Source organism: Harpia harpyja, chromosome 5, assembly GCF_026419915.1.
Source record: "Harpia harpyja isolate bHarHar1 chromosome 5, bHarHar1 primary haplotype, whole genome shotgun sequence".
Lineage (NCBI taxonomy): Eukaryota > Metazoa > Chordata > Aves > Accipitriformes > Accipitridae > Harpia > Harpia harpyja.
The window spans coordinates 2,065,214-2,209,392 of NC_068944.1; positions in this window are offsets into that span (position 1 = coordinate 2,065,214).

Here is a 144,179-nt window from a genome sequence, read left to right on the forward strand (position 1 = left end):
GGCTTACATATAATATGTGTTTAAATGTGATTCCTCCACCTCCTCATTACCTTAAAATGGCTCTTTCATTATGGGTGCTAAGATTTAGCAGGAAATATTGTACCTTATCATTTAATAATTCTTTTTAAAGTGTTAGTTCACACATCATAGCATAGTATCAGATGTCAAACATCCAACCAACAACAAAGTTCCTTCATCACCAGAAATGGACTAAGAGAATCTTGAAGTTCTGAATCTGGCTTTGAACACATTGCCAAAAACTGATAGGCTTCATGATAAATTTCTTGAACAATACTCCTTTCACATCTTCCATAGATTGTGCCATGGCTCCCATGGAATATTCTCTGACAGCTCATCCTGTCTTGGAGACTGGAACGGGTTTGGGACTGTCACCTAAGAACAGATTTTAACCTGATACCTAGAGTGCTTTCAAGATAAGTAGAGTGTGTGTTTTAAAATCCTTCGGGCAGTGGAAGGAATTGGAGTGCAGGCTGTTCATCTATTACATGAGCATCTTGCCGTTAGTCTGTTGGATAAAACGGTGCAATGACAAGAGTCTCTGAAAGAAATACCTCAATAACTAACTTCACAGGTTAGTGAAGGACTCAGGACTCAACCCTTAAAAGAGGAAGACGCTTCACTACACCCCGGAATAAGATACCTAGTCCCTGAAATGAAGTTGGCTAGTATTTCTCATTGGCAACCACAGACAACTTTCACTTAAATCCTCTTCCTGTCAATTCTGTTCTCTTTCTCTGCTCCGGTTGTATAGGAAGTATAAATACCTCATTTGGGTTTTTTAGACTCAGCTACCAGGGCTCAAGTGCCTAGAATTGCTTATCTCGGCCCTTAAATCTTTCTATGAATTTGAAGATTTTTTTTTTATTTGACATTAGCAGAAACTTGAGGTGGAGACAGAACCAGGCCACAGAACATCCTCCTCAGCCTCCACTCTGCAACGTGGAAAAAAAACCCCAAAACATTAGTAAGAGTTAGTATAACATTTACAGTTCATTTTGGCTAAAGGCAACATAGTTCGTCATTAGTAAGCAAAAATCATCCTTTTTTTATATATATATAACATATCCACTCCTCTGAAAGATACCACAAGTGGCAGCTCAGAGCAGAAAAAATCCTCTATATCTTAAGCAAGACCCCTAAACACATCCTATTTCACCCCTTTCAAAAAGCACCATAGGCTGAACTCAGGCTTCAGTGTTCTTACACGCCATACAATCTTCAGGAGACTCTGTGTTATATCCAGGGCTTATCTCTACAATATAGAGTTACCAAAGAAAATGCTTTGAGAGTTACAAGAGAGAGGTAAAAAAGGCAATTACTTTTGACATCTAAACCTACGACTGTTCAAGTTCTGCAGGCTCTGTGTCTAAAAACATGGATTTATGCAAAGTCAGTCATATGGCATACTTTGGTAATAAAATTGGAGGTTTTTTGTTTGTTTTGTTTTTCCCCGTACAGAAGAAATGTGGACTGCAGTAAAGGATTTTCTATACTGCATTGAGTAAATTATTACTTAGAGAAATGCCAGTTGTTTCAAGAATTATAAAATGGATAAAAGTTTGGCTGCAGGAGATCAGTAGTGATATTACTCATGATGCAGTTCATCCTAGTTAAAGTTTTCACTGATGGCCTTGTACAAAAAATAGGAGTGTTCCTTCTCTGATGCTGGAAGGTATCATCAATACAGAGAAAGGGAGGCATACGCAGTAAGAACTGGGTGATGTGAAAGCTGGAAAACTGTTTATAACAGCTGATTTAATATTGAGAGAGAGAGGTCTGCATTCCAAAACAGGAAGGAAGAAAAACAAATGGTGACTTTGACACGGGGCGGGGGGGGGGGGGGGAGGAATATAATGGCTATAAACAAGTTTACACAGCAAATCAGAAAAAAAGTTTCTAATCAGTGCAACAGTGAGAGTTTAGAACAGCTTTCCAGTAGTGTTTGCGCAAGCAAGACTTGCTTAACATTAAGATGGCCCTGATGTTGTTTATGAGAAGAATTTTATGACTGGTTGACTATAATTAAAATTTTTCTAGCCTATACTTTTTGGCCAGCCTTGCGGAATCTGGAATCTGCTGGCAAAAATACACTGTTTAAGAGGTAAAAGTTACACTGTCAAAAGTCACCTTCTCAAAAATGGTTTGTTTTATTTCCATAGGCAATATAAAATATAAAATACTTATTTGGCAGGAAAGATCAAGATAAGTAGGAAGGGCTTTGCCAAATTCAAGTGCTACAGTCCTAGTATTCAGTACATTTGCTACCAAAGGGTATGGCCTATGTACCCACGCTGGGCTGCAATTTCTAGGTAGGTGGAAAGAATGCTGGTATCCAGTTAAAAGAGGTGAAGACGATTTTTCAATGATGGGTTCAGAAATCCCAAATGGGCTTAATTTGGATTATATTTTAGTTCCATGGGCTTTCCAAGGTTCCATTATCACATTCAGTGTAAAGTTCTAAGGGAATTAAACATTATATGGCAAATCTGCCTATTATGTGCCTTTGTAATCCTTTACAGAGGTCAAGTTTCAAAGTACTATTACATAGATCAGATAATTTTGAGCCAATTTTTAAGGTATTTATTTTCCATTGGAATTGAATTTTCCTGAACTGCTCTGATATCACAAGAATTTGTATTCAAGTGACATTTCTAGCTCTATTTCTTTCTTTCCTGATGCCAATTACATATCTGAAAGGGCCCAACTCCATTCTAGTTTATAAGGTTTTCTGCATGTGAGTAATGCTGTGTCCAATATACTAGTTTGCTTTCTGTGCTTAGAGTTGGAGTGTCATTTTAAGCAGACAATAAATAGAGTTTATGTATATTTTTTCCTGGCTCAAGGATCCATAAAGGATCTGCAATTCTAGTATGAGCTTTGGTTTTTTTTCAGTCAAAAATTCTTTTCTCATATGTGAATCAAATTGAGCTTGTGTTAAATTCTGAGTTACAATAAACTCCCTCTAATGCCAGTGACATCTTTTGTTCACACTTACACAGGTATAAAATGAGCAAAATTCCACTTAAGCAAATGCAGTTCTGCGGTACCTCACCCATAGTAACAAGAGGTGAATATGTTTTAGTTGGAGATCAGACTGATGACTGTCAGTTCCAGTTGTGCTTTGGTTCAGACAAAAACGATTAGATGCAATCAGAAATTGATACTGAGCACTCCCCAGGTCCATAAAATTTTCAGTAAGAAACTCACTTTGGGTTTTGAGTCACCCACATATAACTGTCTAGTGCTATTTGTGATGCCTGGGGGTATTACACTTGGAATCCAACCAGTGGTTAGGACTCCCAAAGATGTGATGTCATATCTGCAGCTCCTCATGGATGTCTCAGATCTCCTTGTTATCTTAAAAAAAAGTAGGTATCAATGTGTGGGCAACAGCATCAGGCCATGTATTTGTATCTGGTGACATTCTACATTAGGAAAGAAAAAATGCCAAGGAAAATATGCCCTGAACTGAACACAATAGCACAGCAAAAATAAGCTGCAGCTTATAAAGCATTTCGTATTTTTATTAAAACTGTGTGGAGTGGAAAACAGCTACAGTTAGACTTGAAGAAGATTTAAAATGGCCGTTTAAGATACATAGATGGAGATGGACTGCAGATAGTATGGGTAATAGCATTGTGCAGAAATTCTTTTTAATCATTTTTATAGCTAATATATTCTCTATTCAAGTAATAGAATATATATTGGACCTGAGTCTGCTTTCCACTGCAATGTCATGAAGTAACTAACTGTTTAAGTAATTTTGGGTTCTACCAGCATAAAACTGATGTAAAAACATAATCAGGACAATTTCATCCTCTGGCTGTAAACCAAATATGCGCTTGGATTTTCTTGTGAGAATTCCAGTAAGACTGTTATTTAAAAAAATAAAAAGAAAAAAAAAGAAAAAAGGAAAAAAAACCCCACCTCCACACATAATGAGCTAAAGAGATTAATCAAAACCCCTTGGAACCTTCTCATCCTCCCTCTATTCAGTCTGTTTTCAGACATAAAACCTCGACAGTAAATTCTTTGCTTGTTTTAGTAGGTTGACTGTATTCTTATATTCCTGAGTTAATGCTCCAGTAGTCAAGCTGCTTAAAGACTTTTGAGATGTTAGATAGCTTGCATCAAAAAGGGAACATACAAAACAACAAAGCGGCAAAGATAAAAGTAGAAATAAATAATCAGATTTAGTCTTAGATGTATCTCATAAGGAAAAGTCTGGGTAGATCACTGCCGTATGGCTAAAATCCACAGAGTAGCTATTTTATGTCTCTTAGGAAATTATCAAGAGTTTCCTTTTTCATTTCTGTTGGTATCAGAACTTTCCAGAGCTAACCAGAACTATACTTAGGTATAGAAATGGGTCTTTATGCTATGGAAAATGAAAGTATCACTCAGTTACTGTATTGCAGCAGCACTGTACTATGCATTGCCAAAACACAGTGGGATACGAACCTTACCTCTAAGCACCTTTTGGGCTAAGTGGGTAAGAAAAAGGCAAAGCGTAAGAAGAGAAACAGCACAGAAAGGGGAATTGATTTGCCCATGAGTCAGGACTGTGACAAGGGCTTTGAACAAAATCCCAAGTGTCCCTGAGGATCCCTGAGACTGTGGGACCTGCTCTGGCTCCCTCCTCTGCTCATGTCTCAGCAGATCAGCTGGGCAACGTCCACCAGATCCGTGCGTGCCTTCCAGCAACCGCAGGTGCTGTCAACAGTTCACAGTTCTTCCATGCTTCTTCCTTCATATTTTTTTCCCTGAATGTAGAGTTCCTTCTCCTAATGTTTCTGTTTCGTTCAGCCATTTCCATGCTAGGAGAAACTTAATGCTTCTGCTAGGAGCAAGGAGAAGAACAAAAGATCCCAAGCCTCCTGACTGTCCCTGCAGTGTCCTGCTCAGCAGGGCAATATTTTAATTTGAGCTCCACACTTCCATTTTCTTGTAGCTGTTTGCAAATCCATGTTGTAAATCTGTACTCACATAGGAAGCCAGTCCCACTCTTCCAGTGTTTGCTGGCTCAAGTCAGTTGAGACAGATTTGGGCTCATATGAGCACACGGGTTGGATCTCTAGCAGTACGTAGTTGTCTTTGTGCTTGGCAGTCTCAGGAGGATGGTGCCGTCTGGCTCTCTTCTTTTTTAGCAGGTTACCTCTACTCTCAGTAGAAAGTGACAGCACTTTTATTAGGGTCTCTCCACCAGGATTAGGAATTCTGTAAGCAGGACTAAATGTGATTTATGAATACACAGCATTTCCTAATACATGCAATAGATGCTTGCAACTAAAGTGCACGGGCTAAGCATTAGCCTACTCATCACTCCTGATGCAGACACCTGATGAGACTGTTAGGCAGGCAGGCAGAGTCAGGCAATGAGGTATCAGTCAAGTTGAGCTTCTCATGAGCTGAAACTAATGTCACCTAGTAGAGTCTTTCAATTCCAATTCTTGTTTTCTCATTTTTAAATGAATTTTCATGTCAGTGTTGTTCTCTCCAGACCCCAAGTTACTATTACCATCTCAACTATTTCATTTCAGTCTTTGCTTTTACATTTCTCATCTTGCATGTCTTTCATTTACAAACTCTTGCAGGTGAACTCTACTTTTCAGAAAAGCTAAAGGAAGGTCACATAGCTGTGCCACACAAAACTGGGCTGTGCATCACACCCAGGGATAACATAGCAAACTGCCAGCATCCTTACTTTCAGTGATTGTAGGCAAGATTCATCCCATCTACCTTTAGCCAACTAAAGTCAAAGATCAATTAGGTGGGGGGAGAAGGGCACCCTCCTGAAATGAATTCATCCTGCCTTAAGATAGTTTTCCAAGCAACGTGGGACAAATCACATCCAGAGGTTCCCTTATCACTCCACTGATTGTGAAAGGTGTCTAAGTTACTAGTTTTGGCCAAAAATCTGTGTGTATTGGGGCTGGGGGAAAGGGTGTTGGAGACGATTAACACCCTACGTGATCAAAAGGATTTTGTTGTCATGATACAGAAATGGAATTCCAGGAAACTGCAAACAGCTGCATTACTACCTGTGATAATTTGAAAGGGAACAACTTATAAAAGCTTTTATGTGAAATCACTAAGAAGCTAGCTTTCAATTTATTCTGAATACTTTTTTTTTTTTTCCTTTCTCTTATGCCTACAGATCTGCCTTTTTTAGAAGACTTTTCAAAAAAATGTGATCAAATACCTTGCTTAATCTATACTCACTTATACAAGGTTTAGGAAAGCACAGGCCAATAATTTCTCTGAATATAAAAGTGGATGACAAAAAGAGAATGACACGTGAAGAATTAAATCAACAGACTGAAAAGTGTTTGGATGCCATCTCATTTACTCCAAAGAGCTAATTGAATCAAAAGAACCTCTACAAACAAACATTTATAAAGTTGTTCAATAGATTTTATTTCAAATCAAGGATTAATTTTGTGAACTGGATTAGAAAGACTCCTTTGCAAATAGATGTCATTCACTTCTTAAAATTGGATTTATTTGCAGGTGATGGCTAATTAAAAGTAAAGAATGGCTCTTTGCACTGCAGGCAAAAAAAAAATAATTTCCTCTAATCCATATTCAAAACCAAATTACTCATGACAACAGTGCACATAGTTAAACCACTATGTGATAGTGCTGCAATATGCCTGTCCTGTAGAGAGCTGAGTTCAAGATGAAACAGGGATTTTGCTTTGTAGACTGATGGAGGCTGGGACACCGTTGGGATCTGATGAAAACATTTTCCTCTGGGAGGCTTCTGTTCATGTGCAGATGTCTAACACCCACTGTGAATTAATTCAGAGTGGCGTGAAGCAGTAGCTTCACATACACAGAGACTTTCTGCTGTTTGGTGAGCACTGGTGGTGGAGCATTGTAAAGGAGGTATCGCCTCACTGTATTATGGGATGTAACAAAGGCTTTTTTTAAGAAGGCGCATAATTGCATATAACTGTGATCTAAAGAAAAAAAAGAAGAAATACATGGAAAGCATTTAGACAGGGGAAAAAATCCCCATCTAGTACTATAATATACATTTCTCTTGCTTCTAAGATGTGGAAAGGACCTATAATGTTGAGACGCGGCAATCTGTAAATAAGGTTTCCATAGAAACAATGCTGAAAGTTTACTCAGAGGAAACAAAATCTTACCAAAGCTGCACGTCTGGTAATGTGATATAGCAAGCTATTCTCAGCATCTGCTCAGTAAGTGTCTTCAAAGAAGATAACCAGGTTTGAAAAGTTAATTTTTGATCTGATGGAATTGTCTAACTCTGCATCACATCCCTAAAATACTGGTACTCTAACCTACATCCACGTTATGAGGGTTTGCACTACCAGTGAAATTAATAAAGCACTAATACAGCATTAAAGATCTGGCCTAACATACTTTTCAATGCCTTTGAGCCTATTTGCCACTGTAAAATCCTATTGACTCTATTCAGTCAAAATGAGAAGGACTAAAAAGTGTTAATTAACTCACATTACTGAACTTACATACCTGACAAAAAAAAAAAATACTTCTAATGTACTAGAAGCATTTGTGAAGGTTTTATGTGAGTTATAAATTATACAGGGCTTGTGACAGAAGGCAGCTGTGTAGATATTCCCATTTTCCTGCCTAGCCCTTTTCTTCTCAAACACGGTGCTGCTTGCACTGTCCCTGAACAGACAACAACAAAGAATAGGCAAGGGCAGGGATGAATGTCAATGTCTCAGCATCTGGTTAACACACTCTCACAAGTGGCAACTACACCTGGAAGAAGCAGACAGATATACTGCCTGGTTTATTTTCTTGTGTCTGTTTTAGACAAGTCAAACATTGATTAGGGTCTCTTAGCTCTCTTTTCTCCCTGTTCCCTCCTCTTCTCTCTTATTCCCCATTTTCTTCTCAACTCTTCACTCCCTGTACAGCAGGATCAACCCCACCCTTTCCAAAGCAGGTGTTCCAAGTACTGCGTCGCAATGGGCTAAAAGGACGTAGCCGTTCATTCTGACTTTGCCTGCCCGCTTTCATTTGCTTCTCTGAAAAAACTCAGCTTTAAAAAAAAACAAAAAACTGGCCTACGCATCAAAAGGGTTGCTCCGCATGCTCTCAGTTTGCAGCTCAAAAACATCTCAAGAAAGAGTCGAGTCCCAGGCAACTCCACATTTCTGCACTTTCTGCACACAAGACATTATTTCAGCCATCCCACCTCCAGCCCTTTCTTCTTTATTTCCCACACGCCTCAAGTGCACATATGCCATCCTCTGGCAGGCAGACCAGCCTGGGAATGGTGGTTGGGGTGGGAAGGAAAGTCTCAGAACAAACCATTTGTGTTGCAAAACAAAGAACTCTTGAACCCAGTGAATATTATCCTGATTATATATTTTTCAAATTTTTAAGATACTGTAAAATTACTTCAAAGTTTTTGCCTTCACAAATCTCATCTCTGTATGGCAAGTGATATGGTAAAATCCTCTTAAAACATCCGCCTGAAAAATTGGTTAAGGTTGGAATAGGAAAATTGCTAACTGAAGCTAATTGGCCTAATTTGCTGGCTGTGAGTTACCTGTTACTACTAATGATAACACTTCCTGCCAAAAGGGTGAAAAATGTTTGGGTTTTGTACGTTTCTTTTCCCCTATTTCCACAGTTCACTCCATAATAGGGAATTTAGATGTCTCTTTTTAGAGCTTGAGTTTTGCTTTGTAGATCTGCCCCAGCTTTTACAGTATACCCTTATTTCTAATGCAGCTGAACTGCGAGTTGATATGGTAGGTTCCAGTTTAGCTCTTTAAATAAAAATTAAATTTTAGAGTAAACCAATTGCCTGAGGCTACTGTGCACAACAGCTAAGCAAGAGACTGGAGCAGACTCGTGGGCTTTGGATGATTTTGCTATAAAAAGTTTCTGGCTATTACAGTGAAAAATGTTTAGAAAAAATGGAAGGAGATTATTTTTGTATCTCTTCTGTGTATTTCCCTGTTTCATTTCCATAACACTCACAAGAAACACATCCTGAGAGCCACATTATGTAGTAGGGAAATTTCATTTCCCCTGTGTTTCCTGGAAGAATTCAATTCCCTTTCAAGATGTAATTTCGTACCTTTGGTTTATATGCTATATTTTTCATCACCAGAATTGCTATGGGCATGAAGCTGCAAGGGTCTTTTAAAAAAAATTGGACTTTGGCAACTGCCTCTTGGCAAACACCCACTTAGGTTTCAGGAGGCCAAGCTTCAGTTCTCAGTTCTGTTACTGGTTTGTTGTACAAAATTGATCAACTCACTTCACCTCTTTCTGTGCCCTAATTCCACAGTTGTGAAATGAAGATGGCCACTCTGAACCTCAATTTTAGAAGAGGCTGAGACAACAGAAGGTAAGTATGTTTATTAAAGACTAATATGTCTTAACTGTCTTAATATTTGATTAGATAGAATCATCTCATGATTAAGGTTCTGAATTCTCACATAAGGACACTCAACTTTCTGAGAATTGATTGTTTTATCTTGTGTCGTGGTTTAACTCCAGCCGGCAACTAAGTACCACACAACTGCCTGCTCACTCTCCCCACCGCGGGATGGGGGAGAGGATCAGAAAGGTGAAAGTGAGAAAACTCCTGGGCTGAGACAAAGACAGTTTAATAGGTAAAGCAAGCGCCACACACACACAAGCAAAGCAAACCAAGGAATTCATTCCCCACTTCCCACGGGCAGGCAGGTGTTCAGCCATCTCCAGGACAGCAGGGCTCCATCACGGTGACTAACGGTGACTTGGGAAGGCAAACGCCATCACTCCCAATACCTCCCCTTCCTCCTTCTTCTTCCCCCAGCTTTTATCTGCTGAGCATGATGTCCTATGGTCTGGAATATCCCTTTGGCCAGTTTGGGTCAGCTGTCCCGGCTGTGTCCCCTCCCGACTCCTTGTGCCCCCCCAGCCTGCTCGCTGGTGGGGTGGGGGGAGAAGCAGAACAGCCCTTGGCTCGGTATAAGCACTGCTCAGCGGTAACCAAAACTTCCCTGTGTTATCAACACTGTTTCCAGCACAAATCCAAAACACAGCCCCATACTAGCTACTATGAAGAAAATTAACTCTATCCCAGCCAAAACCAGCATGTCTTGAATGTCTGTGTGTCCTGCATTTAAAATGCAAATAGGACCCTGAACATAAGAACCAAACTTAAACTAAAACAATACTCTGCAGACCACAAAAAAGCAATAGCTTTGAGACATCTAAACTTCCTTACTCATCTCAGCAGAGGGCTAATTTGGGAAAATATGTATGTTGATTCAAGTTTGTCACTGGTTGCCACGGCGTTATTTCTCATCATCAGAGACTGCATATATCCTTAGCTATTTAACATTCCCATCTAGGCACCCAAAAGAGTGCAAATGGTCCTTACCTAAAATAAATAAATAAGGCTTTCATCTTTGCCCTCACATATTCAGCAGTGCAATTATATAGCACTTCAACCAAATATAGGAAATGTGAGCAGCCTCTGTCCTTGGCACTATGTAAGTCAGAAGAAAAAAAATAATAGTAGTAAGCTTCCTCCTTCTGGACAGAAAAGACAAAAGGGAGATAATAAGCAGTCTAAGGCAGAGGCTTTGATTGCTTTTTATCTTGAAGTAATGATTGCCCTGCAACCACACATGTAGCCTGGAACAAAACAGTTGAGTTTATTATCTGGGGTTTTTTGCAAATTTCTTATCTATTTCAGGTAAGCAGACTTTTACTCAAGATCCAAAATGCTACTGTTGACGAGATCTTAAAAATCTTTCACTTTGGGATTTTCTTTCACCAGCATTGTTTGCGTTCCCTGGCAACTTTGTGTCAGAGAATTCTGGACCTGGATAAGACACATCAGCAGTATTTGGTGTAGTGTTAGCTCCCTATCCTTAACACAAAAAAGACGTTATGACCAGCATCTTGTCTGCTGGTACTAACTGCTAATGGATGTCTGAGTGAGGATCTGCTAGAGCCAATGTCCCTGTACACTCCCAGTGTATTTTACCTGACATTTTCAGACTCATGCCTTCAACCTTGTTAAGTCCTACATTAAATGAGTATTGCTACTGAAATAAATGAGACTAGAAAAAAGCATCAAGCAAACCATGGAATTAAATATCATACTGTACTGGGGAAAAAGTGGCTAATTGGAGTATGCTGTAAAATGTTTTTTCTACATATTCTTAGCCATGAAATTTTTTTATCCTGTTACATGAGTTGTAAGGAAGGGCAGTTAACACATCAAGTGCCAATTGCTTACATTCTCTTGAAGAGGATTTGCTTGCCCTGATGTAACTTGGTCCTCTCAAGTTACAACCAAGTTTTCACTAGGTCAAGGAGTTTCTCTGAAAAAGAAATGTCATTATAGCTGTACCTTTGGATATCTGGATGGTGTTTTATCACAATCAGTTTAGTAGTGAAAATGCATGTAGGACACTCAGGATAAAAGAAATGGAATTAAAAGAGAGAGAATGATTGCTTGCAACTACAAGCTCTGCATGACCTTGAAAATGGAAGATCACAAAGGATCTGAATATATGGTGCAACATAGAAATGATTTAAAATACTCTTAAAAGAAACAGCTGTAGCAAGATGAGAAGAAAACAGATAATTGACACCAGATGTCCCTCTCAGACAGTGATGAAAGAGTAATTACAGAGGGAGAGATAACATCCTGCAGAGAGCAGATGATCTTTACCAGCAGCTCTACAAGAATGCGTAGAGACAAACATGACAAGTTTCACCACCTCCTATGACATAAAAAGAGACATGAAGAAAAAATCTTACCTTATGCACTCAAAAAGAAGATAGAGAAAGTCATGAAGCCTCTAAGAGGAAAAATACCTGGGACAGATGGCATCACTAGTGATATTATAAAAGTTGGAGGGAACCCAGTAACCCAGCCAGAAAAGCTAATCAACTTGAACTACAGTGAACGAAGTGTCAAAGGACTGGAATTATACTATAATCACTCTTCTGCATTGTAAAAATGCCAAAGGTGCTAAGAGACATACAGCCTTCTTATAGACTTCCAGCCATTTCTTATGTTGTTGAGCACATTAGCTCAGCAATTGACTTTTGTAACAGCTACAGTTCAACTACCCTAAAATAGATAAGAATACTTCATAAAGCCTATTTCATGTTGGTGTAGTAAACTACTAAATGCACATAATTTCATGAGATAGATAATGACTCTCTGACAGACTCTCTGTCTACATGCCTAAGTAATGATATAGCAATATGTGAAAAATAAATTCCCCCAAATCAAACCCTAACAAAATGACACACTGCTCTATACTCCCTAGGGAGAGGATGAGAGGGATCATGAACTATATGTGACAGATGTTAGTCAGAGTGCTTAAAGCTCTACTGAGAAGCAATTACATTACAGTGATGAGAGTGGCTTGAGAATCTACACAGAGGAGAAAATTATGAGCAAAAAGTAACCTCTGAATATGCCTACACATCCCTTCCGAATAAATGTTAATATTGTTAAGAATGTTTTCAATCTATAATTGACAAACATTTTCCCAAATTTACATCTAATAATATATTTTTTAGAATTTTTAAAGTGACTGTAGACAAAGTGTTCAGAACATATCTGATTAGATTTGTTCAGTACCTGAACTTAAATTAAGATCCTTAATTGCTAGTCACTTAACAATATACATCTTTAATAAACTGATCTGTATTTCAGAGCTGCTGAACAATACTGCTCCCCTCAATTATATGTCTATACCTTGTATTACTTTTTGGATACTGAAGAAACCAGCTTTTAAATGACCTTTTACTTTATGATTTTTTTTTCTAATTTGATTCTAGTTTGCTAATGCTGTATTAGTTCAACAAACCAACAAACAGAATTAGTTTTGAAGAACATTTCCATGACAAAGGTGCTCTTCTATTTCCTGGGGAATGTTTTTACTAATTTTTTCTAATCAGCTAATGGCTGGAACACAGAAAGGTGAAAGCATGCTAGAGTTTTTTGCTTCCTGAGGTACTCTAATTAGATAGCTCTTTGTTAGCACTATATTTCTAAGGTACTATAATTATTTGGTAAGAATATTTGTTGATGGGACAGTGAGTGAAGAACTGAAATGAAACTTCTGGTTAACTTCCTAGCAGGTTAGAAATATGGGAACTTTCCCCTAATGGGAGAGTGGAAACATTATCAAATGACTTGAAGGAATGATTCAGTCATTACTAAGACTGCATTTATGATTTAGTATAAAAATGTTGGATTCAGAAACAAATCTTCATTGGCTGAAGAGAGCCTTATCAGTACAGATAGTATCTTTGTTGATAGATCAAGGCATAATTATATCTATTCAATGAGCTTTGGATCAGAGCCATGATGAAGTACACTGGTTCTAACTATACCTTCTTTTAAAAAGCACTGGTAAAGTAATTTGAATGTCAGTCTAATGATTATGCTTTCTTGAACATTTGTACTGATATGTGCAAAAAGGCATTTGTGCAATCAAGAAAAGCTCTGTAGTATTGGTGCATTTATGGTTTCCAGCAGTGGAAATTTCAGAGGGAAAATGAAAAACTACAAAAAATGTTTGCAACGAGGGCATGAATGTTTCACATAGGGAGCTTATGCTCTTCAAATTTCTCTAGGCATGGATTTTAAATAAGCAGGTTTCCACTCTTGAATAGCACCATTGAGTGTACTCCATCAAGACAACTGGCAGTCCAAACAAAGAACATTATCAAACACGTGTGAAATGGTAATTATGCAACTGTCATTAGTCAAATCAGCAGCTGTTAGAAGAAAACTCTAAGTGACAGATGGAAACATTTTTTTTCTTTTCCTTCTCTGTTTCCATTTCCCTCCCTCTCTCCTCCTAGATGAGACCTTTTTTAAACTGGAACTGCCTGGGAAAGTGGGGCATTAAAAATAAAGATTAATCACTTTCTCTTAAATTGTGTTCAGCAATGCTTTGAGAATTTGTCCAAAATAGGTAAATAATGAACAACATTGCCCTCTGATGGACTCTGTTTTGCTCTGTCAAGAGTAAATATGCATGAAATCATTCAATTTCTGGTTTTTGTGGGGAGAAAGACAAAATTAATGGAACAGGTAGAGCCAAACTGCATTTTTGGAACAGCTTTATCTGATTTTATGAAAGGGACTAAAGTCTTCCTGAAGTAAAAATCTCTCAGATTTTAGATTGTAACCTAGCTAGGTTACAATGCATATTTCCTTTTAAGCATGTAACTAATTTCTTTGTAAAGTAATAATTATTTCAATGGGACCAGTTACATTTAAGCACACATTTGACTGTTTTGCCAGACCAGGGCCTGATAATAATATCAATTTTCTGTTAGTTACCACAATAGATGGGAGAAATCATGACACCTGACTCAATCAGTGTCAGAAAATCATAACAATTTTAAAGCAAACCTTTTCAAAATTTGTTGTCCTCAAAAGGACTGAAACAGAAATATCAAAATAGATTTTGAAATGCTGTTCTTGGTATATTCTTGACCCATCAGACCTGTGAACTATCAGATTTCGAAGAATTCAAAAGAAAGAAAGAAGTTAAAAATAGTTGAGAGTTTATATAATATGTGCTCCCTTTTCCAAAACCAGTCATCTGCACACAGGCTCCAACAGATTTTGAAAATTTGGCTGTACCAAAACTAAAAACTCAAACTGTTAGTTATCAGGACTGATTCACAGTGCCTGAACTTGAGTTGTCCCCATTACAAAAATCAGTATCAACAGTGGCTGCCAGTATAAACTAGATTTCTGGGTTTCTCCCTTTCTCCCATATACCCATATCTGTGTACTATCTCATAAACTAGGGGCATAAAATTGAGAAATGAATTAATTTGCTTTTCTATTATTCCCATAGTCTTAAAGCTACAGTTACAGAAAGAAGCAAATGATGCTCTGCAGAAATAGTAAGTAGGTAAGTAAATAGTACTTAGATGAAAACTACACCACTGGAAATGTTTACTTTTGATTCAGAGGATACCTTTTACAGGCAACTCAGTGAGCCAGAATAGGGTGATCCCAGCCTGTGTTGCACTCCTGGATTATGTTTTCCCAGGTGCGAGACCTTACATTTTTCTTTGTTGAACTTCATAAAGATCTTCTTAGCTCACTCTTCCAGCCTATCCAGGTCTTCCTGCAGGGTGGCTCTCCCTTCTAAAGTGCCCACTTCCCCACTCAGTTTGGCATCATCAGAAACTTCATCAGGGTACACTTGATCGCATCATCCAGATCACTTATGAAGATATTAAACAGCATTGGGCCCAATATCGATCCCTGGGGGACCCCACTTGTGACAAGTTTCCAGTTTGAACAGGAGCTATTTACCATCACCCTCTGGGTGCGGGCTGTCAGCCAGTTCCCCACCCACCGCACGGACCACTTGTCTAGACCGTAATGCATCGGTTTCTCTAGGAGGAGGCTGTGGGAAACAGTGTCGAAAGCCTTGGAGAAATTGAGGTAGACAATGTCCACCGCTTGCCCCACATCAACTGAGCAGGTTACTTTGTCACAGAAGGCTGTCAGGTTTGTCAAGCACGATTTGCCCTTGGTGAATCCGTGCTGGCTTTTCTCAATCACGTGCTTCATTTGACTTGTGGTAGCCCCCAGGAGGATTCGTTCCGTAACTTTCCCAGGGACTGAAGTAAGACTGATGGGCCTATAACTTCCTGGATCCTCCTTTAAGCCCTTGTAAATGGAGGTGATGGCATTACTAAACCTGACACAGTGAATGAAGTCAACAGTGTAATTCCAGCCTCACTGAAGTTCATGGCAAAATTTTGATTGATTTCAGTAGGTATTTCTTCACACGACTCAGCAAGCATAGCTTGAAGTCTGTGTGTGGGAACGAACAGTCAGTGTTAAAGAGGTTCCGAGCAAATCCCTTTTCTAAGCTTTTTCCCCTTTTTTAAAATTCTTTTTAATATCCAAGACAAGTTGCAGTCCAAAACCAACAAGGCCAAAACTGACTCAGAAGAGATAATGAAAAATGTCTCTTGTTTGTATCATACATATTTGGAAAAGTTATGAGCCACACAGAGAAGAGATGAATTGCATGAGAAAGATAAAATAGATTCAGTTCTCCATGCTGGTGAGCTGTGGAAATGTTTAAAAACAGGACCATTTTCAAGGGGCTCGCTATGCATTTTCATTTTGTTTTGGTCAAGTTTATTATATATATCCTTCTTCTCAAAAGTTAGATTTCTATGATAATAATTCATTGCATAAAAACTCATCATAAAATCTCTATACAGCTGAGTTCTTTATATGTCTCCTGTGGGTAGACACTCACAAGTGCACAAATATAAATTTATATGGTGAATGTGGAAGAGAAAATCTAATTTTGACTGTTTCCTGATGGAAATGATAACTACACATTTATTTTTCACATTTACCTTCCCCACAAATAAAGCACATATGTGCGTACAGGCAGGGATGTTAGTAACAGTAACACAGATGAGATTCTTCCTTTTTCAACTTTTACATGTATTTGAGACTTTCATACATTGATAAATAATTGATTTTTAGTTATTTTTAAACAAACTTTTTCTGATCTGCTCTTAAGAACTTTTGTGGAAAAGTAACATGAATGTTTATTTATTCCAATTTTAAAATATCCACAGCATGCAATAGTTTCAGATTGCACTAACTGTTTTCTAATGCTTCTTTTATGTTACTTGCTGATGTCTAGAAGCTGTATCTTTTTTAGGATCAGAAATCATCTAATGGACTGAAATCAAGAGCTGACACTATTTTAGATATATAAATTTAATGATGAATCAATTCATTTTTAAAAGAGTCTTAATAGGCTATTCTTTGAGACCAAAAAAGATAAGTAAATTACTCAATTTGGGGCATAAAAATGAATATATTCCTTTTAAAATTATAATTGTTGCCTCATATTTTTATAGATATATAAATATGCCAGTAGCAAAGCAAATATGTTTTCTAAGATGTCCCTGAATATTAGATCAAATAATGTTTCAGGAAACATAACTCATCTCTCTATTACTGTAGCATGCTAATGTGTATCCTATTTCTTAATTCATGTTCACAAACTAATGAAGGAGGAGTAGACCAGTTGCACAGCTTACCTGAATACTTGGCTGACTTTATTCATGGTTGTTGGGAGAGGTGGTTTTATTGATCTTTTTTGTAATTTCAGCCTCAAAGCACTGCTCAGGACTGCATAACATCTCAGAGTGTCAGGACAGAAACTAGAGCTGACATAACAATCTAGCTTCTGCCCTCATTTACCTGCACAAATTTTCAAGTAGCCTGAGAATAATATTAAGAAATTGTTTCTATTTTGATTTGTATTATATCTGTTAATTTCTTAGTTAATTAGCTAGAACTTCAGCATCATTTAATTATTAGTTTATTGCCACACATTATTTTTTATATATCTAAGTATAAAAGAGCAGTAAGCATTTTCATGAAGATGTAGGTGACTTGTCAGTGAATCAGCTCAATATTTCATTTCTCCATTATAAGATTATATTCCAAATTTTTTATATCTGCCCTTTCATGAATTTATTTTGGAGTCAAGTCAGCTATCTTATACAGCAAGAGCTCTTTATGCTAGATTTATAATTAGTTCCTTTGATAACTGAGGTGTAGAATGCCTAGTAAACCTAACACATGATGGGTGGTTTAGGTCATGGTCTTGTTGCAAAAAATACTCTTTGAATCATTTCTGACAGTTTTATAAACCTTCTTATATCAAAGCCATCAAGGGAGCACACCTCATTAATTGAGAGAACATCTAATTGCCCTTCATGTATAAGTCTCAAGTAAGAATACAGATTTTTCTTTCCTGCAATGGCATGAAGGTGCTTGTCTCTCTAACAAGTGTTGCTCCAAAAGCAAATGATTCATACCTTTTCAACAGCTTTCTGAGATGTAACCTATATCTAATTTTAAAAAATATAATTAACCTTCCCTATTAAGAAGGAAAACTGGGAAGAAACCTGACAATCATTCACCAGCTGAAAAAGAAAGGCTGAAGCACAGTCCAGAATGGGCCTTGGGAATGTATTTGTCCTGTCGAGTATAGTGTGCAGGCCCAGCTTTGGAAGGCAAGTCCAAAGCTCATCCTCCTCTGGGGACAGAACAACATGGTTGCAGACCCAAGAGCTGAGAAGCCCTCCTAGATCCCACAGTCAAGGCTGGGAAGACAGCAGAAGCAGGTCCACTCTGTAAATATTCAGGGAAGATAAGGATGTTCAAAGGACTTTAAAATTCCTTCTGTTTCTTCTGTCACAAGGCTTATCAACACACTAAATTTACCAGTTATGAAAAAGGAAGTAGTATGTCCTTAATTTCTTTGAACCAGTCCAATCTGTGCATGATGATATTTTCTGCTAGTATATAATACGAGCATCATTGCTTTCAAGGAACCTTGGAAAATTTGTTTATCAAGGACAAATTTCAAGTAGGTATGTTCACAGTGTTACAATGGAACTATAAATGGTAGTAACTTCCTCCTGATGTAATGCAAGGCATGCAGGCAGTGGGACATAGGAAGATAAGAGAAAAAAGAAAGGAAGTCCCCTTTACTTACGTTACTTTTTTGAGTGGTCTTTTTTTTCCCAAACGCGTGGGTCAAACGTCACTTTGGAGCATTTTTACAGGGGGCATTATGAGCTCTTGCCTGACAAAATGGCGTGGCAAGGAAATCTCTGCATGGCATGGCATGCGAGTGTAAAGGAGGAGACATTGCACAACTACATTTGTCATATAAGCTCTATTTCAGGCCAACTTGGCTTACCCCTTTCCATTGCTTTTCTTGCTCCATCCTAGTTCAGAGGCTATTAGCAAATAATCATGCTAATATAGTTATCCCCAGGCATTCCTAGAGTTTCAAAACTTACCATATTTTATGTGGCAAGACTAGTCTGGAGTTTGTACCCAGGCCTCAAAATTTAGGTTCACTTTTAAAAGGTTTAAATGAAGAATACACCACCCCCAGACATTTGAAAGACCATTATAGTTGGAAAATGAAATTGCAAGTTGTCTCGGTAGTGATTGTGGATGGTGCTCTTTCTTAAGAAAGAGTTAAGAATAAGAAGAAATATAGCATAATATAATGCAATATAATATAGTATAAATATAATATACATGGGCTGGGGAAATTGATAAGAAGATACTATCAGTTTAATTATGCATGTTTGAAAAGGTTTGAAATATAGGAAAACCAATTGATTCTCACTGATTTTTAATAAATTATATGATAGCATAAACCCAGAGGAATAGCTGGTAAGCATCTCTCACTTTCTAAATGCAACCCAAAACCTCATATTCATGGAAGTTAAAGTGAATTGCACAGAAATAGCAAACTGTGACAGTAATAATTACTGAATTCCTATATTCGTAGAAAACTGGGACTTCATAAATATCAAATAGTATCCTAAACCACATATAGTGTACGCTAGTTTTCAATAACTATAAATTCAGTGATTATGTCCAGACTTATGCATTATTTACCTGTATTTGTCAGTATAAATAAACAGAAAAGCTGCAAACATTTATTAGACTTGAAAAAATGTTGAAAATCTACCATTTATTTATAGTGAAGGAGTTGAACTGATTATACTGCACATTTTGCTCCTTCAGGTAGGCACCCCAATTCTTTTTGCATCTTGTATTCGAGACAGAAGGTAACAGAAAGGATTTTTGCCTTTAGCAAAACTGTATGCACCAAATCCTACAATCCTTTTCACATCTCAGGGTGGTATAATTGAAATTAAGCTTTATACATAAAAACATAGTATAAACATTAGCATTTTCAGTGGAAGTAAAAAGGATTCAAGCCTGGTTCAAAACAGAATTCCTCTTAGTATTACTGAATAAATATAAGAAATGGTATGAGTTATTTAATATAAAAGTAAGTGAAATAAAACAGAACGCTAAACTGTGGGAAACAAAACACAATAGGTCAATGTGATGCAGGGCAAAAAGTTGCCATTTATGTAAGTTATCTATCATTTCTTTTTTATTTGTAGAATTTGTTTACTGTGATTATTGTGATATAAAGCTTGAAGGCCTTTCCTAACCTTTTAAAAAAAGGAGACAGGAGGCTATGGCTATCAATAGCTGTTTCGTAACTAATGGGAATAAGCTTTACACTGAATTTTGACTGGATGGAAGATCTGTCTTTCTCCATACTTTTCAAAAACATCCCACCAAACTCTAGCAAATAGATACCCAGGTGATGTGCTGAGGCGGCACCCAAAGCCTGCCTGCAATGTGCTGTTTTGCTAGGCTTGGAAATACTGACCTTCCCATTTGGAGACTTGGCTCAAATGGAAGATGTTGCCAAAAGATATTACAGTCGTGAATGATCAAAATGGGGAGGGATGACACTGAGTGCTGAGACCTTTAAGAGAATTGCCTCTGTAAGGAAGGGAGATTCTCTGTCTCTGGGCTCACTCTGAGAGGGGAAGTCTCTTAGAAACAGGTATAACTGAGGTTTGTCCTTTTCACAGATATTGAGGGTAACTTCTTACCTAGATAAGCCTGGAGAAAGTGTCAGTCTACAGCTGGTAAGCAAATTATTTCTTTAAAATTATTTTTTTGCTATCAATATGTATTCCTTTAAAGAATTAGTCCATTTTGTTCATACTTCAAGATGATGATCACCTGGCAGAAAATAAATGTACTGCCTCACCAGGGAAGTGTGGAAAGGATTTAGGTGTCCAGATCACACACTCTTAGTCATAAGGTATGAACATGAAGGCAGCTTGTGGCTCTTGTAAAACACACCAAGTGAAGCTTGGGAAGGAAATGCAAATTGAAGGCTAGTAGGGTCCAAGGCTAATACTATTAAAACAGATATGTTTAGTACTGTAATTTTTTTTAAAGACTTCAGTAGTGTAAATATTTTTGTATCTGTGAAGAATATGATTGTAGTGTCTTACTACTTGAAGGAAGGACTTACAGATGTAATAAAACATAAGCCAAGAAAATTTTCTGTTAAGTGCTATGGAAGTATACTATAGAAAATCAAAAGCAGTAGCTCCTCACAGAGTGCTTTGCTTGAACTTTGGTAGCTTCGCCTCTGTTATGGAGTACTCATCAAGTCTATGAAAAGAGGAATTTCATGGAAAACATTCCTTTCCCCCATAGATGGCTGCAAATCTATTCAGTTTTAATGGCAGAGAGAAATGAGATGAGCAATTTTGCACCAATGGTGAATGCTGACTTGACATTGTCATGAGGTTTTGCTTCAGGCTAAAAAAGAACCTGCAAGTGAGGAATGTTTTTTCATTAAATGCCCCCATCCTTTCCCAAGATGATTCAAACTAGAAAAATGAAGATTGGTGCTGAGAATAGAGGACTAGTATCACTGTGAACACCAATTTTTCTATCACCTTCTCTTTGTGATACTCACTTCCAGGTTTCCAGCTATTAAGCCATGTCCAATTTGCACTGTCATCCTGGTTTACCCTAATATTTTAGCTTGTTTAGTGCACGGAATGAGGTCTAGATCTGTATTAGAATTGATGGAAGAAACAGATGCCTCTAAGTGACAATAGTTTTAGCTCTATCATGAGAAACATGAAAAACAGAGATGTTTTTCTCTTAATTCAATGGCTAAATTTGTATATTTTTAATCTGGGGACATACTTCATGGAATATACATGCATCAAACACCTCCTGGGTTTGGACTGACTGATGAAAAGGCAGTGTAGTTCTATAAATCTATGAGACAAAGTGGAGTTTGATGCTTTAGGTGCTTCACAAACACTTAGCACATCAAATTCATAATAAATAAACACAACAGAATTAAGTGGGAAAGTGCTATTCTACATTTAATTAGAAACCTGTTCTTTACAGAGTTAGCTTAATGAAAAATATGAGAAAAAAGTATTGATCAGCTAGCAGGTAAATGCTCTGACCCTGCAATAAACACATTGCAGCTTTAAGCCTGGTCTCTTAAAGACTTCAGGAATATCTGCAGGTCAACTTTCAATGACTAATTCAAAGTGAAGATGGTCAATTATGTATGTATATATTGAAATGTATTCAGATTAAAAATACATCTGAGAGACCAGGATCTGGACGTGTTACAGAAGTGCAAGAAACTAACTCTGAGGAATACTGTATTCCTTGTAAATCATTCACTCAAACATAGTCAATATGAAATAGTGTTGCAACAGCCATTGTGCCAATATCCCACAAGTCACTGAAGAAATATTGTACTTAAGATAGGTAATGGCAACTGAACATAAACTATATTTGAGTTTGGTTTTAACTGTTTACAGGACTGAAAAAAAGCAGGTATTAACCAAAGCTAGCTAGTTCAAGTAAATTTTAGCAAAAGAAACACATTTTGCTTTGTATTTACCTGGAAAAATGTTTTGTATTTCTTCTGTAATTGTTAAATGGTATCTTGTTATTAAACTGAAATTCAGAAATACTAAAAATGAGGTAGAATACTGGAAAAGAATTTTGCAAAAGAATTACATTTTTACTTATTCTCCTCTAGGAAATTATGTATGATATGAATTTGCTAGAGAAACTCGCATAAACCTTCTTGTAGAGATTAAACTTTCCTGTAGTTTCCACCACGGTAAGTGTAACTACATTTTATGATGATAATAGTATGTCTAATGCCAGAGCAGATCAGATTGGGATTTTTTATTACTCATATGACATCCTATATTTTCCAGAAGAGTTATTTTTCATAACCAATATGTCATCCACTCTCCCTAATTTGTTTGGAGGAAATATCTTTCCACCATTAAAATGCAATTCCCTACGTGACTGAGAATCTCCATGTTGAAGTAAACCACATGGAGCTTGTTCTGCCGCCCATGAGCCTCTGTCTCCCCATCTATATTAATGTTTAAAGCTTATGTAATGCTCATATCATTTGAATATCTGCATGAATACTCCTAACTTTCTAATGACACTTACAAGGAAGCAGTATCACTCCTAGTTTCAGTACTGAAACTGAAAGCTTTCCATCTCATAAGGACCCATAGCAAGCCAGGATCAGAAATTGGTAAAATATTGTTTCCAATCTACTGCCACTCCTTCAGATGCAACAGCATCCAGGCCTATAAATGCCATAGAGCTGACAGGAACAATAAGGAGCTCTCAAAGCAGTCATTCTTTCTTTGATCTGATGTAGCTCTTGAAAGCTGCTTTTTTTGATAAATCAAATTTATATGAAAACACACAAATCTCTCTTGGACACGTAGGCAAGTTCTCCAAAGCTTTAAAGTCTCACAAAAGACAGATTGTACAGCTCCTTAATCAGACAATCTGGTGGAGGAAATTTCACCTTGGTGCAGAGCTCAGCCTCAGGTTTGGCTAGGTCCAGGAGCTCTGCATAAAAACATTTAATGATGTGAGCAGGGGCTAATTTCTGGTCGTGGTGGAACTAAGGGAATTTGAGGTGTTCATTACTTTGCAGTGCCAAGGTATTGATTTGCCGATGATGTCAACAGAGGATATTTAAATATATTAATTTATTTTGCTTTACTTTATCTCTCAGCTTTACAACAGAATGGTTAAATTATATCAGATGTAAATAGAAGTTAGATTGCTGTCGAGTGTTCTTTGTGTGGCATTCTTGCTGTCCTCTTTTTCTTATATGTGCTTAGAATATCAAATATTTACAATTCCGAAAAACTATTTCACTTTTGACTTCCTGAGTTGCTGGAATTTTCTCTTCATTTTTACTGTTTTAGCAAGCCAGACACTTAGTTTTTAAAAGATCTCTTCTAATAATATATATTTCATCTGTGAGGACAATGACCTTGACCAACAGTGGCAGGTTGGATATTCACTATCTAAGCTGAGTTCTGACGTGATTGTACTTAAACCTAAGAGAATTTTCTCAGTCTTCCTTTTCTTTAGCTCTATACTGTCTTCCTTGTATCTGTAACTAACTATACCTAGTTGACTCAAATTTACTATCAAGTTGTTTTATTTTATCCACAGTAGTTGTAAGAAAGAGCTGAAGATTATTTAAGGCTGAGCATGCTATATAAAATGTAAGCAGAAAGCACAGGAATGGTTTAATCACATAAATATGAAACTAGAGTTTGTGTGTGGCATTGGTATGGGAATTATGTGTTCAAAGGCACATCTACTTCTTTCTACCTTCCTGGACAATTTAACTAAATATATCCTCTCTCCCTGCAAATCTACAGTTACAAAGACATTGAAAAGATGGCATTAAGGATGAGATGTTTAATTCCATTATCACCCAAATACCAGAAAGCTGCTTCTGCGATATCAAGATATGTTTCGACATTCTTCTAAATGCACGCATTTCTGCTGTGCTCTGTTAAACAAACCTCGTTTTGAAGGTGAGTGCAGCTTGTTAGAGCATGCAGCAAGTATGTTTTCATGGGATTCTCTTAGTGTAAGTACTGTAGGTAGTTCTGAATGAGAATTGGTAAAGGGGTTTAGACTTCCTGAAGGATCTTACATAAACATAAAATCTACAGTTTCAAGACACAAAGGATATTCAGCCCAAAGCCAGGGCATTCAATACTGAAAAAGTTGTTCCTGTGTAATTGGTTGACACTTCTCAGCCTCTGATTTGACCCAATCTCAATGAAAACTTCTAGCTTTCTGCAATGTGTGCTTTGTTATGAATAAAATTAATATTAGTCTCACTCTACACAGAAGGAGCTACCATAGCATTAGCCTCTGAAAAGTCCACTTCCAAGGCCACTGTTTATGGAGTAAACACCAAGTGGGAAAGTAAAAAAAAGGAAAAATCATTTATTTTTCCGAGGTAGTAGGAACTGAAGCAACAGCAAGGAAAGGACAAGAGTTTGCTTCTACTGAGATAAAGTTGTCAGGATGTTTTTACTGATACCTACAGTGAAAGAACATAGAAGGCATCAATGTACTGGAAAACATCAGGGTAGAATTTAAAAAGTTTCAGCAATGATGTCATGTGTCACACACTATTAAGGTACCATAAAGTGGGCGATCTTTGCCTGTGATACATTGTGAAAAAAACACAATTCTCTCAGCCTCAGATTGTGAGGTGAACGTAATACTAAATATGTCAGACTTTCCAAATTGAATGCACATCAGTTAATCTACAGCAGCTGTGAGATGAGCATATATTCATTACCTCTATCTTATGGATGGAAAACAACAAAAAAAAACAGTCAGAAAAGTTAGACATGTATTTGCAAGAGGATAAAGACTTCCAAAAGACTTCATCACAGAATCACAGGATCAGGGACAAAATTCCTGTGATTGCCATAGTTTTTAGTTCTGACATCAGAAATGAAAAACTACTGCATACATCCAGATATTAAAAGCCATTTGTGATGTGTGTTGTATACAGAACAAACCCTCTATACACAAGAAAAAAACCCCCAAACCCACAACTCACAGATAACTTTACATCATTGGTTACATCGCATCAGCTTGTTTGTATGCCGTGGTGTACCTTTCTTCCATTAGTTCATTAATTGTTTGTAGGGGTTTTTTAAGTTTAACTCCTGCATATGAAATAACATTAGCTCCCTAACTTAAATGCAAACACAGTTCCTCACCTGATACTTTGTAATTTCCTCCTCTTTCCTCCTGTAGATTTTTTTCGATTAAAAAAGTGAACAATATATTTTCTACATATACTCTGGAATTTACACTGACATTATATCACAGACCTTTTTCTGGGTTTAGTCGTCCAACAAAAAGTACAAAGAAAGTGAGACACCACATGTTGTCAGGACTAGTTAAAAAAAAAGAATGAAAGAGAAACAAGAAAATGGTTAGTAAAACAAAGAAGAGATGTTATGTCATGAAAATGTCTGCATCAATTGCTTAACTACCCTGTATAAGATACACATCATTGCTGTTGGCTGATGAAAAAAATTTCTCAGAAAAGTGTTCAATATTGCAAGAGAAAAAAAATTACCATTAATGTGTGCTCATATGCTCTCCACACTGTAAATTGAACATAGAAATTCAAATACATTCTCTTCTCAGAAACAGGGGAAGTGTGGTTGAAAATGTTCTAGATATTTTCTGTCAGTGATGGCCTATGCCCTTTTTGCTAACCTGTCTTGCCCTAGTACTTAATTCTGTTCTACCTCAATTTGCAACATATAAACTTGCAGAAAATAAATATATCAAGGTTGTGATCTCTGGAGGGCTCTTTCTTGGCTAGATGACTGGCATGCTTTAGGAATACTAACGCTGTCTCCTCCCTCAACCCCATCTTTTCTTTCACTCATTTCTTCCTTTACCTCTTCACCAGCTGTGGGTGTTGAGAATTCATAAAACTACAGGATTGCCACTGCAGACGTTGAAAACTACGATCTAGACAACTGTCTTAAAAGCATGTAATAAAGGAATTAAATTTGGGTTCCTTTTAGTTGACCTCTGGTGTTTAGATTTTCAGGATAGACCTAGGTTACTTTTTTATTTACAGAAAGTGGTACTTCAGAAAATGGCTTCATACAGTATTTATGAGTTGCATTGTCAAGTTCCGCTCTTTTTTGTGTAAATCCTTCTGATGTAGTTGTTGTTAGAATGGGTGACTTGAACTGTTTTACTGAAATATTTATGTGAAAATTCCATTTAAAAATGCCCAGTCATCTTCAACACAGCCAGAGCTTCCATAGCTGTCCCGGTGCCATTGAGCTGCAACATCGCATCTCCAAAGACAGTGGGGGAAGCTCCCAGGTGCTCTCCCACACATTCACCCATGCAGCATGAGGGTGAGTCAGAAGTGGGTGCGGAAAGGCAATTCTAGGTTAAAGCCCATCTTTCCTTAGGTGAAGTACTGGAGACCTCCTGGTCATTCCCCGATCCTACCCCAGAGGTAAGCTGAGTGCCTTTTGTCATACTTCTTGCAAGTGACCCATATACTGCACAGAAAAAATCCTGTCGATGACACTGTGTATATGATCCAACAGATAATATGAAGCTCATTAAATTGAGAGCGCCATCACGGGTGCGTGTAGGAGAATTAGAAAACACAAATAATAGACACATTCACCTCACTGTGATTTAATTCTCTTATTTTCCTTTTCACACAGTACACCGATCTTCATTCTTTTTAATTTGTCCTTTTAAGGCACACTTGGAAAGCAAGAATGAGACATTCTTCTAGTGATTAACTGGTAACCAGACAAAACTATGGATAAAAGTTTTTGAAAATATCTTCTGATTTCATATATCTCTGTTCTTGAGATCCAATTTAATATTCCTCAGAAGACCATGCTTTCAGAATCTTGAACACCTCTTCTCATAAAGAGGCCTTAATATGGGTATTGGATCCCCTCAAGGTGCTTTTATTTGTGCATGAGAAAATGAAAGCCTTCAAAATCAAAGAGAGAGCAAAGACTAAGCTGTGACTCTCAGAGTTGCAGTCTGATTGCTGCTTCTGTCTGCCCGAGAAAAAGGGTGCAGTGGCAGTCATTTTTCTAATACAGTTTTTTTCCTCCTGTGCATCTCTTTCAGATATGCTGGCTACCATGGATGCAGAATCTGTTTGCACTTATGATTCTGTTGCCTTCATTTCAGGGGAATTAATGATCTGGTGTTGAGTGATTTTCACAGCTATGTATCTGCTGACAATACCCCTCCCTGGTGTGCTGTGGAGGAATGTACACCAGGCCAGATATAATCTGTTGTATACTGATCTGAAGTCAGACTTCAGTAAATATTACTGTAGACTGTGCAGTAATTTAAACTGTAGGTGATTCATGAAACCATTTTTTCGTGTAAATAAGAGGTATATTTCTTATAATTACATCTGTCAGTAATTTACCGTTCTGCACCAATAAACATTTAGATATTCTGAAACAAGAGAAGTAAAATTTGCAATTTATGAGCAACCATGCATTTCAGAACAAAAAGCTCAGAGTTAAGGGACCAGATTATGAATATTTTGCTAATACTGCAAAGTACTTATTTCTGGAAGTGAATAGGTCTTCTCAGCTGAGTAGGTGCACACAGGGCTAGAACCTATGTTGTTTAAGTAATGTCAGTCTGCCCCTGCAATTTTAAAAGTTATTATAGAGCTAATGAAGACTAGCGAGTCATGATTTGACAGAATTCTTTTGCTCTGCAGCTGACACTAACTTGCCAAAAGGCGCTTGATTAATTATAGCATTGTAAGATAATGCATTGTGAGCCCATACCAGGCAAATTACTCTTCACGGAGCACTGACAGCATGTCTCTCTTCCACCTATGTAATTTATGCAAAGTGTAACAGTCACTGGAAACACGCAGCCCCTGAAAATTAAAGCTGCAAAACAACAAACACAAAGCAAACTAGATTGCAAGCTTGAAACCATTTTTCATAGGCTGTAATTATAATCACACATCAATCCTCCAGGCTAGACCACAGCCTCTAGAAGGAATAACATGCCATGGAAAATCCAGTGCAAAACTTCATTATCTGTCACCTAGAATAAAACATACTTCACCCTATCTGATTGCCATTGTTTCCTTTTTCATATATTCAACAGACACAACAGTGCGTACCTTGCAGCAGTCTTTCTATGTTGTGATCTGTGATACGTCTGCACTGGTTTCCAACAGCTTTCTACTGTGAGGCTTCCATTTTTAAAATAATATGTAATGGTAACTGCTGTACTTTCCTAAGTAAGAAGATAAGAACTTTCTGTAATTCAGCATTAAAAAAAAAAAAAAATCTGGAAAGATACTGTTATGACATCTTATCGTCACCTATTTTTCTAGCAAGCCGGACTGACTTGCCCAATGCAAAAGGGAAGAGGGAAGCCCAATACATTCAAAGCTGCTAAAATAACGTTTAAAACCTCTAGAAACTAAGGAGGATCAGACATCCCTTTATTTCACTATTATTAGGAAACATAATTTTTTCTTAGATGGCCTAAGCGGGAGTAGACCCTTGGGGTGAAGCTGGAGTACTAATGTTTTTTGGTAATGAATGACTTCCTTTCATGAAGTACATCTGGATACCAAGAACCATATTATTACTAGTCATAGGTAGTAATTTGCTCAGGGTGAGGTCTCTGGAATATGGTAATTGAGCAGGAGGAAATTTTGTCTAAGATCACGAAACAGCCGTATCATCACTGGGCATCTAGAGACTTTTCACCACTGAACTCTTTTATGGTGAAAATATCCAAAGCCATGACAAGAAAAAAATGCTAGATATGCTTTACAAATGAAAGGTTGTTTTCTCAGATGAGAACATCTAGAAAAAGTGTAAAGGACCTGGGAAAGGACAACATAACAAACAAAAAAATCCCCATCAGACATCCAAACAAAGAGACAGAGAGAAATGAGATTTGACTCTAAGCTTATCCAGTGTATCAGTGAGTTTACTGAAATTAATTTATCTCAGATGTTAGGCATTGGCAAAATTCTTTAACATGAAAATTAAAGAACTACACTGTATTTAAAATCTTTCTGAACCCGCCTCAACTGACAAGCCACTTAGAATATTTTGTGCTGCAGTAGCAACAGACATTGTTCTAACCAAAGTACCTGCCTTCCTAGGAGGTGTAATTGTCCATAGTGCCACTTGGAAGGAGAATCTAATGGAAATATTTGAGTGGATTAGATAACTTCACCTAGTATTAAAACCAAGCAAGCAGTCAATGAAGGAAAATACGAGAGAAAGATTAAATAAAATGTGGGCCTAACCATTGCATAAAGATGAATTTCACAAACCACTCAAACCTTGCAGAGAAACAAGTAAACTCCTTGCTAGAGATTATGACACAGTAGTGGAGTTATACTCCTGTGTTCATTATGTTCAGGTTATAGTCTCCAGTTAATATAACATTGGTGATAAAGTGTCATGTAACATTATCAGTTGTAGATCACATTAACAAAACTATGCTTTTGCTAATGTAGACTGTTCCAGAAATCGAGATAAAGCATCCAGCAAAAAGCACTGGGATCACATGCTACGTGTATATATTCCATGGGTTTTTCTTAACTGACATAGCAGTGTTGGCAAAGTTTGTCATTAAAACCCCACCTCAGATATTTTTAACCTTGTGGAGGACTTCAGTTAATGGGGCTGAAATTTCCTACCTTTTTTTTCCCTGGGAATTTCAACACATATGATCCATAATAAAAATGGATAAATAAAAGAAATGACTCAATATTTAAAGCTATGCATGATTTCCTGTAACTGCCATGGTCTGGCAGCTGAAATTTGTCACAGGCATAAACCTCACTGAATAATAATCCACAGTCTTGTTTTAGGAAGAAAATGTTTTTGTCAAGGTCTGAGGATCTGAGAACTGTGGTCTATGCATACATATGATAATAGCTTTTGACTGTGCTTTAAGTGAAAATGACCGGCTCAGAAGCAACGTTAGCATAGGAGTACAATTGGAAGGACAGCTAGTGAGAAATTTTCACATCACTGAACGTAAGAAGAATTTCTTTTTACATGTAAGATGTGTATTTGGAGCAAGTGTGGATGTCTTTTTTTGCAGAACTACACAGCAAAGTTTTCTTGCAGACTAGTTTTATCAAGTTGCATATAAAATTGCCGATGTGGCCATGTACTGGTCTCACCCACAAGAAGAAATTATTTAATTTTTATTCTTTTTAAGCAGGTCTCTGTGATAGGTAACCAGGTCATGCAAGAGTGTGATACTCAAGATGTTGCTAAAAAGTATTACCAAATTTCAGCTCATATACTCCTTTCTCCATGTTCTTTCATTTCCACCAGCTCAGGGACTGATGGAATGATGGAACGGCACTTTGGAAGTAGGAAGATGTCATCTGGAGGAACAGCATGTCTGGTAGGGGATTCAGCTACCATATTCTTAGACAGGATATCTTAGCTGCCTCTAGAAGATGTGGAAATGGAGGTCCACTTGAATAGCTGTGCATGCTTTCTCAGAAGGGACTTGTATCTGCAAGTTGCACAAAAGGCACCTTTGACGGCACCTTTGACTCATATTGTTTTAAATAGAGAAAGATAGCCAAAAAGACTTTTAGCATGACTTCAATAGAGCAAGCAAGATCTTATGAAGAAGAGAAAGAAAAGGGTCGCAGAAATGACAAGTTATTCACAAAGATGCCATGAATCTCAGGCAGAAATTGTTCAGTTGACATGGTTTAAATCCAGTCAGCATCAAAACTTGTCTTCTTGATTTATGAATAGCACATAATTAACAAGCAATCAGGGAACAATACTTTCCAGATCAGTATCTGCAATGCAACAGATAAGCCACACCATGGGACTCTTACAAAATATTAGTAAACACAACTTTCTAACTACCCTTGTAGGACTAATCCCCCCGGGCTCTGATCCCCCAGACGCACTCGGAATTGTGCATTCCCTCCGCTCGCACACCGCCCCACCGCACGTGTGGGTCACGGGCCTCCATCCCTTCTCTGGAGAGGGCAGGTTGTCCCGTTTACCCCGCTGCCGAGGCCTCGGTGAGCTCTCCAGCCTGGCACGTCCCCCTGCTCCTACCCAGACCCCACCAGCGCAGGTACTGGTGAGAAGACCCCTGTGTCCCCGAGCACTGCGGGGTGGGCGTCCCACACGCTGCCCCACACTGCCGTCAGCTGGTGGTCATCTTAATACAGCTTCATCACCGATCGATAACTTCTTCAGAGCGTTACCAGCTTTGGGGCGAACCCCCCCCATCGGTGAGAGTTTTTGGGTGCTGCGGTCAGACGGAGGAGCTGCCCTCCCCTTCCTGCCCCACACCGGCTGCCGTTCCCCAGTCCCAACCACCCCGCGGAGGTGGCACGGGCAATGCCCGCTGCCGCGTGGGGCTACCAGGATGCTCGCACAGCCACGGGGGAATCGTGGGCATTAGAGAAAGATGGGGGGAAAGGGCAGAGAGCAGCTCATTTGGAGGGGGAGGGAAACGGCTGACTCCCAAAGCAGAGGAAAAGCAGTAGTGGGAGTAGCATGAGTCAGGAGTCTCCAAATTTTCATTCGCCAAGCAGGCTTCTCACCTGCACATTATCACGTGCGGCCTTGCCCTGAGCCATCCCTTGATAATACTGTGACTCCTTTTGAGTAAATACACTGTCCAAAACGACTAAAGTTGGTAGGAGCTCAACCTCCGACAACCTGTCTTTTGGGATGGGATGTAAATGATTGCCATGTGCATTTTGGTAGGAGATATATGCTGTCAGCATGTCAGTGGCAAATAAATAAAGGAATAATAATTATAATCTCATTACCAATACTGCATGACTACCCTAACTTACAGCAACATTAATTAAAATTACCCCATAAGTTATGAAACTTTAAAACCTGTCTCTTGTGCACTGTCGTGAAGTAAACACAGACAGTTTACAAAGGGAGCATACTCTGATTTGGCAGTTTCATCCTAGATACTGCAGGCAGATAGAGGGAATAGCTATAAAGAATTTTCACAGCCTTGCTTTACAATTACTTTGAAATCTTAGATAACAGTAACAACAAAAGAAAGGTACGGAAATTGTCCACATTCATTACAGGGCTGGGTTAATTCTGTCTCTATGATGTACCTTATCATACAGTTTTACAAAACTATCTTTCTACCCAGAAATGTCACCCCCTCAAAAAAAAAAAGTCAGCTGAAAATCTCTGTCTTTTTTAATACAGGGTTTTTAATTTTTTTTTTTTTTACGGTCTGATTTTATTTAAATAAGCTAGTATGTATAATTACCTGTTCTGTTCTTGGGATTCTTCTGCCTTTAATTGAAAAAAGATCCACACATACTAAATAGAGAAATCATGATGAAATCAAATAGCAAAAAAAGTCAAATAGCCTGTGCACAGTGTCAAAGCAGCAGGGTGTTTGCTGTTTCCATCTACTGCCTCATATGTTACAAATATATGGATATCTTCTGGATAATGTAACAAACGTATAAATTACACATAATAAATATATTATGCTACACATAACAAATACATTATGAATGCTGATGGCAATGGCCATCCTTATATTTTGCTCTTCCCCATTGTTTCCTCCGGTTCTTCAAAGTGCAGGCTTTGTCCTCTGTTTCTCAACTTCTGCAGGTTCTTTGGGGCATAAAAGCCCTTCTCCACCCTCACAAGCCAGATGCTCACATCAGCCTCACCTTCACTCCATGTCAACGTAATACACAGTTATGCACCATCCTTCTGCAAACTCTTTTCTTTAGGAAAGAAATGTTGTTCTGGAGCTCTGAAAGGGACCCGGATCTCAGAGCTGGGGACCCGGGACATGCTGCAGCTGCGCATGCACTGCAATTTAGATGTTGTCCGCTTGTTCCAGAATTCGGAATAAAAAGCACAAAGAATCTCTAAATTCTTTTCAGAAAGTGTGGCTTTACTTTGTTGCTGTTCTAAGAGCCCATCAGAAAGTCCATTTAACCATTGAAAAGGAATAAACAAGGGATATTTACCTAGGGACCTCAGCATAACTACAGAAAATTTCAAAGGCTTCAGGTGCACTTCAAATTCGATCATTGACCTGATTTAAAAAAAACAAAATACCTTTCAGTTATGTATATAGTATGAGTTTGAGTGATACCTGGCCACTTAGAGTTCATGCCTATGTGGGGGAAAACCCTTTAATATTTCATCTCACCTGTTGATCTCATACACACATACATGTATACACACAAACACACACGACTAATGTCTTATTCTGTTTCAGAAATAAAACATAATTTGGCACTATAACTAAAATGTTTTCACTTACTCTATTTTTAATAAAAATTAAAAACAATCAAGCAAACTGAAATATCCCAAGAAATTACACATCAGCGTAAGGACGCATTACCAGTGCATGCTATGATAATTACATCCAGGGACAGCAAAAGAGCTGAGATAAACTTCACATTTATTAAAAGTTTTTTTCATGTCTTCAAGAGTTTGCTTCTGGCTTACTACAAATCATGATAGTAAGCTAATACACAAACATTTCAAGTTTTTATTTCTTAAATGTTTTTTGACTCTTGTTGAAAAGCAAACTTTAATAAATAAATAAGTTTAGGCATAAGAATTCATTATGAATTGCACAATGACAATTATGCCTGGCAGATTATGATACTAACTCTATTTTCCATGCTGCTGCTTTGAAAGATGGTCAATAGATTCTGTAATTAAAAGCTTTCAGAGAAGAGTTCAAGTTTTCTTCTGTTGCTTCAGACTTTGAATAAGAAAAAAAGTGAGATAAAAGGATCTGTCTGGGTTACTTTCCTATGCTACTGTAAATTTGTTTTATAGAAACTACAATATAGTCTTGTCTGAGTAGTGTAGCTCACTTAAATAAACAGAATTCTATTATGTCAGTTTCTATATTTCATCTAGGAGAACTTTTCTTCCACCTGACAAATTCCATTTGGATTTTTTGTTTTCTCGGGGGACCAGAGACTGTTTAAACAGGCTTTCCTGATTTTTACCCTTTGCTTTTAGTTCTCTTGCCTTAAATCTACACAAGAAATTGTGTCTTATTCATTGGTATCCTTGTATTCTTTGGCCCTTTGTTCATTTATTCAGATAATTGTTTTATTCTGTTTGTTTATGTCATCAATTCTTGTCACTTGTTCTTCTTCATGTAGCAAGTACACTTAAGATTTCATAGTCCATGCCTAGTCCATTGGTAGACATAAAATAACATGTCACAGTCATATGAATATATTCACACATGGATCTCAAAGTCTTTCGCATTTATTCCAAGACATTCTGGAAAGCCCTCTTTGGCACCTGCCCCTTTCTGACTAATACTGTAGAAATGCACACAAAATAATTCAGCCAATTCCATAATTCTTTGGATGAGTGTATATCCCATATATATACTTACCTGGCTTTTGAGTTTTACATGCTGTGCATTTGAGTTTAAAAAATAGCTATAACATTCCCAGCCCATTGAAGCTGACGTGTTTTCAGCTGGGGAAGAAATAGGTAGACCTTTGTTTTAGAGTAATGAGTACAAGGAGACTCGTATTTGGCCAGTCTTGAGATGGATCTGCCCCACCTTTTGTCCATGAAACAAGCAAACCTAAAGACCATCAAAAGGCTTCCATTCTCTAAAGGTCTGTTTGATTAGATGACAAACTAATAGGAGAACAAACCATTTCTTCACCAGAGAAAACCTTGTTTCTTCTAGCAAAAACAGAGCAAAGAAAAGACTTACAAATCCTGCTCCTTGCTTACTACACCTATGCAAGGATGAGAGTCTTTTCTTCTGCCTCGCTCGCTAGACCCGTCATTCTTGATCTCTTCCTGGCTTAATTGGCCCCTTCTGGGTGCCACAATGTGCTGCTTTCATACGTGCCTATGCTGGATAAACAGGAGACATCTGGACATGGAGCCATTGACCACTGCGCTCTGGATGCGACCATCCAGCCGCTTCCACTGAACGGTCCATCCATCAAATCCATCTCTAATTTAGAGAGGAGGATGATGTGGGGGAGTGTGTCAAAGGCCTTACAGAAGTCCAGACAGATGATATCCATAGCTCTTCCCTTGCTCACTGATGCAGTAAACTTCAAATAAACTAGTGTTTCATCCTCTCTCTTTGATTTGGTTCATTGCAGTGTAGAATACTACCTAGACCATCTTTATGCTCATATAGCAAACTCCTCATTTTAAACTCTGCCTTTCCATTTAAGGAGGTTGGCACAATATATTGCAATGACCACAGAAGTCCTTAGTCAGTGTGATGTGGTAGCAGGTGGAAGGAAGTACTGACCAAAACCAACAAGAAAATGAATAAAAAACACTTTTCAAAATGAATTTAGTTTAAAATCTCTTCCTGAGTTGCAAAAGTGCAAATACTTGCCTAGCTTTATTAACTTTGAGTATTTCTGAACTCATCTTGTAAAAAAGCATCAAACTGCATCTTAAAGTTTTATGATTTCTGAGTTATTAAATGCTTGAAAAATGTGCTTTATAATGAAAGCACCACCACAGCCCAGCCTTCAGCAACATGCATTCTGCTGCTGTAATATCTATCAAATTACTGAAAATTGTGGCGGTCTGATTTTGTTGGTATTGTGAAATAGAAGTAATCTGTAAATTTATTTCCAACAGCACCCGTGCTCTTGATGCTTCATCTCTTCATTATACAAGAGATCTGAGGCTGGAAAATACTAGGACAACATATTTATTAGTCTTTTAATTATATTTTGTGAAGATGTTTGGTATCAAGGGAAGAGCAAAGCCTATTTCCACTGTGAGCATCCCTAAGTGTATCAAGGCTTTTAGAATTTCTACTGTAATATATGTCAATGAGATCATAAAGACAAAAAGAATTGTTACGCAGTTTTTCTTTCATCATTACTTGCTTGCTTCTTGTGATGGGTTAACCCTGGCTGGATGCCAGGTGCCCACCAGAGCTGTTCTATCACTCCCCCTCCTTCTCAACTGGACAGGGGAGAGAAAAAATATAACAAAGAGCTTGTGGGTCGAGCTAAGGATAGGAGAGATCACTCACCAATTACCGTCACGGGCAAAACAGACTCAGTTTGGGGAAAAATTAACTTGATTTATTACAAATCAACCGGAGTAGGGTAATGAGAAATAAAACCAAATCTCAGAACACCTTCCCTCCACCCCTCCCTTCTTCCCGGGCACAACTTCACTCCCGGATTCTCTACCACCCCCCCAGCGGCACAGGGGGACGGGGATGGGGTTTACGGTCAGTTCATCACACGTTATTTTCTGCCGCTTCATCCCCCTCAGGGGGAGGACTCATCACACTCTTCCCCTGCTCCAGCGTGGGGTCCCACCCACGGGAGACAGTCCTCCACGAACTTCTCCAACGTGGGTCCTTCCCACGGGCTGCAGTTCTTCACGAACTGCTCCAGCATGGGTCCTTTCCACGGTGTGCAGTCCTTCAGGCACAGACTGCTCCAGCGTGAGCCCCCCACGGGGTCACAAGTCCTGCCAGAAAACCTGCTCCGTGGGCTCCTCTCTCCACAGATCCGCAGGTCCTGCCAGGAACCTGCTCCAGCGCAGGGTTCCCACGGGGTCACAGCCTCCTTCGGGAACCCACCTGCTCCGGCGTGGGGTCCTCCACGGGCTGCAGGTGGAGATCTGCTCCACCGTGGACCTCCATGGACTGCAGGGGGACAGCCTGCCTCACCATGGTCTTCACCACGGGCTGCAGGGGAATCTCTGCTCCGGCGCCTGGAGCATCTCCTCCCCCTCCTTCTTCACTGACCTTGGTGTCCGCAGGGTTGTTTCTCTTGCATGTTCTCACTCCTCTCTCCGGCTGCCGAAATACCCCCGTCCCAACTTTTTTCCTTCTTAAAAATGTTATCACAGAGGCATTACCACTATCGCTGATTGGCTCGGCCTTGGCCAGCGGCGGGTCTGTCTTAGAGCCGGCTGGTATGGGCTCTGTCGAACACAGGGGAAGCTTCCAGCAGCTTCTTACAGAAGCCACCCCTGTAACCCCACCCGCTACCAAAACCTTGCCACACAAACCCAATACACTTCTCTTTCTAGTTCTCTTCCCTCTGTCTGATTCCAAAGTGTAAAAATATGCTAAAGTACTGACACTTGACAAGAAAAAAAAAAAAAAAAAAAGATTATCTAGAAAAATCAGCCTGGAAATCTATAAACATTATTGATGATAGAAGATATCCCTAATAACTGTTCTATGTCCTCAATGCTTGGAAGCCAATATGTGTATGTGTGTTCTTGCATATCATAAAGCCTTATATTATGCTAATTTATGCCTCCCTTTCATCATTTGGACATGTTTTCCTTCTTTTTCTACTGTTTTGCCTGTGTTGTGTTGTTTTCTAAGTTCCTCTCTTCATGTATTTAACTTTTTTTGAACGCGAGATGGGGAGCCACAATTATTCCTTTGAGTTTACGCAAATGGGAAAGGTGTGCTGATAAAGTACTGCTAACACTAACCTACCAGAAGTTATGCAGGCTATTTTTGTGATGAAACCAATGAGTTAAAAGAAAATCAGATACATGTTATAGCACAGCAAGGGATCTTTAGGAATACTGAAGGATTTAAGAGCACAAATTCTTTTAAAAACTTCATTCTCAAAAATTATTTGAAATAATCAGTGTGTTAATGCATGAAAAGCAGATTATACAAAATTAGGCCAACACACAGCTGCAACGCTAACAGTAGCATGCCTGGGCAACACTGCTGTGACTTAGGTATCTATACCCTGCTTTACAGCCTTCAGCCCTCCCACAGTCCTCTAGGCCAGGCAGTGCAGGGTATGATAAGGAAAGGCTGAGTAAAGACCCCACTCAGCGGCAGGAGTAACTAAATCAGGGATGCTAGCATTTTAGGGAAACTTCATCAGCTTTACCTGTACTTTTTTGCCTTGGGCTGGCTTCTGTTCTCTCCAGAGCTGTCCTGTTTCTTCTCCTCTGCTCCCTTCATACTCTCTTCCTTACCATTATACTCGTCTCTCTCCTGTCCTCTTCACCTCCTTCCCTACAATATCTGTCTCTCTACTACTCCCACTCATTTCCTTCCTTCTTAGTGACACACTCTAATTAAACTCTTCTCCCCTCACCAAAAGTTTGGAAAGTGCTCCCCAAAAGGTAGCATCTCTTCCCTAACATTGCCCTCCTCCTGTCTACTTTGATAGCAAGCTGTGTGAGATACCGGTTGTCCATTACGCTGGTGGGTACATTGACTACCACAGAGGAGATGCTGTCATAATAAACCTGATTAACTCCTCTGCAGCAGCAATAAATTGGATCTCTGCTACTAGGATACTTATGAGGGACAGAAAGGCTAAGCAGGTGGCTGAGGAGATATCCTGGAATATGTCATGAGGAAGCAAAAAAACACCCCCAAAAAAATCCAAACCCCAAACAAAACTCCCAAAGCATTACAGAACCGAGATTGTTATAATTTCCTTTTTGTTATATTTGATGAGCTTTTATGGTTGGGACTGATTACAGAAGAATATTCATAAACACAAACAAATCTTAAGAAAAAATGTACTTGGCCTCAAATTATTTCTGAATTGTTTCTGCTTTGACTAGGTATATGTTCTGGCATTAAACCAGCTGTGTTTACATGGGCCTTCTTGAAATCGCTCCATTCTTTTAATCTCTGGGGCAAAGCAAATAATTTTTTGTTGTATGTTAAGAGTATTCATATAAACCATGAAAAAAGTTATATTTGCATTTTGTTTGGGATTTTTTTTTTTCTACTGAGTTAAATTCATTAAAAAAACTTACATACCATCAGGGCATTAATTTTTAATGAATCCAGTTTTAAATTCTGTGTAGAAGAAAACAATTTTAGAACACTATAAGGCTTGGTCCTAATTATAGTGCTTTGTCTAGAATGATTAAAAATACAGTTTTTTACTTCAATAGATTACTTTTTTTAAAAAAAGGAATGTATTTTAGTATTTTGCAAAGAATATCATGGAAACAGAATAGTCACAGTATTTATAATGGAAGCATTATAGATAGCATTGTGGTCTCTGTTAAGACCATGAAGGGGTTTTCATCCAGAAAACATCAGGTTAATTCACATTCCTTCACAGTATTATTGATAGGAATCTGGAAAATTGAGATATTTAAGTTATTAGATATTCATGACAATTTTGATTACTGGATTTTGGCTTTTATTTGCGGCATAAGGAGCAGTTCTCCTATTAAAAAGTAATAATTTCACATTCTTTTTCACTTTGGTTTGCCTCATATTCTGGTTATTTTTCTCTAATATGTGCCAGAGAAACACTTTTTCCCTTTCTCTGAGATTTTTTGCCATCTCATTGATGACTCTCTTTGATATTAAAGCTCCTTTACTAGACAACAGTGCTATATTAGAGCGCCAGATTCTATAGGGTGAACACTTTGTGTTGTCAAGAACCTATTTTCAGTGCAAAATTGGAAGAATCAGGCTCATATTTGAAGTTGTAATTTTTTCCAAACTCCAGTAAGTTATCTTAGAAAACTAAACCTTATGGTATCAAGCAAAACTTATTTCATGTTTACTTACTGAACAATGCAAAAGGAATAGTAAGTTTTATTTTAACTTCTGAGACCCCACTGGCAACAGAGATATTATGCAGAGCTATCTGGAAGTCATTTCCAGTCCTCACAGGGGGTCTAGCTGCAGCCTTAATTTCAGATCTGGGGCTCGCTCTATCAGCTTATGCCTCTTAAATGATCTTCTGATAAACTCGAAACAAAGAAACTTTTGCACAACCAGTAAGTTGTAACTTATTTTGGGGAATGATTGCTCTTGCTTGGGTTTGTGTTCTAGGGAGCTTAGAGGAAAATTACTGTTATTACGTTACGTTAGTTACTGATTGTGCATTGTTTGACTGAAAGATTAACTAGTATTTGGATGTCTTTTAACACAGTTGTAGGTGTTTTTCTTACACAATCTGCCCGAGGACAGAACTTTGAGTTTCAACAACAGAAACAAATGTAGTCACATAAAAATCCTCAGCACAGCTGAAAAATCTCTGTGGGATTTTTCCCCTAAAAAATATTCCTTCCCACTTTCAAACTAACGTTGCTACAAAGAAAAAAACATTAGACATTCTTTTGTTCGGTCCTCTCTTAACAGTAATGACATGATGAATATTACAGTGTTGTTATTTGTACTATGTTGGTACTTAATAGCAAATTGAAACAGGTTTGTTTCAGTTCAGAATAGCTCATTGTTCTTTAAAGAGGTTACAAAGTAAAAAAGCTGAAGTAAAAAGGGAGAAATTAGTATAACCAGCCAGGAGGTGTCTGTCTGCAAACAGGTTCGTAATGATTTTAATGGTACAGAATTCATCCATCAAAGTATTTAGAAGATACAAGGGGACATAAAAACAGAAAAAAGCAACTCAGACACACACATGGTTGTAGTTAAAGCTGTAATGGGAAAGTGTAAATCAATTAGTCTTGGTTTCTTTTGTAACAAAACAGTAAAAAATAGTTTTATTCTGAAACAATTCTTTGAGACAAGTGATTTATACATAGACATGTCAAGAAACATATTTCTAGTATGTTTACATCAACACCTGGAGTTTCTTTCTCTTCCTCTCTATTTTACCTGTCTCATAAATCTCTAAGTGAGTACATTTAGGATTCTAGACTTTCTGGTTTTAGCTGGTGGAGTTAAATTAATGTTCAAGTACAAAACTAGATATATATATATATATGTTATATATATATAATTTACTTTTTCCATTCAAAATACTGATTGAACCATTATCTGAATAAAGTAAGCAAGGCTTAGTTTCTGTATGCATCTCCAAACGGAGTCACGTACTATGGCTGAATACTTCAGGGAGCTGCTATAACTTTGCTAAAGATGACACTTGTTAGTTGGGATATAGTAACACCGTAATTTGATTTAGTGCTCTAGCAAAGCATTTGGCCCTGGCTGCAGGTGGAGGATTTTGTGGCAGTTCTGTGGCAGAAGTCCTTCTGTACTGTCAGTCGCCTGTCCAACGCAGGGGTCACATTCACACCGCTCAAGTCCAGGCTTCAAATTTAGGAGCTGCTTTTGCTATCTGCCCAATTTTCTCCACTGACTACATCATGCACCTACGCAACTGTTAGGAGCCAAAATTCTTAATGTGAATATTTCCCTTACCTGGCTCTCTGCCTTTTAAACAAGGCTACTTTCCTTGGCTTTTCTAGGAACATGGATCTCAAGCCCAACAAAGAGCATTTGGTTTCTTCCTCTTGCTCACTTCTTTAGCGATAGCAGATTCTTCTGAATTTTTGAGCAAAACCTAGAATTTCCAATAACAGAGCAAGGGGAAGCTAGACCCAGATGGTGGTAAGTTAACAGAATTATTTGACTTCTACAAAATACTGTTTATTGGATACATAGAGACCTCCTCCTAATTTTTCTGCCATTGTTACAGTGGTAATTGTAAAACTGCAGCCAGACGCCAGTAGATAGTGGAAAGCATAAATAAACAAATAATATTTTAAAGTTATTTACCAGATGAAAGGTACATTTTTTATTCTAAGTCTTGTTCTTCTCAAAAAAAAAAAAAAAGGAAATTAAAAAATACAATTAAACTTTCCTTTCTGTTATGTGTAGTTACTCCACTGATAGATCTCTTTCAAACGTGCTGGTTCTTTATGAAAACATATTTTTACCCAACAGGCATAGTTACATGCCATAAAGTATAATAAGCAGAGTTGAGGAATATTTTTTTGTTGTTTCGTTCTTTTCAATGAATTGGTTCCTTTGGTTTTTTTCTCCTTTTGTAATATATAATGATGAAAGTAATTTTAGTTAAAATAACTTATATATGCTTTTCTCTCAAGTTCAGATATTAAAAAGATGTAGAATAACTGTGATTTATGCATAGTGACAGTGTAAGAACTGATATACTGTCTAGTCTATGGAAACACTAAAATATTTTTTCTAATTTTAAGTCAATACAATTAATGCAAGACTTAAATTGCCATGATAAATCAGAAGATGACACAGGACTAAAACATATTCTGTTCAAGAGTGATACTTCAGAACAACTTTCCCTAAAGCACACTTAATGTTATAAATGACCATTTCTCAATTAAGCTGACAGCAGATTATAAAGGTTCATTATGCATAACAGGGATTTTTTTTAAACCCTGCATAAGTGTAAAAGAAACCTTTGAAGAATAATTTACACATTAAAACAAAGGACTTAAGGAGATTGCCTGGCATTAATTAGAAAAAGAACAGTCAATTATAAGACCAAAAATAGTTTTAGGAAACTATAAGTCATTTTTTTCAGTGGAGTTAGAAAAGTCTAGAACCCCCAAATTTCATGTACCCCTTGTAGTGGTACCAAGAACCTGTGGACTCAAAGCTGAAGCAAAAATTGTTTGGGTACAGCTATTATTAATTTATACAATAAACAATAAGCTCAGCACAAAGTTAGAGAGAGTTAGGAAAAAGAGAAAACTCTAGACATAATACATTGTATCAAACCCCCATGTTTCTCTCCATCTTTCTTGTATGTACTGCTATAATTTTTGGTCATCATCATACATCATGATTAACAAGTTTACACTGCAAATATTAAAAAGCCCTCACTTTGCTTACTTGCTGATTTTAATGAAAATATAAGAATTTGTACTAATTAAAAACATTTCCAATTAGCATACAAGAATTTTGGGAATATAACTCCTTATGGAAAGTACCCAAGACTTTTGTTTTATTATATATTAACAGTGCAACATACCAGTGTGACATATAGGCTATCCAGAGTTTTCCCAACTTTTTGTTCCTATTTCCTGTGCTTCTGAGCAATACGCATGACAGCAGCATTGTCTTGCCTCCTGTGCTTCTTGATGTTGACTGTCACTTGTAATGCCCTGAAAGGTTTTTAGGCAAGGCAGGGGGGAAGATTTATTTGTTTTTGTTTTCTTCCTCCAAGTTTTAATTTTAGTGATGCTATGAACACGAAGCTCTTGCGCTGCCGCCCCACCTCCCACAGCTTGCTGGCCTCAGCATGCTCAGCGTGTAAGGGGAAACTTTGACTGATAGATTGATCTGATCCATTACGAAAACAGATACTCTTAAACTATATGTGTTTTCAGTTTGTTCATACATTTTCTATTTGTCCCATGCCAATATGGAGTTGTAAAAAACCCAGCCTTTACAATTTATAATTTAGATTTTGACATTTGGGAAAGTTGTTGACTTTTCATTTTTCTTCCTTTCCCTGTCCCAGGACTACAATTTGGTAAGTCTATATTTCCCAGTGGATAGATAAATAGATAGTTACCGTCCATCATTGTTACAATGCAGTACCACTGTCAGCCAGAAGTGTTATGAAGTGGCAAATATTTATCTAAACTGCAAGGAAAGTATCAGTCTCAGCCTAGTATTTGCTAGGATTTGGATGATTACATTCCCAAGTATTTTTTAAAATATATTTTCAGACAGGGATCTTTAAAAAAAAAAATTTACTTCTTTTTTGACTTGCTTCTCTGAACTATAGATTAGACAGCCATCAACAAAGAGTGTTTGGTTAATCACTAGTATTTTGCTGAGAAGGATTAAATGATTTATGTTCTTTCTAACACCAATAAAGTTAAGTTTAATCAGATTAGCCTAATGCTTCTCACCAAACACTATTATCTTTCTACTAGTGGCACGTATTGTTTCAGAATTGCAGGCTACTGCAATACAACCTTTCATTTAGCTTATAAAATGAAACTCATATCTGTGATTACATAATTCCATTTTGGCATTATACAATAAAATATTATTTGAAGTGATGTAAACTCTGAAAGATAAGCCTATATACGAGGTCTTTTGGAGAGATCCAGAAATAACCTAATACCTCTATGTATTTTGTCAGGCTTTTTTGATATATCTGATACCTGGTGGGAAGGGGGTCACAACCTGAATGGATCGCTATTGTGCACCCAGGCTTTAGAGATGTTTAAGCATGTTTCCCATATAAATTTTTTTTCTCCAGAATACGAATGGGTGAGAAGCACACGGTTATGACACAATACCTTGAATGCTCCAGGTAAGAGTATACCCCTCACTGGCACATCTGCCGAGTCTGTCTTTGCCCCCAGAAGCTTTATGACCGGGGGGGAAGTGGTTCAGCGCTACATTTGCTTAACCCCCCCTGCAGTTTAAAAGAGCGTGCAGCTATGCAGCAAGCAATTTCAGAGCCCTGGGCGACTTCTCAGCCTCCCCTCCCTTTGGGGCTGCCTTTGACACGTCAGAGGGCAGAGCTGGTGAGCGAAGGGTGGCATGGGAGCCCCCAGCTGTGCACTCATGGATTTACTTATCCAGGGATCACAGCTGAAGCCTGGGGTGGGGAAAGGAAAGCCTGGGAGGAGGCAGAGGTTACTTCTACTGAATGCTTGGTTTTCCCTACATCGATAGCAGCAGGGACCAGCGAGCTGCTTTGCCTCCAGAGTGGCCCTGAAGTCAACGGCTTGCATTACCCCTCTTATATCCATGTCTGTCCTGTAACATTTTACTACTGTCTATATCTATTCCCGCCTTGGGAAACTTGCGAGCATTAATGGACCTTCAAGGAATAATTAATCTGGCTGGCTCGTATCCTGAGTCAGTGAATATAACTGCCTCAGTCGTTGTAGGGAAAAAAACAAACAAACAAAAAACCAAACCAGACAGATTGTCTTCATGTTTTAAATAAAGGCTTTAAAGAAAAAAAAAAACTTATCTCTGCCAAAGCCCTTCTGTGAGGACTGGAAATAGGACTCGTCAGAAAGGTTTGCCTGCTACCTTCTCAGTCAAGGCAGGGTCACGTACTTGAGAACAGCAAGTTTCAAAGTACTCGGCAGTCTTCATCGCTGAAAACTTGCTTGGTCCCCTGCCCAACATGCTGGCTCTGTGGATCCCTTTCAGAGGTGGCTAATTTCCCCAGACACAGCGTGCCTGGGCACGTTGCACAAAGCTCTGGGCTCCCAGGACGGGGGACAGCCATGCAATAGTAAAGGATTGTGGCACTTTATGGTTAAGGCTTTCAGCATGGAAAAACAACTTGTACATCTAGCAGTCCTGCTAGATGGAATCCCAAGCTACAGGCTCATGGCCCTGGTGAGTTCCAGTGGGTTAAACGTTACACACTGACACTATTCACTGCTTTCACATTCTTTTTGAGCTTATTGATCAAGTGCACACACTGAGGTTCAACTGGTGCTTTCCATCGCTTTGATACAGGGCAGCCAATGGCAACAAGCAAACAACTAGCCTGTTCTTGAAGTACAAGTAAGGGCGGGGTTTTTTCAGGCATATTTTTTTCATAGGTGTTTTGGGTTTGTGAGGTGGGGTTTTGGTAGCAGGGTAGGGACTGCAGGGCCAGCTCCTGTGAGGAGCTTCTAGAAGCTTCCACAGCTCCAGGTGGGACCCGCCCCTGGCCCAGGCTGAGCCCGTCAGTGAGAGTGGTAACACCTGTGGGGAACAGGTTTGAGAAGGGGAACCTGCAGTGAGTGAGGGGAGTGGGGTGTGAGAGGAACCCCTCTGCAGGTGTGGAGGTCAGGGAAGGAGGAGGGGATGCCCCTGCAGCCTGTGGTGAGATGGCAGGCTGTCCCCCCCAGCCCATGGAGGGGAGCAGATGCCCCCAAGATGGCCGGGACTGTGTGGTAAAGCCCGTGCTGAGGCAGTCTGTGACTGAAGGACTGCAGCCCATGGGAAGGACTCATGCTGGAGAGGAGTGCGGAGTCCTCCTCGTCCCCCTGAGGAGGACGGAGCGGCAGAGACCAGGTATGGCGGGCGGACCCCAGCCCCCGTCCCCTGTTCCCCTGCGCCGCCGGCGGGAGGAGGTGGAGAGAACCGGGAGCGGAGTTGAGGCGGGAAGGAGGGAGGGCGGGGGGGAAGGTGTTCCCAGGCTTGGGTTTACTGCCCGTTATCCTGTTTTGTTTTGGTCGGTAGTGAGTGAAATCGATTGTGTTCCTTCCCCAAGCTGAGCCTGTCTCTTGCCCGCGACCATGAGTGGGGAGTGATCCCTCCCTGTCCTTGTCTCGACCCGCGGGCGTTTCTTTATATTTTCTCCTCATCCCACTGGGGCCAGGGGGGAGGAGTGAGCAAACAGCTGCCTGATGCTTTGTTACTGGCTGGGCTGAAACCATGACATCCCCCTGTACTCGGCACTGGTGAGGCTGCACCTCAAATACTGTGTTCGGTTTTGGGTCCCTCACTACAAGAAAGACCTTGAGGTGCTGGAGCGTGTCCAAAGATGGGCAACGAAGCTGGTGAAGGGTCTAGAGAACAAGTCTTATGAGGAGCAGCTGAGGGAACTGAGGTTGCTTAGTCTGGAGAAAAGGAGGCTGAGGGGAGACTTTATTGATCTACAACTCCCTGAAAGGAGGTTGTAGGGAGGTGGGCATCAGTCTCTTTTCCCAAGTAGCAAGTGATGGGACAAGAGGAAATAGCCTCAAGTTGCACCAGGGGAGGTCTACATTGGATGTTAGGAAAAATTTCTTTATCAGAAGGTTTGCCAATCACTGGAACAGGCTGCCTGGGGAAGTGGTTGAGTCACCATCCCTGGAGGTATTTAAAAGATGTGTAGACATGGTGGTTAGGGACATGGTTTACTGGTGGCCTTGGTAGTGTTAGTTTAACAGTTGGGCTTGATGACCCTTTTCCAACCTAAATGATTCTATGATCAAGTTGGTCAAGCATGACTTCCCCTTGGAAAGACTTCACCTGCTTGTCCTTCATGTGCCTGGAAATAGTTTCCAGGATCAGTTGGAATCACTTTCCCAGGAATCAAGGTGAGGCTGACTGGCCTGTAGTTCCCTGGGTCCTCTTTCTTGACCTTCTTGGAGATAGGAGTGACGTTTGCCTTCCCCCAGTCCTCAGGCACCTCTTCCCATCTCCATGTTCCTTCAAAGATTATTGAGATTGGCCTCACAATGACACCAGCCAGCTCCCTTGGAGCTTGTGGGTGCATCCCATCAGGGCCGATGAATTTATAAGTATGTCTGATATCCTTAAGTCCAGTTTGCCTGTTTGTTTTAAACCATGTGAACTTAGCAGCTTTCCCTTGCAGCACGTAGTTTCTTGTGCATTAATAATTATAACTTGCGTCACAATTATTTACTTATTTTTCTGACCACTGTTTTAAGCCAGTGTTCAACATAGAGTGGGTGATACCATTGTTCTTTCCCAGAAAACCATAAAAAATTCTGTTTATTTGTTAGAGATTGACATTTAAAAGAAAAGAACGTAGGGATATCTTTTAAAAATGTAATTCAATATTAAATTATAGGCACTCCCAGGCTTCTGTCTTAGTTAATCTGTTAAGGTAGTTCAGTGTGAACTTGTTTGTTCTAGGAAGTGCATATTGTACCATGTTAATTAAATAAATAAAATTATTTGAGTTCAGCCCCTAGACTAAATAGGAAAAAAAAAAACCAACCCACACCACAATGTGATTTTACAGTATAGCTTTCCAACACAATTTTGGAAATGCACATAATTTTGAATGTAATATTCAGTAAATTGAATCAGTAAGGACTAAGCAGCATGACTGTTCTCTAAATGATTTGAATTTTGTTGCTATTAATGTTAAGAAATGATGATTTCTTTTGCGTTTTGTCTATGGTTGTTCACAAGATGTGTCCAGTTAATATCCTATAAATTGGGTGAAGCTGATCGATCTTGAGCAGTGTTCATCTATATGAGCACAGTCACAGTTAGTCATGGTTAATAATTAGGGAAGTGTTAAATATTAATATATTGTCTTTTTGAAATGTATCTTTAAATTAGTTTGGGGTTTGCTGTTTTGTGTATGCGCACATGTTCCATTTCTCCACGTTTGCTGTTCACATGCCCTGCATGCTAAGCAGACAGCACTCACATTCAGTTATTTTCCTACTAGCCATGTGTCTTTATATGCAGAAACACTAGGTGAAATCTCAACCATGGAAACAATTGGAAATAGAGGCTGCAACTTTGTTAATTAGTAAGAATAAATCACCCAGAAATCCCCAGTAGAGTTGCACCAGTATTGATTTTTTCAGTATGAGAGTGAAGAGTTTTAAGGTCCCCAACAGGTCCTTCCTAAATCACTAATATCATCTGCCAGAATTGCAACATTGGAACATAAATCTCCTAGATAAGCCCTGTGCATGTCAAGAACAAGACAGAAAAAGGCCACCCAGCATATTGCAATAATGTCTTCTGGGGAAAGTTTCGTCCAAAACCTAGCACAGTGATCCGTTGAACTCCTTGTGATGATCCAGTATGCCTGATTTAAAGAGGAGCTGAAAGACAGACCCAGGAATGACAAACCCTTCTTCCTAAGAAGCTGCTTACATTTATCCTGCGTCTTGCAGGAACAGGAATCAGTCACAGAAATCAACACTTAGTTCCTTACCTCACCCTTAGTCTATGGTATGGTGTGCTGGTTTTGGCTGGGATAGAGTTAATTTTCTTCATAGTAGCTAGTATGGGGCTGTGTTTTGGATTTGTGCTGGAAACAGTGTTGATAACACAGGGATGTTGTGGTTACTGCTGAGCAGTGCTTACACCGAGCCAAGGGCTGTTCTGCTTCTCCCCCCACCCCACCAGCGAGCAGGCTGGGGGGGCACAAGGAGTCGGGAGGGGACACAGCCGGGACAGCTGACCCCAACTGGCCAAAGGGATATTCCAGACCATAGGACGTCATGCTCAGCAGATAAAAGCTGGGGGAAGAAGAAGGAGGAAGGGGGGATGTTCAGAGTGATGGTGTCTGTCTTCCCAAGTCACCGTTAGTCACCGTGATGGAGCCCTGCTGTCCTGGAGATGGCTGAGCACCTGCCTGCCCGTGGGAAGTGGGGAATGAATTCCTGGGTTTGCTTTGCTTACGTGAACGGCTTTTGCTTTACCTATTAAACTGTCTTTGTTTCAGCCCGGGAGTTTTCTCACTTTCACCCTTCTGATCCCCTCCCCATCCCATGGCATGGGGGGGAAGTGAGTGAGCGGCTGTGTGGTGCTTAGTTGCCGGCTGGGGTGAATACATGACGTATGGGTCCTGAGAAAGCTTGGTTCTCACCCATAAATAGCATTCATCATTAGGCAGAGAAAGACAGCATAAGCCCCAGACAGTGCTAGCTAACCTTTTCTTCTCTGTCTTTATTTCCTCTTTCCATTATATATTTCCAAGGTCTCTCTGCATTCAGCAAAGTTCCTCTTAAGATGGCTAATCAAGCATTTCTTTGGGGACATTTTTCTACTGCTTTTAGAAGATGTGAGGAGCAAATTCCTGTTCTTATGATATCTGTGTCTTAAGAATGATGAAAATAGTCCCAAGGAAGAGCTCCTTTCAAGTTTATATTCTTTTCTTAAGGATACCACTGTATTACAAAATATTCCATATTCATTTTGTGATGAACTTTGAGCTCTTACAACCACTATAGTAGGGTGCTGAGGACTCTCTAATGCTTCAGTGTTCTTCTATATGTTCAATTCTTGATGACTTTGCTGGTTTCCTTCCTAAAAGAAATAAAAAACAACCACATTCCTTCTCTCTATTGACTTTCCTGTCCCTCCTGGAAGAGGAAGCGTTTCAGGAAGAGACCAATAAGGTTCTCGAGGTTGCAATAACTACTTACTGGAGCTGTAATGTAAGTTGTAGAAGTAATATAAGTTAGAAAAGCCCTAAGCTGTTCTGATACTATATTTGTAATGGTAAACCACAAACTGAAAATGCACAATATGTCATGTTACTCTAAAGAAACTGAGTTGTCAAATTGATGAGCCACTAAATATTTTTCTAAGTAGTATCAGGAAATCTTGGAAGCCTCTTCTTTTGCAAAAAGCAGGAGAATGTACAGAAGAAATACAATTTGCCCAGAAATGCAATACACATACCTTTTCCCTTTCATATCAGGATACTGAGAAAGTTTTCACTTCCAATTAAGTTGTCTGAGAGAGTGGGGACACATAACTTTTCCTACAGGACAGGTATATGAAAACCCATCTATTTTTATGTATAGGATAGCTTACAAATATGAAGGTCATTCTTTTGCTTTGATTACCTGCTTGGTTACTTCCAGCCCCTAGGGAAATAAGTTAAATCTGCTCATCTCACGCTTCTGGTTTACATTTCTTCTCAAAAACTATATATTGTGTTTTCTAGGCATTTTTTTCCTTTCATACAGATCAGTTTTTATGTTGCACACCTGACTTTTGAATAATCATGTAGATAGAATAGCAAAAAGTAAAACAACAGCAACAAAATACAACCCAAAACCCCTTCATGCTAGTGGTACTCCAAAGAGGAGCTGTGAGCTTGGAAGTCAGAAAAGTTCTTACTCCCTATATATTTAATTCAGGGTGATTGACACTTTATTCCACAAAGAATATAATTTTGTTATAACACATTGGATCTGTTGAATTATCAGTACTCGCACTCAAGAAGACTGACACAATAAAGCATAGCTGAAGTGACATCTAGGGCATCAGCATTTCATACAGCTGAGTACTAAAAAAGCTGAATCTTAGTACTGCATTCATCATTTTGCTACATGTAGCTGATTTTGTGTGTGTGTTTGTTCTTTTTGAAGCGTAAGTAAACAAAGATAGAAGACTGTGGAGGTTATTCTGTGCCATATGATTCATTATGTTCCACTTGGCTGTGGAATCCCTGGAAATAATTACAAGATATTTCAGAATATGAGCTTATGCTCATAAAATCTCTGACACAGTTCAAGGGATTCATCAAACTTACTTAAAGAATGACACTCTTTTAGAAAACAAGAAAATCAAGAGGTATGCCCATGACACAAGGAAAATCCTTGACTCCCATGAGTCTTGCTAAGTAGTTTCAAATGTATCTTTGAAGCTGAACATAGATATCCTGAAATTGTTTCCTCTCTATTGCAGGGGACAAAATATCTCCGCAAAGCTATGGATCCACTTACAGACTGTTTTAAAATCTACAGGTTCCCCATTTCATATGGCAGTCCTGACATTTTTTCCAAGAGCACAGACGTTGTGCATTCTTCCTGCTTTACATCTGTTTTGCAATCTGTTCTGCACTGCCAGTTCCCTCTCTTCTCTGGCTTTTAACGTGTATCTCTTCTGGCATCTGTGCGCTGCCCATGTAACTGGCTCCGTTAGCCTTTCAGAGCATCACTCCTCTCATTCCAGGTTAGCAGTTCTACTGCATATCCTAGTGAGGATTCTTATTAATTTCCCCAAATCTGAATTTTATATGCTTACCTTGGCAATATAAGGTAACTTGCAATAAAAAGGAGAGAAAAATCCTACTTCCTCTTTCTTCTTGCAGAGTAACTGCAGTTTTCTCTCTTGTGCAGATTAACGTACAGGGAAGAAAGTAACTTATTTCTGGTTGAACTAATACCCAGGGTAGTACCAAACTGCTGGATCAAGTATTGCAAGATTCCTTGCTTCCCCAGTTCAGCAAAATGGACCTATGTTATTCAGGTTTTCTTAATAATTACATTGAGTCCTTTCCATTTACTAAGCTTTTTTGGTTTTGTTTCATTTTGCATTCACTTAAGGTTTCTAAAACATACACTGTTAGTAATGTGGGTATTTGGTAACTTAGTTTCTTCAGAACTTAGTTTCTTCGGAGTTGATATTTAACAGACATAAACTGTAAACTCATAACCTCAGTGGGGGAAGAATGCAGCAATAGCATTTAAAACTGTTATTATATTTATTTCTTTACAAACTGATTCTTAGGGAAATATTGCCTTTTAGTGCCTTGATTCACTTAATTGAAACAAGGATTTTTAATATAAATGAAGCTTTCCTGGCTCATTGCATTAATAAGTTCTGCAGCAATTTCTGCTTTTCATTAATTCATTCTGAGTTAATCTCTTTCTCCCCAAACTTGCTCTAAAACCTTCCTATTTTTTTTCTCCAACTTTCCCTTCCCAGTTTTCAGTTGTATTGTGTACAATCAGGAATGGGATTTAAGGATGTACCATCCCATTTCTTTTCATCTCTTTAAGCAAAATTAATAAATCATTGATTGCAACTGCAGTTAGGAATTAAATTTTGGATAATTTGTCTCGTATCCTTTACTGGATTGCTTTCAGTCCAACTTGTAAGTGAATTGCACCTTGATAAATAATTAGAACTAGATCAATAGTACAGGAAATTAATTTCTCTAACCTACTTCTCAAAATAAGGGAAAGAAAAAAGTAATGTCTTTGACTCAGGTACTGAAGTAGAGAAGCTACAGCATGAACTTCTTTCAAAATGGCTATAGTAATTTCCAGGGTCAAATAGGCTGAGATTTTTTTAATGATGTACTGCAAAATGTGCTAGAAATCAATGATGGAGGTTTGCTATTGGTCAAAAGGTAGATTAAAATCATTCTCAATGAGGAACAGATAATTGTCCTTTATTATGTGGTTAGACAAAGTACAGAAGATAACACAATTATCTCTGACTAGAGGTTATGTGTTAAATAATAACTACAAGTCATCTAATTTTAGTCTGGCTGCTATCCATCAACAATTTTTTTTTTTTTTTTTCAACTGGTAAACCAGAGAACTTTGCCCATTCATACTGACCAGAATGCTATTTCACTGTTCCTCATGCATCTTTGAAGGGCATTAGTAATTTTTAACTTCACCCATCTTTAAACTGGCAAAGCTTTTATAATTGGAAAGTTTCTTCAAGCAATGTATCTTCAGAGTTTTCTTGAATCTTTTCTGAATTTTACTGACATAGAGTGCTAACATTTCTAAGTGTAATTGACAAAACAATTACTAAAAAAAAAAAAAAAGTCCTTAATTTATTAAAAAAGAAAAGGTAGATGACTTTTCAGATGTTTCCAGAAGATTTTTCAGGAGTCTGTACCACCTATGGCTCAGGTTACCCACAATCTCTACTCTTCGCCTGATTTCAGAACTGTGCCATTTCTTTCTTTGTAAGAGATATGGGACTAATGTTTCCCTATTGCATGAGGTAAATGCAGCTATCTTGCCTGTTCTTAAGAAGCAGTGCTCTTGAGGATGCTTTGTATTAGTTCTTGTAATCCAGATTCACAACTGAAACAGTAGACCTACCATTATGATTAGCCTTCCCTGGTAAAAATATTTTCCTGGCCTACAGCATTCATAGTAGAGTAAGTAGACTCATAGACCAAGATACCATCGTTTTTAGGGTGATACATCTTATCACACGTAATATGGGTGTATAACACATGACTCGTGAATACAGTAAGTCCTATATATACACTTTCAAAAGTCACAGCATTCACCTGATTAAAATGTATTAAAACTACTGTGTTACGTGAATGTGTTGATTGCTTTGTTTATTATAGGGAGTTATAACCTAATTATCTTGCTTTTCTTACTTAAGAAATTGGAGAAATATGCAAAGCTAATATTAAAATAATTATAAATGAAATTACAGAAAATAACTATATCAAAATGGAATGGAACTTAGTACAATGTAGAAATCAAATGAGATCTAGGTTTTAAAAAAAGCTGCATATTTTTGGTATATTACATTAATTTAATTCTAACCCGAAGTAATCCAATCAACAGAATACTTCTATGAATATAAACTCTTTTTTTATGCTAAAGCCTTTCCTGTACAGCCTGTATATAGGACATGCAACACTTTATACAGATAAACATTAAAGTCTAGTGAAAGACTTGTGCACAATCATATAAAAATGACAAGATATTTAGAGCAGCATTATATTTGATGAAGGCTGAGCCAGAACACTTTCTGAGCCCAGTGGTCACAGACGGACACAGGCACGTGTCTCCCTTCTCTATTACCAGGTCACAGGATGGGAGTGAGGCCAGGGTGGATGTAAAGGAGCCTAATGAAATGGTTTGCCAGTGTCCTCAGCCCAGGCTGTGCATCAGGCAGTGAGTGTGCATACAGCTGATTGATGACTGTGGCACCCAGTTTGTCTGTCCAATTCATCACTGTGCAGTCAACCATCCAAATATAGATTTGATCAAGAAACTCCTGGCCTTGAGGGTGCTGATTAAGGACAGTGCGTAGCCCATAGTTTTGCCAGGGAAAGCTGCATGGCATGGGATCCTAGTGGGTAAGCACTATTTGCTACACTTGGTACCACAGATCTTCAGAGGATGCCCCACTGGGCTCAATCCCAGGGAATGGAGCATCTCAGATGCTGTAACCATTATAGCCAACCACCGTGTCCCTTAAGAGCTTGTAAAAGGAGAGTACCGGTGGTGGCTGACAGAAGCCTAGTGGAGAACATCAAATGATGATCACATGAAGCTAGGAAGACTACCTTCAGCAGAAGCTCCCACAACGTAAGCGGTGTTGGTGATGTGGGTGAGACACGGACAGGCAGACTGGCAGGCAGCCTCACTAACCTCTAGCATGATCCTACCAGCTGTAGAGTTACTGATCCAAACTGGTTGCCCATGGACTAGCGTGAGTGATGGACAGATAGCAAGGCCCCAGAGGGTAATAACAACCCACCAGGATCAGCTTGCCGCAAGTCTGGCTAGTTTTGTACGAGTTCCTCTGACAGCTGCAAAGGTGGTCCTTTGAACACTGAAGCACTCAGCTTCTCATCGTGTTTATGATGCGTTTACTAGCAGTGCCTACACATCTCCTAAATCTCAGATCTTTTTTCTGTGATAAGTGACTTCACAGACAAGGATGACAGCCTCTGTCTCACCCACCACTGTTGGTCTGGACTGTATATGAGAGTTTGGATCTCCACTGTATTTTCCTACATGTCCTGATTAAGGAACTAGAGCATCTCTCACATAAGGAAAGGCTAAGAGAGCCGAGACTGTTTAGCCTAGTGTTAGAATTCAATACTCTCCAACCAGGCTTTTTTAGATATTCTACATGTGTAGGGTATAATGTTTATTATCAAATTTACTTATCTGAAGATCTTTGTTACATGGGATTTCTGATTTAACAGTAATACAATGAAAACACAATACAAATTTAAGTTACACTTAGGAAATTATAGCAATTGCAATATACAGTTCAATCACAATACCAATGTGATTCTCATTCCCAGTCTCTGATATGCTCACTGTCACGATGCTGGCTGTCCCCAGTGCTGGGAAGGAATACGTGGGCTGAAGCCAGCTCAAACCTATTGCTCGCTTTGAAAATTTTTTTGTTGTTGTTAGCTGTTTAGTTTTTATACTCTATGTTGGGCTGACATACATATACACTCCCCCTCATGCTGGTCTAGCTAACTCAGGGAGAAATTCGCACTCTTTTAATGAACTCAGGGAGAAATATTTACACCATCGGTTGATCCACTTAACTGCCATAGGTGTTTATCTAAAAGAAAGGCTGCCCTCCAGTCCCCTTTGTGATGAGAAGAAGTGCTGTGGTCAGTCACACCGTACGTTATTTCCTGGGCTTTGTGGGCTCATCACCCTTGCCCATCTCCTCTGAGCTTTCTTGCGTTTTAGGGGTTTGTTGGTCACACCTAGAGAAAAGGACTCAGGGGGATCTTATGGATGCATATAAATACCTGAAGGGAGGGTGCAAAGGAGATGGAGCCAGGCTCTTTTCAGTGGTGCCCAGTGACAGGACCAGAGGCAATGGTCTTGAACCAGAAACACAGGAGGCTCCATCTGAACATCAGGAAACAGTTTTTCACTGCGATGGTGACTGAGCACCAGCACACATTGCCCAGAGAAGTTGTGGAGCCTCCATCTTTAGAGATATGCAAAAGTCGTCTGGGCATTGTCCTGGGCAACACGCTCTAGGTGGCCCTGCTTGAGCAAGGGGTTTGACCAGGTGACCTCCAGAGGTTCCTTCCAACCTCAACCCTTCTACGATTCTGATTCCTCTGCAACACTATGTGAAAGAAACACGTGCTTGACCATGCAAGACTGAACTTCTCCTGAACGATGGCACTATTGGCCCTGGCCTGAAGGGACAGAGATCTCCATCTTCAGGACTCATAAGGCATTAAAGGCTTTCTGGCAGGAGCACAAAGAGCAGGACTGGGAGTCTGAGCATCCTGTGTCACACCTACATAAATCACAAGCAGCACGATGTGGCACAGATTGGTCATCAGAGATTGCCCATGTCTGTGTTGAGCGCTGGTAGTGATGCGGTGTGATGATGCCTCGTGTGCAGCAGATGGGAGGGTTATAAGAGGAATCACAGAAGCATGTGAACTAGTTGGCTTTTGAAAACTAACATGCTGATTCTGGAATAAGACCCCTATGTTTTGCTGGTTAGCACGTTTGCTTGTGTGGGTATAGATTCTACTGTATCAGAAGTCCTCAGGCACAGAGGCCATATCCTGACACATTTAGCTTATTGGTATGGATGTTGCCACTCAGTCTATTCCCTTGCAATCACAACTATCTATTCAGACAGTTCCATAGCAAGACTTTCATAATTTCGGTCCAGATTCATAATGTCATAACTTCAAACACTGGAAAGTTAAGTGTCTACTCTAAGGTGTCATCTAGTCACAATCCTCTTCAGTCAATGAGCAAGCAAGCTCTCCAGAGGGTAAGTTACCTCACCAGTTTCAGAACCCTGTCTAAAATCAGGTAAATGTCTCATCACGGATGATAAAAGGAGCCCCAGTGACTGGCTTAGATAAAACATTAAGTTTCAGAGGATTTTAGGCAATTTAGGCAAGATAAATCTCACCCTTAGGATCAGAAAACCTTCCCTCCACCCCCTACAGTCACAGAAAAATCCTCTTTTCCCCAACAAACTAAAAGACCTTTAGAACAAAAGACCAAACACATAAAACCATCATAAATATGCCACCAGAAGAGAGCAGAGGAGATCAGACACAGACAATTTTATAAACCTTAGAAAAGCAAAGACTGTGTCTGGTGAACAAGTCCACATGATCCTAACAAGTAATGGCAATTGTACTGAATAAGCCAGCTGAAACTTTGTTTTTTCCAGGTTCTTTAGTGTGCTGAGCAATAAGTGTTTCCCCTGTTAGTGACAGTGCTGACTGGTTTCCTAAAAACTTCACGTTTCAGCCCATTCTTTCATTAGTCCACTGTTATATTTCTATCTAGACAGTTTCCCTTTTTGCTGTCTTGCTTTGTGATTTCTCTTTGTGTCCAGGAGAAGGCAGTTTTGCTCCAAGCATTCCCTAAATATGAATTATTTTCTCACCATTGCTTACTCAGATTTGTGAAATATTTTGACTGTAGGTGATATCTACTATTTTGTGGCCTTGTAGGGCATTCTATGTATTCAGAAGTCCTCTGAGTACTTCCATTACTTTGTTTAAAGAAGTTTAGACTACACATGGATTTATTTCCATCTACAGGAGTGTGATTGAGTAAACAGTTTTCAGTCATCTAAGTATTTCCATGGGGGCTATCACAGAAAGTTATTTCACACCTCTTGTAGAAAAGCTTTAATACCCCTTCTTTACAGGTGAGGAAAATAGAGGTATAAAGAGATGAAGCTGCTTGTGTTTTGTTATACTGAAGTTAGTTGCAATACCAAGTGGTAATGAAATAAAATCTGTTGAGTCTGAAGCTCAAAAGTTAATTCTTGATTCTCAGCAGATATGAACAGTGGCAGACACTACTTTGAAAAAATATATGAAGATTGGAATATGTTTTAGAAATGTATGTTTTTGCTCAGAAAGAATATGAACACTTGCTTGGATGCTGTCTAAGGACCACAGCTAACCTGTCCCACAAGTGATCATTACAATAAGGAAACATTCTTGTTTATATTTTAAATAAATTAGTCAATGTAATTAATCAGTATGCATAGTCTAGTGCTACCTAACAACTTTAACTGTGCACTGTCATGACACAATTCAGAATAAAATGAAAAAAACCTTTCTAATCTTTAAACATTAGTTTTCTCAGATAACCTGGGGTCAAAGCCACTAAAAGCCTTACTCATAAATTTATGGTTATTGCATGGCATGCCTAGAGAACATATTTTTTTCATCCTTATTAAATGCAAACCATTTCAACAATCTTTCCTTTATTTCCTTTGGGCAATGCATAGGTTTAACTCAAAAAAAAATTGAATGTTTCAGCAAGTTATGAACATGTAAAAAGAAAGTTTTATAATGAAAATGTTCTTGCAACCTTATTATAACAGGTGGTAGCATTTTCTTGCTGAAAACATTGTACTAAGTGTGAAGACACAGTAGCTGAATTAAAAACATTTTGTTTAAAAATGTATCTCATTTTGGATCACTGTCATATTTTCCTTCCATACATATGTATCTGACCTAGGAAATATAATGTATGTGCTTAACTTGAGTCTCTGGTTGGTCCATTGGATAACTTTTGTGCTTGAACCAAAGCACACTTGCAAGTATTTGTATTTGCAGAGGCAAGGTTCAACTGTATGGAAGATACTCCTGTAAACTTAATGTTAAATCATGTAATAATTCTGCAGTCCACCTTATTTCTGCAAGTAATAATAAAATTCTGCAAAAACTACTCCCTCAAAAAAAAAAAAAAAAAACCACCAACCAACCCCCAGAGAACCCAACCCAACCAAACCCACCAACCTTGGGACAAGACTAATCTTAGATGTAGTTGTATAGGGACCACAATAACAGGAATAAATCTGTAAAGTTTATTTTACTTTTGAATACTATCTGTATCCAAAGTGGAAGATATAGCTAGTGTCTCTGATCTTGGATAGAGGCAAAATGTTGTAAACACAACCAAATGTGGAAAGCAAACCCCTCAAGATGACCAATTTTTACTTTTACCAAATTAAGGTTTTATATCAGCAAGCTGTAGCTGTTCATGTAACCAATAATTAAAACAATAGCTTTAATACTGTGATAGTACAGGGAAGCTTCAGTGACATGAGATGGTGTATGATGGATGCAAACATCATTGTGTTATTTTTGATCGTTTAACTTTGTCTAAGACAGTTTATAAATCTGTAATCCTTTGCAACATTAATATTACTGTCAGGAACATAGGTTTCAAATCCTGTACATAGAGATCCATCACAAACTTTAGACACAGCTTAAATCATCGTTTCACACTGACACCATATCTTTGGATTGGTTCTATTATATCAGTACAATAAGGTATGATATTGTTCCTAAGAGGGACTTTAACAGCTGAGAGGGCCATACTATCAAGCTCACAAAAGATATCTCTTCTTCAGCTAAGTTTTTGACATTTACCCAATGTATTTTATATTCTGTTTTCAGTAAGTAAAAACTGTTTTAAAAGGCTAATTTCCCATTATTTTAAAATATTTTTTCTTCATTCAAATTCATTTCTTATTTTCAAATGTCACTTGCCTATCTCAGCTTCCAGAGGACTTTCCTGTCTTGTCTCTATAGAAATACAAATTGCACTTCTGGAAAGAAAGAAAGAAATACCCACCCACCCCAGTCTCCCAAAACAAAAAGAAGAGCTATTTTAAAAGAAAGTATTTTTAACATAATCTTATTTTGTCTGTTTCTGTTTAGGGGAGGTTTTGAGAACATTAGTTCTCAGTGGTACTTAGCCAAAGCTCTGTCTCACAGCTGCTATCTATCTATTTGTACTTTTTTTTAATCCAAAAGCTAATGACTGAATATGGAGGAATAGAAAAAATTTACCGATCAAAGCTCAATTCAAAGCATCATATCCCTGTACTCCCAAACTCATATAGCCAGTATAAAGTTACAGAACTCCAGTATGGAGGTGAGGTGAAGAGAAGACAAAAAGTAGGAAAGGCTAGCAGCAGCAGGTTTTATACTTAGTTTCTTCCAAAAGTTAAAATTGAGCCACTTTCACAGCCTCCCTTTATATTTTAGTATAAAATGTGTTTCTCGATGTGTGATGTTGAAATTTAAGCTCTTTATTACTAGCCTTTCAGAAGCACTCAGTGAAAAAGCATTGTTCTAATCAAAGTCTCCCTTGAGGATTTCGGCTAGGTGCTACAAATCTCAGTTTCCAAAACTAGTCTGAGGTATTGTTCCTTAATCTAAGGTAACTAAAGATTGTTCGATGGATGGGAATTGTTGCATTTTTACTACTAACACCACAGCAGAGACTTATTTTGTCATAGGAGGTGATTGGAATGACTGAAGTTTCATAGCTGTAATGTTTATGTGCTTCTCCAAAGATCCCACATCTCTTGGGACTCTTAAAGCTTCTTGTAAGTCACAGTGACAGGAGGACACCTCTGCTTTACATTGAGAGACTGAGGTCAACATCCCATAACTTTTCCTCTCCCTTCCTTCCTTCTTTCATTCTCATTTCCTCTCCTAGGAGTAATTCTTGCTTGCAAAATGTTCTGGTAGAGAATAAGCCAAATGGCTTGCAAAAGCTGTCATGATCAAAACCAACATCTTAAATACGGAAATAAGGAAAGGTGTTCCCTAATTGCTCTGACGTTGCAGAGAAAAAAACCACTAAAACCATTTGTACCTAAATGAGAAGGTAGTCTCTCAAATTATTCTTCAGACAGGTTTCTTGGAGGACTAGCAAAACATTTTGAGGTTCTGGGAGGAACAGCACTGCCCTTCTGCAAGGGCATCTATACTTTAACTTGTCAAAATAGTTTAAAACCTCAGTCTACTTATCTGACCCATCTCTATTGCAGACATCTGAATAGTGGTATTAACGAAAAATCACCTTTCCATTTTCATTGAGTCTGGCGTATCTCCACGATGCCCTCCTCTTGCCTACCAGTCTTGATCTTAGATATTTACAGCTTTTAAGATGGATTACTGCAGTACACCCAGGAATAGGACTGACTCCACAAAAAAAAAGCTGAGAAAACTGCCAGGATCGGAATTAAGAGTTCAATGACAGTATGTCACTCTCCTTTTTCAAATTTTATGGGGGCTCCACAAGTAATTGCAGAAAGCCCTTTTTACTCTGCAAAGAAAGCTTTTTAACAGACCAGTTAGTGTTAAACCCTGCAAAATCATGAGGGTATTATCATATTATTACTGTTGAAATATCACTCATTTAAATTTAGAAATTCTGTTTACAGGAGAAAAACATAATCACAGAAAGCTTGCACAGTGCTGAAAGGAAGGATTTCATAATAACCCTACATCATTCCCAAGGCTGAACCAGGTTTGATGCTGAGCATGTGGATAATATATTGTAAGCCTCTATCCCATTTAAGATGATTCAGTGTTTTCAGACAGCAATGAGCAGGTGAACGTTTTCCTAGAGAAAAGAATCAAAAGGCTCAGAAGAAATGGTTTAGTTACTTTCCTCTGTCCCTCACCCTCTTTCCCCCAAATCCATGTGTGAATATGCATGTGTGAACACATACAAACACGCACAAAAGATCACTTTAGTGTGTGTCCTACCACTATATGATATAGTACAGCTGGTGATATATATTAGGTGAAAGCCCTCTTAAATCTCTACTTGAGCCTGGAAGTGATTAATATGATCCATTACTTTGCACGTAAAAATACTTAGCAAACCAGTTATCTCTCTTTTACAGATGTGGCAAACCATTTACCATTCCAGTCTCTCCAGCTGCAATAGCATCTGTAAAAAGCAATGCATCTTTGAGATCATGGAATATAAATCTTTTTGTGATAAGAAACTTTACAACTTACAGGACACTGCGAGTATAATACATCTTTTTTCCTTTTTAAAATAAAAAAGTAAGTTTTCATGCTTACAAAAGATTCAGAATATCAGAAAACTCTTTATTACTTGAAATTTTTTTCTTTATCTGCACCAGAGAGGTGGTGCAAGCAATGTAGTTTAAACTTCCTTAAATTGATCCATCAAGGTTACTTGAGTACCTTCAGTGGGTCAATGTAGGGAAGCTTATAGTGCTCATCTGAAGACATTACTTGTAAAAAGAAGAGAAAATTCATCTTGAGGCCTATTTAGCCTATTGTAGGAGTCAGGAGACAAAACTGTCATGTATTCTACCTGGTTTTATTTTGCATAAACAGTGACCACTAGAACAAACTAACTCAGGTGAGACTTCGTAGTGTAGCATTTATGATAGTCAAATATTTTCTGTTCTGAACACATAGGACCGTTTTCTCTATTTCAAGTACCAACATAATTTTTTTTTTGTAAATAACAATCTATTAAGGCTTTCAGGAGAAGGCCGCGGTGTCATCCTTTTCAGGTTGTGTAAATGAAAAACTCATGGGCAGAGGGGAAGGCTTTAAGCAGCATGCTACAACATTATAGACAAAGGAAAGGTGCTAGCTGGCAGTCTGCTAGTCATTTAACAGGCTCTGTTAAAGAAATGCGTCTGCTGCTGTTCGTCTAAAGCTTAGAGGCATGTCCTTTAGGACTGAGCTTGGTTCTTCCTGTAATGAAAGCAGTGAGTATTTCAGCAGGCCTTAATTTACAAAGAATTGATGTGTCTTTCTTTTGTGGGCAAAGTGTTGCTAATCAACAAAATCTCTACCTTGTGTTAGAGCTGAGAGCTATCTTTCAGTTTCTGTCTGGCCTTGATGACAGATAGCAGTTGGCTGAGTTATAACCCACAATTACCTGCCTTGTTACATTCCTCATGTTGACTGTATTTGCTGATTATATTACATTTTGTAGCATTATTGACTATGGAAATATGAAAACAGAAGTCAGGATCTTGTTGTTAGGTTCATAGCTGGGCCTTGATCTTAATAACAAAAGAAAACAAAAACTTGTATAGTTTAATCAGTTAATCTAATAGATTATTCTGAAGAATTAAGCATTTATTGCATTCATGTTTCCATTTTAATTCTTTTAAAACTAGACAATAGGGCTGTTTTAACACCAGTATCACCTTGTGCCTTGTAAAGTCACCAGTAAAGTCAAGCTAGGTTCTTCCAGCATACTCAGGCATGTGTAAAACATGCTGATAAGGTTTACCCAACAATAAGATGATCTAAGTATGATGTTACCCAGTAGAACACACTTGTAACCAATGGACACAATTGTCAAATGTGAAGGAGATTTGATAGTTCAAGGTGGGGGAACAAAACATTTGAGGGTTTTGAATGGACGTAGAAGTAATTAAAAAAAAAGTAGCAAAAAAAAAAAGTAATTAATGAAAAAGATATCCATGACACTTCTTGTTGCTCTTGCTTCTATTGAACTCAGAGGATTATGAACACTCTAAGTGTTAGAACCTTACAGGTCTCTGGCAGTAAATAGGAGTAAGCTTTTATCTTGCTGCTTTTACTGTATAAACAGAAGGTATTTCCTAGAATAGCTTCATTATTTGCCATATGACTTTTGGAAAGGATGAACTTCAATAAAAAACAGATATTTAATGGGTATATCTGTTAACATTTGACAACCAAAGCTCCCAATCTCGCTGCATAATAAGGAATGGTTAGATGCTGCTCATTCAGGCAACAAAAGGGAGATGAGTGGTTTGTAGTAAATACCCCAACTCTTCTTTCCTTTTAGGGCAAACTCTTAACAAGCAAACTCAAACACTGCTGACCCTGATGCCTCCTGCAAGGAGGTGAAGCCACAGATTTGTTCATCTACCTTTTTTCTGATGTCTCCTGTTAGTTTCAAATGCAGTTTTACCCATGTATCCTGTCTGCCCCTCTAGTGAAATGGCCAGTAGAGGCAGCACAGACCCTACAGCTCTTCAGCTTCCAGAAGTATTTAGCTTGGACCTCTTGGGGCTCAAAAAACTTCCAGTGATGTTTATGTCCCTGGTTAGGATAAACCTTAGAAAATGTGTGGGCTGTTCTGCTGGATTATCTACTCCGATCTCCTCATTAACATCGAAAAAGTATCTAATCAGGTAAGGGCCATCAAAAAGATGCAAGCAGAACTGTCTAGCGCTAGAACAAGATGATGTCTTCATTGGGGATTTTTTATAGTACTCCTTGAGGTGAATTAAACACGCATTTCTGCTTAAATATATATATAAAAACTAATGAACACTGCATTGGACAGTCTACAAGGAGTCTGCAAAGATGCATCACTAGCCAATTCCTTATATACACTTGCAGCACCAATCATGTAAGCATTGGCATGGGGTGCCTTGGCCAGGTGTTACAATTTGAATTTCCCCTTCAGCTTTAATATGCAACAAATGTTCTTTCTTCTACTTTGGAATTTTTTTAATTTATCAGAAACTTTTCTCTTTACTTAGATTACAATTCCAATACTGTAATGTATTCTCTTGAGATCTATGACATATCTTCATGAAAAAGGAACCAAAAAAATGCTTCTATAAATGCAAATTATTCTCCTGCCTCCCTCCCCACAACCCCCAGTAGCATGCTCAAGGTAAGACTACCTGGCACCAAAACCAAGTGATGTGCGGTGGTGGGCTGTCTGCAATCTTCCCTAGTGTCTTCTGATTCTTGAGGGTTTCAGATGTTTCCTAAACATGAATCCCTGACATAAGTCTGTAAATCTCCCTAGCTTGTCATAAAATATAGACCCTGCTAGCCAGAAGTTAGTTCATGATGCAGTGCTCACCACCTGCAATCAAGAGATGGGTCAAATATGGTAGAGACTTTGTTAAACCTAAACTCAGCTGAAATCAGACTTGTAAATTTTAAAAACATCCTTGGTGCAAAGCAGTTCAGTGTCATGATTCCATAAGTACCAAAGAAAAACTGAATATTGGCTTGCAAAGTATGCGTATATGCCATGTTCCTCTGCTGCTCTTGATGCAGTTGTCTGTCCTTAGATGTGTCTCCCTGCTCAAGTGAGCTCCTTTCCGCTGCCTGCCTGCCTGACCAAAATGATAAATATGTTCCACATATCTATAAAAGGATTGTTTTCTTCTGAAAAAATATTTCCAAACCAGAAAATTCTTGGCTAATTTAAATGAATAGTTGAAATGTTTTATATTTAAACAAGCGCACACACATATACTTTTATATACATAGATCTCTATACAGGGGGCATAATACTATTAAAAAGACAAAAAGATTTTTTGTCACATACAGTATTACCCAATTGCTATCTAATATTTGAGAACAAAAAATCTGAGAACAATCATGTCTGATTGTAGCACATAATCACTTTTTAATAACTGCAACCTTCACTACCCAAAACTTACTTCCAAAAACAACTGTCTCTTGAGATTACCAGTGAAGGCATGGCATATAATCAATCCTGTGCCGTATTATGCTTTCATAAAATCCAATAATAATCAAAGAAAACATCATGTCTTTGCTCTCAGTAGTTTGTCTAAGGGTAGGTGTGTTTCAGAAAGTTTAGTATACTGGTCAGAGCTATTGCACTGTCAAAAACAGAATGCCAAAATATGACCCCTTTTCATAATTTAATGTACTGTAAAATTCCTTGATAAAAATATGAAAGAATTTCTGCAGTTTTAGAGATTTAAACACTCAATTGTCTTCCCTGTTAATCTTCCCCAAGTGTCAGTTGTTATGATCTCTTGCCCTTCTTTTATTTTATATAGGAGACTCAATGTATGAGATAAACCAGTGGTAAAAATTGGCATATTGTTTTTGGGGAGACAAAAGCTGATTTAAACAGGGTCCGTTTGCATATATTTGTTATATGAGGATGGTGTGGAATCTCTTTTCATTCCTGTTTAATTTTCTCGGGACACAACAGTAACAGTCCTTTCGTTTAGGAATAAATGCAAGCAGATGTTTAATTAAATTGTAATGTACTGTAAATAACATTGCAACTGCCATAATTGTTTCTGCTGGCCATTACCAATGGTTTTGTATCAACAACTTGCAACATTCAGCAGATAAGTTCACACTGTCTTGGAATGAAGATGTAGGGAAACAAACGCAAAGAGATGCCAGGATTTTGTCACTGTCAGAACAACATATGGTGACAAATTCTTCTGCTCTCCTTGGCTCCCTTCCTGCCTATCAGAGAGCGCTAAACTTTTTTTTTTAAATGCATTGTTTTGTCCTACTAGTATTTCAAAGGCACAGAAACTCACTTTTCATATAGACAAAAAAAAGAATAGAGACACATCAAAATTCTGTAATTTGTATTAATATATTAAATAACTATATAAACTAGATTAAAGACCTGTCCAAATGAAACCACAGTGGAAAACTGTTCAATAAGGTTTGGAATTTGTTTACTAAATGAAAGAAAACATACAAGCAAACCTGCTGTACACCTAGATTTTTGAATGTTAATTATTTTGGCTCTGTTGTAGGTCTTTCTTAAGAGAGGGTGCTTCCATCTATCTGAGGATCCCTTTAAGGACAGTCCTGAGAAAAGTAATTCCTATTCTAGCACCTAATGTCAAGCTTGATGTCCGATAATAGCAAGACACAATGCCAAGTTACTGCTATTTTGTTACTACTATTTAGGTAACACTGTAAGTATAATCTATTCTATATAAAGTTCACCACCTTTAGCATCATGGTGCATAAGAAAGGCCAGGGTTGGGAAGCTGTTTCTTGAGCATCTGGTGTTCACAGGCATATGAATTTTCATAGAATCATAGCATAGTTTGGGCTGGAGGGGATCTTTAACGGTCATCTAGTCCACCCCCCGCCTCTGCAATAAGCAGGGACATCTTCCACAAGATCAGGTTGCTCAGAGCCCCATCCAACCCAACCTTGAATGTTTCCAGGAATGGGGCATCTACCGCCTCTCTGGGCAACCTGCGCCAGTGTTCCACCACCCTCATCGTAAAAAATGTCGTCTTTATACCAAGTCTAAATATGCCCTCTTTTAGTTTAGAACCATTACCTCTTGTCCTGTCGCAACAGGCCCTACTAAAAAGTCTGTCTCCACCTTTCTTATAAGCCCCCTTTAAGTACTGAAAGGTTGCAGTAAGGTGTCCCTGGAGCCTTCTCTTTTCCAGGCTGAAAACCCCCAACTCTCTCAGCCTTTCGTCACAGGAGAGGTGTTCCATCCCTCCGATCATTATATGGCCCTCTTGTTGGAGCAGGTCCACAGGTCCACGTCCTCCTTACGTTGAGGGCCCCGGAGCTGAACGCAGTACTGCAGGTGGGGTCTCACCAGAGTGGAGCAGAGGGGCAGAATCCCCTCCCTCAACCTGCTGGCCGCACTGCTGGTGATGCAGCCCAGGATATGGTTGGCCTTCTAGATTGGGAGTGCACATTGTCAGTTCATGTCCCCTTTTCATCCATCAGTACCCCAAGTCCTTCTGTGCCAGGCTGCTCTCAATCAATTTGTCCCCCAGTCTGTGCTGATGTTAGGGGGTTGACCCAACCCAGGTGCAGGAGCTTGAACTTGACCTTGTTGAACCTCATGAGGTTCACAAGGGCCCACTTCTTGAGCTTGTCCAGATCCCTCTGGATGGCATCCCATCCCTCAGGTGTGTCAACCGCACCACTCAGCTTGGTGTTGTCTGCAAATTTGCAGAGGGTGTGCTCTATCCCACTGTCTATGTCACTGATGAAGATATTAAGCAATACTGGTCCCAGTACAGATCTTTTAAGCTTATGGAGAAAAATTTGAATTTTTAGAAAAAAAGAGCGTGAACAGAACTTGTGTAAAATGGAATAATAGTATGTCATAGACCTAAATTAATCTGACACCTCTTTCAACTTATTCCCTGAATTCAAAGAAGGAAATCTCAGCAACTGTCTGGACTGCACAGCTCAATTAGGAAAATACCTGAAGATTACATGCCTCTTGTTTTTAACAGTTTTCTCACAGAAGACCATTTCATTATATGAAAGGCTAGGGACCATCAGTCTCCATAAAAGTCGGAGCTTGTCACTTAAATCCATCTTCTAGGTTCTGTATTTCATCCTTTGAGCAAATCTCTTTCATGGCATTCTTAAGGAATAGTCTTCAACAGTGCCATTAATTCAGACATCATCCTTCACTCTTTACTGCTGGTATGAGGAACATTAGAGGCAGAGGTTATGAAAAGACAAGAAAAACAAATGGAAGCCTGGAGAACATGCACAGTGAAGAGAATAGTTCAAGAAGTCCGAGTAATGCTTTTTGGAGGCACAATACAACCAGGGTTTGGAGAAATAAACAGGGTTGTCAGCAAGAGACAATTTTAGGGAGCACATCCCAGAATTAAAATCTTTTGAGTAATTGGCTTAAGCAGTCAAAAACTTCAACAGGAGAGGCTGTGGCATCCTAACTTGGCACAGAGCCCTTTTCAAAGAAAGAGAAGAAAAAATTATATTGAACACTTTCATATGGTGATTTCAGAACAATGCAAGAAAATAGCAATGGAAGTAGGGAAACAGGTGGTTGTTAAGGGGTTTTGGTTGGTTGGTTTGTTTTGGTTTTAGTTTAAAATATAGTTTAAAAGGTTAGTGACTACTTAACTCTACTGCTCCTAACAGAAATTTTGATCTTTATAGAGTAAACTGAATATGTGCAATTAAACGAAGAAAAATGTGCCACACTGCAACCACAGTTCATGTACTGTAAGAGAAAATGGAATTAAATAATATGTCCCCTTTTTGGATTAATGTTATCTTTCATATTGTTTGTTCTGAATACAGTACAAACTTACACTTGGTTCACTTATGTCAGCTAATGAGTTGTATCCATACACATTCATAAAATGACAATGCCCATACCGCAACACGAAGAAAATAGGTTTTGTCAGGTATATAGTCAACTAAACAAAGAAATAAGGGATTGGTTTTTGAAGGCAGCTTGTAGACAGAAAAGAACATATCTTCTTTGAACAAGCATGACTAAAAAATTTTCTGCTTGAAGAAATATTGTATTATATTAGATAAATCACACTAAAAATGGTTAGTCTGGTTTTACATTTTTATAACTAAATTAAATTGATTTAGCAGATAGATTTGGTAAAGTATTAATACTAGTGTCTCTATTGCCTTACTTTCTATGAGGATTAACATCGTCTGCCAACAGTATTTGTTGGAAGTGCTACTTGAGAAATAAATTATTACAACTGCTCCTGTGACACTTCTAGGCACCGTACCATGACAGTTCATATCATGAACAGGCATTTTGACCCCAGCTGCTAACGCTTTTTAAAGCACGTGCTTAGTTCAACATCTGTTGTCAGAGAGCTGAACGGAAGAGTGCCTACCCCTTTTGGAAATGAACTGTCTCCAAATGCAAAAGGAGGTTCCTCTTTAAATGCAAAAGTAGATATATGCTCTCTGTTTACAAAGAACATGACACCAGAGTGAGTAGAGGTGTCTTAGTAACTCCAGCTGGTTCTAGGTAGAGATAGCTGTGACCACAGTGTGAAGAGAGAACTATAGGATTATATGGTCTCTTTGTTATGTAGAAGTGTTTCCTAGGGTTATTAATGAGGGAAAGGCAGTTCCATTAGCAAATTCAGCTATATTTCAAGTGGAGAATACTAAATTAAAGACCTCCTTTCAACCTCAAGGTATTGCAGTCAAAGCCCAGAAGTGTTTAATTCCTGTCTAATGCTGTTATCTGTTAGGCACTTCAGTTTACAAACCCCTTCTTCAAGGATATGTTATAGATATGCTATATGAAGAAGTCATTGCTGTGCAATATCTGGAATGAAGAAAAAAAAAAGTAACATAACTGTTTGATCAAAGACATCATCTCTTTATATTTATTACTATTATATGTTCTATTAAATTTTTTAATGTGATGCTTTGCTTTAAAGGAAGTACATAAAGCATAGCCTTCCTGAACTATGAGGAATAAAAACCCTTCTTTGCTCAAAGTTGCTTCCAGCCACCACTCTACCTTAAAAGCTCCCTATTTTTTGACTCATGAGGTCATAATAGAGCACATGCTTCTCTGACTGACGCTGGGTCTGCCGTCTCCATTATGTCTGGGATGGGTCTGTTCTCTTTGGTACGTGCAGCTGCCTTGGAGGCTACCAAACCCTTTATTATCTGCATCTCTCCTCTAAGAAAAGTCCTGCAGAATAAACACAGGGCTCACATTTCTCGTCCTGTCTTCTACAGTGCTTGGTTTTGGCCAAGGTTTTATTCTGTTTTAACTATCTGTATTTCATAAGGAAGTTTAACTCCTTTTCACAATTGTCCTGTAACTCTCACCATTTTCAGCCAGGTTTCACTTCACTCTTAACTGTATTTAGGAGTAAGCCAACTCTGCACAGTAGGTCTCCCTCTCAAGGAGTTGGCAGGCCATGCTGACTGCAAAAGAAACCCTAAAAGTTCTCCAAATAATCAGGAAGAAAGCTGTAAATAAGCATAAGGATCCAGCACAGGGCGTTTGGGCTTCCCTGTGGACTGTCTTTTTATTCCTCCCACCAGCAGTTGACATAGGTTGCTGTAAAACCTTTTGGGTCTTCTGTAGAAAGGTATCAGTAATTACTTCTGGAAAAATGTATAAGGATTCTGCACAAAATGCTTTCTACTTTACCAGATTTGCTATGCACAACTGGCCTATGTGGTTGATATTGATACGCTTTGATTATCTTTTATACTTTAGCACAAATAGTCAGCTCTTTCAAGTTTGCTTGAGTCAAGCTATGAGAATTTCTAACACCTGAAGATGTGTTCCCAGATGACCCTAGAGAACTGGTATCTAATTATTTGAAAGTTTAAGAAATGCTTAAGATATGCTTATTCAGATATGAATAAGAATGCAAAGCACTGACATATTTTTTGCTAACTCCACATGACTTTTTTTTCTATTTCTACTAAGTCAAAGTGATTTTAAGGAGAATATGTAAACCCATGGAAGTTCAAGCACAAGTGAAAATAAAAAAACTAATACATTTTCCAGAATCAATTTATAGATGCATTATGGATAGGAAAATAACACCCAAATCCTTTTATCAATATGTGGACATTTTTAAAATATGTGCAGCTTTCAAGTGAGCATTTATATAACAATACATAAAAGTTGTAACTTCACTATAAGTGATGAGACATTTTAAATATTATTTTCTTACCTAAAAATTGTACTTTCTCTTCTGAGCTATGGCTGCACTTACTCCAGATGAATACTATATAAGTAAGTTTATTTCCTGTCTTTCTAAAAGCTTTTTTGTTACAGCTATTTTTCTATGCCACATTGTAGATTGTCTCTTTTTCCTTAGTCAGTGTGTAAACCTTCCTTCCTGATAGTCAATAAAGTTCAGCGAGAATAACTGCTATTTTTGTCCATTTTTCACTATTATATCTTCCTGGAGTATTGCCTGCTGTCAGCAATTCATTTTCAACCCTCTCAGTCCAATCCTGGGGCTGTTGTTGGCGTTTCCATAATATTAATCATCCATTGATTTTTCCACTAGCATCAGCAAGAGTCACATGTTAAATTGTGTAAATGCTGGGTGAACATACTCAGTTATATCAGGCTGCTGAATCATAATTGGTGATGCTGTAATATTCCACAAAAGTTTTTACATTTGGGAATTGAATAACATAATGATTCTGAAACTACTCATTGAGGAACAGAAAATGAACATGCTGTTTACCACTGAATAAGGCTGTCTACCTCAAATTGCCATATTCAAATTCTTCAGGATTATGTTGTATAACAAAAACCAATATTGAACTGTATCAACTCTGAAAATAAGCAAGATGATACTCCTAATTTAAAAAATACCGTACAGTAGCTATATGTTATTTCATGCTTATAATTGCTACTGAAAGTGTTTTCTCATTTTTCCATAGGTAGTATATTCTGAAGTATAGTTTTAAAAGATATATCAAACATATTTACTTTTCTTGGTATATAAATTGGCCACGCTCAGTGTGGCCCAGTTTAAATCAGAGATTAATACTTGCTTACAAATACTGCTTTCCTAATGGCCTATGTGTATTAGAAATACACTTTCAACACCAGAAAAATGTAATATTCTTGGTATTATTAATTTTGTAAACTCAAACTTCAGCATAGATTGCTGCTTATTTTCTTGTGGTGATCCTGTTAAATATTTTTAGGAATATCCTTTATTAAATTAAAAATTTAGTGCATGAAATTCAGGTGCCTATTTTGGAAATGTGAGTTGTTACATGCTTTTCTTCTGTACTGAATTCTTACTATCAGCAAGGGAGTTTTCTTTTTCTTGAATCAGTTTCTCAGCATGAATTTGAGAATCCTGTAGCTTACCTCATGTGTCCACACTGTTTACAAAGGTAGTCTGTTTGCAGTCAAGCTGCCTGCACGTTCCAGTTGTCCAGAGTTGGCCACTAATCCCAGTAAGGGAGAGGATGGCATGTACGGCTGTGTTACACCAACTGTGCGGTGCCCCTAGGCAGCCCGTACTGCAGAATATGCGTTTATGCTAAAAGGCAGAAATATCAATCCCATATACAGAAAAGTAAGGACTATAATGTTGTGAGTAACGGAATAATATTCCATTCTCTGTGTTTCCTTGAGCCGTGGCACGTTTGTGCTGCTCATGGTAACACTGGGAACCAGAGTGGAAAAAGGGTTAGTAAGTGTCAGAGATGTTCCAATCGCAAAGGCTGCAAAACAGTTTCTGTGGTAGGACCTAGCTAGGGCTTGCTTCCCCCCATCCTTTTCCTTTAGTAGGGATGGATGTTTTAGCTTAACTCAATGATGCCTTGCAGCTCTGATTTCTCTAGCAGCAGTCATAAAGGTTTCAAGATATAAAAGTGGTGCTCCACCATGGTCCATTGGTCAAATTGAAGTACACCACCCTGAAAAGATTTTATACAATGCTTTCAGTGATTGCTCATTTCTGATCAAGAACACATTCAGTCGTAGGGCAGGAAGAATTCTTTCTGATTGAATGAGCTTGTGAATTTGAAAGTTAGCAGGGTCTGAACAAAAAAGCCGTATGAGATTCTGCAGAATTATTATTAGGATACAAAAATTCTGGTGCCTGTAGTGTGAATTGAGTGATTGAAAACTGGGCTCATGAGAACAGTTAGTGCTGTAAATAGACCTTTCTTCTTCCTTGTTTTGTACTGACAGAAGTCACCTGCTGTATATGTCTCAGACTGATTAAAGGTGTCTTGTGGGAGTCAGTTTAGCTCTTTGGTTTCCTGTACTGTGAATAAAAGGCCAGATAAATACAGACTTATGACTTTTTCTCCAAGACCAAGGACTCAGGAAAAGGCCAAAAAAATCACGTACCTCATGATTTTTTGATTTACATGCAGTTTTTTGATTTACATGCAACTCCTCTGATTTATGACAAATGGGTCTGGTATCAAGTCCATTCCTCTCCCACTCCCTCTTTCTTGTTTTAAAGTACTACTATTATAAAATAAAGCTAAATTATTTCTATGATATAAAATAATTCAGAATTATTTTGCTCACAGAAGTGAGAAATCAGTCTGACTTCTGAATGCTAAAAGGTTTACATGAGTTGCCTACAGTGAGGTTTTGTTCCTGTATGATGTAGTAAGGGGTATAAGAGGTTGAAAACCAATTCTGTGTAATGTACAGTGTGTGTTCATGTTATTTACGGTGCTGTGAGTGAAAATTTATAACGGAAGTGTTATTCAGGAGGTCTAGTTTATACAAAAGTAGCTTTGGGTTGCTGTTTCTGTCAATTTTCTTGGCTGTGTAAGATTAAATAAATAAAAAGTGCACAGTGGAATCATCAGAGAATTCATTAGTATTTTAATCTCTGAATTTTCTCTTAAAACCAATATTCAGAATCTGGCATTCTTACCATTTCTTATTGCTTCTTCCTCAAACAAACAAGCTCAATGGCGCACAAGAGAGTACTTTTATGAACTCAGTAAGGAATAATTGGGTAAAGATGACAGAATGTTACTTAGAGGTGGGGTTTTTTTCCCTCAACTTACTCCTCTCAGAATGTTTCATGCAATTATTCACATCCTATTATCCACATTCAAAAAAATGGGCAAACCAGAACAAGAGAATTCAAAAGGGTAATATTTCAAAACATGGTTGCCTAAAGTTATGATGGGCAACTACATCCATTTCTGTGCAAGAACAAATGCAAGTGCCTGGTAGGGCAGTTCTCTGAAATCTGCTACTGTATTTTTTTTTTCTGACAAAGAAGAAACACCAGTACAGTGAAATATGCACATAAAACAGATTGTGATGCTATTTTTTTTCTTTTACAAAAGTAATGTTTAGAATGCCTTCAAGTTTTCTAGTCTGCTAGTATATGCCTTTCTTTTGTGGTCCTCTCCCTATTAATTGAGATATAAGGTATTTCTCCTGATGTTCCTACTATTTCTTAAAGTAGGTGTCCACTACCAAGTGGCATAAAGAGAATTCAGGCATAGATCCATCTTAATCACTCTGTCAAGACTACAGATCTTGATCAGTTAGGGCGTAAGCCATGGAAAACGGGCGTGCTGACATTCAGAGAGACCTGGACAGGCTGGAGGGCAGAGGGAAACCTCATAAAGTTCAATAACGCGAAGGGCAAAGTCCTGCATCTGCAGAAGAGTAACCCCAAGCATGAGTGCATGCTGGGGGCCAAGCAGCTGGAAAGCAGCTTTGCAGAGAAGGAGCTGGGAGTCTTGGGGAACAAGTTGAGCATAAGTCAGTAATGTGCCCATGCCACAATGAAGTCCAGAGCATCCTGAGCTCCATTAGGAAGAACATTGCCAGCAGGTCAAGGATGGTGTTCCTTCCTGCACTCCTCAGGGCTGATGAGACACATCAGGAGTGCTGGGTCCTGTTCCGGGCTCCCCAGTACAAGAAAGATATGGACTTACTTGAGCAAGTCCAGCAAAGGACAACAAAGATGACAAGGGACTGGACCACCTTTCATATGAGGAGAGGCTGAGAGGTAGGACACTTCCAACTGGAGAAGAGAAATCTCAGAGTGGATCTTATCAATGTATATAGATACCTGATTAGAGGGAATAAAGATGAGGGAGCCAGATTCTTCTCAATAGTGACCACTGACAGAACAAGGGGCAATGAGCATGAATTAACACATGTGAAATTCAATCTAAATACAACACAAACCCCTTTTTTACTGTGAGGGCAGTCAAATACTGGAACAGGCTGCCCAGAGAGATTGTGGAATCTCCTGTTTGATAATATTCATAACACAACTGGACATGGTCCTGGGCAATCTGCTCCAGCTGACCTTGCTTGAGCACAGGGGTTAGAGTAGGTGATCTCCAGAGTTCCTTTCCAACCTCAATTATTCAGTGATTTAAATATTATTAGTATAAATTATCCTGGTGATCACTGTATGAAAAATATTAACAGAGAAATAAACAAGTTATTTTGCTGAATAACTATAGGTTAGTACATTTGAAAGAAACAGCAATGGATTCATACACTGTTCTTGGACAGAACCTGGAAAATTATTTCTATCTAATAATCAGAAAATGACACAAAACAGTATTTCCATGTTTCCCATATATTCATATATTCCTGACAAGAATCAGATTGAGACTACATGAAACTGCAAGGTAAATATTAACTTTTTCTTCCTTTGTCCTATCATGTAGTGTGATGTGCTCCAATGAGCTTCAATTGCTTTCAAATTCATAGCTCTGCAGCAAATAAAAAAAAAAAAAAAAAACAAAAACCACCACAAAAACTTTTCTTCTTTTTTTTTTTTTTTTACCCTCTTTGCTAACAGGGGATAAAACACAACTTTGCTATTTCACCTTTATTGATAAATTATTTGCACAGCTTTGCTATTTCTAATTACCCAGCCACAACCTTCCCAAAATGCGTGATGATTGCAGCAGTTAATTCTATAATCAGACTCCATTGATTTGGCAGAAGAAAAGGATGGATAAATTCCTAGTGTAAAAAAATAAACCTTCATCTACGTTTGTTGTTAATATCACCTACAAAATCCCTTGCGTCACTAGAGATTTCACTGAATGACACGTACCCTGAGTGACTGCAGAATAGTTTTGTAGAGGAAACGGTCAATGCTCTCTGACCTTGTCTGTGTCAAATATTGAAACAAATGTACATTAGTAATAATAATTGTCTACTCATTTCACCTTGCCAAATGTCACTTGAATTATTACTCTGGTCCTCAAAGTAAAGAATTTTAACTTGATGTTTCCTAGGGGAAAAAAAATGATCTATTCTTTGTTCGGCCTCCACAAATAGAAGCATGGCATTTGTCTTTTCATTGGTAACATTAAGTCTGTCTGATCTGAGTGATAAAAAGCAGAGATTATCTATTCCTGCCTGTCATTTTTGGCAAACTTGTGAACTTTTCATAAAAACAGAAAGATAAATCATAGGAGCTATTATTGTCTTTGTCTTAATCTTTCTAATGGATCAGTGTAATTTTTGGTATAGTCTAGTAGGTCAGGGAGGTCATCCCTGTAGGAGAACAGCCTTGCCTACTTACTGAATGCTAAACACTGGTCTCCCACACAAATCCAGATAAGACTTTGCACAGGGGATTAAGCTACTGGCAAAGCAGAGGAGTCCTGTGGATCTACCTAGCTGTTGCTAACAGACTTCTCTGACATTTAACAGTCCCTCCAAGGTGGGGGTTGAGGCCATATAGCTCAGGGAGAGCACTCCTGATCCTAATTCTAATAGTATTCAATGTGAATTTACAAATGCTAAATTACAACATTGACATGCAAACATGAAACACCTCACCATCACACTGCCTTTAGTTTCTGATCAACAGAGACTGGAGAATCCAATGATACTGGTGGATAAAGTTAAAACTTTTGCTGCAGATGACAACAGATATGACAATATAGGAAATATCCATTATTTAAAAATTAGCTGTGTAATCTGTGTCAATGGTTTTTTCCTCCTTTCAAATGAGAAAAAAAAGAAAATATTTCTTCAGGAAAAGCTAACAATTGATTTGGGTATAGCAATGAACCATTACACAAATAACTGACAAATGCAGATAAAACCATGGAAAAAGCCTGAAACTTACAAAGAACAAAAGGGGGGAAAAGATTTTCACCTAAAGGCATAAATAATGCAGAAGTAGAAGAAAGACAGAGGGAAAAATGGTGGAATATTTATGAAGACAGCTATAAAGGAAAACTGATTATTTTGAAGAAAAAGGAAAGGAACAAAACACAATTCAAAGTCTGGCATGTTGCAACTAACTGGTCTGACCAGCTGTCTTTAATTCTGTCATTTCTATCCCTCTTCCCCGCCTCCCTCCCCCACCCCCCAGTATCTCAGCTTTTTTTCCCCTTTCATTTGCTCTGCATATCTTGAAGAAGACAATCATACTCTAAGTTCTTTTCTCCTTCTCATAAACCCTTTTCTTTGCATTTCCTCATAACAATGAATTTACCACCCTCTTCCTTCCGTATGCATGTTGTTCTGTCTAAGCAAAATCTCTCTCAGATGGATTTAATGTAAGAGATTGTAAACATCAGATGGAGAAATAGGAAGCTATTTTAGCCTGACCTTTCAGACCAAATTTGATCACACTGCAGCCTGACTGAATAGGTTTTAATCAGCTTTGTCAGTGTTGAAATTTTAGTTCATGTGTAATGGAATACCATTTCAGCTGATTTAAAAACAAAAAAAGAATATGATAATGTAGACAATGAATGCTCTTTTTTTAATTTGTTGCAAGTCCAAAGGAACTTGAAAGGAAAAAGGTTTTACACTATTACAGTGTATAGTGTTCATCTACACTACTAAATAGAAAAATCACACTTAAGCAGGAAATATTAAAATAATTTTCTGTTCACCTGCAAATATTTTTTACATACATACACACTGTCACCTTCGGGAAAAGGTAAAAAGACAAACTAAGTACTTAGCTCTAAACTTTCAAACATACAGCTACACATTTCCACAATTGCCTAAACAGTGCATGTTATTTATATGATCTATACAGAAGCACAGTCTGTATAACTAGAGTCTGCATACTTATAGTTTGTTTGAGCATTGTTTGATGGACAAGTCTGGCAGATAAGCTTCTCATCAAAATGGATAGTAAAATATAAAAATAGTTCTTCAGGCATAATTGTGTACAAATGAACAAACTAAAAGAACCACCACTACCACTTATTTCAAGGGTCCAATACCATTAGGAAAAAAATTTCCCTGAGATTCTCATGGTAATTTCCAGACTACATTTTCTTCATTGTGTAATGCATACATATTCAAAGAGTTTACGGCAATGACAACTTTTTTGAAGATTTATATGCAGGTAGGATTTTATGCTAAGAACAGAAATGGTGTCTTCTATGTCTGAAGTCATGGAAATTATAATACTGGGAATATATTCAGGGACTAAAAGAGGTTTCCATTCCCTGGGATACATATATAATACACACACACACACACATTCCCCATGTAAGTCAAATATGTTGGCCTATCTGTCTTTTCATATTATTGTATATACTTTGTATTTCAAGAAAGTCCAAATCAGTTCATTCTCTTGACTTTGATTATAATGACATCTCCTATTTGCTCTCATGAATTAAGTGGGGTTTTTTTCACTTTTTGAAACAATTAGCTGAGTGGTCATATTATTGTGAAAAGTGCTGGGAAAAGGAGCCAATGCTTTTCTTGTATTTATATTTTTTTCCATATTTTCCTATTCTGCAGTATACTTTTCAAGAACACAGCTTCAGCTTTATTTCTAGAAAATGACAAAGAAGAAAACAATTCCATTCTTTGGTTTAACAATATAGTCCATTTCCTCAAGCTTTTTTAGTTATAAAGACTGAAAATCACAAACTGATTTGGCTTAAAAATCAACTACTGAAGAAAAATATTTCAAGATTATTACTAAACAGCTTAGGAGAAGGATGCAGAATTTATATTTTCTCCAAATAAAACAAGTTCATTCAGAACATTTCTAGTTCTCCTTATATTTACTAATTCCATGTAAAACCATCCATGTAATATTTTAAGTTGCCCACTGAGACAAAATTGTTAAAACCTCTCTTTCAGAATACTAATTTCAAAAGTCAACAATGAGGTATGCAGTGACAGAAAGTTTACATACCTCACTGCAGTCTGGCTAATGCTTTACCCTTCTCGTTTCTGACTTCTGCCTGCTTGGTAAAAATCTGAAGGAGTTTTTTGCCCAATATGAAGAACAAAAAGGTATTTGGTGCCATTGACCAAAGTACACCAGACAGAATAAAGGACTGAAATGGACATCCTAATTACTGAGTCTCAATTCCTGCAATTGCAGGCTAGCCTCTTCAACAGAGTGATTCTAAGTCATAAACCATGCAATGCTTTCAGCTATGTAGCTGCAGGAATTTTTATCTATTTCTTTCTCCTTGTGGAGTTTTATCTATAATTAAAATGTAAGTTTTCCAAGACAGGAATAGTGCTTATACCTAGCTTTGCAGCAATGCACTCAGGATATGGGGAAAAAAACAACATGCATTAATCATGCCAAATTTCAAGTATATATCATCTTTACAATATTAAATAAAAATATGATTGTGAAATTTCAAGCAGAAAAATCAGGGGTTTTAAAATAAAAATGGATTCACAATTTTCAGCGATACTGTTTTGTTACTGGTGGAATTGGATATTTCACCTAGAGACAGGACTGTGACTACACATGGATATTAAAACTGAAGAGAAGTAGAAGGATCTCTTTGCATGTTTGTATCTAAAGTGACGAGCAAGCGCACAGAAACCCTGTACTCTTAAGTGCAGTGAACATCACTTGAGACCCTAGTGACCCTACTGGGCTGACAGGCTGAGGACTGAGTAATCCATTAATCTGCCCATTTGCACTGGCCAGCAGGGTAGTTTTTCTTCTCCTTTTTTACTGACGTATGTGCTGCACCTCTAGAAAGAGCTGCCATACCAGAATACATTTTCCAGGGATAAATTCCTCCAGGAAAATCACATTCTCTATCCTCACTACATGTTTTCTGCCTCTTGTGCAGCCAGTAGGTCAAAACGCCTGCTGTAGTCTTTTGTGTTGCATTGAGGATGAATCTCCATATTAAGAAAACACAGCATCTACAAAAACAAAGTCTGAAGTTGATCTTTTTGTTTTCTAAGCTCTGTTTCCTAGCATAGACATAGGCAGGAGGCTGTTATCATCTGCCAATTTTCCCTTTTCTATTAGAAAAGAGGGGCGGGGGGGCGGAACAGAGTGGGGAGTAATGGGAAAAGCTTTTCTCCCCCATGCTAGTGGAGCCCTCGTATTGCATGTGACTAAGGTTAATGCATAACTGACAGAAAGTTCATGTAGTCAAATCATCATCAAAGAGTACATTTATAATGTGGTCACAGCATGATTGGATTTTTTTAAACACAAATTAATGATAATTGAAGCCCAGTCAAAGTAGCAGAAACGGTGGTGTTTGTGATTTATTTCGGTCATATTACATCTCTGTGAGTTTTCATCGGTCAAACATAGGTGGACTGGAAATGTTTTAATAATATCAAATACCCGATGTGTGTACTGCTGAAAAACAAACAAATCTTTGTTTTCATGCCCAGGAAAGAAAAATGAAATCAAACAATGTCAAACCAGATTTGACTCACCTAATCCTTCCACAAGTAAGCAACTTTTGGCCTCTAACTTTTTCAGTGGACTGAGTATATTTGTGTTGACTAAGTTGAAGAAAGTCTGTGGTACACACATAAATTCAAAGGAACTACATTTTCTTTCTTCCTGTTCTCCCTGATTTTTTATATCTGAAATGCTTGTCTTTGCAGTGTAACAGCAAATAGGCAGAGGAAAACCTGATAGCGATTTCAGTACCAATTTCATAGTTCAACATTTGTGTGAAAACTGCACTCATGCTCTAGTCACAAACTCGGAACTAAAATCAGAATTACAATGGATTCCTAAAATATAGTGTCATTACTTTAATTTACCAAGTCTTTGTTTCCTCTTTGAAACCCTGCACAGACCACTTCATTCTCCATCTTTGACTCTACTCCTAAAAGTAGCAGCTAATCTTTAAGTTGTAAAAATATTTTATGTAAGGCATTTCTTCAAAAGAATCTTTTGCTAAAAAAACCAGTCTTTGTACTGCATATCAGTTTTGAGTTCAGACTGCTATTGCTGTTCAGAACTACTGCCAGATAGTTTCATCTCTCTGTACGTCACTCATCAAACATAAAATGCAGACAATAATAACTTTTCCTAACTCAGACAACTGTCATGAGGTTCCATGCATTTATATTTGGGAATTGTTGCACTAAATTCACTTGGGTTTATTCTGAAGTGTAAAATAGCTGAGAGAATAGGATGCAAGTGAAAGAGAGAATGAGAATCTGAGTTCCTTATATTATTCTAAAATTAAAGTGAAAAACATAGAACAGCTGAGAACTGGGTTTATACTTTGGTCAGACTCTATAAAAATGCTGTCCTTTTTCTGGACATGGAAAACTGCTGCGTAACTGTGTAAAGCAATAGTAGCCATACTTAAACTTTTCAAAAAAGAAATACATATCAGCCATGCTTTGCTTCTGTTTCCAGGTGTGCAGCTGAATTGAACGTGGCACAATACCAAAAATATTAATGATAACAAAAACATAACAGGCTGCTTTAATTGAACAAACAGACTATTCTTTCCCATTTCTTTTCAAAGGAGCCCTATTTCAGTCTTGCTCTTGCTCCATCACAAGGTTCAGATCAGGCTGAACTGTGCAGTCTTTTGTGATCTTGCTGGACTCATCCATTCAGCTAGGACTGCTCTTTTAGCTATAGCTGGCTTGAGTTTTAATTTGAAAAACAGCTGCCGCCAGGAAGGTTGCAAAAGGCTGGTTTGACATGACAATAACAGAGTTCACTTCTAGCAGAAAACGTTTCTAAGGTTTTTTTTCTTGCTGTCTCTGTATATCTTTTATTTTACATGAGTTAAAAGCACCACCACCACCACCAAAACCAAAGAGGACAGTATACTTAGTTGTCCTCTTCACCTTCTCTGAGTCTCCCTTGCAAAGTAGTTTTACATTTGCGTGGCACTTTCTTCTCATTTCAAATCTTTCTATTCCTGGAAGGTAAACATAGTCTACACTCATTCTGTGATGAAAAAAAAAAAAGGAAGAAATAGAATATATTTTGAGTGTCTACTATTAATTGGTAATTACCAATTGCAAACTAATGAAAACTGGAGCAAAAGTGCAGTAAAATGGCAGACAGCTGCTGTAAATCTGGGACTTTCACTCAGTGTCATGGTTAAAGCTTTGTCCCAGCTATTCAACAGGAATTAAATTAAGGATAATGCTAGTGAATATAGTGATGATACCCAAAATTTGAATTAAAAATTCCCTGAACTGGAAATGCTACTAAAATAACATTTTGTGTCTTCCTCTACTCTGAGAATGATCTAATTTGTAAAGTAACACAGTAATTTCTTTTAACTATACTTCTGTATAAAAGCGGGTTGTAACATGTAACATTCTCTTTCCTAAAAATCAGCCACTTAACAGTACTTCTGACACATTACTTTTTATTCATGCTCAAGATACTTTGTGTTGAACAGAAAAATATCAACTGACTCACCACTAGGATTTTTAACAACTTCCACACAGAAGAGCTAATATCAGATCTACCAATTTACTTGTGTGACTATCTAGACATGTTTTTCCAGAATCCTCCTCTTTCAATTTTTTAATATTCTGTTTTATCCTATTAAAAATGAGTGTATTAATATGAAATCCTGAAGAAATTGAACATCACCAATATGACACCAAGAGTTTAGTTTACTCAGAAGTAAATACTACCATAAAGCAAGGATAGGAGTGAGGATTTGTGCAGAGCTGCTTTGAATGTAAAACAAAGAGTCATACTTATTTTCAACATTATCGGAGAAAAGTAAATTAAACCCATTTTGGTTTTTGGCAAAGAGTCCTCTTTATTTTCTTACCTGACATGATAAAACAAACATTCCCCATAAGCTGCATAGTCTTTTTTAGATTGGTCATTTCTCTCCCATTCCATGGTTCAGTTATACAGCTATACAATAAAAGCATTGTAGAAATTTATATGATAGGTAAACTCTTTGCAATATTAAAACCACTGAAATAATTCACCCATAAACATTTCCTATAATAATGAAAAAAAGTCTCCTTCTTTCTTTTGAAACAGTTGTGGATACTTGGCCACATTATGTCATGTTTCCCTTAAGAAAAAAAAATAAAGAAAAACTAAAGCCATTAAAAAAGAAATCTTAAAATCTTGCTGCCTAAATTGCAGTTGAAAGTCTTGTGTTTGCATAGAGAGCACTACAATAATAACTGAAAAATAATGGGCACTTATTTGTGTGATTACCCATTCAATACCTACAAATACCTGTGCTTCTGTATATGCACAGGTGTAACTCATTTATTAGTATGTTTTAATTTCCCACCTCCTCCACTGGATATTAGGACTGCTGTCAATTTGAGAGTTTTGTTCTTTAGCCCAAGCTGTAGTGACTCATGCTGTAGGCTAAGGAAGCAGTAATCACACAAATCTGAATACCAAGATCAACCTGTGTGCTTGTCAATCTTGCAGGTGCAAATTCTGAAAATGTAAATTTATATGTGAAGCTACAAAGCACTATAAATGTCCCAGCCTTCTTGTAGGTATCTCAGGATCTCCTGTTTCAGTGTTATTTTCAGTATTCCCCCCCCCCCATTTCAGCAGTGTTTCATAGCAACTTTTTCTCAAGATATGAATTGTCATTTTCTGGATTCTTAAAGTAATTTTCAGTTTTTTCAGCTCTGTGTTGGCTCAACAGTCTTAGAAGCAATTGTTTGTTGCTAAAATGAGTAATACATTTCTACTCAATGTATAGAATTGTTTTGTGTTAGAGATCTGTTGTGAAGTACTTCATTATATTTCTTTTTTCTTCCTTTATATATAGTGATTTTTGTGTTATTATATTGTTATTAGCTATCTACTTTGATAGCTCTGTAAGAAGTCTCTTAAATCCTGATTTTCTAAGGATCTGAATATCTTGGCTTACAACCATACTTGGTCTCTGGTTTTGTCATTTCAGTTATAATTGGATTTTTTCCTCAAGAAGTTTTAAATCCTTCCTATTCTCAGACCACTTGTTTATTCTAAACATTAACTCTAATTTATATTACCTCTCTCAGTAAGCTGACATATACTGATAGACATACTATAGTATTGGTTAAGTATTTTAAATTGTATTTGCTTAATTGGCATAACTAAAAACTGTGATCATTCAAAACTTCTCAGGGTCAGGACTGTTTTGTACTAAAACAGATTTTCTCCCGAACTTTTAGCAGGGAGTAACTGAAAGCAAGGCTTTTTTTCCTTGCTGAAATAAGATTTATTAAGTCTGCTTTAGTATACTAGAATTGCTTTTTTCAAAGTCCTAATATTCCCATTGATGTTATTCTCTCAGTCCTGAAGGCCAAGTAGGTTTTGAAGCAGACACTGAGAAACATGCATTCAGGGATTTGATAAATCTACAGGTAAACCGCTTACAGCTGTCATCAACTATTTGTAGTGCAGTTTTCTCCCATCCCTTCTTGGCATTCAGTGAGATATCCTTGTTTTGGGACATATAGCTCAACATAGCTCGTTGTTGGATATTTGATTCTTAAGACAGAAAACAAGAATACAGATAAAAAAGTATTTCTGTGTCATGTATCAATACATTCCTTTTTGGTTGCTTCTGAATTCACATCTGCATGTTTTTAACATCTAGCTACATTGCCTCTAGTTAATTACTTTACTTGAAAATGCCTATTGTCAAGTATGTGTATACACACCTGATTTAGATTCTGCTTAATGCAGAAATACCTCACTTGAGAGAACAAAAAATAAATATATTAGGAGGAACACTGTGGTTGTATGTACAATATATTAAAGTTTTTATGGACCATTGGTTTCTAACTGCCCTATCTGGTTCATTAACCTTTAAGTTGCAGTCTGTGCAATTCACATAGGTAGATAAAATACCAAAATATAATTTCAAGCTGGCTTTTGTCCTTACGTGTGCAAATAACTGGAACAAATATATTTTTTTAACTGTGAAACTATTTTTGCTAACAACAAAGAGTAAGATATCATGACTCCTAAGTTCCTAGCAAGACTACTAGATACATTAGCAAATGTTTAGTAGGTTATTAACAATCAGACCTTGAAAATTAATATCTTGTAATTTTTATAATGTTCATGTCATTTCATTCTTCAGTTTATTTTTGTTTAAAAAATAGTACAAAACTCAGGAGAACATAACAAACATAACTTACTCTTTTGTTTACTTTTACTGCATTCTCACAGCAGAAGACAGAAGTGTGACATGACTTGAAGATTCCTGCAAAGAGAATTGAGAACAGTAGTAAAAAGGGAAAACAGACACTAAGAATGATCAGTGGACTAACTTACAAATGTCTTTTTTTTATGAGAAGAATAGAGGAAACAAAATAACATAAACAGAATTCATATTAAAAAAAAAACCAAGAAGATTAATACTTCATAGTATGGAGCAGTGTGTAAGAGAATAAAATCTATTTTCTTCCAATATGCCTGTGGTTTTTCTTCCATATTTCTTTCAGTCTATCAAATTTGCATAATATCAGATCATAGTCAGAGAATTCACGAACAATGTAAGTCTTATTCCAGGGTGGGAGAAATGCAATTGCTTAGGCATCACCCCTTTGGAAAAGGTTCCAATAATGTAATTTTAAATACTCTTTCCCTCACCTTTATGAAATATAGATCTATGAAAATAGATCAGAGTACAGTAAATTCTGCATGGCTGCATGATTTGACTTCAGACCCAATTCTCTAACGTTGATTTTGCGAAAGATACCAGAATACAGCTTCTGTAGGTAAATAGGGCATTTTCACTTTACTCTTGAATGCTTTAATGAATTGGCATTAGCAGTGCTATTAGACTAAAGAGAAAAAGTAACTCTTCACCTACTACGACTCCAATGCAATGTCTGAGTATTCCCTGGAGGCCAACAGTCTCCTTTGAACTCAGAGCTTGTGGACAAGACAGAGCCACAGATGATTAGTGTTTCTGACCACTGCTCTAATGAGGAATCCCTTAAGTTCATTTTCAGGGCCTGCACTGTCTATATCCTTGGATTTAGTCTGGAGTAAAACTTAGTTATGCACATATCTGAGAACTGCCTGGAGAATTAACCTCTGTTAATGTAAAAAGATAATGACAGAAAAACTTCATTAAGATTTAGCCAGGTTTACTACAAGACGCCAGATCCCTTGAGGTAGTAAACCTTGTTGTACTATCAGAAAACAAGCTGAACAATGTTTCATTTACTTTACAGTGAGTTTGCAGCACTGAAGCTGTTGCTACGTATTTGTCTTACTGTTACTGCACTAGAAAATGGCTTTCAGCCACCTGTTTCACATAGATAGAACAGAGACAAAGCAAGTTGCAGCAATAACTTGTTTTATTTCTGGAAATCTCATGTTATGATCTTTTCTCCTTACTAACTAGGCTTCCAGGATCACATCCAGACTATGATGGCTGACCGAAGAAGATGGAGAGTGAAGCAATCACTAAGTGGTCTTAAGCCATCAGCTGAAGAGGTGATACATGAGGAGCTCTATATTTGGATTTACACTCAACAAACAAGGTATTTGCTGCTTTTCTCCTGAGGAAAGTTGTCATGCTGCCAAGCATACCTGTCATTGATTTTTATTTCAGAAAGAAACATAATCTTGGCCTCCATGTGTGTAAAGCCATGAAATCACAGACAGACAGCTGAGAAGCATTTGTTATATTATATACAGAGAACTCCTATTTGAACCTCAGAAAACAGCTTGTATTTTATATCAGTATGCATACAGATAAGCACAGCTTAAAAGAATGAATGTGCCCCAAACATCTACAACCCTCTAAAATCACTTATCTGATCAGAGAGGAGACATTTAGCTACCTAACAGAGTTTTCATGGTTGAGTACGAACTCTGAATAAAACCTGATACTGAAACACATGGAATAACATTTCTATTCATGAGACCAACCCAATTTTGACATGATCCAAGTAGAAGAAACTATCAATCAACTTCAGTAGCTTTCAATCAGTTTAACATTGCTGTTAATACGAGTGAGAGGATTTATCAAAAAATACAGGGGAAAAATAGCGTGTGCTCTTTCCACAGTTGCAAGTCACAGGGACACCGACCGCTTCTAACCCCTCAGACTGGCAAGAGGTATCAATGATTATCAGCCTGTATAATGGGGTCACAGAGAGATGGAGCATCATTAACTATCCTTGGATCAACCTCTGGTATAAAAGAGAGAACAAGGAGACTGTGGAGAAGCCATCTACTCCAACGTGTAAAATTCTGATGAGATAGTAAGAAAAAGCTTTCACAAAGATGGTGTTCAAACACTGTGGAAGGTTGCTCAGACATGTTATGGAATCTCCATCCTTGTAGACATTCAGAACTCAACTGAACATGGTCCTAAAAAGTTGATCTAAACTGACCACACTTGGTGCTGGAGCAGACAACATGAACTATTTCCTCCCAAACTAAAATACTCTATTACATCTTTGAACCATGTGAGACTCTAGCTTTCTTTTCTTTTTCCCAATATATCTCCCAAAATAGTCTATTTTAAGAAAAATCTTACCACTGTAATTCAGTTTGGTCTGAGCTCCTGCATGGTATATTTTGAAAAAAAAAAAACACCCCCAAACTATACTCTAGGGACTATAAAGAGTATGCTGTATAAGTATCATCTCAGCTGCTGGAGCTTTTTTTTTTTTCTCTCTCACATATTCTCACTCCTTTCGCCAGCTGCAGTTTTTGTTGTGCAGCACCTTTTTCCCCTTGTTAAATACGTTCTCCTAGAGGCGCTACCACCATCGCTGATGGGCTCAGCCTGGGCCAGCGGTGGGTCCGTCTTGGAGCCGGCTGGCATTGGATCCATGGGACATAGGAGAAGCTTCTAGCAGCTTCTCACAGAAGCCACCCATGTTGCCCCCCTGCTACCAAAACCTCGCCACACAAACTCTATACAGGAAGACATCAAATACAAACAATATATTTCTAAGTGAAATTCCACTGAAATACTAAATTGGATGTGATCTGTAAGTTAAAGTGCTTTGTAGTGCTCCCTCCAATAGAGGCTATACTGATAAGCCAGTTTACAGAAGTATAAGAGTATTTCACCAATATGATTGCCTTCATCCAAACTTTCCACTTCAGTGCATAACATGAAATTTGTTTAATAAGACTTGCATTCCATTATGTCTGATTTTGGTTCTGTTACCCTCTTTCAATTCATTACCAATCCCAAATCATCTTAGACATTTAGTGTACAAGTTAGGATCTAAATCTTGCATTATAGCCTGTTTGGTATCCTTTCCATGCCTAAGCACTTGAGGCTCGCGAAGTCCAGAAACCTGGACACCTCATTTTTTTCATGCTAACTTCCTGACACTTACAATTGTCCTGCTAGGCATACTCAGCAAAATACCAGGCTTGACAGTGATGAGCCGCTCAGTCACTATCATATGTCTAAATCTCCTAGGTGGTCACACACTGCTTTCTTTTTATCCCACAGGAATTTGATGCCACCAGTGTGTGATAAGAATGGCTACCAGGCTTGCCATTCGGAGCATTCAGTAGCAACTACTTTCTTGACAACAAAAAGAGAGCTGGTAGGAGAACCAGTCATGTCATTTGAACCTTATCTATTAATTTACCTGTTAGTAAGTACAACTTTAAAGCTGTAACTAGAATATACATATCTATATTTCTAAACTGTGTAAGTCCAGGAAGTGAATTCTAGGGCTGAATTTTTGATTTTCCACACTGAAAGACTGTATCATATCCTGGCTTTGTCTAAGGGCTCTCCACTAGCTTTCTCCAAGACAGATCCCCTGAATGATTTGAAGGAATTCTGCTCAGGGAACCATTCACCATAGACAGTATGGATGACTGAACACTTTTTTTTGTGACTGACTTGTCCTCTAGTACTACTGTAGCACACCTTATAACTCCCCCCCCCTCCTGCTCCACCTCATGCCATATCCTTGGCAAATGGAAGAGGGATTAAATATGTACCATATCTTAGAAGCGTATCTACAATGTGCTGCTTACCCTGGAAAAATGAATCGGTACTAGGTGACCAGTCCTCTCTTCAACCAAAATCTTTCCACCACACCAAAGGAGCAGCAAAGATAATTTACTTTTGAATAGTACCCTAGTAAATCCTGCAACAAGTCGCTACTCCTGAACACACTGCAATGACAATCAACATAGCAGCTTGCACAGACCTCCCTCCAGTCAGGAATGTTTCTGCCATACATGGCCACAAAGGGGTGTGTGGTCCTCCCTGGATCCATCTGAGGGCACAGAAGCTGCTGCACAAAAGAGAAACACTTTCTTCCCTGCACTGCTGGAACAAAAGATGTGCTCTTAGGAGTGGATTTTGATTGTCTTACATGGCAAATGCCCATCACATATCCTCCCCACAAATTCCCCAAGACCCCTAATGTCCTGAACCTTCAGCATCAGCTCCACTCACATGAACAGCCCCCCTGCTCCTTGCACCTCTTAGTTGCTTGGCTCCTTGTGAATGAATGGAGTTTGGGTCACAGGTGGTCAGCGTCAAGGTTTTTCTGCAGTTTTGAATTTGTAGTGAGACACTGGCTTTCATGAGCATCTGGTGAACACCCACTCAGTATTGGACCCCATATGCAACAATTCAGATGCCTATGCTTCAGCAGAAGCAGCACGTAACTACCTCAGTAATACTGGTAATGCACATTGCTACATCTCTGCGTATCTGGGCAGCAACATGGCGCAGCACAGCATCGTCTATTGTGCAGGTAGGTAAGACTCACAGCCCCTACACAGCGGTTTGCAGAAGACATGGCAAAGAAGTGTGATGACCACAGTGACCTTCTTACAGTATGTAGTGTCCACAGTGATCCTCTTTCAGACCCAAAAGTGCAGTGCTGCCAAACTAAGCCTATCTTTAGACCTGGACCTGCCCTCAGAGCACTGTCAGCCCTTAACATTTTGGAGACATTCACCAAAATGTGCCCAGAGCATGTCTCCAGGCAGCCTGCCCAGGACATTGTCTACAAAGGAAACCCCTCAGACCGCTGCAGCCTTATAGGTAATCTTGCCTTTGGCGTGTAGGTGGTTGTAGATCCCTAACGGGGGTGTCTCCAGATCATACCAAGGACTGTTATATCTCTGTTGCCTTACTTTCCTTCACTGAAATGCCACAGCCAGTGCACACCACTGCAGAAGCAGAGCTGACAGATGCTGAGCAGCGTAAGGCTAGATGCAGGCAAGTCCATGCCAATCTGTTTACAGTTACAAGGACAAGAACATTTTCTGGTCCACAACAAATGCCTGCAGTTGTTGTTTCTAGGACAAACAAAATAGGGTTTACTGAATGAATAGAAAAGGAAGAGGCAAGAAAGTCAGTTCCTTTTTGTTCCTGGAACACCTCCGGTATCATACTACCTCTAGGTACTACTAGCTCCTCTGTGATTCTGTGGCTGGCTATGCCTTGAACATTGCCCCTGACATGCTAAGGAAGAGAATCACTCATTTATGTACCGTGTAACCGTTCCTTTTTTGCTCCCCCTCCCATGAACCAGGTGGTTTAGTTTACATATTTTCTCTTTCTATTTCCCTATAATCAATAGGGATTTGGCTGGATACTGACTAGTTAATGCTGATGATGCTGATGTCTGGGCTGGTCCTCAGACATCCAGATACAAATGGCAGGAGTTCATGGCCCATGCAAAATGTGAGTTTTCTCAAAATGGTCACCTGATTTTCAGCCAGAACAGTAAGATGCCTCTGTTAGAGTCAAGAGTGCTCCTAGCAGTGCGAGGTGATACACTCACAATGCAAGGTGATATCCACACATCAGAGAAGATAACTTGCCTTAGTAGAGCAGCAAAGAGGTTCGGATATTCTGCTATCAGATGTGTTGCCGGTGATGACATCCATGAATCATTCCTGGTTGCCTACTAGGACTTCCTGGATGATCTGGCATGAACGTTTATAGAGAGAGCCATCACGTGGGATCCAGTAAGGAGATGTGAATACCATCAAAGGCATCAAAGCGGCTGGGGAGTCTACACTGAAGAGCAACCCTTATTGACTTGGAAAACATTGCTGGTCTAACTCACTCACGAATAGACAGTGATCTCACCAGATTTTGCCACAATCATGAAAGTGCTGACCTCAAACTGATTCCACACTGGCCAACTGAAGTCAGGCCTAATGAAGTTCCAGAGCACAGTGAAAACCTCTCTTCCTGAAGTCTGAACTGCATGGAGGGTGCCCGTCCCTTTCAGAGGACATAGAAGTTGGTCATCTGCACCTAAAAGCCACTGCTGTTTGTCTCTGATGCATGACACTGTGTCTGCTCTACTGGGTTGTGACCTCCCTCCCGTTATTAAAAGTCTGAACTGGACTTCAGACAGCTCTTCAGCCAATGTCATTGTCCTTAACCACTGCTCTGGTAGTAATCCTGCAGTTCCTGGGAGAAGTCCACCCTCTGCCTGCTCTGCTCTCCACAAAAGGTGGTGGCCTGCCGGGCTCCACTCTAACGGGGGCCTATGAGCAGGACAGAGGTAGCATCAAAAGCTGGCTCTGTCATGAACATTAGCAGCAAATGCAGAGGTCAAAAATACGACAGAGGTGACAGAAGTGACAAAAATGACAGAAGTACCAGCACCGATCTGCTACATGAGGAGCTAAATGGAGAATAACAAGGCAGAATCTCCTTTGTGGGTCCTGAGTATCCTCTTCATGCTGCACGAAAGCTGCACGTGATGCAACCTTGTGCCCACATAGATACAAAGCCCGTGTGATATCTGCCGAGCCATAAATGCAGTCAGTCTGCTTTGGAGGAAAGGAAGGTGAAAGAGATCTTGCGGACATGAGTTCAGGCCACTCATTGGGCCTTGGGAGCCAGCCATCCTTTTTAAACCTATTTTATTAAGCAGTATAAGCCTAGCCAAAGCTTCCTTTGCTGGAAACAGTAAACAGAGGTACCCTTCCATAAGGAATAAACCTTTATAATTACTGTAGAAATTACTCTGAGGTCAAGTTGCTTGCCTCATATTTGCATAAAATAATGACAGGACAATTGGGCAATTAGAAGAGAGAAAATGACATAAAATGGTTAGGGCGTTCACCAAAAAGGAGGGGACCCTTAATCCAAGCTTTATTACAGAAGTCATTTGTAACTTTGACACAACAGTGCCATTACATAAAACAAGCAGACAGTTTGGGAAGTAGTCATATATCGCCACCTAACTCTTATTTCAGTCACTTCTTTTCCACGCATGATTTAAAAATAAAACTCTGCTTTCCCAGGTCTTGAAAAATATGCCAAAAAATACCCCAAACTCCTCAGGCACTATTTTAGTGAAATCTGAGGCATTTTCTGATGGTGTTGGGTAGAACCCTGATGTGCCAGAGGATTTAAGACATGTTGCTGAGATAAACAGTTCCTATTGGCTAATTTTAGGCAGCTAATCATTCAGACAAAGCTTTTCTGATTTCTATTCTGAGGTGACTGATCTGTGCTTTTGCTCTAAATAGAGAGCTTATTTGCCTTATTCAGAGCTACTAGAGTGATGATGTGACCCATGTGCCTACATACTTAATGGACAGACACCTATGTCCCATTTCCTTGATATTGCTGGGTATCAACCTTATCAGCTTGTAGGTATTACACCTTTTTTTAACACTGACACATTAGCTTTTCCTTTTCTGCATGTTTTTAAATACCAAAATAGAATATTTATGTAATATTTCTAGGTTTTCTGCATTTTGCTTAGTCATGTTAGTACTTTGAACTAATATCAGATTTTACTATTGCAGATTTTACATTTCATTTGTTCTGAGTAAATTTATAAAATTCCTTCTTAATATTCTTAACTCTAAATGATACAGGCTGTGGTGCTACTACAACATTCTTAAGCAGTTGTCTGTTTCCGAATATTTTGTTCTCTTCTCTCTGCTTCTCCATTTTCTGTGTATTGTATGTTGGAGTTTTGAAAAATTATTTTTATTACCGTTTTGACATCTCCTTTTAACTGAGGTGATTATTTTACTGAAGTAGTCTTTCATGAGCATAGAATTGTGGGAGGTTTTGACATTTTATAAAGTATTCTTAAATAATTCCCAATCATAATTCATGATTTTATGTTTCCGTATTTCCTCCCACTTGATTTTGCCCATAACTGTTTTCAGCTGTGTGAAATTACCCTTTTCAAAGAAGCAGGTCTATGTTTTAACTGGTCAGGATATTGCTTTGCTACTATTCATATTCAGTCTGAACTCAATCTATTGTCTCAAAAGGTTGCCCTTTAGGAGAGATCGAAGCTGTAGAGTGAGCAAGTACTCTTTAGAATTATGTAATGTGTAATATTTCATATGCTCTAATCATAGTGCAAGTTTGTTCTTAGGGGCATGTTCTTTCAGTCACCACAGAATAAAATTGCACGCAATCGTCAGTTAACAATTTGTTTGGGATAACTATAGTGGTAAAAGGCATAGATTTTGAATATGTAAACATAAAGTGTACAGTTTGGAGACACTTGTATTTAACTGATGTCTAACTCATAGAGTTGATTAATGGGCTTTAATTTAGGAAATCCTGAACACCTTGTATTGACCCTATGAAACCTAATAGTTTGGGTTTTTTTAAATCCACTATGTCCTGAGGTTCCCACTAGGAAGTGGGAAATCTGTGTGCATAAGACAAAATTTAAATAACTCATTCACGCAAATATTTAAATTTCTTTTGCCTAAGGTGCTTTCTACATTAAAATCTCACCTTATAGCTCTGTCTATACAGTTTAAATAAGAAGTAATTGGAGTATCTGACCTCTTTATCTCCATTCACCTCATGCTCTTTGAATAGTATTAAGGCAAGTCTGAACCCTGCTGTTTCAGACAAAAATAAAATGGAAATCCTGCTCTAACTCAGTTCCTGGGGACACATGGTGGGAGACCCTGCACCCTGCTGGGCCCCACACCTCAAGATAAACCATTAGCACATAGCCAATTAATAGAAGACTAAAAGATTTTGTGGTACTGTTAAAATGCTAATTAAAATGTTAATGCAGACTTATATGTTGATTGTGTTTCAATAATGTCAAATCCTGACATTATGTTTTGTGTATACACGAAAAATAAATAAAAGCCAGTTCCAAAATCTGAACCCAGAATTCTAATTCAAAGTGGGTTATTGTTAGCTAATTCAACACACCAAGAATGAAGGAATTAACAACTGTTGGCAATGCATGAACTGGTAAAGAACATAGTTTTATGCTCCCACTGTTCTGAAGTACTAAAAGATATTGAAAGTAGTAAACACATATTTGTACCACTAACAGAGTATGGCAGAATATGCATATATGAATAGCTCAATTGACTAGAAAAATGCCATTTTATATAGTCACAACTTGAGAGTTTAATTCTTGCTTTTTTGAATGAAAGAGTTTCTTATGATAACTTATTTACAAGCATACATTTCAGTGGAGCTGGAAACAAGAAACGTGATTTGTGTTCCTTTGCAGATTATTAGTATTTATTGTAAACCTAAGAAGTCTTCTACTGAAAAAATAAACCACCCTCTCCATTCCAAATAAGTTCAGACATCTTTGCGTGTTTCTGATATGTCCACCTCTAAATTCTTGTTGTTTTGATGCAGAATGTGCACATTTGAAATTAATGTGCGATGATAAATAACTATGCTCAGCTACAGAACAACATAAGGTCTGTGAAACAGTTCCTGGGTTCCAGATAATGACACTCAGGATGGAGCTTGCAGTTTGGTATCCTGCCTTGGGCTAAGAGGCAAACTTTCATCACAGGAAGAAAAGGGATCTGTTCAAATAGCAGTTTTCTTCTCAATATTCTCTACCTAAGTTATCAGAGTCTACGAATAAAGGCTATCCTAGACTTGCGGCAGCCTAGCCAAAAGAGCTGATTCCTCCAACTCTAACCCCATCTGTGAGGGAGACATATGGCCCGATTAAAGTGAAGACCACTTAGACTAAGAAGAATGTTGAAGTAAAAGAGATCTTATGTTTTCTTGACCCTGAACTAAGGATGTGTAGACTCTTAAACTGATTAGCAGGGACCAGAATGCACCCTAAAACTTGACAGTTATCAAAGACATACCAAGCTGCTGTTTTCTGTGGGGAAACTGTTCCAACTGTGGGCAAATGTCATTTGCTGGGCAGGGACTAGAGCCAGAGTAGCACCAGATGGGTGCTGTTTGAGATTGTTGATACAGTTAATATGAGTAGAGTTCCTAATAACTAGCTTGCTGGGGACTTATTAGTGGCACTGGTGGATCAGATACGTGTTGACTGACAGCTTTTATTTTTTAGAGGTATATATACATAATGGCATGTACATACACACATATATGTATACAGGCATAGTGTTCTGTTTTCTTTTGTCTTCTTTTTCTCTAGTGGAAGTTTGGGGAAAAAAAGAAGCAAGGAAAAGTGACTAGAAAGTGTACGGGTATGGTCTCATAACTGTTGCAGATGGATCCCATATACTTTGGATTGTGGCTTTACTGCTACCACCAGTGCAGTGCAGAGGAATTCCAGTTTTATTACAGTAAAAAGAAACATCATTTTAAATTAGGGGCCAACCTCCTGAAAGAACCACAACCCAGACTCAAAGTAGATGTGCACTGTGTTTGCATTTTATCAATTTGCAAACAGAAAGCAGTCACTGATGTAAGAAAATGGCCACTGGTGACTGATATAAGCTGTAATTATAATCTCCGTGAAACTAAGATAGAAATAAAGCTTATAATTTTATGCACAAATTATAGAAAAAAGGTTAGACTAATTCAAGGCCAATGAAAATGTCATTTTTTGAAAACTAAGCTGTAATAGGAACAAATCAGTTTCTAGTAGTTCTCACAGTAAGCGGACTATGTATTCTGTTTTTAAAGAGAAAACGAGACCTGCACAGAATGCTGAAATAAAGCTGAAGAAATAGTAATAATCAAACAGCAACGACAGAAGAGCTTCAGTAAATAATTATTTCTGTGATTAATGTTTTAAAAAGGGTATGATAAAAGCCATTCCATAGATCAAATGTACTCCTAATGACACTTGGGAAAGTTCTTTTGAAGAGCTCTTCCTCTGATTGCTCTTAACAACACCAACTTGTTTAAGTATGTAGTTCTTCTCTAATTTGTACCTGTCCTTCAGTCACACACAACGCTGGATACCTACCAAAAATATCACAAAGACTGAATTAATTCTTGATTCCTTGAGAGTTGCCTGAGATAAAATGCTAGAGACACAAGCAGTGATGAGGCATGGGGTCTCTTTAAACTAGTGTTTTTGGTTGTTCTTTGTTTGTGCCTTAATGTTTATATTGCACAATATTTTCTCAACACACTACGCAGCCAATACTCAGTCAATAACTTTTACAGCACAGAAAGCAGGAGTTTCTGAATATTTCATGCAAAGGCAGGAAAATAAATGCTTTTCCCCCTACCTTCTCACTTACAGTCACTTTTTTTTTTTTCTAATCCCAACATGCTGTCATTGACATCCATGGAGAGGTCTGAAAAATTATTAACAGGAACCTCCATGCTAACCCTGATGAATGAAAAAATTCATGTAGATTTCTGCAAGAACTTGCATGATTCAAAATTTGCTTCTTTGTGGCTGCACCCACTTAATATAAAAGTTTCCTCAATTCTCCAGCCTTCTTTTCCCTTGTGCCATAGTGCATAGATGACCAGCAAGTGTAACCTTTCCTTGTGCATAGTGCTGACTGCAATGCTACTTTTGTTGTGGTTTAACCCCAGCTGGAAACTAAGCACCACACAGCTGCTCGCTTACTCCCCCTGCCCAGCAGGATGGGGGGAAAAGAACTGGAAGGCTAAAATTGAGAAAACTTTGGGGTTGAGATAAGAACAGTTTAAAATAATAATAATAATAATAATAATAATAATAATAATAATAATAATATTGTAACGAAAAGAAAAATAACACAGAGAGAGAGATAAACCCCACGAAAGACAAGTGACACAAATTAAAATCATTGCTCACCACCAATCAACCAATGCCCAGCCAGTCCCCAGCAACAGCCCCCCGGCCAACTTTCCCCCTAGTTTATATACTGGGCATGATGTCCTATGGTCTGGGATATCCCTTGGGTCAGTCGGGGTCAGCTGTCCCGGCTGTGTCCCCTCCTGACTCCTTGTGCCCCCCCAGCCTGCTCGCTGGTGGGGTGGGGGGAGAAGCAGAACAGCCCTTGGCTCGGTGTAAGCACTGCTCAGCAGTAACCAAAACATCCCTGTGCTATCAACACTGTTTTCAGCATAAACCCAAAACACAGCACCATACTAGCTGCTATGAAGAATATTAACTCTACCCCAGCCAATACCAGCACAGCTTTGCATTAAGACATTACCTTCCAGGAACAAAGTTATAGCACTCTACAAGCTTATATAATGATATTACCAAATATTCATGCAATTAAGAAACTTAGGAGACTTCATGTTTACAGAAACACTCGGCAATGACTCCAACAGTGTTACTGTTGCCTAGTTAGCAATGCAGCAGAACAAGGAAAGGACAATAACTTGTTTTGCTGCTAAAAGCTAGTCACCCATAGTGGGTAGTTACTACAAAAAAGATAACAAGCATATTAACTTCAGATATTATGCTTGACGGGTTCATCTTCACCTTCTATGGTAGGAGTGTAAAATTAATATATACACAAAAAATGATGAAGGGTACCAATTGTATGTCTTTAATCCCACATTTCAAGAATAAATACAATCTTTCATTGCTCTTACATATTCTGAATTCTTGGTGGTTTGCTGGTGAAGAAATACTTGCAACACGCAGCTTTAGGCACTAGTTTAGGCACCAAAATCAGACACCAAGTGCAACTCATGAGGTGCTCTGTAGAGTCAGTGAAAGGAGAATGGGTCCTCCAGAAAACAGCTCAAAGCAGACAACTGACTGTGGTGCTCATTTGCCTTCTGGATGAAAATCTCTCTCTTTCCCCTTTTACCATAACAGCAGTATGGCATATTGACAAAAGTACATTAAGCCAGGCAATATGAATGTCTCTTGTAATATCTTCTGTTAAGATTTTTTCCTATAATTCTTTGCTTTCACTCCCCACTATTCTGAATAACACCTCTTTTAACCCTCCTGTGGAAAAAAAAATTAACTGCAACTGTATGTAGGTATTAAACATCTTAATGTCATTTTCTTATACTGTTACCCAATTATTTGTATGCTCCTTTTACTCAAATCCATATGAGTAATTTCTAGTCCTCTCATTCCTAATTACAAGTGTGTTATGCAATTTACATATACAAAATGTGACTGCATTAAGTGTTCCTAAAGAAAAAGAATGAGAAAGAGAGGAAGAAGGGGAGGGGGAGAGGGAGGCAGAGAGAGAGGGAGGTGGGAGAGCAAGACAGAGAAAGGGAGAGGGAGACAGCTGGTGATGTGATGCAGCTGAACACTACATGTTGGAGTCTATTTGACAAAAAGCAGAACACCAGACATATATCCTGGAAGCTTTCCAGTTGCCCGGAGGCCACAGATCCTAATTTCTACATTCAGGCATCAGCATGTTCATTTCAATTCTATCATGATCTGATTACTTAGCTGGAAAACGTTATAGTGTTAACAACTTTTCTTCAGTTGGTACACAGTAAAATTTGCATATTGCATTTGTAGTGTCTGGCAAGGATAACTTTATACCATGTTATGTGACAGTCATCTTTGTTATTCTCATCCATGATTGTTTCTGACCTAGCAGGTAAACAGCAGCATTTCAGTAGGGTAGAAATGTTCTAGGTAAGGGAGAAGACTTTCAAAATTGATGGGGTTTGAATTTTCACATGTAATCTAGATGTTTGAATGGCCTGGTTCTTTGGCATGCAAGCTGAATTTGTGTAAGCAGGCCTGGTTTTTACGGGTAGGTACTCAGAATCTTTTTTGTAATTCTTTTTTAATATAAAAAAATACAGCTATGTCTCAAGTAAGGCATTTCAAAACTAAGACTCAGACCAGTAATTTTAAAAAATGCAGTCCAGATTGTATAAGGAATACTCATTTGAAAGGAGAATTACTTTTTTTTTCCTTTCATAGTTATCATAACTAAAGCATATAAGCCACTTTAAAAAAAAAAAGATGGGGGATAGAGAATAAGACTATGATTAAGAACTTTCTGAAGCTAACCAGAAAGGCCAAGAGTCCAAAGAATTTTTCCAGAGCTGATTTAGTCCATGGAATTTGCTATGCAGGATGAGAACACCTGCAGAACAGAAATATTTTTAAGGTTCAGGGAATGCAAATAACTGCTATGCTTTAACTACTCATTTTGATTAAACTTGCTTCAAGCTCCAAAAATTGTCTGAGGAGGTAGTATATCTCCCTAGACTTCTACAGACTATATTCACTCAGACAACCTCTACTGAAGGTCTAGGCTCTCTTTTATCTTGAGAGAGTAAAAGAATCTTAACACATAAAATGGTATGTAGAAAAAGTGATATTGTGTATCATATATAAAAAATATATAATCCCAATTCTAAGTCAGTGGGGTATGACAAAATTCATGAATATGCATATATGTATTTTTATTAGCACTTCTGAGGGGAAATGGAACTCTCCCTTCAAAGATATCATTATCACATTTGAGCAGAATTACAGTTTTGAATGAGACCTTTATTTACAACCTACAGGAACTTCTTAGTCATTTACAACCTTCCAGAAGTATATAGGGATGAGTGGTTTGATGCCAACCCCTCATATATAGGTAATTCATTTAACATTTATTTTTCTGCATTCCACAGTTCATGCTTAGGAACAGATATCTTTCTCTACTCTTAATGCTAAACTGTCAACTAACATCAGTAATGGTACCTCATGCTATTCTTTTATTTCTCTTATGAAGGCTTTTGATAAGAGAAGGGCAAAAGAAGATTTATTCTCTCAGCCAGCTCCTAAAATACATTTAAAACAACAATTTAGATTCTCTGAAGACGCTAATCCATTAATGAATGCAATCCATTTCTTGGTGGGAAACTATAAAGGTAAATTTAAAATATATAATGAATTTCTTCAGGTAAGTGAGGGAAGTCAAACTCAAGTTTCCAGGCGATTACAGACAATCAAAGATTCCCACTGTAGATTCTTGAAGAGCAATGAAGATAAAGTGTTCTGTAAAATGTGCCATCAGAGCTTTCGTGTTGGGAGGATGATCATGAGGTTCTTCTTTTTTAACCCCAGAAATCAGTCAGAGAAATACAACAGAAGACTTTACCCAGGGCTTCTGAATGATATGTTGCTCTTGCTACACACAAGATCTCTGACCCACGGTTGGAGTCCACAGGGCTAATGGATATATATCATAATGAGCCCTACTCTGTGCAACTTCTAGTGCATTTTGAGGATTGCAATAATAATAATAATAATAATAATCTGTAATAATAATAATCTGTAAACCTTGTGTCTGGACCTTAGAAAAATCACAGTTTGAGACAATGAATTTATATTCAGGTATCCAAAGTAAAAGAAAAAAAGAAATCCATCACTATTAAGTTTCTTTTAATATGGTACAGCTCCCAGCCCTAACAACTTGAAGGGACTATTTACTTGGAGGGACTATTTAATGAGATAACTGCAAGTTATTTTGGATGGGACTTTTATTTATATTTTAGTAAATGTAGATCAATTATGGTTTCCCTGCTCAAGCTATTTCTTCCTTTCTATCCTGGAATGTCATTGTCCAATAAAGCCATCACAGGGCAAATTCTTCTCGCCTGCTAGAAGCTCCTCTGGTATCTCTCCCTCCTGGCAATAGCTTGTAAAAACCACTTGACTTTTGGGGGCCAATCCTGTGATACTGTTCTTTCCATGAGTTCTTGCACAGAAGCGTTGAATGTGCTACTTGCCCTCCCTTGTTCTCCCACTCACCAGCCCTGGCCCATCTGGGAGGACAACTGCAAACTTCTAGACAGCTCTGGGACCTTCAGTTGATGGCACAATTCTGCTTTTCTCAGACTTCCTGAGAACAACAGGACAACAGAGGTTGCACAAAGCAGCACATAGTGTACTGAGCTGCCCTGGCCCATAAGCCTCATGCCTGCTTCCTCTGCTTCTCTAAGGGCATTTCTTCATCTTGGCATTAAGCTTACAGCTCCTAGAGCCTTGATGGTGTCCTTCTCTCCTTTACCTCCCTGCAGCTTTTAGGGCATAAAGACTCACCTGGGTCTCTGATTCCTTGCTTAGGGATCCTACAGATTTCAGGTTTAAAAAAAAAAAAGTCTACCCTCATGATTCACTTAAATGTTATCTCATCTGCCTCCTATCTCCTGCAACCCAAAGGGGAAGGGTACTACTGGCGATATAGTGACTGATGACTTCTGACATGCCTCCTTCCACCCTTTTCCCTTAACTAGAGAAGGCAATCTATCAACCCCTGGCCGCAGTGTTTAGGTACATCATTTGACCATCATTCTGTTGAGTAAGTTCTTTAAATTGTTAAAGAGATCATTTTAACACACTGAAATTGTTCCAGGGCATTGTCTTTGGCTCTAATACTGATGAAACAGTTCTCTTGACATAGGAATCCTGTTGGAAACACAGTTATATTCCCCATGTCAAAAAAATGCATTGAAATTATGGATCTAGTTTAACAGGTTTTATGGTTATTATTCATCTGGAAAAAATAAAATTAAAAACAAGGGAAAAAAAGGCAATTAAAAGGAAGAAGATAAAAAAGCTTTACAAAACAACAGACTTCAAAGCCCTCATGTTTACTGAAAACCTTGTTGTCCTACTGCTTAGTCAATAAAGATAATTGGCTAGAAAATCTGCACTCCCAGTCATCTTCCCACCTTTCTCTTCAAACTGTTATTGATGAAACTCTTAGAGAATGGGAATTTTGTGTTCACCCACTTTCCAAAACTTTGTGACCAATATGAAGCCTTGCTTGAGATCAGCATCTCATTTTTCAATTTGTATGAAAAGGCTGAGAATAGGATTTACTGACAATCAGCCAACTGCAAATTTTAACTGGATTCAGGCACTTGGAATAAAACTCTTTGATGGTAAATGACTTTAGGAATAATATTGGATCAAGATTAAATAAAATGATTACAAAAGAGCTTTTAATTCTGATAGAAGAGGCTTACTTCATGTTACATTTATCTAAAAAAAGAGGTACAGCTGAAATCAGCCCCCGGAACAGCTAATAAAGAGATGTTTTGTTTTTCTTTGCATATGTCCATTCTTCCTGTGTCATGATTTTTAATTAAGAAAATGGTTAGTGCAGCATAACCTAAGAGAAAGGGGAGCCCATGATAGAATTTTCCCCTGCAATTTCTGTAGCAATGGTTGGGTTTTGACATAGAGGTTTTTTAAGTTGATGAGGCTATTTTTCTCTATAAACTCAAGGGGTTTTATCTAATTTGGAACACATTTCATAAGACAAACTTTACTACATTAATTTATAACACAATTTTAAGCTAGTTCATAATTATTTATAAAGGATCAGAACTTCAAAAGAAGTGGAGACTTGTATGAAAGGCTGGGGAATCCTCAGTGTAACTCATTAAAAATACTGAGAGCCACTAGCTAGTGACTGTTTCTAACCCATAATTTCAAACAAACAGTAATAATATTCTAAGTGCAAATGCAGTCAATTAGACCAAAATATGTTCACTTATTAAAAAACCCCCATTACTCCAATGAAACACTGTTTAATATTTAAATAAGTTCCCATGGTTCTGCTTACCACATCTACTAGTGGGAAATGTCTTACATTTGTTCTTGACTTTCATATTAGTATTTGCACTAAAAATATATTTTTTTTAAATTAAATGAACAGTTTCTAAATACCATTAATTGGCAATTAATAACAAAAATGCATAACTTTCATAACTGTTCAACTTGATTTTTCCCCTCTTCCCTTGTTTTGAGGTATTTATGGTTTAATTATATTCAAAATCCCAAAGGCATCAATTTAAAAGAAGAAATGAACTACAGCATTTTAGACTGAAAACTGTCAGATGAAAGGAAACAGTTTTATTCTTCATACGATATTCCTAAGAGTTTTTGACACAAGAGATGCTCATTTTGAATTTAGAAAGCAGTACAGCAATCCTGCCTGTGTTTCTAGGCTCTGTCCCCTGTTTTATTCTTTGTCATGTACAGTCAAATCGCTTCAGCCTTTCCATGAATCTCACTGTTTGCCTCCTCATAACTCAGCAGCGCTGTTTTGCTTCTGATGAGGGTACCCACAGCTTTGTCTTGCCCCATAAATGCTGAGCCTGAAGGTGTCCCTCACAGTCACTTACGCAGGTGTCATTGCCTGACTCAAGCCCTGGCAACCTGCAAGAATTTGCAAGCAAGAGGAGGGCCAGCATACAGAGAGTGCTCCTCAGGCAGGCAGCCCTTCTCTATACGTCCTCTGGGCGCATTCAGAACCTCATACGAGGTCTGCTTTAGAATTTTATTTACTCATATCAAGGGCCCAGGTTGTCTGTCAGGGACATAGGAAGTGATCAGGACAACCCTTTGATAATGGTGCAAGGAAAAAGGTAGATAAAACACATGCTTTCATAGGGGGTTCTTCCTACCAGCTGTGAACTATGATATATGTTAGTGGAAGCACTTTCATTTGATTGTGTGATCGTTTCATAGGGACTCACTACGTGAAATTTTAGCCTCATTTAAGTTTTCTTTTACATTTCGGTGACTACTGAAGACAAAGAATTTGACCTGCTACATTTGGTTGTGACTTTAAGATGTAATGTGTACAGCTCAGTAGAGAAAAAAAACAGTGTAGAGTTTTGTGATTATCTCTACACAGACCTATTCAGATCCATTTTCAGAAGCAGGGTCCTAAAATAAAATGAAAATACGTTTCGATTAATAAAAAGCATCAAGTACAGGGTGTCTGCTTGACAGATTTTTTATTTAAGTTCAGGCTGTATGACTTAGTATGATTTGGGCATAGTACTGTTAAATATTTTCAATTTACTATAGATATGCTGTTATAGCTTACATAATACTTCTGTGCATATTCTAAAAAAGGGGAAGAGATAAACAAACATTAAATTCCATTGTTATGTAATACTTGAACAGCAACAATAGAAATTTGGATTTTTTTTAACTTGCCCACAGTCATTTTCAACTTGGCACAGGCAAAGTATACATTTGTATTATTTTACATTCCTATCCTTACTGAAAATAGACTTAGCCAATCTTTCCACTTCAGCAAATAATAATTTTAAATATCATTTATGCATAGCACCACTAAATAATTTTGAGAAGTGAGTCTGCTCTAAATCCATCTAATTGGTTATTTGAGATGAAACATTTACTGAGTTATGGTACAGGCCCTTCAGCTTTCCCTGTACAGTTACGTAAATTCCTTTGTAGATGTAAAATTTGGCATGACACTAAAAAAGGTGCTCTTAAAAATATCTTTAAAATATAAACACTATTTTTCTGTCCAGGATTATGAATGAAGCTGAGTATATATAAGCCTGAGAAATTAATGGAAGAGTATGGAGTGTGAACTGTATTAGGGACAAAAAGCTCTGGCGCTGGCTAGGTAGTTAGCAATGAGTTGAACTATGCAGGGTAACGGATGTGTGTGCAGCTGCTGTGGATAACCACCATTTGCCATCTTCTTTACTGAGTCTTAGCAGATCTGCATTCCTTAGTAATGTTCCAAGAATTGTTAGATATCAGGAGCAAAGAGAAAAAACAGCAACCTCCCAAAAGAAAGCATCACATGGATGCAATTACAGGACTTGCGAAAAATTGGCCTGTTTATGAGACAATGTGTATCAGCAAGGTTCCTCTAAGGTCAAAGGAGGGATAGCCACATATGCTAAAGGAAGAACAGACGTTATAGCTAATGAGGAATGCCATCACTACCATGCCGCTGGGAAAAGAAAATGAGCAATACTATAAGATTTTCAGTTCAGGAATTGTTCCTTTTTCTGGTTGTACAATATCTATCACATTTCTGGCAACTACTGAAATATGAATAAGAAAAAACTCCTGCCTATGTTAAGAAGATGGGTTCATACTGAAAACAGCAATTGCTTCCCCAGGTCAGATAAGACAGCAGATCATGCAGTTGAATAGAAGTATCCTTAAGAACAATTTCATACCTGAGAATCTTGGTTTATTTAACGAAAACAAATACTCAACCCCCTCTAACCCTAGTTTTAGAGAAAATTTTGCAAATATGAATCAATTTACACTAAAGATTGAAAAGCAAGAAGGCAAATATAACCAAGCTTTAAAAAAAATTACTCTCATTTTGTTAACTCACTCCTCTGTTCTTGAGGGGATCTGGCTCACAGATGCTGCACACTTGGGGCTGGCTATGTCATGTGTCAACCAGACTTTTCATATAGGTATTGAAAATGGTGTTTCCTGGCCTGTGAAAGATTTTCAATCATTTCCACACCAAGACAGGATCAGTTCTCTCAAGAGTAAAAACCCCAAATTCCCTTCTCTAAAATAGACTGGAATGGTATTAAAAATAATAAGAAAAAAATGAGAATTTCTTTTTCTTCTATTATAATCAATGGCCTAAATATCTCGCCCTTTGTCTAGCCCTGTACATGTCTAGCTCTGTGCTCAGCTTAATTTCCAGGTAAGCCAGTTGACACTGAGACCTCTATCTTCCTCTTCTGCCAAGAGGGCTTGAATCTTCCAGCTGTGGCACAAACGTTGCCTCAAGTTGCCTCTGCTCTGCTGTTTCCACTCTGCCAGCAAATACTAAATCATAGAGGTAAGTTTTCTGCAGCAGTGTATTATTGCCCATTCCAGCATTGGGCTACTCTTCTTGAATGCTATACAGGCAACTGAGCAGCCTTTGGGTCTGGGTCTTCTTGAAGAAATACCCTTAAAACTTAAATCCCAATACATCAATAATCATAGAACCAGCAGGCTAAACACCAGTCTGTTGCTGCATTTTGTGAGCTGTGCTCCTGGATCATAGCTCTGAGACATTGACACAGATGAATGAAACAAATACCTTGCAGAACACAGCTGTGAGTCAATTTGTAATTTACTGCCCTTTGGGCAGGACAGGTGGATAAGCATCCTAAATCCCCTATGCTCTTTTTCAGGCCACAGTTCTCAGCCCCTCAATTGGTAACACCCTGAATGGACTGTGTAGCCAAGTTGCTCATTGTTTTTTGATGTGCTGTTTCCTCCAGACTTGATACTGATTTTTGTTTCTGCCCAGCAAACTGAGGTTTTTAATGCTTTGCGAGTAAACTGAAGATAGGTTAAAAAAACTTACTAATAAATGTGTTGCACCCTGTGTCCTATGTAAGACTTTCATTTGGTTCCAAAGGTCAAACTGGCTAGGGAAGTGGCTATAGCTTAGCAGACATCTGTCTTGAGGGTGATAATTTTTCCTTGCCTTCTTCATCCTGAGTGGCTCTGCTTGCCCTTTATTCCCACCACCATTTGAGGATAAATGTGCATTCCTCTGCATCTGGCATAGCAGAGATAAATGTATAGAGGGCTCTGAAGACACAGTCTTTTATGAAAACTGTAGTGTGTATATATATTATATATATGATATGGTTATATATATACATGAAGGGGAAGAGCTCTTCTCCCCAGGCTGTTATTTTGTGAAGTAGTTCCTAATCTTCACTGCAGTTTTTAATCCATGTCTATAATTGTATAACACTAGTCCCTAGCACCAGCCATCCCTTATCCAAATCTTTCATTGCCTTTCCACTAGTCCTGTTCCTGGAAAACATACTGTGGTCCTGTTCTGCACCTCTATTTCAAACCCACTCATGTTTTACTCTCACTGCTGCGTGAAAGCTGAAAGCAGTCAGCAAATTGTGGAGGGAACCAGCCCGCTACCTGACCTCATTTCAGGAACAATTTCTCCATAACAGCAACTGCACAAGGCTTTTTCTCCCCTGGCAGCGAAAGCGTTTCTATACTCTCCCTGCTCCAAAGCCTGCCTTTGCAGGACTTGGTTACGTGGTGATGCTGAAGCCAGGGTCTGCCTCCATTAATGCCTCCCAGGCTCTGCAACTTCAGGGCACGGGACTGAGGAAGAAGCCTGTGTCTGACAGGACACAATGTCTGTGAGCCACAAGCTGCTCATGCACCTCCATATCTCCATGAAATAGCTATTGCTTCCACACCATCCTGTGCTGTGAATCTTCGGTTTCTTCTTAACCCCCATCTGTGACCCAACAGGTATAACTGCCACCCTCCAACTCCAAGGGAGAAAGAAAAACCTTTCTTTCAAGGAAAAATAAAAACTACAATCACGTTGGCCCGGATGCTTTAAACCAGAAATTCTGAGTCTTGTTTGCAGTCAGTGCTAAGTGTCTGCAGCTACATTATTGCAATGACCTTAATTATAAATAAAGACTTCTTTGTTTGTGAAATAAAATAGTTAAGTAAAAATAGTTAAATAAAATGGTTTTTACTGCTTTTATTTATTACTTTCTTTTCCTCACCTTCTACCATGTCTCCATGGTTTAATGGCATCTGCATATGACCATCTTGACAAACTGTCCTCTCAACTTAATGCATAAAACCTCTAATCACTTCCAGCTAATCACTTCCATCACTGCCCACCAAAGAAGAAATGTGAGTAACAGTACAATATGAGCAAATGGGGGCAGGAAAAAAAACCCAAAACAACAAAAGTTAAAAGATCTAGGAAATCTAACATAAGTGGCAAAGATTGCTTGCACAAGAAATTCAGGCAATATTGTTAAGAGTCTATTTTAAAACCTCCAACAATTAATTAATTAAATTTTTCAGTCTCATGTCTTAGAATTGTCAGGTTTCTGGATGTATGATTATATATTGTGTCTCCAAGTCCCACAATTTCTTGTAAAAGTTGATTTTTTTTCTTATATTTTGACATTTTCACTCCATAAGGCAGAGCTAATACAGTTCTCTCTTAATGAAGCTTTCAGTCCCCAAACAGTCCCAAATTGTACAGCATACCTCAAATGAGCCTTCATTTTCCAGCAAGAAGTTTTTAATCAATGCATCAATTAGTGCAATGAATTCACAATTCCTCAGCAGGCTCAGAAAGGATTTTCATCTTGAATTAATAGAGCAGACCAAAAAAAAGAGAAATAAGAAAAATGAAAAGCAACACATTTAAATGTAATAAGTTGTGACAGTGAAAGGAAAAAGTTATGAAAAGCCACCTTTAAGTATTATTATCAAACTCAAGCTATTTTTTTTTTTTTTCCCAAGCAAAAGGAAAGAAAAAAGCACTTCTTTCTCTTTTGGAAAGCAGTACAGAATTGTTAGTTTTATTTCTGAGCAACTTGATATAGAAAACCAAGGCCAACTTCTTTTCTTAGCTCAAACCTAGACAAATGCCTATTAATGCAATATACCTTCATTTTAAAAGGTCAAAATGTTTAAATACAGAAAGTAAAAGAATGAAGGTGCATATCAATGTAACAAATGAGATTTTTCTTGTTGCATATACTATTGTACTTATTCTGTCATTGAGAAAGGACTTGTAGAGAGAGGAAAAAAAAACCCACATACATTTCCCTTTCTTTTTTCACTATTTCCTGAAATTTAAAATAAACAATCATTAAACAAAGAGGGACTATTCTTCCTTTCAGATATCAATATTTTCTCACAGTGAATTGTTTCATTTCAACTATCCTAGTGTCCTCCAAATCCACAGTAGATATTAAAAAAAAAGTGAAGTCTCAAAGACAAAAGGTAAACATTTTTAAACTCTTGAAATACCCTTAACTGAAAAGAGAATAATAGGAGAGGTTTAGGCCAAGAAACCTGTGGAAATGTCTTGGGAGGAGGGTTTCAGATGCTATTTCATTCATGTACTGAGGCTATCAAGTTGTTTTCTGCATCCTGTGTTAAACTTCTGAGAGTATTGCAACAACCATTGCAATCGAAGGAAAATAAAACTTACAGGTTTTGATGTATCCTCCCATATCAAAAGAACTTGCTATAACTGGTAGGAAGAATGGGGCTGTTTTAAACACATTTTAAATGGTTTGCATTTGCCTTCTCCTGATATTTTACCATTCCCTCTGCTGAATTTCAAAAGGAATCATTCTGAGCACTAGTTAGTTGTAATGCTTTGGTTGCAGAATAATTCCCCTTTTAAAGTGACATTTTTGTTGCAAATAAAAACACTGTTAAAATCCCTTTTTCCCTCAAAGTAGTACACCATTCTAAACTTCTCGAATGATTATTTATTTAAGTATCATTTTCAAAGGGAGTAAGTGATCACTGTATGAATAACCTCTGAGACCCCAAAATCTTATCTGACAATAATGGCATATTTCATAAACAAGTAATGGCAACCGTGGGACCTTAAACCAGGCAGGATGGTAAGTCCCAAATAAAGCAGAGCCTTTGTCACATATTGAACAGCAGCATATCTAAATGGGATCTGAAAAAGGGATGGTCAGAATCCACCTGCAAATTAGTATGATTAATGTGAAATTAAATACAAGAAATGTGATTGCTCCCTCACATTAAATACTTTGTATAATTTCTCAAATTGACTGTGCAGAAGGGTTCAGTGAGCACTACATAATACACAGACATTTGAAAATGGAAAAATAAAAGTTTAAGTGGACACAAGAGTTGCTCAGGAAATCCCGTGTCAAAAATAAACTCAACTCCCTATGCCACACACAAAAGTAAATACATAGAATTGATGCTCTAGCAAGAAGAATTTCCAGTTGTGACATACTGTTTTGATATCCGCAGCAACCCCCAAAATAACCTTTCCACATTTCTCCAAGAGCCTGGAAACACAATATATCTGAAGATGGTTTGACAGATCATGATGATAGTACATGCTCCCAGGGTAAGAACTGCCGCTACAGCATTTCGTGATAAAAATGGTTTTGAAACTATGCGCACAAATGTTCATGGCATCAGAAGCTGCTGAGATTGCTTCAGCTTTGGTGATGATGATGAAGCACAGAGAGTAAGATATGGCAACTCCTCACAGAGATCTGCAGCTCAGATCTGCCATTCAGAGCTGTCCCTCACCACAAGTTGCAGATTTATCTTTTCCTCATTTGCAGGGCTGTTGTACAGCTTGAACATGAAGAAAGTGAGAAGACACCAGTGAGAAATGATACGGGCATTTCTGGAGGATTTCAGCTCATGGTGATTGTCCGCCCTTTACACAATATATAGCAATTAATATAGCCAGTTGAGACACGTTAACAAAGATCCTTTAATAAAGTTCCCCATGTCTGCACAGCTCTGGGGATAAGTTAGTCATAAAACCAGAATGACCTATCTATCTCACAGCTGCTCCAATTCAAGGCTACTACTGATTTTGAGCTGAGAATGATTCCCTCTTAAAAGTTATTTTCTTATGCAGTGTTTGGCCCATGAAACCTAGTGTTGTTTTTAAAACAGCACAGAGATACTTGCTTATTTTGGAGTGTGTCAGCAACTAGTGAGAAAACTTTCTGCAGTATGTACAACTGCCAGTGTTCAAGAGGCCACCCTTTGTTCTCATTTTTCTTGTTCGTTCTCATTTTCTTTGTTCATTTTTCTTGAACGTGCAGTGTTCTGAGCTTATTCATTCAGTAAAATCAAGTAAATCTACTTCGCTGCAGCTGACTGAGTTCATAATAGTTGCAATTACTTTTTTACATAATGGTTATCTAAAGGTATCTCATTCATAAAAAGGAAATTGTGATCTTCATCATTAGAGGAAGCACACTCTTTCAACCCCAGTCCTTGCTGGGCCATGTACAACTAGATGAGAACTGCTCATTTCTTTCATAAGGAGGAGGAGGTGCGCCGGAGGAGGGCATGCCCCTGCAGCCCGCGGTGAGATGGCAGGCTGTCCCCCCCAGCCCATGGAGGGGAGTGGGGGAGCAAATGCCCCCCCAAGATGGCCAGGACGCCATGGGAAAGCCCACGCTGGAGCAGTCTGTGCCTGAAGGACTGCAGCCCATGGGAAGGACCCACGCTGGAGCAGGGGCCGAGTGCGGAGTCCTCCTCGTCCCCCTGAGGAGGACGGAGCGGCAGAGACCAGGTATGGCGGGCGGACCCCAGCCCCCGTCCCCTGTTCCCCTGCGCCGCCGGCGGGAGGAGGTGGAGAGAACTGGGAGCGGAGTTGAGGCGGGAAGGAGGGAGGGCGGGGGGGAAGGTGTTCCCAGGCTTGGGTTTACTGCCCATTATCCTTGTTTTGTTTTGGTCAGTAGTAAGTGAAATCGATTGTGTTCCTTCCCCAAGCTGAGCCTGTCTTTTGCCTGTGACCATGAGTGGGGAGTGATCCCTCCCTGTCCTTGTCTCGACCCGTGGGTGTTTCTTTATATTTTCTCCTCATCCCACCAGGGCCGTGGCTGGGGGGACAGGGACAGGACGGGACGGGACAGAGAGCGAGCGAGCGGCTGCATGGTGCTTTGTTACCAGCTAGGCTTAAGCCACTACACATGGGGAAAAATACCAATGGCTGCAGTTTCTCAGTTCTGTGCTTTTTGGAATTCAACATGCTGTAATAGCTAGAGTTTAGCTGAAATGTATGAACTTCAGGGGTACCAAGCTTTCCCAAGCACTGACAGGAGTAATTGTCGTTACCTGATTGAATTACAGGCATTGTTTTAAACTCTGCAAAACAGTAATGCCAAAAAGAAAGCAAGTTTGAATTCCGCTTTTTGTGCCAGTAGCGTTACATAATGAGATAAACATTGGTAATTGTGTTTAGTTCAATAACACTTTTAATTATAGTTGAGATCTCCTTTAAAGTGTATGGATTTTACTGACGCAAAGTAAACAGCTGAAAGCCAAATGAAGGCAGTCTCATAGATTTCTACTGTCTAATTAAAGTACAGAAACATTGCTTAACCAATTCAGGCATTTAGAGGGAAGGGGAAAAAAAAGCTGTTTGCACATTTGATACACACTTTAATTATTGCAAGATCTCAGGTAATAAAGTTTGGTTTACATCAAAACAAAATATCTGTAGTCTGGGAATTTAACCTCTCTTTCTTGTCAAGCAGGGCAAACATGTCATGAACAGTCTACTATATTTGTATGTATAAAGACAGATAAGCAAGGAAGTCCCATTGCATCCCCTGTGGCCCTGGTTCAGCAATACACTAACGCACATTCCTAAACTTTAATCATGTCAGCAGTCCTACTAAACTGTAAAAAATCTACCTACACACATTTTTTGTTGAATTAAGATTTAATTTCTGATAACCGAATTGCTGAAGGGAGGCAGAATTCTCATCTTCTTATTCTGAGTGTGAAATTTCATAGGGCTGCTTTGCTATGGTGAAGAGATTCTGCAGCAATCTACATGCAGAATTACCACGTGTGGCACCATACACTATTTCTGTACCAAACAGGGCTTCAAAATTACAAATTGCTTATAAAAACATTATGAGCCTTTTACACAAAGGGGAAAAGTAATATCCAAGGTATTCATTAGCATCATGAATATTCACAAAAACACATTTTAAATTCAAACCAACAAGTAGCTCATGTTTTTCGCAGGTGAGAAGATATTTAATCCATGATACCATATGATTTGTCTCACCAGTTACCATCATGTGTCAGTAACAAAGAATATCAAGTATTCAGAGAGAATTACACATGATCAACCTCCTCCGGCTCTTCCTAAACTAGTAAATTAAACAGTGTCCAACTCCTGGCTGTTAGAAAGACAATTGTCTATAAATTTAAATGGTTAGAACAATCTCTATCCCCAGTTTGATGCAAATGAATGCTCCAAAACAATTCCCAGCCACATGCCAAAGAATATTTCCATTTAGCAGTTTAGCTAATGCTGTACATATTTGCATGCCTCCTCTGGCCCAGTCCCCCAGAACTATGCCAACAGTCTCATGCCTGTATTATCCCTTCATCACTTTCCAGGCTATGGCTTGCACTCCCTGATGCCATGGTAAGAAAAAGGGCATTATTGGGGGCTGCAGAGGCCTCGATTTGACAGTAGGGTGAGGTATAGCACATATGCAGAAAGAATCAACCAAGAGCTCCTCCTCATAACTTGAAAGAGACTTGGCCGGGAGCTAGGGAGATTTGGAGGATCATAAATTCAGCCTAACTAAAAAGACAGAACATGTAGAGCTTATAAAAACAGGTAAACTTATAAAAAGGCAAAGCTTTATAAAAAGGGTTTTGCTCTGATGCTGTTCTAAACAGCCACACAAGTCAGTTTTCACCATCTCCCAATCTTCAAGGCTGTAGCTGAGCCATTAACTTTGAGTGTTTTGGTCAGTGTCTGCTCCCTAAACCTTCTACATTCTCAGTGTGATGGTCTGTTATGGATGCTTTCAGGGCAGTTGCTTTCAGTTACCAGTCTTTTTGAAAGGGTTTTGTGTAGTGAATTGCTCTTTGTCTATCACGTCTTTGTCCTTTTCAGGATGCTTTCAGTGGATGTAGCCTGAATCTGTCTGCTTGAATCAATATTTGCCCTAGCTCTGTCTAAATTTCATCACTGTATTCTTTTCAGTGGAGCTTCAGTGTGGTTGAATGGAAACCCTTGTTATTGGTAATGATGGCCATGATGCTGCTGGAGCTAAAAATGCAATCTTTTTTCTCTTACTGCTTTGCACATAATTGCACATAGACTGCTGTTCTATTTCATAGATATGGTCAAGGATAGGCAGGAATGATCACAGGATCAAACTGCATTGCGGCTTCTGTTGCACTATAAACATGCAGACTAGAGAAGAATGAACTCCACATTTTCATTATTGCTGGTTATAATGTCAAATACAGACAGTAATTTTTAAGAAAAAATCTTAGGATTGTTCAAAGGGGGAGTTACAAAGAGAGGCTCGTTCCACGCTGGATTCACAGGGGAGCTCTTAATCAGCAGGGCCACATTGAGAAATATAAAAACAACTTGGGGGATGGAAAATGAAGTGGTGAGAAAGGAATAAACCTCAGGGAAACTGAAGCTGTGTTAGAAGAAACTGGGATTCCCAGTGAAACAGGAGATATTTATGATTTATTGGGCAAACCACTGAGGGGCTAATCCAAACACAGGACTCATTTTGAAAGTATTCAGGGTACCTCTATGAACAGAAAAATATCTTTATCTCAGGAAAGAGAAGTAGCTGAAAGATAAACTACAGTGACCAGATGCCTCTGGCCATTCAGGCACCCAAGTACTATCAACTTCAGAAGTAACCAGGGACCTAAGATCTAGATCAATTTTGGTGTCAGTAACTATTGCAATAATCCCCTGACCAGCTTCTCAAGTTGCCTTTATAATTTTCTGGGTTCCTCCAATCAGTCTGCTGTCAGAAGGGTAGAGTAAAGGGTGGAGCCAATATTCATCAGAATCAAGCATTTTAAAATTGTAATTCTGAAGACACCATCAAAATAAGTATCAGTGATTAGTAGTGATCAGTGGTTAGTAATCCGAAAGTGATTAATAATACTACATGTGATTATTGTTTTCAGAACAAAACATGGGCCAAATACCTCAAGATGAGGAATTCTAACTCTGTACCTTTTCATAGGAAAAAATCTGTTGTTTTTTTCATGTAAATTGGAGGGATTGCTTTGGCATTGTATTTCAAATTATAAAAAAACTCAGTGAAAACTATTATCAATTGAAAAAACTAAATAAATATTTCAAGAACTCCATGTTTGCTTTGGCTGTTTTCAGGAAACAAGTAGTTTGGAGCAACCAATCTGACCAGTCACATTCAGTTCTCCTCAGGATTGTGCACCTTCATCTATAACAGAGGAAAATTTGATCTCTGGACTCTCACTTTATCTCATTATAAGTGAAAAAAAATACTGAAGATATGCCTACAGCAGGGTTTCTTAAAACAAACAAAAAATGTCATAATAATCTGCCCTCCTTAGAAAGTGAAGACATTTTCATTACTCCTGTAATCCAAGCCGGTATATTCCATTACTTTCTTTTCAAGGACTGTATTTTTCTTTGGCAGTTTCCTGTGCCCTGTCCAGGAAAGTGCAATGAAAACTTTAGAAAAAGGCTTTGTAATGCCAAAACAATAATGTGAATGTTGAAGCTAGAAATTACAAGAATGATGTACCATGCATGCCAATGTGAAGGAAAGGAAAGCCCAGACAGGCTGCTTCCCATGTTTGCCAAATCTTTTTGGTGCATGATTCCACTGCTGATGTAAAAAAAGCGTTCAGATCTTCAAGCTTAAATCTGAGGACTACTAAGAAACTGGTGAAATGTCTTGGAAGGAAAATCCACCTGTTTTTTAAAGGAGGCAAATAAATAATATGGGTATTTCAGAAAAACCTCTGTTATCCATCTCAGACCTCAGTGGCAGAAGAATTAGGAGAATTATGGAACATATATAGAAAAAAAAAAAGCCTCTTAGGGAGCTTCTGTATTCGGCATGCATTTTAGGTTTTTGCCCTCCTCCTTGACAGAAGGAAAAAAAATATAATTTTAAATTCTAGCAATAAACAGGAAACCTTGAAATACTGTGAAAGCTATTCAGCTGCAGGAGGGAGAATCCTAGAAGAATCCTGCTGTGCTGAGATAATTAGGACATTAATCAACTCCCTGGATAGGGCGAAGCTAACACTCATAAATCCCTAATGCTGGTTCTCACCTCTTTTTACTTTAACACTAACAAAGCCGTACCATGGTCATGCTCGCACCTTCTCCCCCCACTTGGCTGCCGCCTACAGCATCCATGTACCTACAGTACAAAGAGTGATGGGCACCAAAGGTTAAGCAATTGCAAGCTGTTGGAAAGACACATTGAGGCTTGGAGCCTGAAGAATGGCTGAGTGCACAGCTCAGCTCCGGCAGACTATGCCAGTGCTCGTGATTTATTGTTGTTTGTGGCTCTGTTAGTGCTCCATGTCTAACCTAGCAGCTTCTTTTGGAACTAGCTCGATTCAAATCCCTCTGCTGTCCCCAGCTGCCCCACGCTGCTTCAGGTCTTGGTCTTGGCAGAAGAGAAACAATCTAGTTCCAGGCGGCGGTGAAGCAGGTGTCCTGCTCTCACTGTGCTCACTCTCTAATGGGGACAGGCGGTGCTAAACCCACAGGTGGCTCCTTTCAGGAAGAGTAATTAAGGACCATCTCCCACCACCTTTTCCTATTAGTCCCCACAGTTTATTTATCTTATGGACCATACTACCTTCCATACCTTTTATGCTTTGTGCAGCCTGTGCTGGTTTCACCTTGTGCGTCATCTTGAGCGTTGCAAGCTGCAGTCCTAAAATTCAAGGGGTTTGTGCTGTGGACTTGTCGTCATCCACAACTCGATGGCTAAAGACATGTCTCTGGTACTGTCTCTTGGTGTCTGCTTAGAGTTGCAGGCTAATATGCTGGGTGAGAGCAGTTAGGAGAAACAAAGAGACGGAAATCTGAACTGAGGAATTAATCTCTAGACAGAAGAAAGCCAGTTGGTCACCTCAGCCTGGAAATTTGCTGGGGAAGAGGTGCAGTGCGCTGCTTTTCTCACTAATGATGTCAATGTACTTATTGACAGAGTCACAGGCGATCAAAGAATAAGATCAAGTGTCACTGAGCTCACTGCCAAGTGTGAAAGAAGAAAAAGGGTCCTGGCACTAATACAGTCCTGTAGAGCAGTGCCCTGTGAGGCACGGACGATGGTCTATTGGCAGCATACTGAAACGAAGGCACTTGTGTAGGGGAGGTGTGCCTTGAAAACTGGGAAGAAGAAAGTGGAAGGGAAGAGGAAAGTGAGTGGCTGAATAGGAGGCAAAAGCCCCAAGCCACAGTGTAGCATAGGGAATGATGTGATGAAAGGAGGTGGCTGTTGAAGGCTCTGAAGGGCGGTAAGCAGAGGCAAAGTGGTAGCAACAGTGACTACCTATGAGGAAAAGAGCTCTTGACATTCTTGTGGCAGTAAGAGAAGTAGAAGGGAAAGAGTCAGAATTCCTGAATTTAAGAGAACAACTTAAAAAATTTTTTTTTTCCTATAATTCAGGAATTCTAATCTAACGTCTTTAATTTAAGCACCACTGCTTTATCTTAGTAAAGAAAGTATGGATGCACACTCTACCAGGCTCCCATCCAGTTACCACAGCCACTGACTAAGGGTGTGACAAATTGGGCATGTAATCGCTGCAGATTTCATTCTTCACTATTCCAGTGTGGCTAGCAAGGCTCGTCCTTGCAGAGACTGTAAGGAAGATCAGGCTTCAATTATCTTGTGTGGGTTGGGTACACTTGCATTCAAGTCTTTTATCTTATCTTTATCAAATCTCTTATCTTCCACTGAGATGACTAAGTGCATATTCGAACTCTGCCCTACAAGGAGAAAAGGCACAGTTAAACCATTCATGGGTTTTGAGCCCTGATGCAGGAGGTAAGCAGCATCTCCCATTTGCAGACCTCCACTCCAAAAATTATCCTGTATTTCCTGAAAAGAGGGTGCCCTACAATAGAGAGCCCTAAACTCTACAAACTGTTTCAAGACTGCCCAGAGAGTCCCTTACTGCTCTATGAGGACACCAGACTAGCAACCCTGGGAGGTTAAAGGGTAGTAGCAGTCATGGAGTAGGTGCTAGATGGAGGAGCAACAGTGTCCTCTGCCCTTTACCTGCTATGCCCTGATGACAAAGAAGAGCATCGGGTCCCAGAAGAGGGCTTGGAAGTGATCCTCCTCGTCTGAAAGCTCTTCACCCACTGCTGGTCACTGTGCCACAGATACGGCGCAGTTTCCAGCAGTCACTGCTCATCTTACAGGCCCAGAGTGTCAGCCAGCTGTGGGAGAAGCAGTAGCAGCAGCTGGTTTTGCTCACAGCCATCCTGGGTATGGTTCAGGAGCACAAGGTTGTATACATTCTCACTCAGGCAGCAGAGCCAAAGGCTTTAGTCTGCTTTCTTCTTTTCTTTCTATTGCTCCATATACTCTAAATTCAGCAGACAGGGGTGTAAGGAAGCAGCATTATAGTATCTGAGCAATATGACCAACAGCAAGTGTGTTGGTATAGAACTGCAAAGCCCAGCACCTGCTTCAGGCAGAGGGAAGGTAGTCTCAACATAGCATCCAGGTTGTTTTATATTCCTATTAAGAGAGCAGTTCCTATACTAGCTAGTAACTTTGTGTAGTTTTCTCATTTCCCTTTATTGGTCTAGGATAAAATGCTTGCCAGGAGCCCTGCGACTGTGAAGTAGTCACAACAACGTCATGACGCCCTTCCCAAGCCTTAGGTTCCTTCTCTGGAAGGGTCATGGGTCAGAGAACTCACCCCCGCCTGTTGTGCTCTGCTGTGCCAGTGTTGACCTGACTGTGCTGCAAGTGAGCCAGGTCCCCAGCCCCACTTGGAGCCCAGGGTATGGCACGACTTAGGGTACGGCTGGACTTTGTCTCCCTGACATCTCAGGGAGTGCCGCACACTCACGTGGAAATGCGAAGTCATCTGATGTGTCCTGAGACATCTAAGTGGTGCTAGTGAGAAAGGTAGGCAAAAAAGGGGGGTTTCGCTCTTTCATAGAGAAATCTAAAGGCCAGAGGGTTTCCCAAACCTTTTGGCACTGCAATCCACTCAATACAATACGTCAAGTGTCTAGAGTTTGCTCTACTGTTTCAATATAATCACCCAAGTTCATAATAGATTGGTTCTTCTAGGGCAAGGGAGTGAAAGCATACTATTATATACTGTCTGTCCTGAAGGAAATGAGACACTGCCAGCAGCTAAAGGTAGCTAGCAGTTCCCTGGATAGAATAAATATCTGCAGTCAGTATTTAATATTTTTCTCATTCTCCACTCCTGGGAAAAAAGATCTACTGCAGACTTAGGGAACTGAACTGCTGCTGACTGTTGCTGTCTAACAGTTGGCAATCCCCTTTGAGTTCTTTTACAGCCCACAGTTTGAGAAACATTGATCTATAGGACCTAACTAGAGGCTGCCATACAGCAGTTAATGACAGGGGAAGAGGGAACATTTAAGTGCACTTCATTTAACTCAGCTGAAGGCTCAACTGCAATGAATAATCACATAATACCTAGGTAGAATAGTAGCACTTACTGCAAACTCTAGTCAAAATAGGATTTCCAAAGACTTTGTTTCCAATGATTGATGAAAGTTTTGAATAATACAGAGAGAAACAGTGACTATTAAACAGTCTTGGAGTTTTCCATTTTCTTTGCTTAAGACATAGAAACTAAATTGGTACCTTCTCAGCTCTTATTTTAGTGACTAATGCTACACTATTTCCCACCTGTCAGATCACAGTCAAAAGGAATGCAAACAACGAAATAAAAACAAAAAACATTCTACATATCTTTCCCTCCCCACAACACTGAAAACCTAATCACATTACCATCAGAGTGATGCAGAAGCATCATGACGATCTGAATAAGAGACTGTGATTCCTTCTGTATTTACGATGGTGATCTACTTCCCCAAAACTGCTGGGAAATTTTCTCATTGCTAATAGCTTCTTCAATTTTCAAAGCTCTGCCAACCTCAAAATATCTAGTTTATCTTATTTCCATAACTACATCCCTTCTCTTGAGAAGATGGGCTTAGTGATATAAGCTCTATCAGTTACTAAAGTACAATATGCAGTAGACTGCATGACAAGAATGTGTGAAAATTACCCACGATCACCTTCTCTAAGGCATTAATGAGCCTTTAAAATAGGATTGTCAAGGAGTTGTCTGATAAAGCTCATTGGTTTAATTTGCATAAGGGCCACCTCTGACTGGGGACATGGGTGTTTCTTGTAACTCTGATGTCAAACTGCCTAATTACAAACATTTTAGCTAATTTTAGGATTCATTTCTATTAAATAGGCCACTGCTTATTAGGTTTTAAGATAAGCACTGCTTAAACACTTTGCTTAAACATTGAGCAAACTTGAAAGTTGGTAAATTCCAAGACCAAGCTCCTGTTGGAAGCTAATTGCACTTTTTTTTTTTACCCTGTTGTTAATTAGAACTTTGCTCTGAAACCCACTGATGTTGCAGATTTAGAAACTTTTCTAATTACAGAACTAAAGTTAGTCATGAGTAATTTATACCTACATTTGCTAGTAGGCTAAATCCTTTATTCACCTGTTTGTACTCCAGAGCAAAAATCTCTCTTCAGCATTTCCTAATTTGTGGTTACACAGGATAAGCTCTATTAATTTCTCATCATAAGTTAGAGGCTGCGCTTCTCCACTCATTCCAGTTGTTCTTGAGTAGATCTGTTTCAGGTTGATTTACTCACTCCTGAAGTTGGGGTGAACATAACATAATCAGTGCAACATCATCAGTGTTTCCTACAAGTGCATGTAAGTACATTTCTTTTCTTGGAAACTCTGCATTTGCCTCTTTTACATCTCAAAGACACCTCATAACCATCCCTTAAACAGATAACACACAGACTTTTTTCCAAGTCTTTCCAAAATGAAAATTTTTTAGTTTACAGCCCCTGCCTGTGCTTTTTCCTGTTTACTTAGACAGGAGTGACAAGCACGGATGTGAGACTGAAGAACAGTTACAACCATATCTATCACTGCACATCCAGCTCCTCTCATTATTTACAATGTCTTAAAGGCTTGTATTGCTATCTATTCAAGTATTCACTGGTTTTGCAAAGGCTTTTAGCAATAACAGTTAGGGAGCTAGACACACAGGAACCAGTTAGACTCTTGTGGGGCCTTGTTAATGGTTTTGATTTTTTAATAAAAAAGATGAGTATAATGGAAAAAGCATTTAATAGTTTGCCTTAAACATGAGAGAGATGGTTTATGCTAATGAAGTAACAAAAGCCATTAATTTTTTAAGGTATTAATTTGTTAGTCTGAAATGTGCGTATAAAGGTATTTTCAGCACAGATTGTGACAAGACAACAGTGACATCACACTGTGCCAACATGGAACATTTAAAGATACATGCAAGTATAACCTCTCTGATGATAACACGTTATGATACCCTGATGCTTCACTAACTCTGAAGTGATACACATGCAATGTTAGGCAATGCATTAAAGTATCTCCATTACACATTATGGGAAAAGTGAGTATCACATATTTCAGGTTACTTTGGAGATAAAAAGGCTTTGCCTTTACATGTATCCAGCTCCAAACAGAACACCTCCCCATGCAAAGGGAATCCATGGAGTGGAGTGTGACTTTCAGGAGGCAGGAGACAGACTTCTGAGAGCAAGGATGCAGCCAAACTCCACCCTCCATTCTGCACCTTGTTCAGCAAGCTGAGGAAAGAGTAGCTCTGGAAACAAAAGCCCAAACACTTGTCAGGTACCTGGGGGAAGAAATCCTTTCTCAGTAATGAAAGGGGAGAAGAATAAAGGCTTTTTGGGGCCAGGAGGCAGAACAGTGCAAAGGGAAGTGAGGAAAACCTTCCCCAATAATGTCTGTTCTGCCTCAAAATTAGCCGCATCTTTCTGGTCTGGCGTAATTAGGCTGGGGAGTAAGGACAGGAGGTCCTGTAAGTAATCCCTGATTGCAGGCATGGGGACAACCCCAGCAGCTTGGACAACTAAGGGGTATCACCCACCGGCTGTCTGTGTTGACCCATCCACTTTATGGGCAAAGTATGCAGTGGCTGCAATTTTTTATTTCCCTGTTTATAAGTGCTGTTCCAAACATTATAACACAGTCGCAGTGACTGTTAATGGACTCTGTCACTTACAGATATTAGCAAAAATTTCAAAGCCGTTTGTGTCGGAACAAAGATATGTTTGTTTTCCAGGTTTGGTGATAGCAAAGTTATTTGTCTGTTTAATAATGCTTTGTATTTCCATATTTCTGAAATGTTACAATGTTGGGTTTAGAAGTTGAATAATCAAATAATGAAACTGGTTTCTACTAGACTGTACTGTGAAGGTTTTTGCAAGTGAGATAAGGAGGAGATGGGAAAAAGCTTGTTTGGATGAGACATGTCTGCTATTTGTCTTAACTTACACCTTTGACAGTTTTAGTTAAGCCTTGAGAACCTTATCTTTATGACAGCAGTAATGCATGTTCAGTTAATCCTTCATGATACCATCAACAGAGTGCGCAAATACTATGGGTAGTTCCTTGGGTTTTTCATGTTGTATTGAAAGGAAATAAGTATTCAGGGAGTTTTCCTCAGCTTATAGTCACTGGTAGGCTGCTTGCATATATTTTATTAAATATTTATAAGTTCAGCTACCAATGTGCCTTAAATATTTGAGGTAAACGTACCCATAGCAGAAAGAGTAGGAAGGCACCTAGCAGCTGCCTTTTGTTTGCCACTATGAGCTATAAACAAAGCTAGGGTTTTTTACATGGTTTAACATTACAGTGAGCAGACCTTCCTGAAGTTGTGAAAATTTTGTCTTTCTAACATTTACTGCTCATTTTCAGATCTGTCTGCTATTATAGTCACTCCCTGTAACAGCAAAACTGATAACCTTCATCATCAGAAAAGGAAGTAACAAAGACAAACTGTTCTTTGAGTGATTCCAGGATATCGTCCCTTCCCCCATTAAATTTCTTAAGGCATGGCACTAAGAAGAAGAAACAACCCACCTCCACTTCTCTCTTCTTCTTCAGTTTTCAATGGCTAGGGAGAGGGGAATAGGACTAGAAACCATTCAGAAGAAAGTATCTTTGCCTTCCCAGTCTGCTCACTTGCAGACTTTATATGCCTCTGCTAATTCTTGGAATCTGTGACATCTAGCAATGCATATTACATATTCAACTGTCTGCTCCATAGGTGCTGAAGAGCTGCATTTGCCTTTGTCACACTGGTTGTCCTGGCATTAGTAGTTTTGATAACCATTCATGGTATGCCTCCATAAATATGTAAATGTAACTGCATCTGATGTGATGTGCAACTTAAGAAGTCAGTGCTTTCTCTTTTGGAACTTTCGCAGAATTGTTCTGTGCAGAGTTCCTTTTACTCTGCATAAATATTTTTTGGTACCCTTGAAGTTTTTCTACCACCTGAAGAAACACGCTAGACACACAGTTACCAGTGGTCTTTGCTGAATTAATTAACACAGGTTTGGCTCTCACTGGTTTGATATACCTTCATTAGCTTAGTGGATGGCTGAGCGGGCACCTCTGCTGAAAATAACATAATAACACCCACACAACAGTCGTCTTGAGATAAGTGCATGCTAGTCAGCAACAATCAGCAGTTCCCAAATGGCCTAGAAAGACTAACTACACGTATCCCTCCCTGCTACCAGATGAGGAGCACAGCAGGCTGGCTGGAACTCTCATGTGTGAAGAGCAGGTAACATCAGGCACCTTGTCTGTGAGCCTGGGCACAGCGCAGCTCATCTCACAGTTCTGCAAGCCCCCTGACAAAGATCCTCAGCAGCACAGCTCAGCCCAGTCTTTGGGCTGGGGTCAGATGTCAGTACTTTACAGCACGTTACAACAAGAGGTGTTGTTTTACCTGATTGAGATGACAATGAAAGACACAGACAAGGGCAGTAGAAACCGTTGCTAATGATCACATATTATATACAGGTATAGCAAAATATTATAATCTATAAGCAGTTTTGGTATTTTACATTGGTCATAAATATGCTTGCTTACTGATTTGCTCAAAAAAATCCATTGAACAATCCCTTGGCTAGGTGCTCTTCTCTTTTGCTGGGGAGGAAGGAGCTTGACAGGTATTTCTTCCCTCTTTCTGCTCTGCAGGGGGCTATTGTCATTTACAGTGTTGATGCTATGCTACTGACCTGGTAATTCACTTTAGCTTCTACATACACATGGCTAAGGCATGACAGCCCTTATCAAGATAAGTGTATTTGGCAAGACAATGAAGCCATCTTAGCTTCAGGTCATTTTCCTAGCTTCATATCAAAATTTCATAGCAACAAAAGTTTCATTTCAACAAGGTAATAAGATACATAGAAATCCCATAAATCAGCAAAAGATACTTTACATCCAGCAAAATGAAAGTTTAAAAGTTTATGCTGCAAATGAACAAGAAGTCTACGTGTTAGCCTGTGCAGAGGTGTGAACTGGTTTTAGGTTTGTATACAATTTTGGCAATGTTACACCTGTTTAGTGAACTTAGTGAGGATGTCATCATAAATATGTTACACTGATTCTGTGCACAAGCAGTAAGAGTTTTCTTCTGCATTTCTCTCTATGCAGAATGCAAGGAGTTGTTGATATTTGTGACGCCAACCTGCATGATTGACACTCATTTCTGGACCATACAACTTTTATGGAGCCTCTGTGCTCCCCAAGACAGGAGAAATGGTTGATTACTTCTTAACTGATGTCTTACTGTAGTATTCTCCTGCATACCAGCAGCCGGGACCCTCAGAAGGATCCGCACTGGGCCAAAACAGTGCCATCTGTTCCCCTTTACAAATGTAAGGGGTGAAGGGAACCAGCATGATGCAGTACAAATAGTACAGATTACAGGTGCCCCAGATGCTGAAACAATTTCAGCTTGCAGATACTCTCCTTTTATCATTTTAAAAGGCAGCCATCCACTTAGGTGGTAGTTGCAGCTGACATCCGTGTCTTTCTTCTTCTTTTGGGGAAGCTAGCAGACAAGGGCAGACTGTCAAGCCATGGCAACAGGGGGAGAGACTTAATGTGTGGGAGGGGAGGAATCTGTCCTTGTCAGCCTGGCACCCTCACTGTTATCACGGGTCTCTCTGCCTCTACTGGAAGAGAGACTATAGCACAGCAGATTAAGACCTGAGTCTGGATGGGGATGTAGGCATAATTCCACATCAACAAGTTCTCCTGGCTTCGGGTTACCAAAGAGAAGAGCTCAAAGCATCCTAGAAGTGGTAAAGTGATCCTAAACCCAAGCAAGTCCTCAGTTGTGAATAAAGAGCTGGACATCACATAGCAGATTAATGCCAAAGGAGCAGGATGCTGCTTCTTTTTTTGAGGCTCCTATCTCTACCCATGGAGAGATCAGAGGAAGCAGGAGGTTGTCAGCCCAGCTTTAAGCAGTACTGGATAAAAAAGCACAAGAGCTAATCGCTAGCCTGGTGCTGTTAACTCATGGTGGTGAGGGTCTAAGTAACACATGCTCATTTCAAACAGTTGGCTTGAAATGGGAATACCAGGTTATGAATGTGTAAACTGTGTGGCAATAGGTCAGCAAAAAAGGCTGAGGGGTCTCTCAGATGCGTAGGGAGAAAATGCAAAGTGCTTGCTAATAAAATGTGTAGCTGCAGCCCTAGCCATACTGAAAGGAAGGATCCCAGGAATATTATCAGACCACTGTAAGGACCATATTTGACAAATGGCTGTGTTTTCTAGTACAACGTACATTTCTCTAAGAGGGAAATGCATCAGGAGCTTATGGCATCCTGGGCGTTGTGGCTGCTAGCAGAAGGTAATGGAGGGAGGACAAATTACTGCTTAAGTACTTGTTCTTAACGAGGAGCCCAGTCTGGGTAGAAAGTTCACCTTCTCTCAGGGTGAAAAGGCAGAATGAAATTGCCTTGATATCATTGGACCTGATAGCACATAATGTCATTCACAGTCCCTGACCATGCAGTGAGATGAACAAATGCACATTGCCCCTCCATCCAACCTTAAGCAGATAATGTTTGGCTGAACCACCCATGGAACTTGATGTGTCCAGGGCTGATCCCATGCCAGCGTGGGGTAGACAGAATTTCTCAGGACTCATACAGGGACTCAGACCTGTTAAGAGATTGGATTCCTATGGGAGGATGAGGTTGCTAGAATCCCTCATATTGTCAGGTTTCCAGACAACATGGGTGTCATGAGATCAGCCAATAAAGCTAGCAATGGAGTCAGTAAATCTCCCTCGATGGTCCATCAGGCCTTGCATGACAACAGAGCGGGAGCGCTTTTAGTAAATACAGTGAAGACTCAAGAGGACAGGAATGCAAAACCTGCAAATGGCTCCGGACTGCTGGCGGAGGGATGGAGATTTGTGTGGCTCAGTGCTCCTCAGGGGTACTGTTTGGGAGAGGGAGAACTGACTAACAGCCTCAGAGGCCTCAATTACCAGCTTTCCAGCAGTAGTTTTCCGCACCCCAAAGTGATTAGCTAATGATTGGCAGAAGTCAGCGTAACTGCACAAAACAAGGCTGCAGAACATAATTATCACGGTCCTCATGACAGGCTCAGGTGCCTGGAACACGATGAGCTGATGACACTGGGAGAGCATCAGCTCTTGGCAGAGAGCTCTGGATATCAGTGCTCCACTTCAGAAAAATTTGTGCTCACATCTGTTTATAGCCGGCCCACATGACAGCATGGTCCTACAGGACCGTGCTGTCTCTGCAGTCCAGAACAGTATATTTGCCTGCTGTTTTACATAACCTCAGCAGAGTTGGAGAAGGTAAGACCTTCCAGAGGTTGAAGTTCTGGTGAACAGAAGTCTCTGTGAATATTCAGTATTGTTTTAACTTGAAAGCTATGCATAGTGAATGCATGGTTTCTCCTGGCAGATAATATTTAACACTGAATTAGCAGACCACATTCACTAAAGGAATCCAGAAACAATGAGCTTGGTTCAACTGGAAAAAAAAAAAACATTCACAATGAAGATCCTAATTTCTCTTTCTAGACATCTTTGTTTATGAATTATTCAGCTGAATTAACAAAAAAGTATTAGTTTGGGGGGTATGGGAGGGTTGCTTATTTATGCTGTTGATAACTTCTTTATTAAACTAGTATTTTATTAGTTCTAAAATCGTACTTCTCAAAAGTCCAACCCATGTAATCACAGTGTTGTTCTAATAGTGGATTTGTTACCCGGTGTGCAACAGACCAATCTCACACACTCAGGAGAGATATTGCTTTATTCAGGCCTGGGTGCTCGGTGGACTTTCCACAAATCAAGCACACCAGACTCATCAGGTGTGTCCCTTTTATACAGTAACAATTGCATCTAATTTATTAAACTACTCCTACCTAATATATATTGAAAGTACCTAATGCATATGCATGGGATCACGTAACCATGACACATCAGATGCCTCCTCTGCATGTGCGGGGGTCTCGGGTGGTCTTCAGTGGTCGTTTGAGGAGGTATCTCCTCCTTACTTTGACCACTAAGTCGCTCTGTATCGGGTCAGTGGTTCATTTTCCTGCCAAGAGAGTTGCACCATCAATCAGGAAGAATAGAAAGGATCAGAACTGGTGCACCATTAAACAGGAAGAATAGAATGAGTCAGAACTGGTGTGTCAGTAAACAGGATTAAGAGAAAGATCAGAATGATCCTGGCTACTTCTCTAGGTATTACAGAACTTTCTAATCTACCACAGGATTTCTTCTATCTCTGATATCAACAGAAGCACACTCATCAGTTCCCCACACCACCACATGATTAAAGACAGGGGAATACTTTACAAGATGCAAGGGCCATGAGTACACCAGGACCCCTACTACAGGCTAAACCTCTGATCTGAATGTAGGGTGTGCACGTGTGTGTTTTTGCAGAAAAGGAATCGTTACACACCCACTATACCTATCCTGCCAAGCAAACAAAGTTTTGGTTCTAAGTCAATGAATAGCGTGGTTCTGTTCTAGGGGCCACCACACCCAACATCCCCATGACACGGCTGTCAATCTGTCAGTTGTGATAATGGCAAAATTTTAGAAGTATGGTTTCTACCACCCTCATAAAATGGAACTTATTTAATTTCTCAGATAACTATAATTCGTATTTGAAATGAGCTTTTTCATCTTAACATCAGTCCTATTCGTGGAAGGAGTACATTTACTGAGGGAATCCCACACTGAATATGCAGCTGGATGTACAGCTACTGTGTGTCTCTGCCCTCAGGAGTATAAATTTCTTCCTGACAAAGTTACACAGTACGAAAGAAGCTGATTGCTGAGAACTGTACACAGATGCTAAGATGAGCAGTTTAACTAGTCTTAATATTTGCAAAAGGTAATCTAAATAGTGATTTATGGTCTTTAAACAGGAGGCAAATAATGTGTTTTCTGCAAGGCAGTCACACCTTACTTTTCATGCAGGACTTCCAGCATAAAGGATTGCAGAACTAAGGTCATTTAGTCCCTAATGAGACAGCAAATTCCAAGTGTTTCCAAGTGCTTTGTTCCTTACAGAAAATAAAGCCTACAGATGTAGCAAACAATATTTGCTAATCATGCGCAAACATAGTTGGCCAGATAGACACATATTGCTGCTGCCTTGTGTCTGGCCAATTCTCAAACATAGATCTTAAAAGCTGTATCTAAAAGACTCACTCTGTCAAGGGATACTAACTTCTTATTAAACAGTGGAGCTAGCTAATTCTAAAGCCCAGAGAAACCAAGAGAAGGATTACTTTTCAGCTTATTACACTTCTTATTAGCTCTCAAGTAAGACTGGTATTGTGTAAGAGATGAGAACAAAAATCCATCCATCCTTGGGCGGAGTTGTTCAGAACCCTAACAGCCAGTTCAGATGAGGACACTTTTCCTACTGTTATTCTGTTCTGGATACCAGGGCTGATGTCCATATGAAGATTTTCTAAAAGTTATCTGAAGATCTCTCTAGAAGGGTGGTGTCTCCCTGCTGCCCTTGAATATACCTGTAACCCATTCCTTGCCATTTAGGTAAAACAAATTGCATGTAAAAACTGTATTTCCCACATGCACCAGTTTGCATTTCTTGCCTGATGTTAACCAATCAAAGCAGAGCACAAGAAATCAAATTATATGCAAAGAACCAAAGAGCAGGAGAAAGCCATTTATGCATGAGACAAAGTACCACATAGAAGAGAAAGCAAGCTCATCTGAGTCAAGTCCTTAGGAAGACCTCACCCATACAATTACTGGTGGAGTGTCAGGATGCATACTCAGACTCTGCGTGATCACACAGCTCAGCATGAATGACAGATAGCAGAGCGAACGCATGTGAGAGAAGATCACATAAGCACGCGTCATGGATCACAGCTTCTGGTTTCCTAAACAAAGTGTACTTCTCTTGCACAAAAGTACCTTGTCTTTGAAACGGTCCCACCTGCAAAAAAAAAAAGGTGGCCAGTGAGACCACCTGAAAGGACGCCAATACTGGGAAATGAAGATGTTGAACAGGTTCTGGCACGAGAGAACCTGGCATTTCTCAGAAAGGGAATCGCTACCTGGTTCTCCTGAACTGGTCATGGCCATTGCTTAGCTGAGGGTCCCAGTGGGAATAAAATCTCTGGATCACCAACCACTAACAGGGAATTCAGCTGGTTACAGGAGGTACCATGAGTATGGCATATTTTAAAGTCTGCCACCACATAAGCTCTTCAGGCTTTAGCCACAGCACTGACAGCAAGCCAACAGGAGGACCTAGAGATGTAGAGGGAATTCAGGTGGGCAGCAAGCAAAGCAGTATTAGAACAAGATAGTAAGACGGATGAGGATGTAGATAGTACAGTTGTATTTTAAAAGTCTCGATCAGATACTCTGCCTTGGCAGGGATATGTTAATGCAGACAAAAAGCAGCCTAGGAAGCAGTGAAAGTGTATCTGCACTGGAAAAAAAATCCTCCTTTTTCCTAAGTAAAGTATATTTCACTTGTTTCACAGATAAACTATATTTGTCTTTCATCAGGCTACCTGCAAATAATCCTACGTACAATTTATCTTAGTAACAGAAAAGTAACAAAATTAGTGAAAATGTGGAAGATAACCACATTGTCTATGTCAGCAAGTAAATCAAGGAATCTAGCTTCTGAGATATTTCCATTTAATAATGATTCTCAGCAACCACTCTGTGATTACTCTGCCACATAAAAACTAAGATGACTTCCCCTGCTCTAGAAATGCCACTATATGGTAGCACTACATGCCACTATAAATAAGCTTAAGAGATAGAGATAAATGTCATCAGAATCTAACCCCTTTTCAGACAACTTTGAGATAAAATAATTTTGAGGTTAGGTCTGTCACATTAGTTTTCTGACTTGCACAACATTTTTCTTCAAATTCATACCATCAGACGCAACACAAAATGTGGTTATCCATGCAAACTTTCTTCTGTCAGAATAATGTAAGAAAAGCCTTTCAAAATAAAGTTTGTGATGTTGTTTGCCTTTAATGTGGAACAAGTGCAAGCTGTTTTATTCAACAATCATTTTGCATAATCTGTTCAATGAGTCTATCCATACATGTATTACCACAAAGTACACATAAAGTACATAAAGTACACACAAATAAAAGCTATTTTGAATACTTTGATGTAGAAATACTGCACTTATAGCAATATAAAAAATCTTTGGGAATTGAGGTTTCTCATTCATTTTACAGCACTTCTCTTTTGGCCTGTTCTTTTGCTTATTCTACAAGAGGTAATTGTGGGATTCTGAAATAATAAATGTAATTCAAAATAGGCAAAAACTGAAAACTGATTGTGAATGTTTGGTAATAGAAAACGTATTTGTCTCACAGTGCCACACACACTACAGCAGAAACTGTGTATTTGGTATTCTTCAATTCCAGCATACATTATAAAACAGAAAAACAGATATTACAGATTACACTGACAGCTTTGATCATGATGAAGCCTTGGTGCGAGGAAGGCCCACTGAAATTAATAGGAGTTCTATATATTTCCTAAGTATGGCTCTAACAGCAGCATATAAAAAGACAGAGATTAAAAGGGAAAAAAATGATGCAAACTGAGTGAAGAATAAAGAGAAAACAGCAGTTTAAAAATGATGCTCTGGACATTTGAAATACAGTGTCCAAAGCAGGGTGTTTAAAATTTTAAAGAAAAAGGTCCCCTTATGGAAAGCTACTGATCTTGGTTGTAAATTTGAAGTGAACATGTCCTCCACTTTAATGGGAAATAAGCACATTTCCCATCCCCATAACTAAAAGAAAGGAAGAAAAGTCACTTTACCTGTTCTTTTTAAAGAAACATTCAGTAAAAGGAAGTGGCAATATTTATCACTCAGATTAGCCACTAACCACCAGGTTGACCCAACAACAGATAAGAATCACAGCTTTAATTGCTGGTCCATGTATAAATATCCTAAAGTGAAGCATTCACTTTTAGCATGGCACATACATTCAGGCTGAATTTAGTCCATGAAGAGCAGTAGCAACAAGAAAATGAATTTCTGTAGAGTGCTGGAAATAATTACCACGAATCTCCAAACATCTCTTTTTCAACTTTGTATTAGCAGATGCAAAGTACTTGAGGGAATTTTCCCAGCTTACCTAAAAGCAGCTTTGGTTTTTATTTTCAGCTTGAGTAAAAGCATCTATTTTCTCTGGAATTGTAAATTGTATATACTTCTTGCCATATCAGTTTTATCACGGAAAAAAACAAACTATAAAACTACAAAGTCATAGTGCATGTAGAACACAGAATATTGTCATCTATTCTACTAAATCAAGTATGACAATAACCTTGTAGCCACTTTGAAAGTTAATATAGCCAACAGGCAAACTCAGAATAAGGACATAGGCATCTTTATGTAAGAGAAGAGTAGCTGTAATTGGAAGGGTATCTATTGTTTATGCTGCAGAAGAAACCTCCCACCTCTTATATTTCTCAGATTCCTTAGGCTTATTTTCTTTTCCTCAGGAAAAGATTGATCTTCTCAGCTATCTCTAGAGGACACATAATGTAACATACAATTGCATAAGATTACACTCAGAGTCACTTTATGCACTGTAGATGTTTTAAGTAAACATACAGCAAAGCACAAGTGATGGTCCAGTATCTAATTTCGGTATAAGAAAGTACCATGAAGCTCAAAATTTAAATACCCCCCCACACACACTACAGATAGTATCCTTACTGTCCTGGTTTCAGCTGGGATAGAGTTAACTGTCTTCCTAGTAGCTGGTACAGTGCTATGTTTTGAGTTCAGAGCGAAGAATGTTGATAACACTGATGTTTTCAGTTGTTGCTCAGTAGTGTTTAGACTAATGTCAAGGATTTTTCAGCTTCTCATGCCCAGCCAGTGAGAAAGCTGGAGGGGCACAAGAAGTTGGCACAGGACACAGCCAGGGCACCTGACCCAAACTGGCCAACGGTGTATTCCATACCATGTGACGTCCCATCCAGTACAGAAACGGGGAAGTGGGGGGCAGGGATTCGCCGCTCGGGGGACTGGCTGGGTGTCGGTCGGCGGGTGGTGAGCAATTGCACTGCGTATCATTTGTACATTCCAATCCTTTCATTATTGCTGTTGTCATTTTATTAGTGTTATCATTATCATTATTAGTTTCTTCTTTTCTGTTCTATTAAACCGTTCTTATCTCAACCCACGGGTTTTGCTTCTTCTCCCGATTTTCTCCCCCATCCCACTGGGTGGGGGGGAGTGAGTGAGCGGCTGCGTGGTGTTTAGTTGCTGGCTGGGGTTAAACCACGACACTTACTCAATGACATTTGAGTCTTTTTTAATCAGGACTATGACAGGAACCAGGAAGCTCATGGTCCTGTTGTCTGACTCAGAAGTGCACAGATGTTTTCAGAGCGGAAAGCTAAAATTAGGACCATTTACTTCGTTAGGCGGTATCATCATGTAATGAGTAGAGGATCTCTTTATTCTTGAAAAAGCAAGGGATCCCACTGCCCAGCTGCCTTGCTTTACCCTCCACCCCTTTAGGCAACTCTGAATAGACTGAAGTAAGTGGCTGGACACCTTATTTAAGAAGAAAAAAACCAAACAAAACAATGGATGCTTTTGACCACATAAAAGGGTTAAATCAATATATACCAAAAAAACCTGTTGAGATTAATCTCTATTCCTAATTCCTCTGTTTCTCTGAGAAAGACAACTGATGCTCACACCATTTTGATATGAAGGGTACCATTAAGAAGTCCAGCCTTTCCTGTCTGGGCATTCTTTCATCAGCATTAAAGGAAACATCTTACTCTCCTTTGACTATAAAAGGCATATGCATGTAGCCAGAAACAATTTTTTGTCTTGTTTTATTGTCTTCATAGGGTGCAGCGTTGCTCAAAAGATATCCTCAAACAACCCCAGTCACATCCAACCTTTTCTTCTTCCAAATTAACATCCCACAGCTGTTTAACCTTTCTCCCTCGCCCCCAGTTTTGCTGGTATTATTTGATATTTACTGTATTGTTGCCCCACTATTTTCTGCGTTGGTCAGCAATTTCATTGAGTACCCCTCTTTTGTTATCTATAATGTTTCTTATTTCTCCTGTTTCTTACTCTGTTGATTTGTTAGTATAGCCACATATCAGCATTCGTCATCTGAATGCATAACCCCAACAGATACTTTACATCAGCAGTTTGCACTGGAACTGACAAGTATATGCCTTATGCTGCTTCCATTCTTGAGGTGGGGCTTCCCTTTTCCTAGAGAGAAACTAAAATTGCAGTAGCAATTTGAATGAGACCTAAGCTAGTTTTCTCACAGAAATATCTGTCTTAAAAAATCCACCACCTGCCTTGAGCTGACGTGCATCTCTGGTTTCAATGGACATAAGCCGAATTTCTTTCAGAAGAAAGTGATGGGGAAGCCCTAGTTCAAAGGTCTTTCAACTCCACCAGCAATGCCACACATCCGTCTACGGGCCACATCACCAGAAGCCACACAGTGATGGCAAATGCGTTGAAAAGACCATGAAGAAGAGGTTCAGTGCTTGGGAGACCAGCCAGTAGCTAGCTAGCTGGTACTGGCTACAAACCACCACATGTCAGCCTTCAGGGAACTCACCCTGGCAAAGAGGACCGCAATCACTGCTAACTCTAGACAATGATACACAAGCAAATCCACAAGACACAAAAGGGAGGTTTGCATACCATCTTTTAGATTCTCCGCCCATGCTTGGTCAACCTTACCCATATCAACATACAGAGCAAGATCAGAAGGACCCACTGCAACTCAGCGTAGTGTAGCCATACTTGTAGAGCTACACTGAATAGAAAGTTGTCAGCCTTGCATTCAACAACATTAGCTTTTTCACCTTACCTCGACACTGAGGGGTCAAGTTGTGCACCTTTATCACTTCCATGGGCTGAACTCCACTATCAGAGGTAGCAAAACGAACAGTAGGGACCTCATTTGGTCAGAGCCCTAGGCACTTCCTCAGGTGGCCTTCCTCACTCACAGTGCACCGGGTCTTCCATCCTGCATAATAAAAAAAGTGAAAGGGCAGCTTTGCTATCTCCTAATAAAAAACACATATATAGCATGATGCCTGCATCTGGTGAGGCCTGAAGTGTGGCATGGCAGACACAAAGGTTGAAGGCCATCTGGAGTAGTGACAGCCCCACAGTCCAAAAGTGGCATAGTATTATCTATACTAGTAAACAGAAATATTCCCTGAAATGTGAGCTGGGCCTGGGAATTTTAGGGGAAAAATACTAGCTGGACTGGAACAAGCTTTGCCAGAGAAAGAGCTTGCTAGAATATTCATGTTCTGTTGCTACGAAATGTTCCTGGTCATGCTTCATTTACTAGAATGGACTAGCCTGAAAGGGTACTTTAATTATTAAGCTTGTTTCCCTCTAGCTTTCCCTCCAGTACTTTCCCTTCCATGATTTCCCTTCAGTACAGTCCAAACTTGGACCGTGGGATGATAGTGTAAAACATGATCTCAGTAAAGTAAAAGCAAAGGAAAGGAAGAGCTTTCATGGTAGAACTGGTTATTGGTATACTCTTCTGTTTATGAGGGGCCAGGAAAATAAGAAAGTGCTCCAGGCTTGTGTCAGCATAGAACTGTGAGAGTTTATTAAGGTATGATCAAAGTAATAGCAATGTATTATGTGGAAAAGATGTGGTCAGGCAACTTTCAAAACAAAAACAATGCTGTCCCAACCCTAACAGAGGCACAAAGCACTCAGCAGAAACTGCTTTGAGACCATGGTTTTCTTCAGCTACTGTTATGATGCTGCTAGTGCGGACACTGCAGTGCCCTGTAACATCCTGTACGTGGTTTTGTTCTGAGCAGGAGATACCGTCATCAGCAGTGCTCACCAACTCTAAAGACTAGCTAGGTTTATCTTCTACAAGTCTTCTTCTGACATAGTGTGTTCTCTCTTACAAGTATTTTCAAATAACTGCGCAAAGCATGGGTTGACCATGTGTAGCAAATAAACTTAGTTACAGGACTAACCTTGAAAATTCAGTGACTTTCATTATGCTGCATAAAGAGCTGTAGCAATATCGACAAAACATTCAGGGCAGTGAACAGAGGAAACAAGACACTTTCCTGAACTGTCCACTGTGAAACAAAAAAAAGATTCAGAGTTCTGCAGCAGCTGCCACCATTCATAGAAGTGGTGCTTTACTTCCAATTGAAAGATGATGCTCTCCTCTTGCACGCCTCTGTCTTTCTAGGAGAATAAACCCACACTTCACTAAGGACAGTTATTGAGACTGAGGTATTGTTTTCTATTTTCCTTGTAAAACACATTTTTCCATTTGCAGGTACTTGATCACTTTACAAAGCCATGATCTTGGACAGTAACATTGCCAATAAATCTGCATCTGGACAAAATGTTTTGTCAATTGCACTAATAGAGCTGTGGCCCATTTCAAGAAGCCCCTATTTGTTCTTATCAGTGATGGAAGCAATGATCCGGGTGATGAAAAGGAAATAAATGTAACAGCTAGAGACTGACAGAAATATTGGAATTCTAGTAACTATACTTTCACATGTAATTTCTGAACTGGTCAAAACAAGTGAAGGAGGCAGAGCTATAAACTGTTTTATTATATTCAGTGCAGGATTCTGAAAAAAACCCAACAAAACCCCAACGATCTGTTCTCTCTAAGGTAAATCAAATAAAATGCAGCTGACCTCAGTTGTGGTTGTCACTTAGCGGATCAGAGTTGCTAGCAAACAGTCAGTTGCACTGACTGAAGTGGTATTTGTGAGTGGTAACTATGACCTTATTGGAAAGAAAATAAAAAGTGCAAGAGGAGTGCCTCTAAGGCGATGATTTTTTTCATTTTTACAGTCTCTGCATTTCAAGAAAGCTTCAATAAGCACATTACGAAGGTGTTGTGAAAACAAAGTGTGAAATCTTCCCACAAGATGCCAAGTATTTTCTTGAGTCAATTTGCAAATTCCATGATGTATAGCATTTATAAAAAAGTTCTGCTTCATAAGCATAAATTTCACACTAAAAACATTGCCTGAGAAATGGAAATTAGAAGTTTCAATCAAGTCTAGAACTAATTCAAATTTACAAGCAGTTTTATGTGGATGTCATCAAATGAGACTACTGCAGGCTCTTGTTTAGATCAAAGCACCCTTAAATGCTTACCCAGCTGCAAAACCAGTCTCAGTGCAAGTCATGTTCAGAATACAGCAAAAATATTTCACCTGGATTCTAATATTTGCATGAATATTAGTTTAATCTTGATTGTTGGGGGGAAATGACTGATTTTTTTTCAAGAGGACTAAGATGGCTGCATTTTAAAATCACATTTCACAGTTCGAACTTTAAGATAAGGTGCTTTTTTTGTCAAAAAGGAGTGATTCTCATTTTTTCATCACCCTGACAAGTTCCCCAGTTGAAAAGATGTTTCCAGGTGGCAACAGTTCCACACACTGAACATTAAACAGATCTGAGAAGTAATATTTTAGCTACACTAAACATGTCATATACATTTGAGATTTTTGTTTTTCTCCCCATCAGGTCTTCAAACCAAACAGAACTCCTGAATCATATAATCAGTAGTATGTGACCAGTTATCAGAAAGGACTAGTAACTTTCAGTATTTTTTCCCATAATACTGCTAAACACTGTGCTCAGTGTTCACTTAATGCAATTTTGAATAGACTAGTAGGGATTTTCTTCTTAAGCCTTCAGATAAAATTCTTAATCCATTTCTCAAACCAGACAAGCTGCTGATAGTCAAAACGCACTAAACTTGATGTCTGCTCAATTGCTCTACTGCCAAGTGTCCCAATATATTCTTGACAAAAAGGTACGCCAACATTTTTTGCAAAGGTTACTAAATGAGATAGTACATGTAGCATAACCGCCTTTCCAGAATTTGTGCTTTAATCAGTGTCTCTCCAGAACCTGGCAGAACTACAACAGTATCCTCTGCAATTAACATACTCTGTGCTTCCTTCCCAGCAGAATCAGTCTGTATATCTATATCAGCAGTCTGACTCCTTTGATGTGAATCCAGATCATCTCCAATTGTCTCATACTGCTTCAGGTCTCAGCAATTTTACTTCACGCAGTCGAGTTCCTTCACAGGAAGCCAAATCTGAAGTACCAATGCTAATACATTTCCACTAAGGCAAAACTTTATGTAGGGCTGCAGTATCAGAAATCCTGTGTTAGGCACACAGCATGCATGAACCATTTGAAAGCTATGGCACCCACAGGAGCTGCTAGTGCAAACCTTTCAGCTGATCTGTGGGCGATACAGGGGAACAAGTGCTGTGAGTAACTTTCCATTTGCCCTCCAGTGCCAAACATCTACAAACTTGCTTCTTTGACAATCCTGACCTTCCAGCTGCTTGTACCTCTTCAGATCTTTTTCATTTTTAAATCATATTCCTGTTTTACTTTACCTTCTCTGCACCCTATTCACATGTAAGCCTTTTTATTTTCCTATATATTACCTTTCTTTGTATTTCACCTTTCCTTTTTTTTGCTATTAACCCAAGGAGCAAGTCCTAGCCATGAGACTAGTACCTACTAGCTACTGTCAGGACCCTAGGGAGATGTAAGCCAGGACCACAACTTTGTGGTTCACAGAAATTGGCAGAGAGTGCAATTTTTTCCTCAGAAGACAGGCTGGTAGACAACTCAGGAAACAGGCAATCTCCTGCTTGCTGTTGGGTACTTCAGGATCAGGAAAAAACTTTGAATTCAAGTAAACGATAGGCTCATTTTGAAAATTCAAGATAAACACAACACAGGAATGATGCGACTGTTCCGTGGCTCACTGGCCCAGGAGGTAACACAATAGAAACACATCTAACACAATACAGATGAGAAATCAAACTCTTGAAGTGATATATCGCTTCCTGCACAGAGAGTACCTGTATTCTCACGAGATGCGGAGTCCCTCTGTGTTTGGGGACAAAACCAAGGGGTTTGGGAAAGCAGCCAGTGGAAACAACCAAGCCCCTTCAGTAGTCAACATACAATACCCGACAAAGGGAGAGGAGTCCTCTATGCCAGCACAACTGCTCCAAATAGGCCATGGAGAACATGGAGCCTATTACTGCCCTTCTCTTGCCCATCCCGTTAGGGACTGAACAGTAGAGCAAAGACCTGCCAGACGTCATCAGTGTAACTCGTGCACACCAAGGAAAACAGAGGATGTGGAGGATGGTTTCAAGATCCAGAACATAACTTTGCCCATAGAGGGCTTCCCATCTCAAAACTAACTAAAGTGAAGTCATTTCAGCTTGATGCAAAATAACAGAAAGCAGTTATTTTTGTTTCTTAGGCTGGCTGGCCACAGGTGTTAATTAAACTTATTAAGACCAGTCTGGGCAGCATGATAACCACTTCACCAATACTTTAAGTCAAAATTTTAAAATTATTCATGTCCAGTTCTCTCCTGTTTCATTTTTCTTGCATTTGACTTTGAAAAATATTCTTTTCAGATGGTTTTGTCTAAAGTACACTTTTCTGTTATCTAAAAACAATTAATTTACCTTTACTTAAATAAGCAATAGCTATATATGGAGCCAGCAGGCTTTTTCAAGATTTTATCTGTAAACATTGCACTGCAGGTTTTCCAGTTCTCTTATTTCAAAAATTTCTTTTCTTATAACTAGAAAGAGATTACAAAAATAATTTCCATTTCATCTGAATTTTTTGCTTACAAGCAGGTCTTTTTATTATCGTTTCAAAGTATTTCAACCACTTTAAGTTGAGACCAGGGTATAATTTCTCATATAAATGTATGGGAAACCTCTTTTAACAAAATATACTTGAACGAATTAAGAAAATAAAGAAGTTCTTTATTAATCTTACTCACCTTAACTGAAATACAGTAAGCATGTATAAAAATAAATTTTAAGCCTTCATAAATTTAGTTTTCCATTTTTTCTTCCTGTATCCTCCAAAGATTTTAATGACCACTATACATCAGTGATCTCAGAAAAATGTAAACATCACTAAATGTACGTTTAGTGCTCTTCAAACTTAGATATATATTCATTTTAAAATCCAAAGAATTTGAAGGTTTTACATAATAGCTTTGTAAAGAAGTAGTAATGAATGTTGAAATTATTTAGAAAGGCTGACGTACAGAAATACCAGTAATTAGATTATACCGTTAAGCTCTCAGTCATCAACTATGATGTTTCCTGCAATTGTGTGTATAAACAAAATCCAGACTGAGATATACAATCCCGCAAAACACCATTCTGAAATCTTCTAGCTATCTGCTCAGCAGCCACACAATCCCGAAGCAGCCTAGAATCTAACATCAATATATTTGAATGCCGTAAGTTTGTCCACATTTGGCAAGACTGATGTATTGACATAGGTTCCCAGCTGCTCAGATTTCATTTCTGACCACATTCACCAGTGCGGCACCAAAGGCTTGATCTGACCATTGTTTCCCAAAGCTTGTTCCAAGAAGAGCAATCTGTCTGACAACAATCTGTCTACATCCTCCTGCAGGAACTGATTTGGACTCAATGGTGATTTATACTAGTGGAAAATACAAACTCCACTCCTTTCTTCTCGAAGTGTTCTTCATATTCTTACACGATTCAAAACAGAGAGAGAATGGTATGCATATTTTCTTCCATTCAATTTACTTTTCTCTCTAGCATATTGTTTATCATTTGCTGCTTTTAAGAAAGAATGGGTTTGACCATCTCTTGACTCATGCAAACCTTCAAGTCCTCCTGTTCATTTTTTATTCTCGGTTTGGGGATTTTTATATTAGAATAACACTTTCTGAAATGAAAGAGGGCAGAAATTTTGCCTAGAGGTACTTATCAATCACTGCTGCATCAGTTCATATACCTGTGCATACCCAAGTTTTCCCCATGATAGTTTACAGAGTTCTTAAATAACTCAGAAATTAGAATAAACATATATAGTTTCCAATAGCTGTTCCTTCTAATTGCCAAAACTGCTGGGTTTCTACCTGCTGGGGCTGCCAATTCAACCATCTTGAAGAGATTAATTTGCAGTTTTTTATAAAGTTTTCTTCTCTTCTTTTAAAAGCATTTTTAACTCCCAGGAAAAAAAAGTCTCTTGTGTAAGTTGAAAATCTTTATTCTTTATTCCAAGTTAATTATAATCATAGCATTATAAAACAAAATTGTAATCTGAAGCAATGCTATACACACCAGCTGGGGGGGGGGGCGGAGTTTATATGGCTGTGCAATTGAAGTAATGGGAGGCTGATCAACAGACTAAACTGTTTATCAAAGACAAAAGTAAATGCAAAAACATATTTAATACTGTAGAGTAATAATGTGCAAAAGAGGAAAAATACATCCCTAACTAAACAAGCTAGCAGGTGAAGCATAAGCATGTGTGTAAATATTGATAAACTAACCAGCTACCTGAGATAAATTATACAGATTATAGACGCCAGTCAAAAAACCCAATACACTTTTTACAAAAAAAAAATTTATTACATATATAGAGAAAATAAATTTGCCTTAAGCATTAGTTGATAAGACAGTATGCTTATTTAGATATAACTAAAATATGTTCTGTTCTGTGTGTTTCAAACTTACTATTTTGGTTTAATTATCAATCCAGAAAACAAAGGAAAGAGCTGAGTTCAACAAAGATGACCAAAACTAACACTTTGAGTTGTCCAGCAGTTACCGCTGAAGTTACCAGGTTCTCCAGCAACATGGACTAATTGGCATAGTGAGCAGAAAAAGAGAGCACTCCATTTGGTGTGCATGTGAGAAAGTATAATAATATTTATAGTTTCGGTGGAAAGAAAACCTAAGGCAAGTAAGTCCTCCAGACTCTAAATAATGCTGGGGGGAGAAATAATTTTTAAATGCATAACTTTGTTGTACTTTTAAAGGAAAGCCTTAGAATACAGCTTGGCAGCTTGAAAGTCAGCAGTTTTGCAAAATGACCTCAAATTCTTCTTATACTTACAGAACAAAGTGAATTTTTTTCCTATTACTTCTCTTCCCCTTTCTTAGGTCCCAAGTACTGCTTAGGCCACAGAGCAAATCATTATGCAGATAAACTTAGACAGGCAACACCTAACAATCAGCATCACCTCAGCACTTCAGCTGTACTCTAATAAGATAATAACGTTTCCTAGTTTTATTTTTCCCCCTGTGCTTTGCTATCATGAAGGGATGGAAGAGATGCCCCCCGCAAAAAAAAAAAAAAAAAGAGACATCTCCAGCTAAGCACAATCCCTAACCCACAACACTCTGTCCCCAAGCCCTGTCTGGCAAAGAGAGAGCAACCCCTGCCTGTGACTGGACATCTACACATGGGATGCAGCTGGGTCCAGTAGCAAATGCAGCGGCAGCCATGGGATCTCTGTAGTCCAAAAGAAGTTGCTTCAATGATCCTTCTACCTTGTGAGCAACATCCATCATTCAGATGATTCTGAATGCTTATTGTTTAGTCCCACTTAATTATGTAGTTTTCTGGAAGTGTTATGTAACTGAACCGAAAACAGTTGGAAATAAGAAATGCATACTGGAAAATAATACATAATGGGAAAAAATGTTTGGAAGAATGCCTAGATCTTGTCAAGCATGTCCCCGAGAACATAGGAACAATCAAAAGTTATTTACATGAAGTGTTCTTAACTCCCAAATTTCTCAGTCTGTGCATGAATTCGTTGGCTTGCATTTGCAGTTACTGAAAGTTGGCTGTATGGCCTGGTTTATTTTTTGAGTTACATTAAAGTGGAAGATCCTTGCTTAGGAGTATTAATCTAAAACTATTTTGTACATGTCTATTAAGTTAACTTCTTCCTGCCAGTTATTTATATAGGACATTACAAATTTGCAATGGATTAATGATAAAACAATACACAGGCTTAATCAAATCGTGTCAATACTGCACCTTTATTGGAGGCAAAGGACAGCTTTGGGATTTTGATGTCAGATGAAAAGAAGGAAGCTGAAACTGTCAACATGAATCTGTCGTACCTGCCTGAAATTTATATTTTGAAGCAGAAAAGTACTGTAAACAGAAAAAGGTTCAAGATAGTGAAGGAAATTAAGAAAGAAAAAAAATAGATGCAAATAGGGATGTCAGAGCGGGACGGGGAGAAGAACACCAAATAACTTGACATGCTAAGTTCAATTTATTAAGTGGACCCCATGAGGGCTGCCGGGGAGAGCTGAGAGCTGCTCATCCACTCGCACTCATGCTCACACGTGCATACGCAGCATCATCGTCTGAGCCATCAAATGAGCCCTGCCCTGGTTCCTGCTCCCTCGAGAGGGTAGAGTAGAGCTGGGGAGGGAACAATGCTGCTCTGAACCCCAGGCAATGGTCCAGTCCAGCAGATAACTGGTCCCACCTCGGGCACTCTGTGTCCAGCTGTGGCAGACAGCCTTGTGGCAGTGTTCTGATCTCTGCTGGGAGGGAGGTGCTAGAGCCAGACCTGTCAATCAGATCCACCCTTGATGAAATCACAACTCATCATTTCAGGTATTATTCTTCTACCAGTTGTTGATCTCTGGCTGGTGTCAGGGCTCATTGCACTCAATTTGCGTTTGCGAGCTTGAAGCAAGCAAATTATTTCCAAGGACGAATCTCTAAAATTGGCATGTAGAATTTAAGTCTTTTGCTATTCTAAGCAAATAGGGACCTAAAACAATGAGCAGAGCTGATGAAATATGGCAAACTAGAAATCAATACTCAGGTCAGGGAGTCCAGACATACGAGAGAAAATGGAAAAGCTTATGAGGCAGCAGGGCATTCTCTTTGGGAACGATACCCATATTTGTCATAAATTTAGTGTGTTATATATTGATTTTTTAAAGTCAGTTTATGCTGTTCTCAAACCAAAGCAGCAAGTAAAAGAAGTGTGAAAAGTCATGTTGTATCTACTGTCACCTGAAAGTGGGAAAAGCTTTTGAAGAGAATGGGGGTTATATCTCACTGAGGCTGGATGGTAATTCATGTGAAAACAACACGCTTCTTCCTTAGGCCAATAAAGCACATGGCAATCGATAACAATAACAAAAAAAAAGTACTTGCAATTCACTTGCTATCTAAATAATCAAAGGAGTTTGGAAATAGTGTCACCTTTGTGATAACTGCATTTCAAAACTTAAGTTTGAATTCATACCTTAATTTTTATTATTATGCAGTGATTTAGGCTTCCTGTTGTAAATAGAACTTGGCAGAATTTTAGTTTGGAAGAAAACCAAGGGTAACAATCTTGTTTTATATTACACCTATCTACTCTCATTTTAAATTTATGCTGATCTTTCTGAGCCGAGCGCATACTGGACTCATTTTAGGATAACAACAATATGAAACTCTAGTGTCTGACAACTAACATAGTAAAAGGAAATAACAGCAGGAGAAATGCAGAAGAACCTACAATTAATTTTAAAGCGCATGTGTGTATTTTCCTGCTGGAAGTAAGAAGTATCTAAGGTATTTATGATTAAAACATGATTAGGTGATAATATAGATTGCTGACACAGGTCCTGAAATTATTTTCAATTGACCGTTACAAAATCACTTCTGAAAGCTTTCCATTTACTTTGATTCCAGGCCTCTTACTGCAAATTGTTCACACCAGGTACAAATTCATAGCACATTTTAAGTGCTGATGTGAATAGGGCTTGAAAAGTCTTATCAGTGTTTTCCGTGTGGGGAACATCTGTGACAACATGACCATAGGAACCTTTGCTGTAGCTTAAATAGTATACAGGTTTTGAAAGAAAATTATATTACAAAAAGAGTGGAATTTCAGCATTTCTTCTAAAGAAAACTAATTATCGTGTAGGTTTCAAACTGTTTAAAAGTACTTAATTCAGAAGCTTCAAAGAGAATATTTAGTACCTTCAGGGTAAATATTATCATAACTATCATTAGATACTAAAATTCAATGGCATCGCCTCAATACTTCAGAAAACTAAAATTATATTTTAAATGAACAATATAAATGTATTTAAATCTGATAAAATACTTCGAAGAACACAAAAGTTAAATAAACACTGAAGTCTGTGTGTTTAAGAAAATGAAGGTTTTATAATTTTATTCACTTTGTAGCATTTAAGCGTATTTTTCATTCTTTCCCTGCTTGCAAAAGCATATCTAATATCTGAACATATTTCTGATAAATGGGGCTTGTATGAAAATTTTATATGTATCATTAAAGATTTAAACTAAAATAATTTTAGCAGACTCTTCAGATGTATTTTCTCCTGTATCATGACTGAAATGACACTGCAAAATTTATGCTGGTTTTTTTTTTTTTAAT